This window comes from Cataglyphis hispanica, chromosome 8, assembly GCF_021464435.1.
Source record: "Cataglyphis hispanica isolate Lineage 1 chromosome 8, ULB_Chis1_1.0, whole genome shotgun sequence".
NCBI lineage: Eukaryota > Metazoa > Arthropoda > Insecta > Hymenoptera > Formicidae > Cataglyphis > Cataglyphis hispanica.
The window spans coordinates 3,355,398-3,471,338 of record NC_065961.1 but is presented as its reverse complement, the minus strand read 5'-3'; the positions used below and the strand labels follow the sequence as shown (position 1 = coordinate 3,471,338).

General features: G+C 31.6%; 7 protein-coding genes across 26 annotated transcripts; 5 read left to right on the top strand and 2 right to left on the bottom strand.

Annotated features, from left to right (window-relative positions):
* Positions 1–364: 364 nt before the first annotated feature.
* On the top strand, positions 365–3,225 carry LOC126851282 (CDK5 regulatory subunit-associated protein 3). Of its 2 annotated transcripts, XM_050595046.1 has the most exons (10): positions 365–547; positions 778–952; positions 1,039–1,277; positions 1,356–1,629; positions 1,721–1,851; positions 1,931–2,194; positions 2,279–2,490; positions 2,551–2,722; positions 2,798–2,906; positions 3,113–3,225. In XM_050595046.1, exons 1-9 carry the CDS (start codon positions 542–544, stop codon positions 2,867–2,869), a joined length of 1,545 nt encoding a protein of 514 aa, XP_050451003.1. In that variant the 5' UTR covers positions 365–541; the 3' UTR covers positions 2,870–2,906; positions 3,113–3,225. The 2 variants fall into 2 exon arrangements, with proteins under 2 accessions (XP_050451003.1, XP_050451002.1); XM_050595045.1 differs by lacking the exon at positions 3,113–3,225 and having other exon boundaries at positions 2,798–3,049.
* A 71-nt stretch (positions 3,226–3,296) lies between these two features.
* LOC126851291 (uncharacterized) lies at positions 3,297–80,929 on the bottom strand. Of its 7 annotated transcripts, none has more exons than XM_050595062.1 (7): positions 80,868–80,921; positions 80,038–80,361; positions 39,771–39,885; positions 4,105–4,324; positions 3,844–4,017; positions 3,657–3,766; positions 3,297–3,476 (listed from the first exon to the last, which is right to left on the bottom strand). In XM_050595062.1, exons 2-7 carry the CDS (start codon positions 80,071–80,073, stop codon positions 3,310–3,312), a joined length of 822 nt encoding a protein of 273 aa, XP_050451019.1. In that variant the 5' UTR covers positions 80,074–80,361; positions 80,868–80,921; the 3' UTR covers positions 3,297–3,309. The 7 variants fall into 7 exon arrangements, 6 of the variants coding, with proteins under 6 accessions (XP_050451019.1, XP_050451020.1, XP_050451021.1 ...); XM_050595063.1 differs by having other exon boundaries at positions 80,878–80,896; XR_007687654.1 differs by lacking the exons at positions 3,297–3,476; positions 3,657–3,766; positions 3,844–4,017 and adding exons at positions 30,685–30,776; positions 30,873–31,047; positions 31,952–32,210; positions 32,350–32,385 and having other exon boundaries at positions 4,239–4,324; positions 80,038–80,929.
* On the top strand, positions 20,228–29,843 carry LOC126851293 (neuropeptide CCHamide-2). Of its 4 annotated transcripts, none has more exons than XM_050595069.1 (4): positions 20,228–20,511; positions 28,059–28,112; positions 28,510–28,778; positions 29,042–29,843. In XM_050595069.1, exons 1-4 carry the CDS (start codon positions 20,406–20,408, stop codon positions 29,264–29,266), a joined length of 654 nt encoding a protein of 217 aa, XP_050451026.1. In that variant the 5' UTR covers positions 20,228–20,405; the 3' UTR covers positions 29,267–29,843. The 4 variants fall into 4 exon arrangements, with proteins under 4 accessions (XP_050451026.1, XP_050451028.1, XP_050451027.1 ...); XM_050595071.1 differs by having other exon boundaries at positions 29,038–29,215; XM_050595070.1 differs by lacking the exon at positions 28,059–28,112.
* Positions 44,968–75,375, top strand: LOC126851297 (calexcitin-2). Of its 2 annotated transcripts, none has more exons than XM_050595078.1 (7): positions 44,968–45,170; positions 67,361–67,427; positions 70,523–70,575; positions 70,846–70,965; positions 71,341–71,455; positions 72,432–72,529; positions 72,625–75,375. In XM_050595078.1, the coding sequence occupies exons 2-7, from the start codon at positions 67,370–67,372 to the stop codon at positions 72,730–72,732; spliced, it is 552 nt and encodes a 183-aa protein (XP_050451035.1). In that variant the 5' UTR covers positions 44,968–45,170; positions 67,361–67,369; the 3' UTR covers positions 72,733–75,375. The 2 variants fall into 2 exon arrangements, with proteins under 2 accessions (XP_050451035.1, XP_050451034.1); XM_050595077.1 differs by lacking the exon at positions 44,968–45,170 and adding an exon at positions 66,649–66,797.
* Positions 76,647–79,673, top strand: LOC126851292 (leucine-rich melanocyte differentiation-associated protein-like). Of its 3 annotated transcripts, none has more exons than XM_050595065.1 (4): positions 76,647–76,723; positions 78,229–78,480; positions 78,604–78,864; positions 78,975–79,673. In XM_050595065.1, exons 1-4 carry the CDS (start codon positions 76,698–76,700, stop codon positions 79,192–79,194), a joined length of 759 nt encoding a protein of 252 aa, XP_050451022.1. In that variant the 5' UTR covers positions 76,647–76,697; the 3' UTR covers positions 79,195–79,673. The 3 variants fall into 3 exon arrangements, with proteins under 3 accessions (XP_050451022.1, XP_050451025.1, XP_050451023.1); XM_050595068.1 differs by lacking the exon at positions 76,647–76,723 and adding an exon at positions 76,929–77,047; XM_050595066.1 differs by lacking the exon at positions 76,647–76,723 and adding an exon at positions 77,090–77,663.
* A 5,280-nt stretch (positions 80,930–86,209) lies between the features above and the next one.
* LOC126851276 (peroxidase-like) lies at positions 86,210–102,882 on the bottom strand. Of its 5 annotated transcripts, none has more exons than XM_050595036.1 (13): positions 102,716–102,882; positions 94,695–94,832; positions 93,896–94,211; positions 93,454–93,671; positions 89,901–90,077; positions 89,359–89,555; positions 88,997–89,180; positions 88,563–88,905; positions 88,321–88,477; positions 88,051–88,224; positions 87,760–87,958; positions 87,574–87,679; positions 86,210–87,428 (listed from the first exon to the last, which is right to left on the bottom strand). In XM_050595036.1, exons 2-13 carry the CDS (start codon positions 94,819–94,821, stop codon positions 87,341–87,343), a joined length of 2,286 nt encoding a protein of 761 aa, XP_050450993.1. In that variant the 5' UTR covers positions 94,822–94,832; positions 102,716–102,882; the 3' UTR covers positions 86,210–87,340. The 5 variants fall into 5 exon arrangements, with proteins under 5 accessions (XP_050450993.1, XP_050450992.1, XP_050450991.1 ...); XM_050595035.1 differs by lacking the exon at positions 102,716–102,882 and adding an exon at positions 102,448–102,665; XM_050595034.1 differs by lacking the exon at positions 102,716–102,882 and adding an exon at positions 100,126–100,600.
* A 98-nt stretch (positions 102,883–102,980) lies between these two features.
* On the top strand, positions 102,981–115,167 carry LOC126851280 (synaptic vesicle glycoprotein 2B-like). Of its 3 annotated transcripts, XM_050595040.1 has the most exons (13): positions 103,021–103,116; positions 107,088–107,411; positions 110,458–110,520; positions 110,903–111,064; positions 112,134–112,296; positions 112,610–112,731; positions 113,002–113,246; positions 113,393–113,550; positions 113,637–113,832; positions 113,917–114,031; positions 114,207–114,366; positions 114,517–114,644; positions 114,737–115,167. In XM_050595040.1, exons 2-13 carry the CDS (start codon positions 107,258–107,260, stop codon positions 114,805–114,807), a joined length of 1,737 nt encoding a protein of 578 aa, XP_050450997.1. In that variant the 5' UTR covers positions 103,021–103,116; positions 107,088–107,257; the 3' UTR covers positions 114,808–115,167. The 3 variants fall into 3 exon arrangements, with proteins under 3 accessions (XP_050450999.1, XP_050450997.1, XP_050450998.1); XM_050595042.1 differs by lacking the exon at positions 107,088–107,411 and having other exon boundaries at positions 102,981–103,116; XM_050595041.1 differs by lacking the exons at positions 103,021–103,116; positions 107,088–107,411 and adding an exon at positions 110,120–110,373.
* The last annotated feature ends 774 nt before the right edge of the window (positions 115,168–115,941 follow it).

The window sequence follows — 115,941 nt, the reverse complement described above, 5'->3', positions numbered from 1 at the left end:
ATTTTTGTGAAAAATTAATAAAATTTATAGTATATCGCGATGTATAACGCGTTTTAAAATCATCAGCATGTTGTTTAAAAATGATTACAAAACTCATGAAAATGTTACTATATAATATCACAATATAAAATCACAATATATAGAAATAATAAATATTTGATTATTTTCTCATTATTTTTTTTCTCACTTTTATTATTTATTTAAGTATTTAAAATTACTCCGATTTACAATAACTTCTTTATAGACCCTATCTTTTTGTGAAAAAAATGTTTATTTTAATTTTTATATTTGGAGGAGGAGGGAAGGACTCAATTCTTCTAATTTTATATTATTTAATATCTAATTAATACTTTATATTGCTGTCAAAATTTTCACTATTACGTGTCACTCCTATCAAGAAGACAGCCGGTACTGCAGACAATAAAGTCCGTCAATGATATTATCATGTTGACACGTCGAGAGAGCAGCTGTTATAACCTGTTATAATTCCAAGTGATGAAAGACGATTTCTGACAAAAAGAAATTTATTAAATTTAGCAATATGCAGGTAAGCAGTGTTGCATTATTCGAAAATAATTATTTCATCATAAAAATAATATAAATCTTAAATAAAAGAGATGTATATGCATATATACATGTGACACATTTTAAAATAAACATGTACTATTCTGAAATAAACAACTCGTTGGATTAACTATTTATAGCTGTTTCAATACTTTTGTTGTATTATCTGTTAATTTATTTTATGAATAATTCTTACTGCAAATAATTATCTAGGAACAAGATATTCCAATCGACATTAATACCGGAAAGTTATTAGACTGGTTGATTAATCGAAGGCACTGCAAAAAAGATTGGCATACGAACGTCTTGACAATCAGGGAGAAAATCAACAATGCAATACAGAATATGCCTGCCCATGATGGCATTGCATCATTGTTATCTGGCGCTTGTAATTTTTGTTAATTTAGCATTATCTTCTAACTTTTTACAAGCATATGGTTATAGATAGTTTAATCTTTGTACCCCTTTTTACAGATATAAATTATTTTTATTGTGTCAAAATTGTGGAAATTTTGAAGGAGACAGAAGCAGACACAAAAAATTTATTTGGTCGTTATGGCTCGCAAAGAATGAAAGATTGGCAAGAGATTTTACGATTGTATGAAAGAGATAATGTATATCTTGCAGAAGCTGCACAAATGCTCATGAGAAATGTCAATTACGAGGTCCCAAGTATTAAAAAACAGATACAAAAGTTGGAGCAATCTCTGATTGTAAATATATTTATATATATATATAATATGTAATATTATTATTTATTTATTATTATTGTATAAATGTAAAATTTGCAGGATTTGGAAAAGAAGGAAGGAGAGTATAAAAAATCAGAAAATTTTGCACATACAGAATATAATACATTATGCAAACAATTAGGTATAACTGGCTACAGCACAGTCAGACATGAGTTAATGGAAAAAGTCAAGGAATTGCCAGAAATTTACCAGAGAGTAGCAGAGAAGACAAACAATTTAAACAAGGTTGTCGAGTTTTATAGTGCATTTGTAGAGTTTACTTTTGGCCAGCAGTATGACAGTAATTGTGTGTCTATAATTAAATATGTAATCGGTGCGTCACAAAATCATTATTTAAAGAATGTATTAATGTTAAATAAAAAAAAATGTAGATACGATAGATTGTAAAATATGTTTTTTTACAGAGAAAGGAAACACAACAACCTTTGAATATACTTACGGAGAAGCACCATCATCGATAGTTGAGCTACCATTAAATATTAAAGTTGATAAAGATGAAAGTAGTGAAAGGCCTAGTGTAAATGTTGATAGTAATGTATGAATATTTTTATGTTTTTCAATTCTTATGAGGAGTAAATTCCGATCGCGTTACTTAAGAAAAACATTTTTAACAGACTATTGATTTTGGCAATTTGGATCTAAATCAAGAAATTGATTTTGGTGAAGAAGCTAATTTGGATACAGGAGACGATATTGATTGGGGAGACGAAGATGCGGAACAACCTGCAGCAGAACTAGATCACAAAATCTTTTTGGAGGAATCGGGTATAGTTGTGGAAGCAGCAGGTCACGAAGGTGGTATTGCTATAGGATCTGAAGCATACACAATACTGGATAATCCAATAACAAGATCGGAATTTATCAATCAGCTGTTTGAGGTATGGTATATAGATATATATATACTGTCATATATGTAAGATTAATCATTACATTTTATCTAAGTAAAATGAATATTGTTACAGTTAGAGGCGTTTTTGAAGTTACGTCTATACGAGTTCAAAAGCGATGACAGAAACAATCTCTTGAGTTTTAGTCAGATGCAGGATGCTTCACCTATCCTGCAACTTTCCACCACAGAGACCACTCAGAATATGCTGGACAATGTCCAAGTTGTCCTTTCTGAGATATTACATAGTGATGTACAGCATTTGCATAACATCAAACATTATTCGAGGTATGTTTAACTGAATATAATTTTTTTTATAGATATATAATGTTCATATTTTTATCGCAGGTATGTGGATGTAGTGACTGCCGCGTTAAAGCAGAAATTAAATCTGATTGATAGAATGATAACTCAACAAGAATCTATGCGACAGAAACAAGAAGACGCGCAGAATCAAATCGATAAATTGCGTTCACTATTAAAACTCGTCATACAAAGAACTAAAGAACTGCAAACAGAGGTATGTTATCTTTGTTCTCTCACAATGCAACACTTTTTGGATGAAGTCCCATTTTTATATTATATCTAATTACAGATAGAGCAAGATATTTCCAAGAGATACAAAAATAGAATGGTACATTTGACCGGAGGTGTAAATACATTATAGATATCAGACAATAGAATTGTTGAATTAAATGTACAATGTAAATAATTTTTAAGTTAAAACAACACACGCGAGAGCAAAATCGATTTTGCTATTATAAAATATATGATATAATTTTTTATATTATAAATGCTTATTTCCTTTATATGTACGATGGAAATAAATACTGTATTACTTTGATAATCATTATTGATTATATATAACCTTTTTATCTTTAAGCACAAAGTAAAAACGTGTATTTTTCAGGAGTGACCAATATTCTCTTTGGTAATTGGAGTTATCTGCCTTTGATTTCATTAATTGGTTTTCGATATGATATGTATATTATATAAATAATAAAAGTTATATGTAAAATTTTATATCTCGAAAACCAAACCTTGTAAAGTAAAGTAAATTTATCGCATTTTTAAATCACATGATTCACCTTTTGACCGATCATTTATTTATATAATCATGAAGAGATTCTGCACGAGTCTCCAGGGTGATGAGGTACATACTGCTTTGGTGGTAGGGCAAGGATATTTTTTCAGACACTCGGCTAACGAGCGATCGCATTCGCATAAACGTTGAGCGCAAGATCCAGATCCTCCCCAGCTGCCATGTTCAACCGCTGTAACAAAAATTTTACGTGCGGATTATTTTATCTTATCACGTCACATTATATCATCAAAAATATGAATGAAACAAGTCGGTTGGAAATATTATATTTAAATTATTTTAATCTTTCGAGAAGAATTGCATTCGATGTAGAAAAGGAAAATAATAAATGAATGATAATCAATAAACGTACCGCAAACCGGTTTGTAACCGTGATAACATCTCCAGTAATATGGTACAAAGTATTCCGAGAACATTAGACACTCTGTAGCGTCGTAGCACCAATCGTGCATCTTGCAGCATCTGAAATATTTTATTTTTAGATTTGTGTTTTTTTCCGTACATTTTTTTTTCTATTTATGCATAAATAAATAACATACTGATCTATGCCGTCGATGACATAACCGGATCCTAAGAATCCGCAGTAGCAACCGTATCCCTTATAAGCTAAAGGATTACATCCTGTGGCGCATACTACCATATTATAGAGATGAAACACTCCTCTCTTGAATCTTGTATGGCCTATTGTTGCCGTGGTCTCCTTGTCCCTCCTTCTAGAATCATACAGTTTTCGAATTAATTCGTTATCGATTCCGTAAGAAAATTTCTATTACAATTAGGCATTTCTATTGTGTACTTACGCGATAGATCGAATCCTCGTTTTATTCAACTGCGACGACATGTAAATATTTTTATTGTAATCATTCGTCGAAGAGGCGCTCCACGGATCACCGCTATGACCAATGTAAAGGTCATCTCCCTGATTTCCTGCATCCTTCACATCATTATTCATATAATCGTAATCTGCTTGATGCGTTCTTACACCTCCGAGTATCTTATAAACATCTGGCGTACCGTTACCTGCAATTGCCGTAATCACCGATAAACCAAATACATAGTGATCGAGTACATACAACAAGAGAGTGTTATTTGCTATATGTATATAGTTGTGATTGTAGTAATAAAATGATATACAGTTATAATCCTAGAACGATCTTGCCATATTTATATTATTTTTATTTCATTTATTTTATTTATTCCAAATTTTTATTTTTAATTTTAAAAATTATTAACTATCAATTAATTGCTCATTAATTACGATAAATACTTCTATATAAAGACTGTGTGTGATTTACATTTTTCTATTGTGTTATCAATGTCAATCTATTTTTAGTAATTGTGATACGAATTCGAATTGCTTGTATTTTCCGAGTCATTAAGTATTTGATAAATAAAATGCATTTTGTGCGATGGTTTTTCTAAACGTCAGAAATTGTATTTCGCCTTGATCGAGACCCGCTTAGCGTAAAACTACTCTCATTTATCCCACTTCTGGTCTTCTTACTAACGGTTTTCTCGACAATCTTCCATAAATGCCGAGAAAATTGCATCCGACTTTCTGCCGAATGATCGCATAACGAAATGTCGGATGTATAATATATATATTTTCCGATTTCACTTTTTTTTTAGATTATTCTTTCTACCAGTTTCGACGAAGATACATGTAGAATATCTCTCGCAAATTTTACTGCGTTTTGAGATTATTTTAATGCGTTGTATAAACTCAGGAAAATGTTTTTTATGTAATTAACTTGACCGATAACCTTGCATTGTGATAAAAAATTATATAAATGGCTTTATCTTTTTATTGAAAAAAAAAATTATCGCAAGTTATTCAAAAAATTATATGAATGGCTTTATCTTTTTATTAAAAAAAAAAAAAAAAATTATCGCAAGTTATTCAATGCTTATTTCATCATATAAACGTCATATAAATATCATTTAATCATACTTATGCAAACATTTTTACAATTTCTCTTATTCTGATAATATTGAAAATAATTAAATCTCAATATTGTATGGCATTCTCTGTTTTTTTAAAAGGTATCACTTTCGTCAAGTTATATATATATAGAAAAGAAATTACAATATTTATTTGTATAACTTCTTTACAAATGCTATAATCAATTAAATAATTATTAAACTATGATATTTATTAGAAAATAGAATTAAAATTAGAATTCCACATACACGCATAATGTTGAGATTTAATTGTTCTCTATATTACCAGAATAAGAGTAACTGTAAAAATGGTTGCACATACATAAGTATTTTTGTGTGCATAGATATTATCATACATTTGAGAATTAAATTGCATCGAGGACGGAAGCAGTTAGCTGGCTCTCTTTTGCAAATGAACGCTTCCCGTCCTTTCTTCGTCATAACGTAATTGATTCCGACCAAACGACTTATTTTCTACGTGTGATCATTCCTCTCTATTTCGTCTAATTCGAAAAAAAAAATTATCAATATTTAAATTAACAATTCCTAACTCTTCTGTGTTATTTTGGAACGTATAATCGGAGCGTTTCGGTTCACGATGCATGTTATACTTCGGGCATAAGAATAAGATACGCTTCCGCGTATACAATGCAGAACTGTATATAGAGTCCCCAATATCAAAGGATTTTTATAACAAACATTTTAAAGTAACATTTATTTTCTAGAATTTTACGAAGAAGATCCACATAATATGATAAGCGTATGTATGATGTTTTTAATAATAATTATACTTAAATATAATTTTATATTCAGATATTGCGCGTAATAAATATAAGCACATAAAAATGCGCGGTATGTCTGTAACTATAAATTATAATATTTAACTTTTAATTTCTTGATGTAGTTGTACAAATAATTATTAATATTTGCAATCTCTCTAGAATTTGTAGCAGTACTTATTTTAATGAAATATTCTGCTAGTCTTCTCATCTTTTTACGCAAAAAATTCAGTAATTATTGTAGAGAAAGATAATAATCAGGTAGATATAGATTATTTCGGATGCATTAATATTATATAGAATGTCCCGAAAATGAAGAGAAAATAGTGAATTTTATTAATGTAAATATTACCAAAAAAAAAAAAAGAATTTTATCTTTTTCATATAAAATAAAAAAGTATATACATATATATAATTTAAAATTTATTAATAATCAAGTTTATTTATTTGAAAATAGTGTCAATGCGATTGCAGATTTAAAGTTTTTGCAATAACGTAAGAAAATTATAAAAACAATAGATTGTTAAAATAATTAAAAAGTTAATTAACGGGCCACGTGCGTAGAGAAACATTGTAGCGATCCAGGTTACTGTAACGAATTACTATAACTGTACACACTTGTTACAGTCGACGTGTCTCGTGGAGGAAAAATCAGAGATTATACACCGTTTTATCGTCATTTCTCTCTTGCGGTTGAAATTGTTCAACGAAAAGTAAATTGAGATCGCGAAATTAAACGACGCGATCGAATCACAGCTTTTTAACGGCACCATGGTAACAATCAACGACTGGCGTCATAATGCTTCGCAACGTTAATTAGTCTGACGCGGTAGTCTCTATAATCCACGTAACACAATTCCTTTTTGCTCGCGGTTTCCATGGCGCAGCCACGTAAAAATATAATACGTCGATTTCCTCCCTTGAAAGTAACGCGAACGTGGGCGAATGAAGGCAGCGTAAAAGTCGAGCTTCAATCGTCCATCAAACGAGATTCTATCGCAAATATCGGATTTTCCAAAACAGATTCAATTAATGGAAAATATCATGAAAAGTATCCAAAATCAACTGTCAAAAAATATAGATATATAATAAATAGATAAAATTTATTTCATACAAAATAAGCATTGCTTTACCAAGAGACGAATTTGTAACAAAGCTCGAATTTTTGAACGGTATAGAATAGATGGAGGAAAATAATTCTACATTTGAAGGAACTAACGCGAAAAGAATCCCGTTCATTATTCAAGCCGCTGTGTGTGGTAATTTTGGAGGTCTCATTAAACAAATTAATTATATTCCCATTACTTTCCTTCGTCGCAAACAAAGTTATCTCGGCAGGTCGCTTGATTTGAATGAGCGTCTCATTGTCGTGTGAACCAACTTAATTAGAGATGAAGCTGCTTTTTAGATCTGATATTCAATTGTGTATACATTTTCCTAAGAGATTCGTCTGCGCAATTATTGCTGACGTTATTATGATAAAACAATTTCACGAGTACATGATTAGAGCAATGGCTAAGTCATTGTTATTAATAAGAAATGAGATAATGGTGTAAAAATTTTCCACACCAAAAAAAAGGGACTAATTGTGTATATTGTGCGCTTTACATTGATGATCAAATAGAAATAATAAATATAATAAATATAAAAGAAATATCATAATAACAAAAGTATCGAAAATTAAAACGGAAAAAAAGTATTAATAAAATTTACAATCAGAGAGAGAGAGAGAGAGAGAGAGAGAGAGAGAGAGAGAGAGAGAGACAGAGAGAGAGAGAGAGAGTAATACTTCTTTTCATATATAAAAATTCTATTTACGATTTTGATATTTAACGAAAGCGCAATAAACGTGTTATGAAACGTGGAAAAAAAAAGGCAAACATCATATAAAAACAAATATTTAATACATGCTTGATAGACGTCTTTTGCCTTTTCAAGTATGATATTATATTAATATTCGATGTATACGGTTTTAAATACTTTTGTGTCACATATGATTACGTATTACAATTGCATGGATTTAATAAAATAAAATTACTTATTCCTCGTAATTCCAGAATTTAATATGTAATGTGTTATATTTAGTTGTAACGGAGATATAACAATGCAATACAAACTTGCTAACTCTATATTTCTCTCACGTGTCGATGGCAAATTTTTTTTTAATAGAATTTTTTAAATTCCATTTTATTTTCCCAGAGATTTCGATTTATAATTTTATGGTCTCCATCTTACATTAGACGATTTTTGTATGGAAAAAAATAATATCCGAAAATAGAGAATTGTATCTCGCGTCGAGAGCAGTAGTGCTCACCTCTGGCATCCTGGCCGAGCAACATTCCGGATAGAAGGAGGACGCGTAGGATTCTTCCGCACCGACGAGATGATCGATCCACCCGTGGCGGATCGCAGCCACGTGCGGCATCGAACCTTTCGTGGCACATCGGGCACGCGTTTCCTCCACCCGGTGGCGAGAGCGAATCAGTGCTGATTCGGGTACCCTTTATGTCACCTGCGTATCGTTCTCGGCTCATCCGGCGCGGGAGTGCTGTCTCTCACGTGTCGCCGCATCGGGAAAACTGCAGCAGGTGTCACAGAGCAGCAGGTGTCCTGTTACACGGTTTCCGCGGCACCGCCGCGACAGTTCATTACCACCATGTCCGTTGATTAACACTAATTCGCCCTTCGCAGCCTAATCACCGAGACAATTCGAGAAACCGCGAATTCAGATAGATCAATTAAGGCATCCGCGATGTTATCCTAGCGATCTCTTCTTCCTTCAAATGCCCACGTAGAGCGAAAACTAGACTAAAAAAGGCCACGTAGACGATCATTGTCATCCGAGCAAAGTCTTCGACCAACACTCTCGTATGATACAAGGACGTCCTTTTTTCCGCGTGTCGGGTAACACGGCTGTTGCATTCAACTCGCTGGAATTTAATAACGCTGGCCGTGGCTTTTGCGGCTCGCACATCTACGCGCGTCCTGGCTTAGGGCATAAATCAACGTAGCGCCTCCAAAGGCTTTCCGAAAGAAAGCTTCACAGGATTTACGCGGTCCGCGTTATTACGTTACGGTGCTATTTTGCGAACAAATCACGCTTGATAATCCCGAGCTTCCCGTCCGAGTACGTTTATTATCGCGCCGGTGTCATTTTTTCTCTTTTGATCACGAATAATTCCTCTCGATTCGAAGATACGCCCGTCTTCGTAGACACGAAAAACTTCGTTTAAAGACTACGACACAACATGGTTTACTTTAAAAGTTTCCCATAAAGCGAAGATCTACTTCGGCGACGAGAGACCAACAAAGTACTAACTGTTTCTTATCAGACACAGCACCATCGTTTCCCTCCACGCGAACTTTCCCTTCCACCTTTCGCTGACATTCTTAGATACACACTGCGATCTTAAGTACATCACTTGGTTTAACTTGGTGACCTCGAGAGCGTCCATTGAGAGCTGAGTGTTCGCTTCGAGGAGCGTCTCCTGCGATTCCTATATTCGTACTACCATCCAGTCGCCTTGGTCTAGGAAATCTGCGTTGTTACACTTTCGTCAGTTTCCTTGCAGAAGAAGGAGAAGTGAGAGAGATCGCTAGAGTCTTTCCGTTGACCGCATCTTCCGTTGATCTTTAATCCCCGTCTTCTATCGCTCTCTAAATTCTTTAGCTGTGACTTTTCTCAACAATTCACTCGAACGGTGAGAAACAAGATACATTTCGAATCTTATTTCGGACTAAAAACATTAAAATCAACACGGTGACGTTGAAATATTTACATACTATGCTGGAATCGAAGTCGTGTGTCATGACACGACTCGTGTTCTTATGACACACTTAACGATATTAAAATAAGGTTTATAACGTATTTATAACGTTGGGTCAATCAAATGTTTTGTAAACATGTACATATGTCTATATAATGTCAATCTGATTATCCAAATAAATATTAAAAAAATATATATTAAATTGATTCTAAATATATTTTTATACACACATTATATAAAGATTTGTTCTTAATTTTTGCAATTATTAAGACAAAAAAAATTTCTGCAAAACTTGCAAATACATTTAGCGAGTAAAAAAAAATTTGACAATTTGGGAAGAAAAATCTGTAATAAGATCTTTATCTGCGATACGTCAATTTACAACGGAATCTGAAAGTAGGTAAATCTAAGCTCAAGATGAGAAGGTGCAACAGGTTACTTATTCTCATATTTACGTCAGAAATATGGCATAAATCGACGAGTGTAACACATAGAATTACAACTCACGGCCATTTTTTTATCTAGCAAAATGCGCACGCATTACAATTATATACACAGCAAAAACATTGTTACAAATTGCAATTGTTATCTATCGATTATCGTCGCGCAATCTTAATGCAATCACAGATGACATAAAGAATAAATTTGCAATAAATAACATGAAGAAACGACGTGAGCACATGTATAATTTAAATTTCAAATTATGCAAGGTAATATTTGAGCTTAAAAAGAATGGAATAATAGAATGGAATATGAAGATTGATACGATTTTTTGAGAAAATATATTTACCGTCTCATCACATAAAATAATTTAAAAAGAGATCCTTTAGGATCTTCTTAACGTGCTATCATTTATCATATATTATTATCATTTTAACATTTTTATCAAACATATACGAGCGTTAAGATTCGAAGAACGCACCGAGAACTTGGTCATTAAATCTTAACGTTCCTCTCTTCAGAAACAAATTCCTTTTAACGCGTTTGACCGAATTACACGGAAGAAAATCGCGAATATAATCGACGATTTCCACAAATAATTTTCTCTCTCTTTGTGAATTTGCTAATTTCGATTTTTTTGGCTATCGCAACGCGAGGATCCACGAGATGTAAAGCGGGCTGCTCTCTACCACATTCAAGCCAAATAAGAGATTTCTCCAAAACATTGTGAGCGCAAATTCGATCAGGAGCAACATCCTCGTCATGTCGCGATACGAATTGCGACTTTAGCTATTCCGGTCGTTCGTACGTATCGAGGAATCTGCCGTCGGCGGTCTGAAATTACGCCAACAGTATATTCACCGACTGACCGACTGACTCATCTAACTGCGAGGAACACGGGAGAAGGGTCCTTGCATACATCGTATTGAGAATAGCGGTACTCGCCGACGCACATGCGATTATGCACGGCGATCAGTTACGGAACGATGAGTGGAGTATCCGATCGGCGTGATAATCGAATGGAATATATAAAAAAAGAGGGGAAACAAAAGGGAAAAGGGGCGGGAGGGAGGAAGAGAAAGGGGCAAAACGTATTACGCATGGAATGTTAATTGTTATAGCGTTAATTGTTGCTCGCGATTTAATTGGCGCGGGATAAAAGCACCGTGTGGGAACCGATCGCATACGCGTCTCGCCTGCAACGAGGTTACTTGATTCTACTATCGTCGTTCAAAGAATAATAATGATTGCTGTTATCAAAACAGCTGATTTAATGAGAGTCATTTACATAATGCGCGAGCTAATATATTCATTGTAAAACGAACGCGGGCAATTTAGATCCTTGGAACGCTTTACTTGTTCCAATGAAAGTGTATGTTTTTTTTTTCTTTTGACAAAAAAAAGATGACGTATACTTAAATAAATATTCTTTTATCTTGATACTATGTATTATGCCATTTGCATGATGATCTTTACATGTATTCTGCGGGAAAATAAAAGAAAGACAAGTGCTGGAGAGGGAGAGAGTGAGGCAGGCAATAGTGATTAAATGACATGTTTTTGTACTTAAAATTACGCAACTTGAGGACAGAAAGATTTCGCGCAATGGGTGCAATTATGGATGCGATTAGGAAACGAATCGTTGTTTCTTTCAAGACAATAGATTAGACATCGATGAAAGAACAATGTTGAATCGCGCTGTATTTCTTGGGTGTATCACCTTCGCGAACATCGCGATGTTAATTGCAGCTCCGTATAAAAGAAACAGTTAAAAAAATTAAATTATATTGTGCGTAAAAAAAAATTAAAAAAAAAAAAATTACTTTCAATTCCCAATTACGAGTGTGCAAGAAAGTGTCAAATCAGTGAGATGAAGATATTGAAATCGTTCTTCTACAAAACTAAATATAAATTAAGCTAATTTGATTAATTTTTTTTTAAAAGGAAATTTAGCTTCTATTTATTTGTAATGAATTAATACGAGTAATTGCGTTAATATTTCTTTTATTATTCACAATCTTTCCTGTTAGGAAAATATAAATGATATAAATATTGTATATGTATTAATAAAAGTTAGAATTGAAAAAAAACTATATTTTTAAGAAAAACAAAGAAAATGGCAGCTGTAGAAAAAAGGATTATATTTAAGTTAAGTTAAGATGTTTTGATTTCCCACGCGACTGTCTAAATTAATACACAGCAATAATTATTCGCGTTTTTTTTCACGATCATCAAATGATGCTCGCTCTTCTTATCTTTTGCATTTAATGTAGGCGTTATTACCTGGAAATCCCTTATTGCATTGTTAATTTTTCTTTATCTTCTGCAAGTCATTTCCCATAATATGACAGGATATAAATTTTCAGTTGTAGACGATAAGAGCCAGATAAGATTTTATTAAAATAAAAGTCGAATCTTGCACTAGCCACGGGATGATATTAGGATGTGATATCGATATTTATATCATAAAGTACATTATAAAAAATTTAATTAAAAGTTAATAACATTGCATTTTTAGACTTAATGCCAGAAAATAATAAATATTAAAATTTGAAACGCAAAATATGTATTTTCGTTAAAATGAAAAAAATTAACTTCAAGTTTTCCTCTCGTGAATGTCCGCACGCAATGTTTCGTCGACGGAATCGTTCGATCGTTTCACTTGCGTTTTCTTTTCACGCACGCATCTCAACGAAATATTACCCGCGAATTCTTCATCGTCCACTTCAGTATGTAAATAAGAAGGTAATGCAAAGGTAACCCAACTGCGCAACCGGGTGTGTCCTACCGTGATCGCGTACGCCAGGATTCCGGGAAAATTTCGAAGAGAAAACGAGAGAATAGCATTGTCATGCTAGAACGAGACTCGATCTCGATGATGACGATGCATTCGCATGTAAGATTCGTTGAGTAAGATTCGCAGCTCGATCATGAGCTTGACACAGCATGAAAAATTAACGTTATCGATCCTTTATGTTATTATCAACTCAATGAGATTTCATCGAGGAGACATGCTCGAAAAAAGATGCGCGAAACGAACCGTCATTGTTGGCCAGAGAAAAATTTTCCGTCATTGGAAAAATACAGCCGGCCGTAAGCAAATAGCGAGATCTGATTATGGCTCGTTTATTTATTTTATTAGCTGAGAGCTCAGCCACAGAGTTGATTGGCATTACGTGTAGCTGGTTACGGTATCAGTTTTTAATATGTAATGCCATAGAAAAAATTTTTATTTTCCATTTAACTTATTAAAGGACGCAAAATATCAGCCGATTTTAAATCAACATTTTAAAATATGCTAATTAAAAAAGCGGCTAATTAAAACGGCGTTACATGGATAAGCAAATGTTTGATGATGATTTTTATTAAATTAAAAATTATGCATCTGTTGGCTCTTATTTAAACGTTTCCATGGATTTGCGTGTTTGTTAATAGGCGATTAAAGAGAAAAGAAAATAAAATTAGATTGACGCTTCTCTCACGTTTTAATTAAGCGATCGGATCGCATCTCTTTTTTCTTTTCTTTTCTGGCGGCAACTGATATCCGACCACTGCAGGTACCGTTCGATACAGTGTGGGAGAATGACACGTGTTAAAAAAATCGGCCGCAAGTATACCATGTATTCACACGTGTATGTGTTATCATATCAAGCAAAAATATTAAACTCTTGAAACATCAACCTCGGATATTTCCGAGGTTGATGTTTCTCGTTTGTTTCCACAATGTAAACACGATTTAAATTCCTAATAGCGCTTTATCTCTACGCAATATTTTCTAAAATAATTTGATAAAATTATTTATATATTTAATAAGATTTAAAAAAGAAAACAGAATGTCTAATGTTGACGTTCAAAGTTTAAAACAATATTAAAATGAAATTTTCTAAAAATACTGTCATGCGTTTATATATTTTGTTTGTCTTTTCTTCGAGAAAAGTTTTTGCACAAGGAAAGTCATGTCTGAATAATGAATCGCGGTTATAAAGAGGCATTATAGTGTTTGCAGAATGGTAGACTAACAAAACAACACATAATTAATTTCATATGTTGCGCAATTAAAAATACATAAACAAGAATGCACTCATATAGCATTTTCGTATTTGAAAATATCTTAAATTCAATCACTTGTCCATTAACTGATTACTTGATGTATAATTAGTATATAATTATCACGTTCGAGTATTGTAGATGACGTTTCATTAACGAGATTCGTTACGTTAGACTTATTGACAGCAATCAATAAAAACATCAAAAGTACCATTTTTGCAAAACGCGTAATCTATGTATTGCAATTTAATTCTATTGTTAACTTCAATCAAGTTTTTTTTTTTAAATTTTTTATAGATTGTGTTTGCTGACAAATAAAATCGAATACGTTATCAAACACCTATATTTGATAATAAAATGTATATTAAATTGCGCTTGAAAGAAAAATGTTTAACATCGATGTCATGCATTTTATACATAATTGTATAACTAAAAGAAAATTTAAACTAGACATAAGAAAATAATTAATTTATATAAGAAAATAATTTAAAAGAAAATAACGTATGCAAAAACCGATGTGTATGTTATGTCAAAATGATTTTCGCAAGTATTACGTAATTTTAAAACTGATACCGTTGATATAATGACAGTAGAGTTTCTCAATATGATTAATGCATTATCGTCCCTGTCTTTTCGTCTGATTGATGCGCAGTTTTTATTTCATAATCACATGCTCATTTATTACACATAAATATTATCTTTGTTATTATTATAATTATCATAATTGTAATTTTCATGTGCCTCTTGTATCTCAAACTTATATAATTATAATTATCATAATTATTATTTTCATGTGCCTCTTGCATTTCGAACTTATATTGCGAAATCGCGTTCTATTACGTTGTATTAAAATTATATGGACGCATTTCATTTCGAATATTTAGGATGAAATCGAGTGTGGGAAAGACGGACTTATAACAAAAAGTATATGCACGGCGAAAATAAATCTGTGTTAATTAGCGTGTCAGGTGTATGGACGTAAAAGATTCATCTTCGATTTTTCGCGATAACAAAAGTGGGTTTTCTCTAAAATCGCACTGCCGAATATTCACTTTTTATCGTCTATTCTACTTCTTTTTTAAAAAAAGTTTATTTAGTGTAAAAAACATTAATATAAATAACAATAAATTTATTTATTTCACATAATAACTGGAAAGCTAAATCAGAAGAGAAGATAAGATTTTATGGTAAAATTTGTTATGAAAAGATAACGAATAATTATATAAATCGAATTTAAGAGTTCGGTAAGCGCTTGCTCGTGACAATAAAATTTAGTGATATTAAAATTACACAAGATGAACCTTAGAAATGAGATGACTTTTGGGATTGTGTTCAATGAGTTTATCTGGTTATGAAGATGATTCTAAAATGAAATAATAAAATGTGCGGCCATAAATAATAAATATAAGAATATATATATATATATATATATATATATATATGCAAATTTTAATTGTTAATTAAATGCACTTTTCAAAGAAAATAATATGCAATATATCGATAATTTTAATTAATAAAATCATGCGAATGAAATTATATGCGTTAGAAATTAATGCATTAAACTAAATATAAATAAAAATGAAATAAAACAAAAGGAAATAAGATTTTCAGCGCGTTTTCATTTTCGACTTCATACTCGACAAGGACGGGTTATACTTTTCTCATCAATGGTTCGGAAGAAGTAAGTTTCGACTTCTGGAACTTCGAAGAAAATGTACATAAGTTTGTGACGTTGTTACAGCGCCTATAACAATGTACGAACTTTCTTCAATATTAACTTGCTATTGTTTAAGTATTTTTAATTTTCAATCATGAGCTCAATAAGCTCAATATATCCATGGTATATTAAGCTCATCAGTCTGGATCGACGAGACTATTCCACGAATGTGACGGTCGACCTATTTTCTGTTCGTGACAATTGTTTATTTCGTATTGTTTCGTATTAAAAAAGCCCATTAATTTCGCTTTCGCGATTTTATTGTCGCTTGCTTGTATTTAGAAACTGTTCTCAAAAAAATATCCTATTAATTTGCTTAAAGCAAAATTTAGTGTAACTATAGCGCGAGCTCGTTTTCACGAATTGAATATTATTTAATATTTTAAGAACTGTCGCTGCTAATCATTTCAATAATTATCATTAGATAGCTCAGAATATTCTACAAATTGCGATTTAATTTCTATAATTTTGAATGGATCTCTTTTATTGTAAAATATGCTTTAAGAAAATTTATATATACTGTCCACTTTTTTATAGATAATTAATATTATATTGCTCTACAAATCTTTCAGTATAATAAATAAATGAGTAATAATACATTTCCTATCTTGTCATCTCAGTAACGTTTCACAGAAGCATATTAATATTGCATAGAGAAAAGAAATATTTCGATAATAATAAACTGATTATGAGAAATGTGATTAGTATCACAATACATACAACTGGGTCGAGATTCTTACTTTAACAAACCAAAAAAGGAGATAAAAAAAAAATAAAAAGGAAAACCAATCTCTTTTCTGTTTCCTCAAAGAAATTGCAATTTCTTTTAAACAGATCCATGGAATGTAATTTGGTTTAAAACACACTTATAAAACGTTTCCGCTTTTCATTATAATCACTTTCTTTCGCGGGATAACGAGGAAACGAGGTCGGCGTCAATGATTTTATTTTGCTATATACAAAAATTATTTTGCACGAAATATTTTTAAAGGTCATTGCGATTACAAATTTTTTTAAGTTCTTCGAATTTTTAATGCAGACAAGAGGATGATTTTTTAAGTCTGGGAGAATTTTGCTGAATTGAAGAATGAAAGTGATCCAGATATATTCTTTATTTATGAAAATTCTGAGCCTCTAATAAAAAATATTCAATAACAAAAGGAGGTGCGAACTAATTAAGAGCTGGACAGTTTCAATACGCCTTCCTACAAAGTCTAATCTCCATAAAAAAAAGAATTTTACATCGATCTTGTTAGTTGACAGTATTATAAATATCTAAATTTCATCTACTGGACAAAGAACTATTCACAAGTCAGTTGTAAGAAACGGAGAACGCAATTAAAAAAATGTAAGTCTAAATTTTTTCGCTGATGATGGTCCAAAATTAGGATCAAAATGTACAAAATAACATTCTCACGAGAAAGAAGAAATTAATTAGCTCGCTTCTTTTTGTTATTTTATTTATGAATTAAACTCCACCGTTGAACAGACATTAAGCATTAATATATGCCGTTAATATCGCAAATGCATTTGATTATGCATTAGTTATGATTGGTGATAATAATTTTCACGTCAATCTCTGCGCGCGTTAAACCAGATATGTTAATGTCGTTGGTCATTATTACGAATACTAGACAGATGCAACACAAGACAGTCGACATTTATAACAGTGACGATCGCACATATAATATTTTTCATTGCAAAATACAAAAGAAAAATCCAACTTGAAAACCAGGACATTGTAATCGAGGAATATTACAGTTATGCATTTTGTAACATCGAAAAATGCTTGGGACAGTCCATCAGCTTTCATTATCAGTCTTGATCTGTGATATGTGTGAGAAATAGAGGCACGTAAAACATGTATATTTTTACAATTGTAACGTCACTTTAAATTTGTAATAACATTCCATAATTATATATAACATACAAAATTATTAAATATACTATTTTACTTTATATTAAAGATATATAAAATAATTTTTTTTTTAATTACAACAAAAGCTAATTTATATAAATTTACGCGCGTGCAAAAGGGAATAAATATTATATTACAAATAATATGAAATGTCAAACATAATAATATACTTTTTCTTATTGATGTGTTACTATAATTGACATATATGACATCTTAAAAAAAAAATGTCCATTGATGATCATATCGCCAAAATTTTGATTATAATAATTATTCTATTTAATCAGCATGATTACGTCTCGCAAAATGGAGAGAAAGAGAAACGGGAGAAATTACGTTGAAACTTATTTTGAAGCACTCATCAGCTTCATTTTATTTTAATAAACAAAAGTGAAAATAAGTTTGTAAGATATAAGTTGCTGCTGCATTATAAATTAGAAATCTCGCGAATTATATGCAGAATATATAAATTAATAATAATCGTGATATATGATATCGATAAAATTAACACGAGTTGATTTTAGTACTAATATTTGCACGTATTCACGTCCTTCAGTTACATTTGCGTTCGATTGCCAGCACGAGATGACAGGGATGACCACGTTTGGCACGGAATTATCGGATATCATTAATTAAGCATTTGTCAAGATCTCTCTCGTTGTATGAATATTGTTGTACATATGTATCGACTAATTAAATATCAAATAATTAAATTCAGCATGAAAACATTTACAATTTTCCATCGGAATTACATTATCAGCGTACTCTCTTCAAGTGTAATGAGCATCAAACCCACACAAAATGTATAAATAAAATTGGTTTATTGTATTCAGGATACATTTCTCTTGTGTTTAAACATTAACTATGATTATTATCAAAACTAATCACAGTTACAATTAATAAATTTAATTAAATTCTTAAAAAAAAGAATTTCAAAACTTTATCTCATTATAAACGTCTTCATTTTAGATTGGGTGATATCTAAAAGAAGTCAGATACTACGAGGTCATGTTACGTCGTTATAATATCATAAAAGAATGTGCGTGAGAAATGGTGATAAGTAGGTCAATGCCAAAATAAATTACAAATAAAATATGTTACAAATATATGGACATAAAATGTATGATAATTTTTGGATAGATAATTAACTGAATAATATTTTAATGTATCGCTTCAGCTAAAATGTATATTTTGATGTTTCTATTTTAAGTACAATATAATTTAATTTATATTTTAAGAATAATATAAAATATATTGATATTTAAAAACAAAAAAATTCATTAAATATTCATAAAAATAAACTATTCCCTTTTCGTTAGGTTGAGGAAAATCTCTAGAGGATATGTCTTGCAAAAAAGAGGAAAATATACGCATTAATAAAACTACTTGAATATGATTTAAATAAATAAAATATAGCTTTTCTATATTTTTTTACTGTACTCCAATTTTGTTCAATCACATTATCGTAATAAAAATCATTTCAATAGTTAACAGCATTTTCGAATGACTGAGTAACTCAGTGAACCGTTTCATATTCGTGCCAAAATAAATCAAAATAAAAATGATTAATAATGATCGATTTATTAAATTATTAAATTATTAAATAACATAAAATTAATTTAATTTAAATTTAGAGCTATATACATTTTATATCCAAATTATATGAAAAAATATAAATCACGGAGAAGATAAATGCTATTACATTCATAACATTTAACATTAAAATTTCTAAAAAATTTTACGTCTAGAAAATAGTCAATTTTTTATCATAAAGAATTAAACATTAAGAATGAGAATATTTAAATTTCAATAGGATTCATTTACTCATCTTAAAAAGTCGAGATTGCTGAAATTGCTGAAACTGATATAATCCTCGCTTGTTTTACATGATAATTATTTATCATATATATTAGCTCTCGATATGCAATCAAGAAGTTTCGGTCATACAAATGCTGTTAAATTGCGTCGAGATCATCCGTGCGCCGCACTTGCAAAATACAAGAGAAAAAACTCTGCGCGCCGAAATCTTAACTATCTTACTTGAGATTTCCACAAAATCGGTTCCTGAAGTGCTCCTTCAGGTACGTGCGAGTCTCGGCATCCCGATATGGGACTCGTATTCCCGTTGATCTCCGCAACCGGGATCATCATCAAAGTTCACAGATGATAATCACATCGTGATCACCGCCATCATCACCTGGAAGATATCAACGCCACCCACGAATGTCCGAATGGCGTACCCGGCATACACTACATCGGCGAGATATCCGACTGCGCCACTCCGGTACCGTTCCTGTAAAAGAGGGAACGCGCGCCGCCACCATCGTTCATTCACAACCACCTGCTCGACGGGGTAGCATCGTCTCGTCTTGTCTCGTTTGTCGGTGTCATTCGTCATCCGCGAACGCAAATAGGCAAAAAGCCGTGAACTGTTTTTCTTTCCTCGGGAATCGTCCTTACAACAGCGAAGCACGTCGACAACCATCGCGACAAGATGAGAAGTAAACTTCGCGCGACTTCCGGTCCCGTTTTCTCGCTCTACCTCTCCTTCGTTCTGCTCGTGGTTCTGATTTCCGTCAGCGATAAGGCGTACGCTAAACGTGAGTATTTCTTCATTCGTATTTTTTTTTTATTAACGCACTTAATTCTAAATTTAAGACGTGACCGAAATAATCTACAATCTACAAAAATCCAGTAATAATTTATTGATTCTCAAGTAATCTACAGAGGGAATCGGCGTAAATGCTGAATTACTGAGTTTGATTATTTCCATACAAATTTGCAAATAAATCAGTATATAGTGATAAATATGTTTTTATTCATTCTTCATTTATCTTAATAAATTTTTGTTATCTCTGTCGGGCAATTTGTTATAGAATTGTAAAAAAATAATTAATTATCTTCAATGTCTTTAAAGATTATTAGTCAATTTGATTGATTGAGATCGTATCGCTGTCAATTACATTAAGAGTAGATAAAATAAATCTTATCCTTTATTTAATTTTTGATTTAATTATCTTATATTATATATAATAACAAAAATTAAAATTGTGCACCAGATGTATAAAACTAATATGCTAAACTTTTAATCATAGTTGAGAGCGAAATGAGATTTTGTGTTACACGTTTACACATTTTCTTTAAGTTAGTCAACTTGCTGACCTAAACTTGAAGTCTTACGAACTTTTAGACATATATTGAGTTTGTTTTTCATTAATTAACATTTTCGTAAATTAATCTGCAATTTCAGTTTTTGTTTGCATATATTATATAACGGAAAATGATTCCGTACTTTCATAGAACGCAGTTTTAATGGTTTTAAAGAATGATAATTAAAGCGTCACTATTTTAAACATTTTATAATTGAATTTTAACTTTACAGAATCATTTTATATAATTGTCGATTTTAATAATTTTTTTACGAGTCATATTACGAGACAAGAGAGATACTACGAAACTTTTTCGACAATAACGATTTATCGGAATAGATTTTTTTTAATTTTTTACGAAGCGATGGTAATATCAGACAAATTTTTACAAATTCTTTTTTATTTAAAACCGATTAATGTGCACGATTTTTTTTATTCTTTACGAAGAAAATAAAAATAAATATAAATACAAATCAATTCAAGATTTATAATTTTAATAAACCTCTCTTATTCCCCGTAAAGAAGAGTAGGCGAGAGAAACGTTCGGGTGAAGTCGCTGAATTTAGAATCGAATTCAAGTCTTTCACTTGCCGGATGGCTCTTACTATTAAGCTATTCAAATTCCACATACCTGAAAAGTATGGACTCAAAGATGGCGTTATTATTAGTAGATATTTGTAGGCAAAATAAGAAGTATCAAGATATTAACTATCGAGATATCTGAATAATACAGAGGTAAGAGCAGTCCCCCGGTACGTGGAGAATTCGGGCTCGATTCAGCGACTTCGCTTAGACGTTTTTCTTGCCTACGCTTCTTCAAGAGGTACAAGGATTTTATCAAAATTATAAATCTCGAATTAAGAAATTACATATTTTTGGTATAGGACCAAAAAAAATTTCGTGCCTTGTACATACACTGATCAGTTTTACAGAAGAATTGATTTTCTGTGAAACTTACGCACGATCATTCTACGTCTGGCTCTTAATGATGAGAAAATTCGCGATTAAAGTTTAAAATTCAAATATTACATTTTTTATGCATTAAACAATCAAGAAGAAATTGTCAACAATTTGGTAACCGGGAAAAATGGCGTAAACTTACATTTTTATTTTTATATATATTAAAATAAATTATTCGTAAATATATAATTTTTCTAGATGTTTTTTTACTATTAACATATAAATATAAAATTCATGATTTATGTATTTAAAAATCTACACTGTAACTGTATAACACTTGTTAGACAACATATATACATAACACCTAACCATAAGTTAAAGAATAAATTATTCTCCTAATTGCAAAGCACATTTTGTCACATTAAATGATTATATATAATATATAAATCGCCATAACGCATTCGCTATCGATGATCGTATGCAAAATTTTTGTCCTTTTGCGTGTCGTTCCTACATATTTACTCCTCCGCGTTGAAAAGTCAAAATGCAAATACGTCAAAAACGTCAAAAAAGTATGATGTTTGTTCTGCGTGTTTACGGACAGTTCTATTTTTTCAGCTTAGTGCTTTGATAAAAGTTATAATTTGAACAACGCTTTGATATTTCGCTTGTCGCCATACCGAATTTCGTCGATATGACGTCCAACTGACCGTTTCCATTTCTCGTAAAGCCGAATCATTGAAATGGACTCGCGAGGGAAAACTTACAAGCATTGAAAATGTAATTTTTTAGGAAATGGTATGTCAACTCGTTTTTCTGTCACAATTACATCACATACGTGTTAATGCGTCGCGTGAAATAAAAAAAAAAAGATAAGTATCAATGCATGTAAGTAATGAAAACTTTTTCATTAATGCACGCATTTAAAATGGTAAAAAGCAACGTTAATAGAAATTATTAAAAACCGAGAACTATAAACTAATTGTTCCATATGATCTTACTTAAAATATTCATTTAATAATCACTAGATTGGAGGAAGTAATCTTTTTATTTAATCAGATTTCATAATTTTCACGCTGCTTAATCTTTGACATCTATTTGAATTATTTATATATTCAGAAAAAAAAGATTTTACAATCTGTACAATTTACAATCAAGTAGCAACTATTAATTTAAAAAAAAAATTATATATATAAATTTTAAAAGGCCATCTTTTATAGGATTATTTAAGACTAATCACAACATATGTAAAAGATTGGATACTATAAGCAGCAACGAGCAAAACGTAACTATAAACTTTATTAGATTTGTAACATTAATCGTTTCATTTCTGTTTCTGAAAGTACGAGCCTAAACAATGCACAATGCAAAATTCAAATAGTTACATCGTAAATTTGATAACCGCATGTGTCCGCTCTCAACTTCGATCTGGGTCTCCACGAAGCAAGCGCGATAGATTATTTCTGCGCGATTTTGCTGTCGCGAAGTTTTCCTATTCTACGCAAGACTTCTGTAAAAGAGTATTATCGCTGTTCTATTGTAATGTCAAATCCGTTAACTCTCGCGGCTACGAAATGTTATAATAGCATTGACTGCTTGCTCATGTTTCCGTGACACAATTATCGCTCCTTACACGAGCTAGGAATAGTACAAGCGTAGGATTTGTGGATAGAAATTATCGAGGACGTGAAACTATGCATATGACAATCAATAGAAATCAAACTGTCAATTAATTCTGATCTATTTTAGAATTGCATAATTTTTTTAAATAATATCTATTAATTATATATTAATTTCTAACTTTTCAAATAAAATTTTAGAAGTATTAATTTTTTTCATAATTTTTCTATTATATGATTATTATTAATATATAATATTTCTAGTATAAATGTAATGTGTATGTATATATATATATATGGAGAATCTATCTTGTTTTCTTAAATACATTTAATGATAAATAAAAGAATATTTTATATCCAGAAATTTCAAATTGATTTAAATATATTGTTAATACAGTGCCATTAATGTATTGTTAATATAGTATTATGTTATAAATTGTGGTATATAAATCAAGCTTCACATAGAAATTAGTTTGATACTGTGGTTCTAAATATCGAAACTTAATTGACTATATTTTATTTTATTAAAAATTGTATCGATGCAGAAAATTACAATACAGTTAGCATTTAATGAAACAGCTTAATTAGGTGTGTATAATAGATAAATAATGCATACATTATTAATAATTGTGCATTTGGCAACTCTTAATATATCTATTGCCAATTTATATCGTACCAACCAGTTATTCATGTTTATTGCAATAATCAATTTGAGTTTAATTTTCAATATCAATACTAAAGTTTACAGATTTACCCTTCAATAAATATTTCACATACAAGAATATTAAAATGAATTTGACAAATATATCTTCGTGTGTCTACTTTTGAATAATTCATCGACATAATCGACATCAGTTAAAATACTTTAAGCAAAAAATAAAAAAAAAATAGCATTTAACTCAGTGGCTCTTATTAGATTATTCATTGCCGTAACATCATTTCGATCTACATCGAAGAGCAACGAAGTTCTAAAGAAGGGAAGATAGAGCTTTATTGGTGTCAATTTAATTTTTCTTTGCTTTCTTTTTCTTTAAATTTTTCTTTATTTTTTTGATATTTATATTTTCTTATTATATTTTTTTTTTTTCTTATAAATCCTACGTCAGACAATTAATTAATTTACGATAAAATTGAAAATAGAAATCTATTCATAATTTTATGTCGTATATTTGCGTGTATTACGATATATTTTATTATATATTATTTCTTTAAATATTTACTGTATTATATGCGACATATGACACATAAAATTATAAATAAAATTAGTTCCACATTTTGTTGCAAATTACAAATTGTCTAAAGTAAAGCTATTCTTAACAAAGAAAAAGATTACATTGACATTTATTAAAATTTTGAAAAATAAATATATATATATATATATATATATATATATATATATATTGTATATTTTCAAAATTATTTATCTGAAACAACTCTTGCATATAAATGTTCTTTTGAATGAACATGCTTGTGACTAGCAAATTGTATTAATTAACAGTTACGCGAGGAATAAAACGAACGTGTATGCTATAACAATGTGTTATCCAATCATACAATCGTTGAAGCAATCTATAATGATGAAAATAAAGATATATCGTGTTGACATTTGATATTGTATCTCTCTTAACAATTATACCGCGGTAAGAGTCACTGATTTGAATGTTTACAAATTTTCATTTAAAATCTTCGTAATTTAAATAAAAATCATAAATGCACAGTAAAGTTGCAAGTGTAGACGGCATATAGAAATTAAAGAAAGATCTGAAATTTTCAAGAAAATTTTCCATATTTTTGAAACATTTATTCTTTTCACAATATATAAAAAAAAATAATTGCACCGGCTGCAAAATAAATTCTGTAATATTTAAAATATATAAAATAAAGATATGTGAAAATAGATAATACGAGAAGTAGAGAAGAGTAAATAATATAAAAAATATATATATATATATATATATATGAAAGCAATGCACATACAAGAACGAGATAAGCATCGTTATTCGATTCGCAAAAATGCTACGCACCAAAATCAAAATTTTTAAATATATAATTTGTACTTTATATCGTTGCGTAGAAAGTAAATATTTTTGCATTAAATTCCTGGGATGCTACTAGGAAATTGCAAGTTATATAAATTACTACAAAAGTTGGTGGTGCAAAGTCAGTAGCAAACAAGAGTTAATGATGATTTTTTATAGAAAGAATATCGAAATTTTTACTCGCGCGCGCTATTGGTGTTACGGTGAAATGCACTTTGATTCACACTGTATAGATAGAATGGAATTACGTAATACGCCAGTCCATTTCACTGTAAATGTAGCGGCTGCTCAGATCGAATTGTTCAGCCGTGACGTGTATTTTCGTGAACGATGATGAATCCAGGTGTGCGGTTAAAGTGCAAACGAACATTTATCGAAAAGGTCGAAGAGCGCGAACATTTCTTCTTGATACGCGAATATATTATCTTCTTAATGTGGATAATAAATTACGTGCGCGGTTACGTTGCAGTTATATTATCGGGAGTAATGTCAAGTGTCACGTGTACATACTTAAAAAAATGTGTCGAAAAAAATGGAAAAAGAGATGTGAGCGCTTAATAAGCTTCCTCGTAGCGTTGTAAAACTCTTAAGAATGTAGCACACGTAGAAATGAGATTGTTCGGAAAAAGGAAGGTCGAAGCCGATGGTGGATTAATCAGCTTCGTTTCAGGTGGTAATTGAGTGAGCAGCTCTGTGCGGAGAACAAGTTGTTCCTTTATCGTTCACGAGTAATTTCAGCTCCGGCACGAATTACGGATTATATATTTATCGGTTTTGTCCGTCGGTTTTTCACTTACGCGTGGCCCTCCGAAGAGGAAGGCCGATATTCATCCGATATTTCAATTAAATATTCACGCGTTGAAATTTAATGGAAAGATTCACACACGCAAGGTTATCTAAAATATTTTTATCTTAAGTTACATGTGTCAAATGCGTAAGCTATATGTATAAATATATAGTCGTATAAATATTGATCAAAAAATTACAAAAATCTTATACTTATTAGATTCATTAATTTCCATATATAAATACATTTAAACAATAGTTAGATGTTTCGATCCAAGTAGATGAAAAGACAATTACAAAAAGCACACGATATAAGATATTGACATTACACTTCTTGTAGCATACGCGTATATTATATTTTATAATCGTAGATAAAGATATACACAAGAAGTACAAATACTTTAGAAAACACGGTTATTAGTGCATTCTTGGCCTTGTCGTCGTTTGTATTTGTTTTAAGATCAAAAATTATTTTTTGTATTTATTATTTTTACAGGTTTTAAATTTTTGATATAAAATCAAAACTGTTTTTTTTTCCGTGTATTAAATGAATTTTTCTCTATATGCAAACAATACTTTGAAAAATCAAACATATTGCTCCTTTCATAAATTATAATCCTTGTTTATCTGACAAGCATTTCAATGAATTTTTTCCTAGATAATAGCCGTAGAAAATTAAAATTGATTTCTCGTGATGAAGAGAAATCAATTTCATAAATAATTTCTCCTTTACAGCAACTACTTATTTATATTAAAATACGAGATAAATTGTGGCTTATAGTAATAAATATTAATATTCAAAATCGAAGAGAAATGTTTGATTTTTCTCAGATTTCAACTCGGAAATCAATTCTATATAAATATGTAAAATATTACAAATTTATGTTTATATAATTAAAAAGAGTTTCATAGAGAGAATTTAGATTACACAACTCATTATTTTTAGATTATCGAAATACAATCCATTATTTTTGGATTATTCGAAATATAATTCATTATTTTTGGATTATCGATGTTTCCACAATCGTTTTTAATGAATATAATGCGATTGCATATTCGTTTTAATATTAACTAGACATACAACTATTTCACTTTTAAGCTTACACTAGGCTTTATAAATACATCAACATTCATTAAATAGACATATTTGAGTCAATATATCAAGTCTACATATTGATGTATGTATATTCTGAGTGATAGAGATCCGAGGCAAATTATAAAAGGAAATTTTTGTGGTATCAATAAAGGGATAATAAAATTATTTATTTTCCAAAATGTAATTTTGCTATCTGAAAAAGATATATAGTAGCCTCTTTTATGAGCATTTTGGTGTAAAACTTTATTTTTTTTTTAAATCGTGATATTATTAACGTCTTATTATATAAAATGTGTAAAAATAAATTTTGTTTTATAAATATATTTACAAGATCTTCATCTTGTCGTGAGTATATTTATAAAACTCTCTGTTATCTGTTTTAAATATTTTGGTCGCTCTTCTCTTTTTTCTTTGATTCGATTATCCAATATTTTACAAGTTATTAAAATTAGATACTTTTTATTATTCCATAAGAGATCATACATACAGAGACCTAAAAAATCTCGAAACTGTCAAAAAATTGTTTATTTTTTTTTTTAACCTTGATTTCTTTCGCAGCGCGAGAAGAAAGAAGTACTGGCCGGAGAAGTCCCAATAACTACGTTCGCAAAGGTATGATTTCGAAAAGACTACGCCAAGAAAATTACGTACAGAATATACTTCTTGAAAACTTGCATATATTTTTAGGTCTCTATGTATAACTCTTCACTTTTCACTGTAATATTAAGTCTTATTCTTTACAATAACTTTCAATGAATAAATAATTGTATACTCCTTGTTGTAAAAATTTTGTTTGAAAATTATTACTTATTCAACATGAAAGACGTAGCAAGTAGAAATCTGAAAACATTTTTATGTAGGCGAATTCCTAACTAGAATTGATTGTATTCTATATAACTTCAACATCGCAATTGAAATTATTATCTTTCTTTGCAATCAAAATCATACTGATTGTGCTTTTACATAAATAATTCATGCATCTAATATCGATATAATGTGTCTCACGCAGGTGGCTGTGCGTCATTTGGACATTCCTGCTTCGGCGGTCATGGTAAAAGATTCGATTCGGCTATGCGACACGAAACGCTGCAAGAAAGTGGCAGCCAAAGGTTTCAAGAATCAAACGTACCGTCACCAAACGATGATAACGAATTATTCTACGTTCTTCCGAATGATGAATTTCGGGAACGTTCGGACAGGTCGTTACCTTTCACACGGACTCGCAAAGACACTCAACAATTCGACCCTTATCCCCTGTCATCTTTACTTAATCAATGGGTACGTGTGTTTAAATGAATAAATACAATAAGAAACAGAAGAGACATCAAATATGTAAACGAAAGATTCTCCAATAATAAAAATTAAGAGACAAAACTTTTATATTAGTAACAGATACTCTCAGATGCATATGTGTATCTTGAACCGTATTATGAAAAGATAAAAATAAAGAAAGATATTTCAATTTATTAATATTTAAGAAATAATTAGAAATGAGACGAATCAAATATCTTATGATATGTATACCTGTATTTTTCAGATAGCATCTCATCGTCGCCCGCATCGCACAGAAACAGATATCAGTAATAAATAAAGAAAGTGTACAAGCGAGCTATTTACGTGCGTCAAGATTAAACAGTTTCGCGCGTATATATTTAGAAGGAATTGATTGTTATTTAGATTATTTAATTATGCTTAAATCCGACTATCATTTTATATTATTATTATGTATTTTTTTCCGTAATATGACAATCAGATTTCCCATTTAATATTATAAATATCAGTTAATGCTATAAATCATTATAGTAAAGCTAAAGAAAAAAAAATAGTTTTTCTTTTCTAAATTATTGTCTCATTAACTCTCTATATACTCACCTATGTACTTAAATTATTAGATTATAATAGATTGCATTTATTTTAAAAATATTTTTTGTAATATGTATAATTAATTTGAATATCCGTCTGCGTACAGAAAATTGCCCTTATATATTAGATCATAATCATCCTGCGAATTTCGTTTAACTAAATATAGATAACATTCAGTATTTTTCGAAATTGCATCTTCTGAATGCTATATTCTACGATGATATTATTCTCGGCAGATAAACGCGAACGCTACGTGAATCGTGTCGGTAACATTTTCTCATTGTCATAATAATATAAATTATTGTTTGATTATCTGCTGTCAAAAAGTCGATAGTATATTGTAAAATCGGGCGATGAACTATTTATCGTATGTAAACACAGTATAAACATTATAAGCATTTATGGCACAGTTGATGACATGATTTATTTTTGCGAAATAAATGTGCGCATTAGAATTGATCAAGTTATTGAACTGCACGACTATAATAGATATTATTTATTATTTTTATTATAGATATTATTATATTATTTATTATTTTTATATCCCTAATATAATTATACAGTAAGAAATTATGTCTTAAATTTATATTATTATGATGTATATTTTTTCTTACTTTATAGTTTATACGGAATGTGATAATAGTTCAATTAATTTTGTAATTCTTTCTCTTGACTTAATACTGATTAATGTAATAATTATTTAAATTAATATGTCAATGATCGCATTTATAAACTTTGATTTATTATGTAAAAAAAAATGAATGAATGAAATATTAGCAAACAACTGAGTCTTTTAAGACAGGATTAAATATTTAGGACTGTGTTATATATATTTTCATATTGTATATATACATATGTACTTTTATCTGATTTTTTATTAACATACTTCTTTTTAAATTTAGTAATTGACTTTCACAGAAATTAATATAAAATCAAGCTTTTAGATTTATTCCATAAGTTTTACAGAGTAGGAAGAAGATAGAAAGCTCTTTCAGTTTTACATAAATAACCAGAACTCTCTGTAGTAATAGATATACATATCAGTAATAGATATACAATTTCACACATTAGTCAAAATGAAACGGTAGTAATCAACAAAATTACTACCGTTAGAATTTTTATTATTTTTTTAATTACTATTGTTGAACATTTTATATTGTGATTAATAGAATTGCTATCATTGATAGTTTTATTATAGAAATGTATAGCTTCCTAAGTAAAAATTGTTTTTTTTCTTTTTTAATCCAGATAGAACATTAAATCAAAAGAAATTTAATAAAAAACATAGATACGTTTTTACAGAGAATTATTATATTATTACTTTGATTGTAAGATGATTTTTCTGAAAATTCTTTTTTACGTATCTTGCAGTCTTTCACATTTCGTTTATTTCGTATTTCCATCCTCCTCATTCTGAAAACAAATAAATCGTTAATAGTTAACAGGTAGATGCTTAGAAAAACGTTAATTAAAAAAGTCAATAACAGTTAATAAAAACACAAGACATACCAGAAATTTGAGTATGTCTAACTTTCGAGGATTATTAATTGGCTTATCGTATTCATCAGTTGAAAGTAGCAAGATTTCTGGAATATTTTCAAGTTTTTCGTTCATGTTACGCATTATACCTTGTGCGTTGCTTATCTTGCGCTTATTGTTTTCATTTTCGTTGTTAATTGAAATTCTGTAAATTTATATTGCGATTGTTATATTAGTCTCTTATATATTAATAAAACTTTTTCTATCTATTAATATATTAATAGAATTACGAAAATAGCTCTTGTAATGTATGTGATATTATTTACAAAAAATATAAATTATTTTTCAAAGTATAAATATCCAACTTAATAGAAAAAAAGAATGTTATTTTTTAAATAGAAATTTTATACTTGAAATAATTACAAATAAATAATAAAATTACATAAAACTAAAGCTATTGATAATATTAGATAATATTAAATTAGAACTATTAAATTATTATATCCACTGCTTAATGCAATGTTTCTTTTTAATTACAATGGAAATTTTAATCATGAAAATCATAAGACAAAGCCTAAAACTTTTAAACGAGTTTCTTTAAAGTTTATAAACCAAATCTACCCTTTAAAACTCCTTTCTCTTCGCTAAAAAAAAAAACTATAAAATGGATTATTTCCTATAATTCTATATAACTTTGTCATTATTCCTTAAGAATTTTTAAAAAAATATAGATCAACATTCATTCAATCGCAATTTGTGTTTCTTGTATTTATACGATGTTTTTAGTTAAAAGTAGAATCTAATTTTTAAATTATATAATTAAATAATTTATGTATTATTATTTTTTATATTTTATATAAAGGGTATTTCAATGTTCACGTATATTATATATACATGTATTAAAAATAATATATAAGAAACATAAAAAAACGAGCATTAAAATTTTTCAGATAAATTAAACGTCAAAGGGCTTTGTGTAAATAAAACATTGATAGTATTTTTAATTAAAATAATTATAAAAAAATATGTTTGTTTTTTATAAAAAAAATTTTTGTCAAAGTCTCGTGTTTGTTTGATACTCCCTATATTGTTCGCCACAAAAAGTTCACCTGTTTAATATAGTGTCATCATCATTTAGTAGTGCCGTGTCCCACTTTGACTGGATAAAAGTTTTATAATTAGGGGAGTCATTCCATCTAACGGAATTTTTATCCGTCAACGGAAATACGGGTTGTTGTCGGGCAATTAAGCGGGATAAAATCAATTGCGCCTGGGAAGAAGGCGCGACGATGTTTTGCGGCGATCCACTCAACAAACTCTTGGCTGTCAGAATGGGCATGGTGGGTGCATCGCTGCGCTTCCCGTGCGCTAAAATTTTTTTACATCGTACAAATTAATCAAAAGTAGATTTATCGTAAATGTATAGACATTATATTATAATATTCCCATGATAAAAATATATTATTATTATTATTAATATTATTAGTATTAATGTAAAACTACGTACCTCCCCAACAAGAATGTCCATAGCTTAGACAAGATCCTAAAATGTAATATTTATATATTACAATGTTGAATAATATACAATTTCAAAACTTCTTCTTCTTATTAACATTTTCAGGTCTTCGTCATCTATCACGTAATCGGCGATTGAGTAAAGGTAAATAGAAAGAAATATTTAATAAATATTTATTTGTATGGATGTATGTGGTGCGTGTGTAAGATATGAAGTTTTTAGATAAAATAAGTTTGGAATAACATTGGAAATTTAATTTCAAGTAACAACCCATTATAATAAGACGGTGCATGAGAAATTCAACCAAAGTTGTAGAAATGTTATTATGGTTACCACAGAACTGTGGATAAAACAGAAACCGTGTTTCAGTGCATTGCAAAGGAATGTAATAAAAATTTATTTGAAAACGTTATTATGTTCCCCAGACAATGTTCCGCGTTAAGAACGATCTTGTGAACCGCTTATAAACGATATGGGGAAGCTCGCTTCGACATTCTTTATACGCAATGAATGCTAGGGCAAATAATATTCCGTAAAATTGGCTTTCCATTATTTCTTTATTATGATTTCGTCGCGCTTTAGAGAAAGGGAAAACAAATTTTATTTTACTCTCATCATCGTAAGAATTTACTTATTCCAACAAATAATACGTAAAGAAAATTTTAAATTTTATGAAAAAATTCTTAACACCAAGAATTATAGATGCTAACGATATAAAATAAAAATAATTCATATAATTAAAATAAGTATGTAATATAACAATTATGTCGTCAATCGGGGAATATTTCAATATAGTCTCTGCGTCGATGACAATTCCGTTTGAAAAATATATCGGGAGTAATAATCCAATAGAAATACAATAAGCCTCTTTTCGAATAAATAAGAAGTAATAGAAACTGCAACAATCGGATTAAAGGACTGCTCGTATCGAAAGGTGCAAATGGAATCGAAAGCAGAAATATTTATTTACGTTTCGCGGGTAAAGCAAAAACGGCATCCAGTACATGCTTTCGCGGCTCTGTTTCCCCGATGGATCTTGTTTGTTCACATGCAAAATGCGGGATAGATAAAAGAAATTCGCTTTTATCTATCGGAACGCGCATATCCAGTTTGTCGTCTTTGTACACACGATACATATGTATATAATATGTCCAGGAGACTCTGGGTGCCTACGCAATTTTCATTTTCAAAGGTTATTCTGATTTTTACTGAAATCGATGCCATTAAAATATTACATTTGTCTTTACTGACTTGATATTCTACACCCATCTTATTCGTACAAAGGATCGTGATGATCATTAAGGAGATGGCTGGCAAAGGGCTACGATAATATAATAGATAGAAGTAGAATTCAGATTCTTACTTGGAATAATTTAAATTGAATTTCAATCGTTACATCTTCAGCACATATATATATTCGGAATCTGTAATTATAAATTTCTGCTTTCTTTCTCTCCAAGAGTATTTTGACCCAAAATTAATAAATATGCACCATCGCGCATTTCCTACAGAAAATATAATAAAAACTTTTCCTTCTCTATTATTTCATAAGTTTTTATCGTGTCGTAAGAAAGACGATGAATAATTAAAGAACAAATATCTTGTATATTTTTAGTAAGGCTCGAGACATTTGCAATATAAAATAAGTAAACTTTTAAATAAATTACTTTGTCTCATAAATGTTTGAAATAATATTTAATATTTTTTTTAATGTTTTATAAAAAGTAATAATTATTTAATTTTTTTATAATAAAAGTAGAATATGTAATTTTTTATATCCAATTTGAAATTCTGAGAGATTCATAAGAATTTTATCGTAATGTAAATATCATCGTAAATTTATGCATTCATTTCCAGAAATCTCCATTAAACTTTTAATAATTCAACACAACTATGTTAATACAATACTATATTGATGATATAAATTCTGTCTAAAGGAAAAAATTTATTTCATAATTTATAGTTTAAATTGCAAAAAGAAAATAAATATGAAAAAATATGTCTGGTTATTGTACGCGAATATCACATATACATATATCAATTAAATTTTCACTAGTTCCCAATTAATTTATGATAACAAACATATTATAACTTCCCTGATGATAATTCACTTAGCGTTCCAAACATCATAATAAACTTTATACTCTTTTCATTCCAAATTAATAATCATACATTCGGAAATAGTTCACAGATATTGCACTGTCTTGAATAATTAGTTTCCACCCGATGCACAGACAAATTGCAATAAACATCTTCCTACTTAAACATGTTCTCGCTAATATTGACATATTATCCAGTAACATTCAAGTTTCTCTACGTTAGACTTCATAAATGCAACCATGTAACCATGATTAAATAATAATAAAATGCAACCACACTGTAATATATATTTTTATTTTAATCGCAGTTTTATAAATATATATATCACGTAAAAAAATTATTTGTCTAAACTGATATTTGCCTCGATTTAATTTCAAAACTTTGTTAATCGAGATATATTTTTAAATAAAATACTAATTAGATTTATATCGAGATCGGAATATACAAATACAATTTATTTATTACTTTCAATTAAACTGTAATTTTGAGAAGAATTATTACAGATTTTAATTTCACTGCGTTTTGACTACTTATATTAAGCTCATGTAACAATAAACGTGAAAAATATGCAAACACATCAATAAATCCATTTAATAATAACGTACATATATATATATATATATATATATATATATATATATATATCTTGTTAATTACTTAAATATTCCAAAAGTTATTTCCGAGAGAAAGTCAATTTATTGACCATTCATTAATTCAAGAATACCGGAATTTAATATTCATATGTTACAAAAATAGAAGTTTGCATATTTGAGAAAAAGAAATACAGTTGCTTGTCATAATTAATATTCTTTAATATATTGCAATATTTTTTAATATTTGATATCGTGTTTCACGATGATAATAAAATAAAAATACTATGTTTATCATAAAAATTCTAATATATGATTAAAATTTCTACTGACCAAGAAGAACATAAAGAGAAAAAAGCATAATTAAAATGTGAGGTGAAAACTGCATTGTACCTACCGGTCGCGTAATCGGCGAAGCAGAAAATGCAGGCCAACACGAAGATTGTTCTTCGGAGCTTTCTCAAAGTCAACGCCATGTGATAATCTCAGTTGATGCTTTACTATGTAAATAATGAAACAGATACGTTCGAGAAACGTGGCCTGCGATTGTTTGACGCCTGTAAGTCGGTTTAGCAAAATTTCCTTTTTACAAGAGAGAATAAGAAAAAAATTATAAAACAAAATTTGTTCTAATTTTTCTGATCTCATAATATTGTTTCGAGCATAATATATATTTTTTTAATGTGATAATGTTAATATAAATTATGTTATATAAGTTAGGACAAATAAATATTTCGACAGTATAAATTTCTTTCCTAAATATTATAAATTTAAAGCGGTTAAATATAGCATTATTAATTTATTTAAAAAAAAAAAAAATTTTTTTCAAAATAAATGCGTGCTTTTATAAAATATTACCGTTCTCAGAAAAAATTTATTATCACAAATTTTTTTAATTCGTAAATTTTTTAAATAATATTCGTGGGCTTTTTCTATTCTCATTTATTACAAAAGTACCAAATAAAAAAAAGAAAAAATAACGAAAGAGAGAAAATATCAAGTATGTCTTAAGCTATCGTACTGACTGCGGATTCTGTTCCGTTGACGATTTTCTCTCTCCCTCTTTTTTTCGAATTCTATTTTTCCTCTTTTTCTTGCACTCGGAAAATAAAAGTATAGGTATGTCACTTGCGTTCACCCTCGCAGAAATGAGCGGGACACGTACGGACGCGTCCTGCGCGCGTTCACCAGATCGGGGGGAGAGAGGGCTTTTCTCCTGCTCACGAAAGAACAGTCGATCTCGATCGAAGGGGTCGGCGAGTGAACTCAAAGCCGGGGAACGATGCGACCACCGCTTTTATAGACGTGTGAGGCTGGCGGTACTCGGCGGCAAGCTTAGCGCTGCATGGTGGGGTGGTTGATCAACGCGCCCTCAGGATGCGCACCTGCGTCGGTGACGGTGAACTTCGTGCGAGCGAACAAAAACAATTGTCGTGGGTGGGCTTTAATTGAAAATTTACCATAACAGTAGGATTTTGAAGTTAAACCTCCGATAGATATCAGGAAGCGCGTATAATCGAATATTAAAAATCCGTTCGATAGATCGTATAGTTATTTTATAATGACGTGCATTAAAATTTGGAGAAAAATGTTTGTCAAATTTTGCTATAATCAAAATTTTAACTGTATATATCGTATCTTTTTATAGTTCATAATTTAATTTCCAGTCGTTCAGTGTTCGCAATCTCAGATTTGCTGTTATACATTTACATTTAATATGTATTTAATGAATTTCCAATTATGTATTGTAGTTGAACTAATTTCAGAATTATCAGAATTATTCCTAACACTCACACATGTGGATCCTTTGATCAATTTCTGTATCGAATATCTTCGCAATCAAGTGTCAGAACTTTGAGAAAGTTCGTTTAATATTTTATAATTTATTTATTAAATAATTTAGTTTAATATTTAATAATTTAATTTTAACTCTTACAAAATAAAAATTAAAATATATAGTAAAATATATGTGATAAAATTAAAATATATCTTTTTGTCAAAGTTCAGAGTTTAATTTTGATAAATATAGAGACAGTTTCATATACTATATTACATATTTAGTATATATTTAATGAATTTTCAGACAACAAGTTCACTTAGTTTCAGAATTATCGTTACTCCTTTCACATGAATCCTTTGATAAATTTCTACCTTAAATATCTTGGCGAGCTCAAGCGTTCAAAAACTCTGAGAAAATAAATTATATGCTTAATATTTAATATTCTTAAAATAATGTAAAAATTGTATAATAAAATATAATAAAACATCTTGTTATTAACTTTCATTTCTGAGACTTAAATTTGTCATAGTTTCTTCATTTTCTGTCGCATATAGTTCAAAAACTATTTGTGTCTCGGTAAACGGATAAAACATTTTTTTTATTCCTTGAGAATTTCTTTTATTGGTATATGAATGAATAAGAGTACATGAAAAATTTACGCTAAGCTTTATATTTACGCAGCTGTTTATGAGAAAGAGATATGTCTTGTTCATATCCGTTAATCAAAGATAAATAATGCATGTAAAGTTAAGTATAAAAATGAATACACCTTGAAATTTTATAAGCAAGAAAAATGTTTAAAGAAAAGTTTTTATGCTCATAAATCGTCGCGGTCGTTATCTCTTAAATAAAAAAAATATATATATATATATATATATATATATATATATATACATGTGTGTATACAAATATACAAATAAGATAATAATTAGATTTATAATGCCCTTTTGAACTTTGTGAAAGAAATATAAATCCTTTAATTAACTGCAATCTGTTTTATATAGAAGAAGCAATGAATGTTTCCAATGACGTACAAATTCCAATTGCATATAAATAATGAGAATGTCTGTTTCTATTTTGTATCGAAATTTTGACGCAATTATATATTTAAAGATACGAAATTTATTATTATATCAATATTTTATATGCATGATACTTGAAGAATATAAATATAGATAAAATATCAACGAAAAAGATGGATACATTGTGATAATCTTATATCTTAAGTGCAATATGTAACAAATTGCGACATGTGTTATTTCTTTTATGTTACTAGTACCTGCATCTTGTCTAAATATTGCCGATAGTGGCCATCTGGCCGTGTAATTAGATATCGTTGAGGGAAGCAATAGTATATATTTTGGAGACACCAAATACATAAGAAACATAATACAATTTTTCGTAGAGTAGCTACGAGTAGCTACGAAATTAACTAATATATCTTCAGCAAAATAAGAGCGCGTTTTTAAAAAGGGTTAAATTAATCATATATTCTTTTTTTAAATTATACAAATTAATAGATGAAGATTATATACTGTGTATCGTGAGGCGAGAGAAAAGCGCAACAAGTTTCTGGATTAACTTTTGGCACGGATAAGCAAGTAGTATAGGCGTACCGTATCGCGGACGCGGATTGTCCGTAAGTAGTTACGTACATTCGCAGTCAGACCGCAGAATACATAAAGACGGATAACGGCGCACCTGGTGTTCGTGGCTCGGGTCAAAAGTGCAATACTATAACAAGTGTCTCCGTTAATAGCCTACCTAATTATATTTGCATCGGTAGACAAAAAATTCAAATCAAAACGCGTCTTTTCGATTGTTAATGTCTGGCACGTTTACTATATGAAGAAGCACAGATTGTTTTAAAAGAAAATGCAGATATTTTTTCAGTGAATTGTACAACTAACTTTTTGAATAAAAAATATCTATTTATCGGAAAATTAAAATAATGCTGATATGATATATTTTACACGGAATATTAGTCCTAGGATCTATGAGATTATATTTTCGCAGTTTCTCCTTTTCTCGTATAGAGCATATATTATAAAGTTAAGGCGATTTATTTCATAATTTTACGTCAGACGCTTAAGATAATAATAATCAATTGAGAATAAAAATGTTGATAATTTTTTTTAGCCATACTGGAATATCAAATTTTCAAGTACGTCACAAGTATATCGAAAATTTCGATATCACGTCACCGAAGAATTATGTCAACAGCACGGTATCATCCGCTGTGTAGTTTCATCATGAAGAGAAGTGGAACTTTTCCGCGCGGCCAGTCGTAAAACCTAAGTCATCAGAAGGAGGAAGAGTGGCACAAGTTGCTTTCGCTGTCAATTACTTTTGCGGCCCTTCGTATGAAAGGCAATAAACGGGCAATTTAATTTAACGCGCATAAAGAATCATTTCTAAAACGCCATAATATTTGAATGTTTCGTTGAACCGCTTTCGTCACTTCGTGTTCGTTCACGTTTAATATAATTTTACGGCGTCGACTTGACGGCGCGAAATTCGTGGGGTTGACGCTGTAACGCACTTTTGTCCCTGCGAGATCCTAAGCGAGATGCTAAGCGATCTTTTTCGAAATTTTACGAAAAATATATTACCGATTATTGTATCCCGTGTTTGAAATACGACATAATTTTATTTATCAAAATTCCACGCAAAATATTTATAATATAAATTAATGAATAAATAAAAGCAAAATTAAATTGATACAAAATATTCGTATTATTAATTAAATTCTCGAGGAAAGAATATCGAATAAATGGCGATTTGTGCAATTGGCGAATTCTTTCCGCTTATAATCTGCCTATAATATCTGTGAGCAAAATTCCACGCATATTAAATGACTCGATGAAAGTCTCGGAAAGAATTTCCTAGAAGTGAAAAGCAATATTCCGAATTGTTAGGCTTGCAGGAAGTGTTCCACTTACCTGAATTACGTCCGTCTCTCGGATACTCCACGATGTCAGATTTCGCAATAATCAGTCCGATTTCTCCATTCCGGAGATAGGAAAAATATTCAGCGATAATAAGACCACCCATGTCCTGCAAATAAAAATATACATTTATGTATATTATGTTTTAATTAATTTACCCAGTTCTTCGTTGGTTGTTGATGAGAACAGCGGTTTTAATTCGGAAAGTTCGAAGCGCGGAAGTAATTTTGTATTATTATTATTATTATACTCTCGACCAACCCGATCGGAATATTCATGAGATTAATTGGACAGTTCATTATTGATACCTAACCTTGTTAACATTCTGCTATCATATAGGTTATAGGTAACTTATAACGATCGAAGAATTGTTATGACAAAATATTCGTACAGAAGTACAAGTATGTTTGTTTGCCATTATCCATCATTTGTTATCATCGCGCATGTTTCTAAAGAGCAATGACAGATTTGACACAACTGTCAAATAATTATTTATTCCTTTCTATCGTCTAACAACAAATGCTTGCGCCGGCATGAGAATATCAACGTTAAATACGGAATCGTGGCAGAACGCGTATTCTCGACGAAGCGAGTATCATCGTGAATCATGGAATAATTTACTGAAGATTTTGAAACGCAACACGTAGATCGCGCACATCGAGCGGCGCACGTCGTATACACGAGCACGGACCATTTCACTGTAGCATCCGATATGCGCTTGCAATAAAAAGGGGAACAAACGGGCCGCGTAAAATGTACAGTGTGTCGATTCCGTGGAGGCATCACCACGTGGGCGTGCGTCGCTGTTAAATATTCCATTTTCGCAATCGTGCGGATTTAAAACCTCCTTCATACATCGTGATGCGATAAATGTAATCGGCTTCATGACGTCGTGCGCATTACGAGAGCTCGTCCCTCGCAAATGTGCCGTCAAAAGACCTCGAGCCTCATTTTGCACGATGTGTTAACGATTTGCAAAAATTTGCTTCGATCCGTTTGAGTCGCGGCGCGGCGCGGCAACAAATCTCGCGCTTCCGCAAAATCTTGTGTTTACGCGCTTTTCCAACGCAGGATATTAAACGGGAGATGTTTCTTTTTAAAATTACATTTTTCTTCAGATAGTTTCAAATAGATATTTTTGCAGAATGTTTCACGTACAAAACTTTAAAATATATACTTTTCTCTTTTTGAAGAATAATTTTTTGCATACACAAATGTCAAAAATATATATCATTCATGCCCCTCTCACACCGTTATTTAGGTCATAGAAAATAATATTTTAATATTTTTACAAAACAAATTTGCATCATATAAAACGCACGAATGTATCATACAAAAAAAAAAAAAAAAATGAATAAAATATTTTTATTAATCGACGCAGAAATATGTAGTATGCTATTTCCAATGCATTCTTTTTTTTTTAATTTAATAGGAATTTATATTAATGGTAATACGATAAAGCGTGTTAGAAAATAGGAGACAGGGCTTTTATTGGACGTTTTAACTGTGAAATTTGAACTTTTCCAACAACATATATTTAAAATCCACTTTTTATTGTTGAAATTTGAGGTTAACGTCTCCAATAACTATGTTTAAACAAATACATAAACGTATTTCGCAATTTTCTTTCTATTAAATGTCAAACAAACTAAAAAAATAAACGAATCACAAGAAATGCAAAATAATTCTTTATATATTAATTATATAATTGCGCTTTAGTATCGTTTTCTTTCTACACGTTAAATTTTCTTTTCTCTTTTTTGCATAACGTATTAAAAATATAAAGACAAAGTTATTGCATCTTTTAAAAAGTCTATTATCAAAAGAACTAAGAAAACTTTTTTCTAATAATTTTTTTTTAATAATTAGTATACGCGTCACCAAACTAATTAAAAACAAAGATGCAAGTGCATGATGGGTTGACATTGAATTAACTCTATCGATTGACAAATCAGTCAGATATATTCAATCAGATATCTGTCAGTTCTGAATCCTGATTAGCATCGCCATTTACACTCGATGTAATCTGACAGTGTATCTGACAGTTAATTAAACGCAATGTTACACGTATCGTCGTATTTTTCTGATCGCGATACGATGTACACTTCGCCTTTTGGCAAAATCTTACATTATGTCTTTCATCGCGATCCTCCGCATTTCTTTACCTATGCTTGCGATATTAATGCTGATCTCTTTTCTTATTCCGATTATACGCTAATATAAATGCGAGATCAGATATGCAGAGTGAAGAACGATGTCGAAAGCTTTCGGCAGCACTTGTATTATCTGCAAATGTATACTGTACGATCCGGTGGAATATGGCGTGAATGTCAATTAGAGTGAAAAGTTTGACAATATTGCGACGACCTTAAAATTTACGTGCTGTTTCGACCAGAAAATTAATAGTTTCATAGTTGAAAATAGATGCCTTGCTAAATATAGTTCGTTACGTACAAAATTTTTGTTACATTAAATCATATAACTATTTTATAATAAAGAAGACTGTGGTTTCGTGAATTCTTTAGCACATTATTTTCAATATTGACATAATCGATAAAATTATATGACTCTTCTTGAAAGCGTTTCAGATACATTTATAATACGTTTTTCACTTGTAATAATTAAATGTAAGGAACATCGATCCAAAGATGTATGTCATTGTATCAATAAATCAAAGCTGATTAAATGCGCGAAAAAAAAATTACAGCCTAAATAAAATCAGCATGATTTATAAGCAAAAATGTAAAATATATAAAGCTTAATTACAAGGTGGAGTAGGTTACATTCGTGTGTTTTTATTACTATCATTTAGACACCATGGGTGGTTTTTTACGTTCGTGTCCATTTTTACTATGCGCAAAGACTATGAAGGATTTGCAAAATATGTCACCAAATTTATGTTTTTCTATATATCACATCGACCTTATTTAATACAAATATAGCTACAAAATATGACTGTATTTAAAATACAGGAGAGAATATAATGTTTAAACGCTTTATTATATATATATATATATATATATATATATATATATATATATATATATATATATATATATACTAGAAAAGTAATAGTATTAATTTATAATCAATAATATTAATACACATTAAAAAAATATTGAATATATCGTATTGTATATTACGTGTGTGTCTAATAAAGCGTTTAAAAATTATCATTATCTCGTATTTCAGATACTTCAGTTTGCTATCATATGATAAGAGGCCAAGCCCTCTTTACAATCATATCGAAACTTTTAGTCGTAGACTCTTGTGATAACTTGTGATAAGCAAATAATAGTGTGTCACCGGCGGGTTCTCCAAGTTTTCTGACGATGTAAATTCTATTATCGCAGGATGGTGAAATTCATACCAAAAGCGAGCGCCGATCGATGACAGCGAATTGTTGTTACCGTGTTGCGGTAAAATTGTACGCTGCTCGTTTTTTAATTTTCCCATAAAAATTGATTCTAACAAAAATATTACTTTATAACAATATTCAATTAAATATGTGTTCAACTTCAAATATATCTATTTGTAATTATAAAGTTGCCTATAACGCTGCAAAAATATAAAATGGAAGAAATGTATAACTTTTCACTCTCATTTACGCCACAAAAAAAAAGAAAGATATTGCGTATAAATATAATAATGTTAAAGTTGTGTTCAATTTTAAATATCTCGAACGGACTTACTTAAGAAATATATACTTGATCAAGATAAAAATAACAGTTAGCCATAAGAAGCAAATAAGGATTAGAATCGAAATATAGCGTGAGCTTTCAGAGCTTTCTTTTTAGTAAGAAACTAGTGCCATCAATAGTCGCGGAGGCTACACGAAGCGTGACATTATGAAGGAACGTTGTGATTCAAGCAATTTTGCTGTCAGAGGCGATATCACAGAGCTAGATAAATCTTTAGGCAGGCACTTTCTATCCACCTCACCTCCTAAACCCGTTTCAAGATGATTATCGTTCATAATACGTGACGAAGCAAGAAATATATACACTCCGTTCCACAGCTTAAGGCACATCCGTTCCACATATTGAAAGCATGACACTGTCCCAAGATTTTTCTTCCTCTTAAAAAATCAGAATTATTTGAAAAAATTATCAACTATTTCTTACAAAATAAGCTAATAGTACATATTTGTCATTTCAACAAAATATTCCACTCTATTTTGTATTGTTTAAATGATGATATATATATATATGGTTTTATTTGACATTATGAAAAACATTAAGTTAACCCAAGTGAACTTGAAGAGTTAGTATCAGCGTTTAGAGAAGAAGTGATAAATCGACGAGAGTCACACGTCGAGAAAAGCTTACAAGTACAAGTACTTGATACGGTCGCGATTTCTTTACATTCGCTTGCTCCCAAGATGCCGAATCAGCATCCATATCGGCGATTTTATGAAAGCTCAAGATCTTGACTTGGCTTAGATTTTGTCTCGTCAATTGTCACCTTGGATTTGCATTTTTACCAGTTCGCGATCGCAAATATTTTTTTGAGGAATATGAGTCATATTTTAATAACATACATAAAGCTGGTATGCATGATATTAATTTCAAAATGACAATATAAATTTTTAATTCTCTATTATGATTTCAATGATATTCTTCTATTACATATTGAACATATCGCGCTTTAATTAAAATTTTGAATAATAGATATTGTTTTCAGCTTACTTTCTTGATTGAAATCTATTCTTACCACTGCAGACTTTTATATTTTCTGACATCATTATAAATTACTCGATTCATATATGTATGCTTTAAGCAGTAACGTCAATTAAAGAAATACATCGCTTTAATGCACTCTGTTTTTTATCGCTGCAATACAATTATTTATCGACACACCGCATTATTGACTCGAGGTCCGCATAGAATACGAAATATTGAAAAACTTCGTTACTCTTTCAAATTTGATTTTATGCGGGAACTCCGACAAATTCACGTTGCCCGGAGCAGGATTAAAAACATCGTTAATGTATAACACGTGCGTCCTCAATCATTTTACAAATGCTATGCAATCAGGAGGATGGATGCATCATTGGTGCACGTGGAGCCTGGCTCTGCGAGACCGGCCGATGAAGGAAATGAGCGAACGGAGCTTTAAGGGGCCGGTCTGCGCAAGCACAGGTGCAAGTTCGAGGGTATAAAGAGGAGAAGCTCGGGCTCGCGGTGCGCACTTTGTGCTTCATCTGTCCGTCATACAGGTCGCACGATCGGTCCCAACATCCCCCCACTTTCTCTCTCGCCGAAACTTTTCCCGCTGCGTTTGTAACTGCACGTTATCGGTTGCATTCGTGCGTCGTTTTCCCCGCGTTTTTCCACCGCAACTTTTTCGACAAGTTGGACTCTTCTCTTACACGACAGCGTACAACTCTCGCAGGTGAGTCGTAATTTGAGTTTTAACATTTTTTTTTTAATTTTTATCTCTCTCTTTCTCGCGTTTTATATCAACAATGAACAAGAATAAGATTTATTTCAATATTATATCAATACTTTGAGTAAAAAGAAAAACGTTAATTTATGAATTAAATTATAATGAATTAATAAATTAAAAGTGTTCTGCGCGTGATATTTTATTAAATGATCAGATTTATTACGCAAAATAATTACTTGTCAACGCTGTAACGAGACATGTCACAGTACAACGTGTGACAGGACATGTTCACCGAACGCTGATAACCGACATGTAAAAGGTTAATGCAGATCGAGTGCGATTCGAGATTCATTGAGGTTTAATGCAATTATCGTTAATTGTCCGTTAATGTAAACAAAAATATATCAAATTTGTTAAATCGGGCTAAGCAGGTTTTTTACATTGGTATATGTAGTAATCTAATTGTGCATTTAATAAAATACTCTACATCTCATAATTTGACGGAAGATTATATTCTGATTAATATTAAATTTTATAGTAATTAAATATATAATACATAATACAATATATAAATATATAATACATTATATAAATTTTTGAATTATTTAAAAACTTTATGATTAAAAAATAATCACACTGTTGTGGTGCCCTAAATTTTACAATATTCGTATGCAGATTTTTTTTGCCAGCTTTCCATACAATCTTTCTTTAATTAATTAATGGCGATATAGTTTTATATTTATTTGTTCGTGATTAAAACAAGCAAAGGCAAAATTTGAAAAAAAGCAAACAGAAAATAAGCCAAAAAATCGTCAATAAATAAAAAAAAATAAAGATTTATCCTCCGCTTTGCATACATTCATATGCAATTTATTATTTGATATTTTAATGATAGTAAATAAAAATGAGATAATAATACGAACTTGCAATATTTTTTTGCAACGACTAAATCATCACGTATGCGCGTTAATTAAAAAAAATATAAACATAAATAGAAAATTACACGTGGTATACAAAACTAATTGACAACGACTTATTGACAACGTTTATAGATTATGTTGTCAACTTGACAATTTGATTTTAACGTGACGCTTTGCCTCTGCGGCTCGAGTGACGAGAATCCAAATACTTTAGCGAAGTTTGATATCTCTCTGTGTGACAACCCGCAGCGACCGAGAGAGAGAAAAAGAATACAAAAGTGCACTAGTGTTTTTTGAAGCTTCAATTACGCTATATGCGTGATTTCCGCAGGTTTACTTTGCATCACCGTCTCTCTTAATTTTTGCCATCTTTTTACGACACATAATAAGCGAAAAAATAAACGCCTACAAAACTGAGAATGATACAAAAATTCTCATGTTGTTTACCACTAAAGGTTATCGCTTAAAGTTGTGGCACATTGTAAAACGGAATAATTATTATTCAAATTATATCAATTTAAAGAAGAAGCTCTCTCACTCAAATTATAAATTCTTTACAAAAATGCAACTTATTTATAATTAACTTTTTGGTGATGCATGGAAAAAAAAAAAGGATATAAATTTTTCATATTTTTGCTGAAGCATTTTCAGCACTTTCTTTGCTCGCAATATCCTAGGTCAGTTCGCAGAGTAAATCTTCATATTATCTTCGATTTCCCTTCCCCTCTCGCATTCTTTCTCTCTTTCTCTCTATGTTTCCCGCCATCTCTCTATAATAATGTGTGCCGATGGAAGAAGACATTTCATTTTTTATGGCGCACGATTACTACGCACGTGTGCGTTCACCGCCGCAAAATCACCATTTGATTATCGATAGGGTGTTGTGATATTTTATACATAGCTAACTATAGACGAGAGGCGAGCGACGATGCGGCGTGCGGCATTGAAATTTGCGGGCTTGAACGCGATTATTAATTGCACAAATTAATGGCGCCATTAATAAGTCCCGCGACACGTTCACTAATTCGTAATGGCAAGCGATAAAGCCGGAGACGAGTTTATCGCCAATTTTAGTTATATAAAATAATATGGACGATTAACACGTGCATACAGTGTTTAATTAAAGACGCGACAGCAAGAGACTATAGATATATAAAAGGTTAAGATCACAATCAATTATATAGCTTCTCTGAGTGCGATTCTTTATTCTCGCGATAAAAATTATATTTTTCGACAAGGAATCCCGTCTGGCTGCTATAAAAGTTTTCAAGCTGTTATGACGACGTTTCATATCCTTACCGCAAAGTAAATTCTGATTTGAAGTATCGCGTTATCAAGTACCACATTATAGCTATTTAAGCAATTAAGGCAACATGTTCTTTATTGTCAATTAACTTTCGTAATAATTTATTTTTTCAAAAATAAAGGATCTCTTCTCCCTCTATAAATAAAAACACCAATGATATCTGTAAATCAAAAAATTAAAATTGTTGAAAAAAAAAAAAAACGCAATTGCAATTGACATTTACATTATTATATTTCAGCAAAGTTGACAATGCAAATAGAAAAATCATGATATCCTCATGAATGTATAATGGCAATCGATCAAGCATATATCGCCTCGTAAAGATAGTCGATCGTTAAATTTTATTGTTCCGTCGTCTCGTCTATATGAATGGTCCGTTATTTTCATAAAAATATACATTACCTGGCTATGGGAATCTAATATCGTTTATTGTGTGCAAACGTGAAATGTTTCGTTTCATGTATCCCTTTAAACACGATATAATAACCGACTTATATTCGCGTTACAAAGCGATAAATGTTTCGTGTTGTAAAGGTCGTCGTGTTATGCGAAAAAGTATTCAGTGCCGGCAGGCAATTCAAATACGGCCGTCCGTATGTAAACTTCATCATTCGGCGTTAATGCGATTAACGCGATTGGACTACGCATTATTCTTCGCGGAATTTCGTGGTTTCTAGTGAAAATTACTGCGCAATTCATATTCGTTTTCGCTCCGTTGAACGCTCATTGGTCGCCACTACCAGCATTGCGGGTAGCTTTTAAATGATTTTGTCTATTACGTCGCGATGTATAAACACTATTAATTCATATATGCGACAGAATTTGCGTCATTGCTGTTATTAAATCGGAAAATATTCTATCGTCATTAAAAGATAGAAAAATAAAACTAATTTTTGTAAATACCTGTTTGACGTGAAACGTTAGAGTAGTCGACTGGAATTTCGTCAATAAATAAAATTATAATTAATTAAAGCTCGTATATTATAGTAATTTCTGTTGATTTAACGGACGTATGATTAATACAGGGTAATGATTTCACAAATCGTTCGTCGGCGACCGTAAAGAACAACGGATAGCTTTATTACCACTAACCATTGTGTCAACAGGAGAAGATAAATAGAGTTTTTCTTCTTTTGACCCGGTTCGCGAATCACGTTACACAATCAGCATCGAGAAATTAATTTAATTATCCTCTCGCCGAGAAGTTTCGCGCTTGGCGACCCTTTATTACAACATTATTATCGCGCGTCAGTAATGTTTTTGCAGTCACGTTAATGCATTTAATAGAGTGGCACAAACCATCCTGTTATATGATCTTCGCGAAAGAAAATCGCGCGTCCCTGATGGAATACTGAGAGAACATTTTGACAGGAAACAATCGAGATTTTTTATTTTTCTCAGAGCCGGCGCGACGAGCGCGCGACTTTTCTTTTTCTCGTATTAGAGAAGCGCTCTCTTTCTGTGTGTGTTCTCCAAAATTTATGACACTTTCTACTACTTTGACTACGCGGAGCTTTCGTGTCATGGGAATAATTTCCTATTCCGTAATCACAGATCTCCGCATAATTCCTTCGTCGCAGACTAAGCTCCTTTCTTTGCTGGGAATTAAATCTAATATCGTAAAATTAACTTTTTAAGTCAATGCGTATTTCTTTTTATATTATTATTTTATCTGTTTTTCGCGATATTTCATAGAGATAACTGTTAATAAAAAAAGCTAGCAAATATGTATAATGGTGAATCTCATCCTTTGCCAAAAATATACATTCGACTTTCCCCCTTATGTCTTATCGTCACTAAATCGCCGTCCGGGGAATAATTTCTCCAAAGAATACCAGTGAAAACCTTCGAAAAATCGTTAAGATAAGAGATTCGATTCATCGAATATCCATAAATGCAACCACAGTACTGCTTATTACGCAACGCTAGGCGTCCTTCTATCTCGTTATTGTTCCATTCGATCAAATTGATACGTCTCCCCGGGCAAAAATAATTTTCTTCTTACTTATTATTATCTGTATTATCGATTCCGAATACCGGCAGTATAACAACGATTATTGTTACGAATGAAAATATTGTGAACTTCACTTCATTGAATACAGCAATACAGGAATCATTTTCTACGTGATAATCTCCGCAAAACCAGTAGTTATTGAAAGGAAAAGTTTTTAATAATAGTTACTCTCAAGAATTTTTTTTTGTTATTATTATTGAAATAGTATATCTATAATAATAATAGCTTTCGAGAATAATCACGTAAAAAGAGCAAAAAATAGAATAAATCTATGTACATACATATATGTGCAGATTTGCGATGATGGTAAACTGAAACCGTTAAAACCTGATATACACTATAACGATTTACAAGCTCTGTTACCTTGTTTCCTTGTGTAATCGAGCTCGTAATATAATTTTCCACTCGTTTGCCATCAAATTTATGCAAATAATAATAATTTCATGGTAATAATTGTGGTTGATCGCAATCTGCTATAAACAATCAGAAAGTGTATAAAAGAAAAATCAATAACGCATTTCTCTTGCGTTATTAATTTATGCATACAGCTCTTTCCGTTATCATTTCTGTAATCATTAATTATACACTTTAATAATAATATCAAGAGTTCTATGATGCAATTTTCGATATGTTTCATAAATCCGTTCGCAGAGTGTAGTAGAGAAACGGGGCAACATATATGTATGCTGAAAACTTCTCGGAATATATCTCGCGTGATTATATTTCGTTGTACAGAGTACAACGTATCGGAATTTAGCGACGTGGAAAATTGGCAGTTCGTTCGAGTATAACGAACGTGCAACATTTTTTCGCAAAATGCAAAACCTAGATTAATAATTTTTTTCGCTCCTGTCATTTGCCTCAAAAATCTACTATGCTACATGTTGAGTACTACATCACGTCGAAAGAATAAAACGACATGTCTTTAACAATCTCTATGGCATTAACCGGATTAAAAAAAAAAAAAAATAAATAAATAAAAAAGAAAAATAGCATTTGTCGTGGCGCTGGTTTCTTTCTTGTCGTCTATGCACATGCTGATAAATTGTGCGGCTAAGAAGAGTTTCGAACGCGTCGTATCAGCCTCGTAACTATAAATTCCTTGATGCTTTGCTATCGTAGACCGTGGCAACATTATGTAACTTTAGAAATTGTTGTTCAGGTGAATGTTAGTAACTCCAATGTTACATACGTGAACAACATATTCAGTACACGAGCACACGAGGAATATATCCATTTATATTTTTATGAACAGCTGGATATGTATAAACATAGAAATAATCTCCCTTTTCTTCGTTTTAAAAAAGTTAGATATAATTCAAAATATAAAATATTTTTATGCACATAAATAGGACTCGAATTTTGAATTACAGATCGTCTCTAAAACAGATTTAATAATATAAATTTCCTTGATTAATTCGCAATTATCCGATTTAATTGATAAATCTTTTAAAAATTAATAAAAACAAAAATGAAGAGTCTTTTAAATTATCCAGTTAATGTGTTGTTAGCCATATCAGACATAAATCAATTCTTTAAACGATTTCGCCTCTTATAGAGCACTTAATAATCGAAAGTTTGTGCAATTTTAATCTGGTTTTTGTTGCCAATAATGGAACACTGTATTTTAAGAGCAAAACGATGAAAATTAAAATTATTAAAGATATCTGATGTTTATTGATTCAAGAAATTTATTTCGATGTAACACGATTTTCTACACCATTGATACAAATTATTAATCACATTAATTTTTTTAACAATAATATATACTTTATTGAAAACGAAAAACAAGAATATCAAGTGCATGAAGATCATTAATGCATCTTAAATCTTTCGTAAATACATCAATCTGAGCGCATATATTGACTCTGCATGCCAATCAGAGCCAATTATTTATACAAACACAAATCATCGATAGAATAACAAAGCAAGTTCGTCAAGTTGTTCGATTGCACTTTCCGCAGTTAAACATTTGAGAACATAAGAATACTCTTGATATCTTAATTTCAGCTTTTTGTTTGTCATATCTGTATAATGAATCGTATAAGAAATGTAGTAATAAAAATTTGATTGATAAGTTAATTATATATGCATTATGTGCTAAAATAAAAGTTACGCCTGGCAACTTCATTTATGAACAGTGATATGACACACGATAGGAACGTCAGACAAGCGTTGTAACAATATTATTTATTGATATGAAAGAATTTATATATTTTTGCGTGAGCAGAATTGAACCACGACGCGCGATTTTAAAGTGTTATTGAAATTGCAAAATAAAATCATTACGTTTATGAAAAAAATAGACTTATTTGAGCCGTTGTCAATTTGCAACAAAATTATTAAGTTTGATATTTTATATTTATTTATAAAAAGAGAAAAAAGATTATTCTATCTACTTTTATTAAAATTGCAAATGTAGTAATATTAATTTTGTTATTATTTAAGATATTTGTAAGAAAAATTTCAATCATAAATCTTTCTTCTCTACTTGCTGGCAATGTTTAATATTAATAATATGTATATCGCTTCTCTTAAAATATCTGAGAAAAATCGATAATCTAGACCAAGCATTTCTTTTCTTTCGGAATTAATGAACAAACTTGTATATTTTATTATCTATAAAAATTTTTTTATTATTTATAAAAATTTGAATTTAGTTAATCTTTCTTGAGAAGTTTGATAAGTTGTGATAAAAAAAGTTAAAATAATACAGATTATTATAAAATAGCGTATATTTCGACAGTACACAAATTCATATTTCGCGACTGAATAAAATTAAAATCACGAGAGAAATGCGAGAGAATGCATTTCACTGCATTCCTCGTGCTTTTGCATTCCGCGTGCGAGAGTCGAAAAGAATATAATTTTGTTATTGCCGACATTCAATCTTTCTCTTACTCTATACCCGATTGTTATTGCGATGACATTCAATTCTTTCTCTTTCGGTAGACGAGCGGCAATAAATGCAAAACGATATTATCGCGATTTAATCTCTCAAGTTTCGGAGCACAGGCTCTCTCTCATCGTCGCAGCAATTTAACGCGCGTCCCTATAAATGCGAGCTGAACACAATATGCATTCGACGATATCTACGAGTGCCACTAAACGTTGCCTTAAATGCAATCCGAAATGCCGCTCGTAGGAAAACCTCGGGAATTGACTCAAACAAACACGCGGAAATTGGCGGTTTATGGACCGCAAAAGTTGTCTTAATGGCAAAAGCGATTGTAAAATTAAGGAAACATCGGTAATCGTTACATTTTAAATCGATACAGGCAGAAAATAAAAAATAGATAGAAAATTATCTTTTTCTTTTTTTTTCTACGCGAGATGCATTGTTAAGTCCCGGTAAATATCTATTAAAAATGGATTCTGATGATCCGCCAGAGTCAATCCGGATTTAATAGCAGAAAGAGAAGCGACTTTGTTCTAGAATTCGCAGACCGTGAAGATCGTCGGCAACAATTCTGAAGAAAATTAAAAACGCATTTCCCGGAAGGCATTTATACAGATCTCTGATGAGTTTCCTGCGAAAATTATATATATATATATATGTGTGTGTATTCTAGAGAGAAAGAAAGAAAGTACACTTTTGATTCGCCACGTGCGTCACATTTTTTTCCTTTATGTGTGCTCTCTCGCTGCGCAACTTTTAACAACAACACCTTTCTTTACATCTATAATTAAGTAGATGGTCAAGCCGAGCGTTATTTTGCTGCGCGGAAAACGGCGGAAGCATTTTTTTCATAGAAGTTATTTTATAACGTTAGAAAAAAAAAAAACATTTGACGACATCGTGACAGCGTTTTATGCTGTGCTTTATCTTGTGCTTTGCGAGCTATGTATTAATCGATTGTCAAATAATACTCGCCAAATGCTATTTTGTCCATTTTCGTGACATGTGCAAATTCTATTTAACAAATGATATACAAATGTGACAAATATCGGTGGCTTCTGTCTCGTAAATTGCCGAATTAAAATTTACTTTTGGCGAGAACAAGTGAGCCAAACGAAGAAAAAGATTTCATTACAACGTCCGTACGTCAAAATTAAATTCCGTAAATTAGCAATTTTACTCCTCTCGCTTTTTCAAAAATGGGATTGTCTTTTGCATTTTATAACAGAGATATTTTAATGATGCTACAATAGCATGCTCGTACAAACGAGTGATTTATTTTTAATCATAAGCGTAATTCACTCCAACATTTTATTAAAGCAACGATTTGCGTCTTGTAACGTGTTATAGAAAAACACTCCTTAATTTTTAATTAAAATTTCTTTATTTAAAACTTTAATTAAAAATTTTCTTATATAAAGAGAAAAAAAATCGAAATTGCGCAAAATAGATTCTAATCGTTGTCTCTTTCCCTCTTCTCTCTCTTTCTTCCTTGTGATTCTTATCTATTATTAAAAAAATTTGATTAACCTGTAGGATTTATTCATAACTTGTTCATACACCGTTCGAAGCGATAAGATAAATTTATCGATTGACAGCATGTGTTCGGGTTGCGTCACTTTATCTGCCATATGCACATACGACAAAGTAAATGCAAGTAAGAACGCACGGTTGATTGAATTCAATGGGAAATCAATGGTTGAATGTGTGTGTCGAGCGTTCGCGAATGAATGCGGTATTGGTCGGCCGCGCGTGACGAGAATGATAATCGATGATTAATAAATTTGGAGATTAACTCATCAATTAAACATCGTTCGTTAAACGGCACTCGCATATAGACACTCCATTATGTCATTATTTATTTAAGACCATCGCAAACGCATCTCGCCTGCATTAGCTGACGAAGAGAAACATTTCGATGGAATGTAATTTACGTCGATACGCGTTAATTAGCACTGCAAAGAGAATTGCAACAAACACTCTCAATGCACTCTTAAGCTCGGAGAGATTGTTAAGAACTGTAGCAGAGTACTTTGTAAACTTCACTATACGTGTTACGATGGCTTAGTTTGCATTGCATCTGTTGACAAAATACAAGATTTCTCGTCGCCAGGCATTTTCTCACGAAAGGATCAAACATATTTTATACATTTCAATTAATTCTCGTCCCGCATTGTTATCCTAATGGACTGCATAATTTCTAAAACTACAATATTTACAAGTATCGGCTCGCGATCCTTTACTATCACAGGACAAATTTCCCTCTTACTTGTTTTACGCATATATATATATCGAAATCAAAGATTTTAATCGATGATCGAGGAAGCGACCACGCAGCGAATCTTATTCATCTTTCTCGTCACTCGAAATTTTCCTTAATTATGTTTTACGTTGCTACTTACAAAGTTATACACGATATCTTTTACGACGCCATCAAATATAGAATACATACACGTGCGAAACTACCTAACGTAGGTGCACGGAAAATCTTTAATGTTGTCATATACACGTGTTTTCTTTGAGATCGCGCACGACGATTTGAAACGAATTTCTCGCTTGGTAGCGGAGAGCAGTCGAAAATCGTAGCTAATTAATTGATTGACGGGAATGCGGAAACCGATCTTCGAATTATGCGATTTCTGAAGCGGGCGCGCACATTGGCGGGGATATGAAACTTTAGCCGCATTAAACTCCCACTAGATCGATTAAATTCAGAGATCCGTTTACGGTCGATGTTCTGTAATTATCGATAATTACGAAATTTACACTAGCGATTCGCGAATTCAATGCGCAAATCGCAACGATAAACAATTACGGATGAGATGGAAGGAAGTTTGTTACTTTTGCAATGTATTACAGCCGTTGATAAGATAGTCGAGAGAGAGAGTAATGTGTCAATATCGAAAAGCTCTCTCTTTCTCTCACTCGTGGAAGCTTATATATAATTTATCGTAAAATCGAAAACCTCCAGATGGAAAAACTCTGATAGAATTCGCACAACTTTCAAAAGTTCGCGCGCATGAAAACTTTAATGATATCGATAGATCTCATTCTTAATGAAGCGGTCTCTTTACATTTTATAAGCATCCTTAATTTGTTTTAAATTACTTTCGAAAAAGATAGCACTCTCGTATAAAATATTCGTGAAATATCTGAATAAACAAAGAAGTAAACTCTATCATTTCGGGAGACTTTATGCTTTACGTCATTAAATATGTTATTATATCATATAAGCTTGACGAGATCCTACGATAAGCCGGCATGTGCAGTAATGTCAGAGATGCAATATGAGATTATATTTTATAGTCGTTATATCGTACGGTTCTAATCCAATCTATTTAAGCCTTGTGTCAGACGATCACGAACATTGAATTGATAATAAGTCGCACGTGTTTGAGTCGGCCTAAGACAGATATTAGATTAGGCCTAATCGAGCAACCGTGCCATGCCTCATCGAGACTGTCCATTTAAATCATGCAACCTATGCTCTTCGTATTCGAAACGTAGAAACGCGCGCTGCCCGCATTAAAGCTGATCCTAATCGGATATTATCGGCAGATACACGCCATCAACAAATCTCGTTCTAGAGTACTACGAAAGCAATTAGGCTCAAAGTCTTTAGACACACGCTAATCGACGCGGTTTGGTACATACTCATTCGTCTTCTCGAATCCGTTCGCATATGATTTAAGCGTTCCCTGCTACTTGCTCCCGGCGTACAATACGGCAAAATGTCAAAGTCGCGCGTCCCGATATGTAACGAAGAACACGCTTCAAAGCGAGTGTAAAGGACAGGGGGCGGTTAGACTTTGAGAAGGCGGCTAATTTAATGGTGGTGGCGCGGGTCGCGTCGACGACGATGCCTCGATCGATCATTAAGAGAGTTGGCGACTTGGACTGTCGCGGTGATGCCTCGCAAACGATAACATTTCTCGGGTATCGTGCAGATCGCGGAAACAGTTTCAATCGCAATGATAAATCCTCATCGGGGACGTGGAGAGATGGTTATCATCGGCGGATCTACGCACGCATCACGAGAAGCGAATACTTAATTACGAACGCAGAGTGACGTCGCTGCGCCGTAGGCAAATTTCGATATGAGGGTAATCCCGCTTCTGCTCTCTCGCTGCGAACTTGCGTTTCATCATCGACTGCGTATCCGAGAAATGTTCGCGGATTGAGATTTGCGATAGATACTTAGAGAATTCTCAGCGAAAAAAAATTTGTCACGCAGCATTTCCCCGTCTTATCGTGTTAAGAGATTGAAAAGCTCATTTCCATACCATCTCAAATCTGAGCTTGTTAAAAATGGAGATTGCACGACTGATTAATAATATTTCTGCGACTGTGCATATAAATTTCATTTTTTTTTAAGTATAAATTTAAAAGAATTAAAAAAATTTTCTTAATTATTATTATATATAGACAATTTTTAAATTTAATTATCTTAGAGTTTCTCAATTTTTTTATCTCGAGATTTACGTATTGCATTTTTAAGTTAAAAAAGTTGTTTATTATTATATATCAAATAGTAAGATCTACATTTTTCTCTTATTATAGGATTTCTTTCAATTTCTCTCGCAAATTTGCAAGATGATATTACAGCAATGTTATTACAGCTGTAGTTTCAATTAAATTACTATCAGAAACAGCTTGTAGTAGTCGGCTTGTCAATATAGTTTACTAAGGAACAGAATTTGGGCTTGTAAATGTATTGTATTACCCACTGACACGCGGAAGACCAACATAATACGCTTGTCATAATTACTTGGTGAATAAGCAAAGTAAACGATTTCACTGAGAAATTAGTATAAGTAGATAACGCAGTAAGGAAAAAACTGCTTAACCGATTTACGAGTAATTTATATCAAAGCCTAATGTACAGATTTTCTGTATTTCTGTAGACAGTACGTCAATGAAAATAGCGTGAATAAAATGGTTGATGGGGATGCGGTAATTCGCATCATTATGCGTAGTTTTAGAATTCAATATAATTTCAAATAATTCTCTCAATATAAAATAATTTTATTCATAAAGACAAATATTCGATAACACAATTGTTACCATGTATATTTCTATAATACATATACATATATAGAAATGAATCGAATATAAATTAATGATGTATATATTATGTATCATTAATTTATGAATTTTACTGCTAGATATATATATATATATATATATATATATATATTGCAATTGTCATCGATTCGATATCTGATGCCTCGAGCGGTGGACGCGATCCCGTGTATTTTATTTGCATCGCGTAGAAATATATATTTTTTAACGTGCCGCTGAATAAACTGCGAGGGATTAATATCGGTTGAAACAGGCGTCAATTATACGCGACTGTTATCCGTTCACTGAATGCCCTTATTTTATTCCGCTGAGTTTGTTTAATCAGGTAGGCGGTGGTACATTAAATTGAGATATGCAGTTTGTCGGAGCGCAGTTTTTATTGACTGTTGTCTTACTTTGAAAAGCGCACGAAACGCGTAGATAATTCGAAAGTTCTCTCGCATCGTCAATGCGAGTACCAAAATAAGCTACCCCATCATGGAAATTTCAGCGAGGTGAAATTAAAAAATACCATGGACAAGCGTCAGCTCTTGTTCAAATTGACGTCGGTTAACGCGACTCTTACTGTACACACACACACACACACACACACGCACAAACCATACATGTAATTTTAATTAAAAAGCAGAACAAATTGAGCGTACAAATTAAAACATTTGGAAAAAGATTTTATGTGCATTATATTTGAATAGATCGCGTGCGGATTCTTTCTCTTTTATTTTATTTACAAATATATTAAGCGTGCAAATCTATACGAAAATATGAGAGATTATTCTTATAAAGTGTCAAAATGCGAATTTGATTGTCAGTTTCTTCAAACTTTCGCGGAGAAGTTAGATTACTGGCAGTAGATTGAAAGTGTATCGAGTGTTTCCTTAAGCGGGACGAAGCAATCGGGCGAAATAATTAAATAAGATACAGTCGACACTCGACTTCGTACGCGATATCTTCTCTCACCGATACTTTAAAGGGGAATTAATTTCTTTCTTACCGCAGGGAAAACATGAATAAAATTCTTAATTCAAAATCCCATTATCGTATCCCGCTATCGTATCGCTATTCGTCACGTGGACTTTCTTCATCGCAAGGACGTCCTACATATTTTATGATATCCATACGGCAAGGATGTATGCAGTTTTAACGACACAAATTATTAGTCTGATTCTTTAAAAGCTCTAAGAACGAAGATTGAATAGAGCTCTGATCATATGAAATATGCACGAGATTTCTCAATTTTCTCCTGATTTCTTTGAATGAATTGTCAAAGTGAGTTGATTAATTCAGTGATATTTGTAATTTCCAAATACTTGAGGGAAAATTGATCGGAATACTGGAGTTGAAACAATTTTCGATTTTTCCTCTAACTCTAAGAATAAGTTAACTCTTTATTTTGCGCACAAAATCAATTTCCGTCTTTCTCTAAAAGTTTCTACATTCGAGTACGTTAGATTCAATACACTTCCGTTCCTGTATATTTCAATCTATTATTTTCATTTTTATTTGACGAGGCATGATAATTGAATAAAAACAAGAAAAAATATTATTTAAGAAATCAAAAATAAAATTAATCAATTAGTAACAAATTAGCTAAATCAATGATCATCGAGATCTCTTTGAGAATAAAAAAAAAAAAATAAATATATAAAGATATAGACTAAAAATAAATTAATTGAATTAGAAAAATATCGTAATTTCATTTTCTCTTTGTATATTTGTAAATTCTCGTAACGAGACGAAGGCGTATAGGTCCACCATAAAGGTGGATAATGATTTATGATGCGTGTAATTTAGTAAGCTATTTACATGAATGCACGTGCACGTGCATTTCATTCAACAGTCGCGAACCCAGTTGACGGTCGATTTAAATGAAACTTCCGGCTTTGTACAACTCGAAGATGATTCGTCGCCGCTCGACGCATACAGCTGCTCCATTTAAGACCAATTAGCATCGCAACGAGACTATAATGGATCTAATATTTTTCCACGAAATAAAAAACGCGAAGGCTTTTGTGAGAATGATTTTCTCTATTGTTATTGATATTAGAATTTACGAAGATACTCACATTTTGCGGCATTATTTTTATTGCATATATGACGTATATTTATACATAAAAAAAGTTGCACGCATTTTTTTCTGAATATATTTTTATAAATTTCACGTTATATCAAAAGAGATATTTACTTTTCTTTTCATAAAAATGTGTTTAATATAAATGTTAAATTTTGATGTAAAGGTCATGGAAGAGATAATATAAAACATGTTATTTTGTAGTTTCAATCAGTAATTTTCACTAAAAAATATTCTTTTGAAGAGATTTATGAAAAGTTATAAAGCTTTATTGCAACAACATTTTATCTGTGACATCTGTAATATCGTTCCCTCATCTGTGTATTTATTCATGCCAATTATTTTCTATATATTCCGTATGAGTAAAATCATTTTTATTGATTTATTTAAATTGCGCGAGTTAGATACTTTTATTCACGTACCGCTTGCGTTGTTATTACGGTTTATGTTATTATTACACATGATGTGCGTTCCTGAAACTTTAAACCCGTCATAGCATTGTGGTCTCTACTGACCGGAAGTTATAACAGCAAAGGTTGGAAGGGCTTCATGTTTCTGTCGCAAGTACAATTGTCCTTATCATCTCAAAGATTCTTCTACCTAAACTTGTGACGTTTTAATCTATAAAACGCGCCTTATTTTTACTTAATTTTACATTTATTACAAAACATTTGCTTTGAGAGAAAAAAGAAATCTTTCATATTCTCTTAAAAAAGTTAATATACCTGCATCACGTTTGATAACATTTTTCCTGCAGTTAAGCCACTTGCTCTTATCACGCGTGTCGAAGTATCTGCGAGGATCTGCCACGAAATATGAAAAAGTTGGGATTCATACTCATTCTCGTAAAACAAACATTTTTCTTTGTAATATCAAAGTAAAGTCTCAAGAATTACCTGACGGCATTGAAGCACTTCCTCCAGCCGTATAATAAGAACTACATGTTATAAAAATCTCCCCATCTCTCATAAAAATCTTAATGTCTAATGAAAGAGCGTTGAAGCAATGTTAATGTTATTTAGTGATAAAAATATGTTGATTCATATTTTTGATAATAGTGCGTTTCAATCTAAAGTTACGAGAGTTAGAAACGCAGAGAGAGAGAGAGAGAGAAGTTCTACAACTGGGTTCTCCTTTGTGCCATGTTTAATCGGGATAGTTAGGTATTCTCCATTTGCGAATTGTTCTACAAGAGTTACGATACGATCGAGACGCATAAACTGTAATGTAAAGTATATCGTGTGATGCCGACGTAAATTTTTTATACTATCTTTTTATTAGAATTTTCATTTCTTCGTCAACTAACTAAGAGACTTGAATGGTCGAGAAAAGGATTCGCGTCCAATTTATTAATGCGAACCAGAGCGATGTTTAATTTACATATTCTATTCTGTTCCGTTTGCTTAATTAGATTATCGCAGTAAAGAGCGCGTTTGTGATCAATCAATACAACGCAATAATTATCCGTAAGAACACGATATTATAATAGAATAGAAGCATTGTTGGAATTTTTTCTTATTCCGTGAATCTCCTTCCTCTGTTATTGCGGGAATTTGTGAAATTTAACGCTCGCCAAGTGTCAATGTAAAACTCGACCTAATTTTGCATGTACATTTTACAAAACGACACGCTCTTTATTCCTAGAAATTTATACATCAAAAAATTCTCCGCCAGTAATGTTGAAAAAACGTGGATTAATAAGTCGAATAACATAAATTTCTCATATTCATGTGATAATCAAATATAATGAATATCGAAATAATTATTGATTGTATTTGAATAATAAAAATTATTTCTCTAAATGCTTTAATCGGTTTTCCTAACGTTCAACGCAATCGGCTTTAACTGGAATTTAAATGTTCTTCGTTTCTCTCATCGCAGCAAAGAATTAATATTTGCTTAAGCATCGGTCAACGCTAAAAGCAATTTCATAAATGTCATTAATTGAAACAGATTTATATTTATCAGTATATGCAATTTAAGAGTTAAACTAAATGAAATTTGATAGCGTATATATTTTCCTGTCCGCGCGGGAGAATTTTAATAAATATTAAAAACATAAATACAAGTATAATCAAGAATCGAACAACAGTCTATAAATATCATCGTTGTGACTTAGCAATTGAAAATAGCAAGAGAGAGAGAAAGAGAGAGAGAGAGAGAAAGAGAGAGAGAGAGAGAGAAAGAGAGAGAAAAAGAGAAAAAGAGAGACAGAGATACTTAACTGATTTAAATCAATTTTTAAAAAGCTCTATTCATAAAACGCAATAAATTTCCATCTCGTTTCTAATTGTTAAATTCCAGATAACGGACATGATTGTTATTTCAATCATCATTTGCTTTTTGTCTAATACGCAAATATAAAAATGTTATCGGCCGCCGCTTTCCATCGAATTCCGCCGTAAAATTCCTCATTAATTGCGTTCAGTGGCGCATATACGAGTTATTAGCGCTTCTATCGAAATGAATAGCAAATGTCATGATTTTTACCTGAAAAAAAAAAATGCGTTTCAAACACTCGTTTAATCGATACATCGAAACCGCACCGGCGCGGCTGAACAATTAACAAGTAATTTTGATTTCGTTGCACGTTGCGCGTGATATTATCGATGCATGTCGAATTAGGGGAAGGGAGAAATATTTTCACGCTAAGCACACGCATCTGCCTAAATTTAGTCATGTCTCCCGCGTGTTGGCTCCTGGTTAATAAATATTGAATTTTTATCAATTGTTATTGGCTGCGTAGCAACATTTAGGAAAGCTCATGCGCGCTGCGGGCATTTGTTCTCCGATAAGATTATAATTATATTTCGGCTAACTTAACGTCTAATTAAATCGTACTCTAACGCAATCGAAAACTATTATTACTTAAATACAGAATAAATTAAAAAAAAAAAAATTTAATATTGTGCATGAATTTTTTGCGATAATCCCGCACTTAACGCGGCACTTAGGACTAAACAAACAGCTATAAACGCATCTGTTATCACGATATGAAAATGACATGAATGATGTACGTTGCTGGATACATAGAGCGTGATTTAATTAAACATTAAAAGCTGCCCGCGATACAAGTAGGCCACGCGTTATGCGATGCCACTTTACAAATCAATGGAGAAATACTCATGCATCCTCATTGTTGCGTAAATTCCTTCAATTCCACGCTACTAACAATCGGATTCTTCAAAATTTGTAACGCGCAAAATTGTTTTAAATATTAAAAGAATAACAATCGCGAATAAAATTTCCAATGTGCTTCGTGTTGCGAGACGTCATTCTTATGTCATTCTTAATGTACACATAAAATACGCATTTTATACGCGTTTTACATTATGAGACACCAATTATTTCTCTTGAGTTATCTGTTTTTAGAGAAATCTCTGAAAAAGTATATTATAAATATTTTAGATGTGTTAATTCGACTTGATATCCTATTACAATTTCGCTTCTTCTCAGTTTACCTTCCAGAAATTTACGAAACGAATCCGCGCAAGACGAAATCGGGCGGTGGCTTTTACGAATATTTTTTTCTCGCTGACGCAGCGTGCATATCTCGCATTTACCGTGTAATCCGGGCGACAACATCGGAGAAATTGAATATTTGCGTACTTCTCGTGGAAAGATATATAACGAGAGGAAATGTTTGCGTGCGATGCGATTTATAACAACGAAATTAATACGGTTTTAAACGAATTATAATATCTCAAAGCATCTGACGTTACAGGAAAGTGAGAAACGGAGTCAGTGAGACAAAGAAATTTTAGAATCTCGAACAAATTTTAAATTAATAATATAAAAATTGCACGACAGTAATTTTAATAAATTCAATTCTAGATAGAATTAGAAAAGGAGAATGTATGAACGAGGAAAGAAAATGTAGCTTTAAGTTGTAAAATTTTCTTCAATTCCCTCAAAAATATTAAAAAGAAATAAGATAGAAGAACATAATTATTTATACAAGATTGACGTTTAAAAAGAAATATTAAATTTATGATATATAAATAACGAATTAAAATTAAAATTCCATTAGATTTTGAATATTTAAAATTATTTGCTTTCCTTATTAAATCTTTAAACACACGTTCTCAGTTCATTTATTTATTGAGATAAATAATAATGTATGAAAAGCGCATAGAATTTTATCTAATCAATTTTACTTCAGTAATTTTCTTCGTGAAATGCACAGATTGCATGTAACAAATGCGCGAAATTATTTAGAAACGACGAGCTCGTATTTTTTCGCTTGTATTTTACGTCGGGTTTGCCTTAAGCGTGACGACGAGGCTTGAGAAAAATATAACTACTTTTCCGCGTGGAAAAATGTTTCGTCGAAATACTATCAAGTTAAAAGTGCCGAGCAAATAAGTCAACATTTCGTGAAAAGCTTGAAAAGGAGCGCGCGATTCCTTATTATAGACTTCAAACAAAAGATGGACGAAGATGAGCGAAGCACTGTCCATAAACAGAGAAAATTGCGTGTCACGCGATATCATGCGAATAAATAATATGCTCCTGCGATTATCTCCAGCTGGATAAAATTTCAATCGCAGGCGAATTTTCTTCGAAATTAGAGCATTGAATCCGAATCTCTCGGCAGATTAGCAAAATAAAATGCATCATAAATTAGATGTGTTTTGTAAAAAGACTTTGGAAGGATTAATAGTGCTTTTTCCGGACAGGAAAAAAGCCTCTCTTGATCTCGGAAGGTGCATCAGATAAATGCAGATACATGACCATGATTTCGCGAAGTACATTACTTCAACGATTTTCCTTACACGTTTCTGAGAATTCGCGGAAATGATAAGTGAATAAATTTTATTAAAGTCCTGCGTTTTTAATATGTCATTTTTCAGTTGAACAATTTTATTGATGATAAAGCTACGTGTGAAAGATTCTCCGATTTTTGTAAGCAATTATGACATTCTTTTAATATATACATATAAAGAATTATATATTAAAAAAATTTTTAAATATCAATTTCCTTTTTCATATTTCTTCGATTATATCTTCTAAATAAATAACGTTATCTTTTTCGCTGCATGACTAAAAAGTACAATAATCTCTCTCTTGCAAATGATTAGATTATATAACGTGTTATTATATGCTATCCACATAATTGATATTGGCGTGTTGACGCACGTAGATAACGAGACTGCAGTGATAGCGATAACATTTTCGTCTCCATAGTGCAAGCGTATGCTTAAGCGACACAATAGTCTTTGCACCATGACATCATTGGGATCTTCGTACTCTAGTATACGATTCACACAACAACTATAAGGGATCTCATGAACGATACAGCATCATCGATATGTCGCCGATCGATAAATCGTATTGCAAGTCACATTGCAAAATTTAGAATCGAAACCAAAAATTTCAGTGAAAGTCGCTGATTAGCTTTAATTAAATTACGCTATATATGTATGTATATATATGTGTGTGTGGTATGCGAGTGGTAAGGTCAAGCGCGCTCATGTAGATTCCGTAAATATTCTATCGAATTTTAATTATCCGATAATGAACGCACACAAGTACTGCGTAGCTGCTTCGCGCGAACGCATTATTATTGCACGGGAAACTCGCGCATCGAATTGTTGATTTAATTAACTACTAGAATTAACTATTAAGCCGCGGGCAATAGATACGGAGCGTCGCTGCTCCGTACTCAATGCAGTCACTTTTGCCGCGTCAGTGTCATTAACCAAGCGCCCGATCATAAGATAAATGTACACGCTGGCGATTCCGTAAATAAATTGACGTCAAAATTGACCTTGACGCGGATATCATCGCTGATTTTAAAGCACGAAGTTAATCATTTTATGGGGATATAGCTCGGTGATTATCAACGCCGTTGCTACACAATCGTGATTACTTGAGGACATGTAGAAGAGATTTCAAGATAAGATCTCGCACGCACACACACACACACACTTCCTTGTATATAGATCTTTTGACTAATTTCAAGTCGATTTTTTTCTTAAAGAATTTTTCTTCGAAAGTTTAATTAGATATTTTCTTTTATAACAATTCGCATAATCTTCTGTGCTTTAACAGGAATTTAATTTGCATTAATTACCGCGGCGGCGTTGGCATCGAAACTATTTGGAATCGTTTTTACAGGCAAGTTTCTTGTATTAACGCGTTGCTAAAGACGTTGGTGACAGTAAATGAGATTTTAAGGATTCCATTATTCAAGAAGATACTTAAAAACGACAGACAAATTTTGTCTGACCGCGTTGAATAAAATTGCTTTCGCAACTGAGAACGTTTGTTTCTTCTATCCATACAAAAATTCAAATAAAATTTTGTACAATTTTGCGGAAGCTAACGTTAATATATTAAAGTATTTGCATTTTAATACATTAGATCAATATTTGACTCATTATTTGATATGTTGACATTATAGTATAATTATGTACGTTATTGAGAAGAAAAACATAAATCATTTTAAAATATATCATGCATAATTTGCGATAGTAATTAATCATTTTACAGATTATTTGAAATGAATTATATAGTGAATGATTTATCGTTAATATAAAATTAATAGCGTCAATAATAACAAACGGCACGGAAATGTTATTGATGTTAAATGTATGTCATTAATTTAATGAATATCCATTTATTATTTGACTGGATACCTATACGAATTCACTTTATATTCATCTTTCATTTCAATCATTGCTGATTGCACTTTAGAATACATCATTTCGCCGACAATTACTTCATTATTAATGCCAATTTAGCTTTCAAAGATCTTCGCTTGATCTTTAAATTAAAATGATTGATTTAGATTAAATGTCGTAATTAGAGATATGATTATAAATTAGGTATAATCTTGTATAAAGATTTTTAGTAATCAGAACTAGTAGAATTATTGTATCAACTCAAACTAGTGGCGCGTTATTAGATTCTGATTAGATTACGATGGTCTCGTTAGAGGGACGCATCTCCTTTAAAAGAAAATCGGGGTCGTTTATCGCGACATAATCGACAATTATCGACTGCCTTTATATAGACGAATCCAAAAATAAAAAAAAAGAAGGAACTCTGCGCGAAGCAACGCGTCACTTAGACGCCGTGATACGCTTGTGTACTTGCGATTGTTAGATAACTCGAATAATCGTTGCAGTGACGTAAAAAAAATTATTTGATGAAACGTGCGTCAGTAGGTGTTGGAATCGGGCGACTTATCGCTATTGAGAAAGGTTTTCTTGTGATTTCGAGAGATTATTATATAAAGACTGACGCTGTTGGGAAACATTACCAGTCGTTAGAAGAGAACTGCGCGGGAGAAAAAAGCTCTCTGAAACCCATTATTAATCGTTCTTCGCAATTTTAATCGTAAGCATGATTATGAAAAATCGGTTATAATTAATTCGCGTAATTAATTCTAGCGGAATGTCTCACGCGTTTTTATAGCAAACCGTTCTGAAATTTCATATTATTATATTAATTTTATTAATTATAGTATCTTGTTTATTGGAATAATTATAAAGTCAGTATTTTTTCAAATTATATATATATATATATTTGCAAATATTTTGAAATTATATTAAATGTGATTTTATATATATGCATATGTATATAAAGAAAAATATATATTATATGCAAAGACAAATTGTCTAAAAAATATTAAATTACCAATGTACATATTCAATATTTTAAAAAATTGTAAATCACATTGAATCGTCTCCGTATTCATTTTCATAATGACCTCGCGAATATCGGGCCGACATACAAAGTGGCCCGATATACATACAAGCGAGCAACGATTACTTTTTATTCTCGAGATAAAAGAAGGGTCGGTCGCTCGAGACAATCGACCCTGATCGTCACTCGATCGCGAACGAATATTAACACTACGTACACATCTAACGCTCTTTTCTCTCTACTTAACTTTGCAGGGTCCAAAGATGCCGTTGTCCGAGTTCCGCAAGAAAAAATTACTCTTCGTCTTCAACGCTTTTTTCGGTAAGTATATCACCACAAACAGTTAAAACTCTTTATACCAATATCGATTTAAAGACATTAATTCGCAAATTAACAGTGGCATTCTCTTATTAACGACGAATTAATGTAAATAAAACTTTTATGTTTCGTTAAATATTATGTTTATTTTATTGAAGGTAAATTAAATTCTCTTTAATATTTATAATGAGAAACCATCAATCGCTCGGATATTAAATAACGGTAAATAATAATGACGAGAAAAAGGAGTGTCAACCATATACTAAGAGGGTGATATTTTTAGTTTTTCAAACCCGATTTTACGCCATTCACTTATCAGACGGGATTTCACCTCTTCCTCGCGATTATTTATATTTCGCGTAATGATGGAATACACAAAAGTTCATCCGTACAATCTAAATTATTTTGTTTATTCGCGATGAAGAAAATTATCATTGTACTCTGCTCGTGTAATTTATTTCCCTCCACGTCACTATCTTAGAGAAAAGAATAAAAAGATATGTATCTTATGTGAATCATAATAAATAGCTTATATTAACTTGCCGATATATTGTGCAGTTATATCACTCAGATAGTAAAAAAATAATTATGCGCATCCCTGATAGATCTATCGCGTTAATTTAGTTTCGCCAGTCTTGTTCCAACTTGTGGCACTTTAGCCGTGATTTTTCTCTGCTGATACGGTTTAGTCCACCAAATGCGCTCGACAACGAGCAAACAGTTTTCCCCGACATTTCCAGATAACATTTACCGCCCCCGCAGCGCTCGTTCAACGAAAATCTCTCCCTTTCTCTTCCTCTCTTTCTCATCGCCCGCCGTTCTGCACATCTCGGTGAAACAAATCCTCATCGAGCGCTAACGTAACGAATGAGATGTCGCTTCTTCCCTGATGGCGTTTTCGCCATCCACTATACTCCGCATTCTCGTCCAGGGGGTTGTCTTGATTCTCTCCTAACGGACCTATTTCACTCGCCCTATCTCTCTCTCTCTCTCTCCTTCCTTCTCTCGCGCCCTTCGCGAAAAGCTGCGCAAGCCGTTTCGACACGAATGAAATACGGAGTTCGCCCGGGGGGTTGCTTTCGTGGTCTCTCTCGCGCCGCTCTTTTCGGGGCGGATGAAAACGGAATCGGGGTTGCGCACGCGAGCCGTTTTGCGGTCTCTCCGTGTGGTACCTATGTGTCGGCCCATTCGGACAAGAGCGAGGCAGGCTATGTGTGTATATCTATTTATGGTACGAACTATGGAGAAGATAAACAATGGACACGCCGCCGGCGGATCCGGCTAAGGGGTCGCTACGCCGCGTATGATGTGTGTACGTGTTCTAATTCTTCGAGCGTGTGCGTGAGTGAGTATCTCCCATCGAAGTCGTTTTAAGACTCTCGTAGCGTCATTTTTTTTTTTTTCTTTCGCACTATCTTTCAGGGAACTCACCATTCCGCGTATCGCGCCATATCAGATGTAATAAAATATAGAATCACGTCTCGAGCGTTAAATAAAATGTTCATTTATTTATTTATTTTACGAGATAAAGTTGTGAAAACTTGTTTGACCGCCAAATGGAGCTGATTTTTGTTTGCGTTAGATTTTAAATTGGAAATAATGTCATACGCGGAAAGTAATGTTATGAAAAAGTTATATGAGACTATATGTTATTACATCGTAGTTTTTCGCAGGTTGTTGATTTCGAATCAGCATTTTCGTAGTAAATTTATTGCTATAACTAATATAAAAACTTGTACTAAATTTTTACTGATTTCGTTTTTTTTTCTTTTTTGCGGTTTTGAAGCTATTATGCCTCTTCCAGGTCTCAGAGATCTTCAGCATTCCTCAAAACGCTCGCAAAAGCTTCATGCATCTTATTTAAAGGGCCTAATGGATGAAACGGCCGTGCCTCGTAGACGCGTTACAATGCATGCACGTGTTTTTATGATGACACATAATGTATAAATGCACCGTAATGTGCACCGGGTATAAAGCAGAACCGCTATGTACGCGCGTAGATCTACGTGTGGAGGTCACAAGCGTGCACACGCCTGGTAGCCCTTATTAATCCCTCATTTTCTTCTCCTCTTTGACCGCTTGGCGATTGGCCGCTAAACATATCCTACGGACGCTTCTGTGGGACTGATTATTTTACCGTGACCCAAGTGCGAAATGAGGGGGAGAGGAGTGTGTGGCGATATACTCGTATTTATGTGAACGATTATTTCTCGGTGTGATAATTTGGCCGATTCCATCATTTTCTCATTTTCTTTGTACTATTAATATTGTACGACAATTATTAATATTATTTGACAATTCGTAATATAATATAATATTATGAAAAATGATAATTTTACTTGATAATTTGCCGTTCTTTCTTTTCTACGTAATAACGTAGCAAGATTTCCAAGCATTCGTTCGCGCGAAAAAGTGAATGCGTTTTCTATTATTTGCGCCATCTTGCTACTAAACGTATTTATAAACGAGAGAATCCGTTTCATCGATTTTTAATCTGTCCACGGTTTCAGAGTTTTTGCAACAAGTAGTGCCATTAAAGGTAACCGGTTGTATATCCGGACGTTGTTATTAATTATTTTATCGTGCCCTCGGTTTGTCAACCGTCTCGACGCCGGATGCCGGGGAGACAATAAATTCTACCTCGTTGAATCGTAATCGGCTCTTAACAGGATTCCGGCTGCGGAAGCCAGGAAAGGGTGAAATGGTAGTTATCTTCCCCTTTTCTACAACAAAACGGGATTAATAAACGACGTGGCGAGCGGAAAGTACGAAGCGAAAACGAATAAAGCCGTGATGGAAGTGGGTCATCTCCAGAAAACTAACGATATCCGATCATAGCCAAGCGAGGCCAAAATCGAGTGGCATGATCGTTTATCTTGTCCTCTAAGCGAGAAAATGTACGTTGCTCTTCGGAAATGTTAGCGACAGCTCAGGCGGTCACATTTTATCCGAAATAACAAATAGTTGCGCAACAAAATTCAAGGAACAAAATTTTTTATATGCTGAATATAATTGAATTTTAAAACGAATCGTACATTTAAGTGAAGAAACGTATCAAGATATCAGATAACAATGTCCTGCTGTCCTTTCTTTCCCAGATGTTAATGAAAGTGGTACCATCGACATGAAGGATTTTGATCTCGCCGTCCAAGTAAGCGTACTGCATGTGTAAATTAATTCAATTATTTTTTTCGGTATCGCTATTATATTTTTTTTTTTTTCAAGTATATGAATAAATAAATACATTTATTTTATAAATCTTAGAAAAAAGTCTAATTCTAAAAATCTATTAGCTTCTTAAATTTGAAAGATTCGATTATTTAATTAATAATTGATTATTTTTATTTGCAATTTTCAATTACGCTTATAAATCAAGAATATCCAAGAATTCTAACTGATTCGCATTCTATTCGTATTATAGCGAATCTGCAATTCCAAGCATTGGAAACCGGACGATGCCACAACGCAGCATATTAAGAATACTTTGACTAAAGTCTGGGAAGGATTGCAACAACGAGCCGATGTCGATCAGGACGGACAGGTATAACGTTTAAATTATTCCTAACTATTTTAACTATAAAATCAAGTTACGATTTCTCTGATGGATTTTAGTACGTTTCTCTTTTATTCTTTACTCTAAAATAGCTTTCTGAATTTTTAGCATATTTCCGTCCCACTTTCTGTCTGCATTTATCGATTTTTAAAGTGTTTTTGCGTTTATAATTCTTGAAACAGTCTCTTAGCTGTGCTCGCTTGTGTATTTGCTTTTTACTCCGCAATCTAAAGGCATATTCCGCGATATTTCACGATATATGATTAAAATTTAAAACGACATACGAGAAACGCAGATATAGCTTGCTGATCAAAAGCGAATACGTATGTGGGCGCGCGATATTAACCGACGTGCATCTTATAGATCAGTCGAGACGAATGGTATTCGATGTGGGAAGAGTATGCGAAAGATCCGGCACACGCACTCGAATGGCAACAAACATACATGAATTTCATGTTCGATCTCGAGGATTCATCCGGTAAGTCTCGGCGAACTCATTCCCTCGATAAATCCGTTTATATTCACGTACCGGTTACGCGCAAACGTAATTCATTACGCATTCGCGTGGAGATTTCAGAAATAACTAATGTAAGCATAATTACTCGAGTAGAAAGTGACTTGGGGAGGAAGTATCATTAATTCTGTCTCCTCTCATGTAGTTTCACGAATTACAGTAAATACTTACTTAGTAAATACATCCCTCTCCCTGAGATTGCTCTGTTTCACAAACCTCGTTTCACTTTACCTTCTCAATGAATAGCGTTTATACAATTTATACTTATTTATATATATTTTTTCAATGCACGTGAAAATAAATATTTTATAGATAATTTTTTATATTTACACTATATTTTTTATTAGTACATGTATAACTTAAATGTTTCTAAGCATTTTTAAATTAAATGCTTTTATTTTTATCTTCTTATTTTAATTACAGTATATATTTTTGAAATTCTTTAAAATTTGATAAACTAATCGCGTTAAAAATGAATGACAGTTTCGGGAATGCGAGGGTTAGAAAGTCTAATAATAAATATCCCTTTCACTCATTATCCTTCATTCATTCATAAAAATTCCTATAATAATATACCTCCCTCCCGCCTTTGCATACAAAAAATTTCTCAGCATTTTTTACCTTCAGTCCCTTGTAATATATATATATATATATATATATATATATATATATATATATATATATATAAAACTATATATATAAAATATATATATATAATATAATATAATAATATAATATATATAATAATATAATATATATATAAAATAATATAAAATAAATATATAAATATATAAATAAATATATAAAATAAATATAATAATATAATAATATATAATATATATATATATATATATATATATATATATATATATATATATATATATATATATATGAAACGATAGTTTCACAAACTTGAATCCGATCTATCCCGTATCGTCAGGTGACGGATCGATCGACGAGACCGAATTCAGCAAGGTGTGCAGCAGTCACGGAGTTGACGAGGCCGAGGCACGCGAGGCGTTCAAGAAACTGGGGGTGGTGAGTATCAATCAAGCGGAAAGGAAAAGAAAATAAAAAGAAGAGGATAGCGTAACGCGGTATCGAGCCTTACAAAACTGTTTACTTCTTCGCAGGGTAAAGAAGTGACTCGCGAGAAATTCGCCGATCTATGGAAGCAATATTTCTGCTCCGACGACCCGAACGTACCTGGAAACTTTATATTCGGAAAGACTTCTTTCTAACTCCGCTACCCCGTGTAATTGAAAAAAACAAAAAAAACCGCGCATATATATATTTTACGCCAGGTTATTTTATGTAAACGTATGAATTGTTAAAGAGATAGGCGCAAAACTCGATGTAATCTACTAGTCAAAATTCTATTTCATTTATTGCTCTCCCGTGTAACCTCTCATATTGAAATAATATAATTGTAATTAAACGAGATCGCGAGAGGAAAGAGGAGAGAGGGGGAACTTTATATTATCTTCCTGCTCTTTATCGCCACTCTGCGTGTAGCTGCGGCATGTTTAAATCTCAGTTACTATTCTAAAATAACTTTGGTCAAATTAAACGAAATTTCGCGCAAAAATTATATTTTTACTTTTATTTACCTCGTTACCAAGTTTTTATTGTATGCGCGATTAATCGATATATGCAATACGCAATAAAACACAAAGTTAACGGCATCGATTATTAAATCTAGCTTGCAGTTTTTCCTTTCGTTGCTCTACGTAACACGTTGTCCCTTTAAACGGCATTTGCAACAATTTCCCAAACTATTAATTTCAAACTTCTCGTTTTCCACTTCTGACATTCTACACGGCCGAAATATTCCGAAAAATCTAACAAGGTGTATTAAATTCTTCGACTGCAAACTTTCCTACGCTAAATATTTCATAGTGAGTATGTGCTAGGATTAAGTATCTTTATTATCTTTACGGCGCATATCGATCCATCACCGCCGAAGAGCTAATTACGTCGTATAACGTGTAAATAAACGCCCTTGCGAATATTATAAAAATGGTTACGCTGTTTCGATACGCGAATAGAGACGCGACCGGCGATAATTTAAAAGTATATTTTTTCGTTGCATAATTTCGTCAAGTAAATTCAAGTTAAAGTCTCTCTTTCTTGTTACGGCGATCTCGTTTTGAATGCGTATATTGATTATAAAAGACACCCGATTGTACAATTCGCTGAAATTGATTTGCATTTGGCGCCAGAGAAAAAGCGAAGTTTCTCTCCGGTTTGCGAAAAGATATTTGGAGAATTGAAAAACAAACGGTATCCGTACTGAACACGCGTACCTCTGGCAATCATAGTATGTTTTTTCCAAAGCACTACGGCTTTCATTCGTTTCACAATACTTTAATATTGTCTTGTGCTCTTACGTAGCCTTTTTTTTTTTTGGTTTTAATTTGAATCGTTTTCTCTCTACATTCGAATATTTTCGCATTGTTGAAAAGGAGATTTGAATTGTACTACAAAAAGCTGTGCGTATACGAAAAAAAGGAAATCGTCCGGAAGAAATGTAAAGGATTGATAAACGCACGCTATTCGATTAACTGCTCTCCATGCAATGATGGGATTGTTGTTGCGTTGCGTTCGTATCAAATCGTGTACATCTGTACGTTAAATGAGAATTGAATTTTACACGGATGGTCAGTTCAATCAACTAACGATTAACTGGTGCCGTGTTGATACTTCACCGTTAATTGTTGTTCTGTTACAAATTTGTGACAAAACTTTCGTTGTGCGTATCTGATATCATTGTTTGTGTGATTGTATATTATTGTATAATTAAGAATACATTCGCGTCAAACGTATTATGAAATTAATAAATGTGTCTTTTGGGAATTAATGATTATTGTAATAATAAATGTACGTCATATAATAAGAGTAATCAAATTGTTTGCGAAAAATATAGGATTGTAATTTGCGTATTTTGCTTATTAATTTCTATCAGCAGATCATTCTATTTTACGGGACTGACAACGATAGAGAAATTGTATTCTTTAGATTCGCTTTAATTATCGATCACTGCCCGTAAAGAGACAAACATAACATATATCGAAACAGCAGTACGTTTAATCTATCGAGTGTGTAAATAATAATAAATCATGACGAATATTTTCCGTACTTGTTAGAAAGTAAATGTACTGAGATAATAATCCTTGAATTTTCTCGTTCGTCCGCCATAAGTCACATAAACATCAAATATATGACGCGGCTATAAGCAAGAGAGAAATACGAATGTAATGAAACACTCGTTGTCAATTGAAAATGTTCAGGCACGGATTAAGTGACATGTTAAATTTTAATGAAATGCTCAACAGCATGCAAAAATTTGTAATTGCAAAATGTTTTCATTTTTTATTTCAATTATCCATATGTGATAAGGAGATTATCGGTTAATAAAATAATTATCGGCAAATTTCTATTATATAATTTTCGATTCATGATTTATGAATGTTAAAAAATTATATCTATAGCTTATCTGATATGTCAATGCAATTTTTGTCAAAAATTTACGACTTTTTATCAATAAAAATTAGGTTGACTCCGTCAATTTTTTACATTTCATATTTTCTCTCCAATAATTGGATATTAAATTCTCTTTTTCGCAAATGATAATTTATGCATATTCTAAACAGAAGAATCAAAGTATCTTAACCTGTGCCTGTAGTATTGTATTGTATATGGTTTCGTGTTAACAGAAGCATTTACATGCTTACTTGTTGTAATAAACATGTACTATTCCTGTTCCTAAAAGATGCATATAAAAATATGTTATATAAATATCACAGCATGTCTCTATACGTGAGAGAAAATACGTCGACGAGAAAAAAAAATATAAAGAAATATATACTGTATAAAAATTAAAATTGAATATCTCTTTTTTCTTCCAACCCTCATCCTATATTATTTTTAGAATACATTATATGCATTGTACTAGCATATGTACGGTAAATTTGTCTAACTTGTATGTCATTACTGTAACTCAATAACTGCCATGAAATTATTACTATAATGGAACATAATAAATCATAGAAAGCATAAACAATCTTATATTATACAACTGTACATCCTTAAAAAACATGGTTAAATAAATTGTTGCATCCGTTGTCAATGGAAATTGCCTCTATTTATGATGTTTCTATCTTCTTTATTTACTTACTTATCTTATTTACTTATCTTACTTGATTAATTCTACCTCGAGATCAAGTATTCAAAGATATAATAGAAAATTTTTATCATTACATGCATTACAAGTCAAATAAACTTAATGCCCGCGAATAAAAGTTAAATCAAATAATATAATGTTAATTATATATATAGGAAAATAGCTTAATAACGGTATTAAATTATTTAAATGCAAACAAACATTAACTCCTGCTTCAACATTTAACTACAACTTTATGACAATGTATTGTAAAATTCGATAAAATATGAAAATGGCAAATTATGTAAGTAAATTAAATTTCTTTTCCGATTATTTATATATTATTGTATATTATATAATAAAACACATATACGCGCATTCATCAATATATTATGTTATTAATCAAAGTGTGTATTTTAAGAATTGTTGTGATAATGGATAAATAAAAAAAAATTTAATTTTTGTTTAAAAAAAAAAAAAAAAGAGAATTCTCATATATTAAATGTCAAAGGATTATATTCCAAAAATCGTTAAAAAATCCTTCTACATTTCTCTATATAATAAAATCCTTTTAAAATATAATTTTTTATTTCCTTTTGATTGAACAGGAATTTTTCTTTCTCTTACTCTTTATTTATCTCCTTCTGAGTAAACAAAAATTTTTCTTTCTCTTCTAATACACATGTCATATAATCGCGTATAGGAAAAAAGACCCAGATAATAAATGTCCCTAAAAGATTTCCAAAAATGATTTAAAGTCCGACTAAAGTACGACTAACGTCCTATCTTTAGTCATCCTTCTCTGAAGAGATAGAAAGCACGCTACAACAATATTTTCATTCTACGCATATACTATTTTAGAATAGTGATACAATTTTGAAATAAATTATATACCTTAATTTTCAATTTCGAAATAAAGAGGTTCCATTGTAGCGCAAATTCATTAATGTAATAAGTGTCGAAATAGCTACACACACAAACGTTAGTGGATTATCGTGTTATATGTCATAGGTTAATTGACATATAGCGTCGTAATAAATAATAATGGGACAGTCAGAGAGCACTAACCGGTGAGTAAAAATGTGTGTATTTATTTATTTATTATATTCGGACATTTATTTAAGTCTCAAATTTCATATATATATATATATATATATATATATATATATATATATATATATATATATATGATGTATATACACACAGATATATTATATATTATCTATACACACGTGTACAAATTTTATACACTCCTGTTTGCGTGGGTGGCTCCATCTTATTTATATAAACTGAATTGTGGGGGAAGGTTCTTTATCCATTCCGGGAAGATTCGAAAACAAGATAAATGAAAACTCTGCATGTTAATTCGGTTTGATGAGCGCATAGCATAGAGCGTAAGTCAATTGCGTGAAAATTAATAGATGAGATTCTGAGAAAGAAAACAAGTTAAACAACGTTTCGAAAAAAATTTCATATTCAAGTTTTAATAATTAGAGCGGACCTTTGAGCTCTGTTTTTTTAAAAGAACAATTCTTATTTTGAATAAAAAATATAAGCTTTGTCTTTTATTCATTCTCAGTCTCTCAAATATTGCTTCGTGACGTTTGTTCTCCAGCACGTGCGCTTTATATAACCTCTATCAGTCTAATCTCACAAAAGTCGCGTCGATTTACGATACACTCATCGCGAATCCTTTCACAATGCTCTCGAGAATATGTATTTGTCGTATCTTATCATTTCCCTGTTCAGTATGCGATAACACTTCACCTGACCAGACCGATTTCCCCAATGAAAGTTAATATATATCTTGACAAGCCTCACTATGAATGTAACATTTATTTTATATGAAAAGAGATTTTCCTGCTTGAACATTCATCTATTCTCCAACGTCAATCTTATATATGTTTAGTTCAGGCTGTTTGATAAGTGCTAGAAGCTAGGAATAGTATCAAAAATATGTTGATCTTTTTATTACATTAGTCTATCATAAAGTGTAAAAGTAAGAATAATGTAAGTAGAATGCTTGTTTATGACTTATTTGTATTTATATTATCTATTCTTTATTATCTGTGTAATCCAATAACAAAAATTCTTGTGTAATTAATTATTAATTATGTGATATTCTTGGATTATAATATTCAAATATTGCTTTTAAAATGTTTACTTTTTATATATTGATATTTGCAATAATGTATGCCCTCCTCCCCTTTAATGCAGTAATATTTGTTAATAGATTTTTAATTTCATATTTTATTTATTCACCCGTTACAAAAATATAATTTTGATTTCGTACACTATTACTTTGTGACTCTGTAATTTGTATGACTATATCATGCATTAATTTAATTTTAAATAAAATATGTTATATACAGTTTGTAAAAAGACTTTGCTAAAAATATATACTTAGATTATTTACGAGGCATAAAGATTCAATGTATTTAAATATATTTAAATAAGATGTAAATATAAACAAATTCCATAAAGGGGATAGTATGTAGTATTTTTTTTTAATATATGAATTATTTGCTCTTTTTTTCTATACTTTTCATTATATTTGTTACATGTGTTGTTATAGGTCAGGCATTAGCAATGAGATAAAACGTTCCCTGAAAGTGAAAGAGGAGGAAGAATATGCCATGACTTGTCTAGGGACGTATGTATTTGTAGATAAACATTGTAGACAATCAACTACAAATGATTCATCTGCGAAGCAAATTGATTCTCTGTCACTTGCATATGAAGATCTATTCACCATGCCTTATAACATCATACAGGATTATGGTTTAATTATAAAACATTTAGATATCAGTCACAATGTATTCAGTAGGTAAGTGAATATCTCCATAAATAACACATGTAACAAAATTTGCAGAAAGATATAAAAAAGATTTTTGCTCCATAATAATATAATGCAGTAAAAGTAAAATAAATTGTTATTTTGAAATTTCAGGAATTTACAATTTTTATCAGAATTTGACAACTTGAGATCTCTCAACTTGGACAACAATAAAATAGATGATATTACTGTGTTCCCACATATGCCAAATCTTGAACTTCTTTGGTTAAATCATAACCTCATTAAAAATTTATATCCCTTTATTAAGAACCTTCATAAGAGTATACCAAATCTTAAATATTTATCTCTTATGGGAAATGAGGCAGCACCTAGTTATCTTAACGGTGGAAATTTCTTTGAATATCTTCAATACAGGTATGTTATTAGAAAATATTTCTCTAAATTTTTTATTTATTTAGTTTTATTCTTATGTATTTAATATATTTCTTGTAAATTTAAACTGTAACAGTAAATTTTTTAAAAAGGTTATTTGTCCTATCTTGGTTTCCAAACTTGATACACTTGGATGACAGAATAGTGAATGACGAGCAGCTACTAGAGGCCAAGAGACTATTCAAACGACCATTGTTTAAAGTAGAACTGCCAGAATGCATTAAAGACTTACATAATAAAATGAATATCTTTTCCAAGCCATCAATGCCTGATAAACAAAAAATATCAAGGGGAACAAATCTTATTATTTAAACACAGTATTACAGAATAGCTCAAAGGAAATTTTGATTATCAGATATTCATTTAAGAAAAGAATGAGATATTTTGCATGCCATTAGAAATATGTGCCAATTATAAAAGCAATAAGTAATACTATGTTTTATAATGATATATATAAGCATTTTCTTTAATAGTCATTTTTTATATTATATTCAAATAGCTGTACGAACAAATAATTCGTATATTAAATATACTCTATGTATATAATATTTGGAATCAATTTTAAATTATATTCTGCTTTTAAAAGCAGATGTTATATTTGCAGACATGTTATATTTACACTACTAGATAGGTATGCCTCATTAATTTACATAGATGGTTTTAGCACAGAGTCTTTTTGTAAACTGTATATAAGACATGAATATTATTTTATACATTATGCATGTGTGTATATATTGCGTATGTCAGTGGTTTTTATGAACATTTGATAAAAATAAAATTGTGATACAAATGTGTAAATAATTTATCTTCTTTTTATCATATAAATCGCAAACTATTTGTATAATAAAATGTCTATACAATTTCGATAAAATGTATATATCTAGCAGTGCTTATGCATCTGCACTTCAAAAAAAAGCAAAAAAAAAAAAAAATATAAATTATGCGAAGACGATTTTGATCGAACAAAGCTATCGTTTGAATGATAGAAATAAAATTGAATCAAACAGAGCTATTATATTTGACGTGGAGATAAAGATGAAATAAAAATTGAATTATTTTATTAAATATATCGGAGAGAGAGAAAGGGCGGTTGAATTAGATATTACAAAAGGTATAATAAATCGACGCAGTTAATTTTATAGAATTGCCACGTACCTCGTGATGATTAGGAAGTTGCCACAGCAGTTGCATTTTCCTCGAATTCCGAGAAACATGGTGAAGAAGATTTCCGAGGTACACAAGGACGGATCACGGATACCGAAATCACAATAGCGGCGATTACACGCGACACTCAACACGTTGCGATACAATTGCAGGCACTCGCGATAACTTTTTGCGCGTAAAATTCATTTTACGACAATAATAATCGCGAGAAATACGGAACGATTCGAGGGCGAGTCCGACATTGTCGCGGCGCGATTTCGTAACTGCAGCAATTCGAATTTAAGAGCAATGCTGTGATTGGTCCGCCGCTTCAACCTTCGAAAATCGTAAGATAGCTCTAATGATTTCTAATTGTAATCAATCATTAAAAAGATCGATTAACATAGAGCGTATTTTACTCGATACGACAGATACTTCAAATAATACTTTGATTGGCCAATTAAAGAAAGAAATATTTGCTTCTTTTATCCCGATTGATCGATAAAAAAAAATTAGATTATAATTTATAATATATATTTATAATTTATAATAATTACTGTCGCGAATTGAAACGTAATATATGAATAAATAAATATATGAGAAGTAAAATACACGTACAGTAATGAAGGAATTGCCGAGTCAATTAATCAAGAGAGAAAGAGAGAGAGAGAGAGAGAGAAAAAGAAAAAAAGTTCTCCGATTAATTCATTAATCCATTAAACTATTAATTGAAAATTTACGGAACAGTTTATTTTTCGATATATAGTACACAAGGCGTCCGAAATCTCTTTACGTTTAATTATGTATTACGCTTAATTATATTTTTGAGATGAATATTCTACATAAGTATACTGTGGTGAAGCGGCGGATTAAATATTATATTGCGTGTGTTATCCGTCCGTCGTCGTCGAGCGCGCTATTGTTTGTGTTTGGCCGTGTCCTTGACATTCCTGCGCCGAGCGCCGAGCCTCGAAGGGAAGGAGAAAGGGTAGTGACGCGTACGCGATGCGTTGCGTATGTCGTATTATATTTCAAAATACGATCACGGATTTGAAGATCGCAAATTCGGTATTATTATTGCAATTACGTTATTAGCTATTATAGATATTCAACGCGGTACGATAACGTGTGCAGGTATTCGTAATAACATTTGCGCGCAAGATTTACTTTTAGATAATATAACAAATTATAATTAATCATTAAAAAGATAAATTTCTAGTCATTAAAAATATAAATTAATATAGAACGTATTTTACTCGACGTAACAGATATACTTCAAATAATACTCTAATTTAGCCAATCCAGGAGAAAGAAATATTTTTCTGTCGATCAAAAAAAAAAAAAAACCGCTCCTAGATTATAATTTATAATTTATAATAATTACTTTTGAAATGTAATATATGAATAAATATACGAGGAATAATATACGTGAAGTAATACGTGCACAGTAATGTAAAAATCGAGTCGATTAATCGATTAAGCGAAAAGAAGCCCTGATATATTAATTATTTAAATGTCATATTAATTGAAAATGTACGGAACGATATATTTCATATTTAGTTTGTAATCGCATCGGAAATTTCCTTATATTTGGTTTAAACATTTTCAAGAGGTGGACATTCTTATATAAATATTTTATAGTGGGGTGGCTTAAATATATTATGACTGCGTTCAGAAGAAAAAGCTTTCCAACTGTTGAAAAATTCTTTAATATGATTGGTTTATACCTTTAGTTCCTGCTGGATCTAAATGTATAAACCAATCATATTAAAGAATTTTATAATAGTTTCAAAGCTGAACGCAGCCTATATTGGGCGTGCGTTCGTGGTTCATAGAGCGCGCTGTTCTTTATGTATGTGTGTATGCCATGGCCTTGACATTCTCGCGTCGAACTTCGGAGGGATGGTAGCGGCGTGAGGTGTTGCGTGTATCGTCGTCTTATTATTCGAAATATGATCACGAAAGTATTTGAAGATGGCAAATTCGGTAATATTATTGCAATTAGCGTTATTAGTAATATTGTAACGAGTAAATTAATCCCGGCGATAAATATCGCAATAACAGCTATTTATCGGAGCACATATTTTACGTATTCTATTGCATTATTTAAAGCAGACTATTTTTGAATTGAGGCAATATAGAAGAATAAATTGTATGTAAATTAACAAGTTATTGTTTTATTATGATATTATATGTATGATAACAATAATTATCTCATAAATTATATTTTATAAAACAAGTGGATATAATTGAAAATCGAGTTTGCGCCAAGCGGCGAAGTTGGCCGCTAATTAGCGGGTGAATGTATTTCAATATCTATTATCCACGTCGCAAAATTTCGGCCTTTATTTATTCGGCGAGCGACCGTTAAAACGCGCGCATTTTACATAATCTGTTCGATCAGATTATTAATCGCGTTTCTCTCAATTTTATCACATAGAGTCGCGCACAAAACATCACAAGCGATTAAAATCTGGAATGCCGTGTCACGCGATTAAGATCGGAAATGCCGTATCAAATATCGCGTGCGATTAAAATCGGGAGTGCCATTTGAAGTATCGCGCAATTAAAATTGAAAATGTCGCGTACAATTAACGTCGGGGAGTGCCGTTCAAAGTGTCGCGCGATTATTTTGTTAATAAATGCGCGCGCGTGATCGCAATTAATCGTGTTTTTTCGCGAGCGAAAAATTTATGCTGTGTAAATGTCATAAGGACAAAATGGAGGACGAACAAGAGAGGAGGAGGAGACCCGGGGAGACATCGGACAACGGCGGAACAACCGTAGGGTAAGATTATAATTTATTTTTTATTTATTATTTATTACTTGTAAAATTATAATGGCTCGTTTTTTTTTATTTTTCCACGAGTCAATCATTTTGCATCAATGTATAATATAATGCATAGAAAGGAGTGTAGATATTTTATTTTGGAATTTTTAAAATTTTTAGTAATTAATTTTTAATAAATAAGTTAAAATTTTCATAATACGCACATACAAGCGCACATAATTTTTATATAAACATTCTATTTTAATTTATTATATATTTTTAAAAAATTTAGATCTAAAATCCTTTTTAATGATTTTTATGACGCAATTTTTTATTAAATAAATATTATGTTTACGATACGAATAAGAGTTTAATGCTATTGTGTATTTTTTTTTTAATATTAATTGTTTTTAGATATTAATTATTTAAAAAAAATAATTTTGCTTATATATAATTTGTGTTTTTATATGTTATAGGTCAATGTTATAAATTACAACTCCGCTGTTGCGCATCGGTGTCGGTGAGTACATCTGTAATAATGTGTTTTGCGAAGAAATTGTTTAATTTGTGGTTTGCTTTTTTTTCATTGATATTTGTCTTACTGGCATTACGACGATAATTCAATTCCTTGCTAATGCATGAAAATTCTATCGCAATATTGTGTTTGCTTTCCGAATGCAATTTACACAACTTCTTCAGCTGATCACTGAGACGTGCATGCAATGTTAACAGAGTTCGTGAACTAAGTCTCGATGCACATGAGCGTCAGAAAGAGCACATGACACATAATGTTGCGTCAAATTATAATACGTACATGTGCATTATTTAGTTATCTGAATCATATAATTTTAATAAAATTGGAGAACTAATTTCGAGCGTGTTACTGTATGCTAATTCATCGATTATAAATTAAAATATTTTTATGCGCTTTACAGAAAGATCAATATAATTTTTAAAATTATTGTTTTTAATTATTATGTACAGTAATATTATCATAATATTTTTTTTAAGACAAAAAAAATATTTAAGAATATACGTGTATATAAAATTTAATATAGAAATAATGAAATATATATATATATATATATATATATATATATATATATATATATATATTTCTATTTATATATAATTAAAATCTATTATAAAATTTTATTCCATTTTATTAATTTTATATGTATATAAAAAATATATATAAAATATGTATAAAAAAATTGCTACAGGTCAAAATTGATTCAATGTCCGCTACATATGGCCGTTACGTCGTTCACGACGTCCGAGGGTTAATAAATTAAAGATAAATGTGGAATCGATTTGCCATTAGTGATTTAAATTTATAAAAGACTTTCGTAAACTGTTCGTATAAAATTTTTTGTATAAAATATTAGATATTTGCAAATGTGGAATTTTAGATTAAATCTTTGTTATTTGCATATTCCGCGCGCTACGCAAGATTCATCTTGAATCAGATATTTGATATTGGTTTCATGCATAAAACATTCACCTCGGTGGTGAGATGCACTTCACGTTTCGTTCTCACGCTTATCTTGTATACATTACGCAGAACCGATGTCGCGCGAAAATCCGTTTAATCACGACATCGAACGCGATCGCGTCGCAATTGCCTTCCGATCGTGCCACAATAATCTTCGTGTGGGTATATATATGTGTGTGTCCGCAAAAGGATTTACCACCCGGCTTACTTTATTGACAACGATCTTGCGTAATCCGTTCGTACCCTATCATTGAAGGTTGTCTGGTTTTACTTGCATCGATTATCGAATAGCAATGATGCCGATTTCAATTAGATTTTTCTCGAGGCGTAAATGTCTACGAAAAAGGGATATTATTTTTTGGGGACAAATGTAACGCGAATTTCACGAGAGAAATACGTGTTTATATTATCATGCAAATGATTAACACGGAAGCATTTAGTCCCGAATGATTGAATACAAAGAAATGTGAACTTTATGGAAAATGAGATAATTATCTTTAAAAAATTTTTAAGTATTTTTTTTAATAATATTATTTATGTATCTATACGAATTTATACGACTCACTGTACGAATGGTTTTAAAATATGTGCAACGTTGTATTATATTTATTCATAAAACTTTTTAAATGCTTCTATTAGATTTAAATCAACAAAGTTGTATAGACTTTAGAGACATTCATGTTTCTCGACAAGTTTTGAAATAAGTAATTATCTAATTAATAGCATGAATAAGCAAGTTCGAGTAAATTTGGTTATGCTTGCACACATGAGGGAATATGTGTCTTTACACTTAATAATCAGAAACTACGAGACAAACTTGAAAGCACATAATAACTAGAATTTAAATTAATGTTAGTCGCTTGCATTACCATAATCCGAAATTTATTGCTAAAAGTTTATTGTCTAAGATATAAAGAAATAAAATAAAATCTTCGGAAATTCTTATGTAATTGTTGCTTAATAGGAAGTTGTTCTTTTACTTTTTAAATTTCTTTTACATTTTTTAAATTTAATTACACATTCTTACATATTTTTATGTACATAAATTAATTTGTCCTTCAAATTTTAAAAAATTGTATATATTATAGTAAAGTATGCTTTATAGCATATATATATATATATATATATATATATATATATATATATATATATATATATTTTGAAATTATTGCAGTTTAATGTCAAAATATTTTAAGTGCTGCAATATTGTAGCTGTTTCTTAATTTTATTGTCAAAATTTTCAACTATATTCATAACTTTAACGAATAAATAAATTATTTAGCAATGCTGCAGTTTTTTATATCTTTGTAAATTACAAAGAATGACATGAATGAAAGCGTTTATGGTCTTGATGCTTTTAATATTTGTCTTATATTACTGCATTTTGTATAGTAATAAGAAGAGAAGGACAAAAGAGAAATAGGCCTTACTTTTCAGCAAAAAAAGTATCTTCATAAAATTATCTTTGAATTATTAATATAAAATTTCGTGTTTTGTATTTTTTTTTATTTTGTAAAATTAATTTTCTGTTTTAAGCTCTTAAAAAATTTATATTATTTTTTTTATCGCTATATTATCTTAGCGATCAAATTGGAATGTTGTAAAATGAAAACACAAGACTCTCAAAGTTCACAGAGTAATATAAAAAATGTAAGAAATGGTATTTCAATACTGCCAACTAAAAACAAATATATTAAAAACAAAGATTTTGATAATTTAGATGCTAAAACAAAAAGTTCTAAATCTCGTGATGAAAATGATGTGTCACATAGTATCATCAATTGTTTCAAAAGGCTAAACAATGTATGATCGAGTCATAATCGAGATTTATATATAAAGATTTGATGTCAAGACCTGTCGCTTTTTTTAAGTATTTTAAAATAAGGATATTTCGAGAAATATATTTATTACACAATCGATTCTTATATACTTGATAAAACTTATTTTATTCGCATAAATTGCTGTTTACAAGATTCTATAACAAAATAAATTGAACATTGGCTTATAAAAATCGATAATAATATTTTTACAAATTACAAATCATTACAGAATTATTGTAAATTACGAATCAAATAAATATTTTTGACAGATATTGTGAATATTTTTAACAATCTTTTGTGCCTTGTTAAAACGCTCGAAAATGTTTACGAAGTGCGTCACGCACATTCACATCGATACAAAACTGTATAAAAAGAGATAAAGTTTTGACATATTTATCATATAATACTTATGCCTTATGGCATTAAAAACACTGTTATAATATCAATATTCTGCCCAATAAATTATTGCTTCCAGTTATAGCTTCGTTTTATCCATTATTCGAATTATTTTCAAAAGAGTGAAAAAATGCATTCTTTACGTAATCGAGTTTCAATCTGAACTTTTTTAACAAAAGACAATATTGCATTTATCGGTTAGATAAAAATTGTACCCATTTATTTATTCTAAATAATCACAAATTGATCAGTCACTAAGTACGCTTTTAACTTAAGCCTCGACTCAATACAATCTACATAAGCGTAATTAATACGCTCATAATGTCCATCATTTCCATCTATATATCTTCACACAGATATACGAGACTACAAGGTGCGCCTATATCAGACTATATTATTAATATCAGACTGTCGCAATGTTTGCAAAAAATGCAATTCTGCGAGCGAAGCCAATTAACAGAATTACGAACTCTATAATGCGGTTTTCCCGATAACTGAGAATCGATTGTTTGTCTCTGTTCGTTCATCTGCAACTTAGCTCGCGCATACATCGTCATTTCAGCCTTATTCCGGCTGCTGGATATTTTTTTAATCGACTAGTCACGTTATTTCGCCTTGTTTTATTCTGTCTTGTATTGCCCCTCTCGCTTCATCGTGGCGGGAGCGATACTGTCGTCGTGACGATTCTGATAAGATTATTATGTAATCTCACACAATCGCTTTCCCCGCACGCGTTCCGCGCTCGCTTCCCGTAAACTATCTTTCTCAGATCCGCATTATGTTTACGGGCAAACGGATGCAATTGTTGTGTGACCAGCCAATTAATTAAGGGCTTCAACGATAAGCTTTCGCCCTCTCTGCCCAGGCGAATAGATCCACGCTGGGTATCGCGTCGAAATCTGTGCAGCGTCTCAACTCGTTTCTGAAATATCAAAGAGGCAATATTAGAACATTAATTTATATTTTAAATTAATTATATTATAAATAATAAGTTTATAACATTATAAATAGGAGTATAATAGGAATCTTAATAATTTAAAACGCGCCATATAAATAATTATATTTACCCGGCTTGAGGCTTGAGGAATACATTGCGCTGCATGTGAGTGATGTTATCACCATTGTCGCAGAATATTCGCGCTAAGGAGACATTATGAAATTGAACCAATTGCTCTGCAACAAAGAAAGATAATTAATCAGAAGTAGAAATAAATGCATTAACTCGGAATATATCAAATGATATGACGTCTTACCAGGTGTGAAGGGATGCGGTTGCATCGCGGAATCATAGAAGTACCTGTCGGTATGTCTAGATCGAGAGAACTGCTCGTAAATAAGACAACGGAAAGTCGGACCAACCATGCCGTCATCCGCCGGTCTCTCCGCCATACCACCCACAATAAGATCGACATCGTTAGGATGGGAATAGATTGTACGCAGTTTTCTCACCATCTAATAATCGAGCGATGAAAAATTATATGAGTTACTTGTTTTAAGAATATCAGATGCAAGAAAACAAATATTTTTTTCAATATTTTTCTTACTTCCGCGGGAATATAATCTAGGAAATCGTCGAAAGTTCTGGCAGTAGGAAGTCTGCAATATCTGCGATAATAATTGTATCCTGGCAAGCCATGATCGCGACCACGTTCGATGTCCAAGCTGATGGCATCCAAACCTAAATTATTTCCATTACTAGTGTACAATTTGCTTGTCATCTGCAACGCAAAAGTAATGATTATTATGAGAGATTCCTTCTATATTATCAGCATTTATATAAAGGAAAAAAAAAAAAAGATTGACACAGCACTTACGTCGGGAATAAGACTAATGTCCATTCTCTGGCTAGTCTGAGTAGCAAGACCACGAAGTAATCCGTCAAATACATCCTCCGATTCGATTACGCGCGGATTGAAAAAATGCTCCGCCAGATTCAGCGTTCTGTTCTGTTGACGAGAATTATCCGGCAAACTAAAATAAAATATAGAGTCATACATATTGTCATATATGTTTTTATCCTGTAAAAATTATATCTTTCGCATTATAATATATTTACTTCAGCTTTCCTTGCATCAGTGAATTCAAGAAACGCAACGCTGCGGTGGCAGCTTCGTTGCTAATCGACGGTTCGTCGACAGAATTATAATTGCGACTGTGACTATTTCCTATGATGAGACCGACGGCACGAATGTATCTTCTACCTAGCAAAATGGGCAGCCATTCTTTGTAAGTGATATGTTGAATCTCAGCAATTACGATGCGCCTGGCCTCCTGATACAAGATCTCGTCCGACCAATCCGGATTCAACTTGGCAAGTTTGTCAGCGATGCGATTATGCTCGCGAAGCCAGATCGTGTGGATCACGGCTAACTGAGGTTCAATATTCACGCGATCGTCACCTGACAGACATATATTTGTCGCAATAATTTAAATTGTCTCGTGATAAATATACACACGATATACGCACAAATTAAATTAATTAACACATACCGGAATTATAACAATTTTCTCCGCATTGCGACGCGAGTTCGGTCTCTCCTTTCGGCAAGTACTCGAGATTGTTTTGCATGTTAACGCGAAGACGACCGCCTTCGAAAGTGCGAAGCTTGCGAGATTTCTTTAAGGTAGAGCCATAAATCGTCGAACCGTCCAAAAAGTGGCTCACTTGATTCATCTGCAATTATATAGATTAATAGATTATTACTTATATAATGAATTGTGCGAATCTCAGTTATAACTAACAATAAGTAGTTTTTTTTTTTTTTAGTTTTCAAGATAATTATATTATGCTTTTTTTGAAGTAAAATACTAAAATGTCACAATCTCAAATTCAGAAAATAATAATCGTGTACCTGTTCCACTGGTCCAAAAGTGCATTCCGATCTTAAGACAGGTAAAGAGCGAACGTAATTCATGCAGCGAACGTAATGTTTGCCATAAACCGGATCACGTTCTGGCACGCTGATGGGAGAACAATCTGGATGAATATGACGTGGTGACAGAGTATCTCCATCAGGCTGACAGCAAGAAATCGGTTTTCCAGTTGAGACTGTAATTAAAAATATTAAAGAATAATTTTTTTAATAATGAAATTATGGCGAAGAGAGAATTGACATATTTTATAAATTTACTTGACGCTTGCATCATTTCTAAATTTTGATATTAATATAATAATGTTTTTTTAAGAAATTTTTAAAATTACATTACACGTGAATATTGATTTATCTAATAAAAAAATATATATTTCCTATTATTCAAATTTGATTGAGATTATAAAATTATATCAAACCGATAAACACACACTTTTTATGAAACAAATGAGAAATTGTAATCGATTCACGCGTTGGAACTCAAGTTAGACATTTTATTTATTCACACAAATTTATCCACTTACCCATTTTACGAACTGCTGTGTGAGCTATGTCGTGAGCAATAAATTGGCTCCATTCCATCACAGCCAGTGTTCTACTTGCATCCGATTGATCATTCGCAGTGGACAATGCGGCGCTTACGAGCCTCGGGCTTGGCAGTGGTTTCTTCGTTTGTCCAACACGCCTCGGTTCTTGGATGCCTGCCCAAATTGAACATTAGACCTCTGTCGCGTGTACGGTACAAAGTCGCAAAATCGGAGTAAATCGGTGCTATTTTGGCGCGACGTGGTGCTTTTGTCGAACACTCGCGAGACATAATAAATCATAAATATCAAGTCGCGTACGAGTAAAATCACAGAAAATGATACGATGGTTCATAAAATAATCAAATGTGAATACATTTGCATAATATTGAAATTATATCTTATTGTGATTACTCCGATTTTAGCGAGCTTTTACGCGCGCGCGCGCGCTTAAACTGGTATGCGTGGCAATGTAGCACGAGAGAAAATTGAGAGAATATCTATAACTGCATGGAAATATTCTGCTCTAGCTAGAAATAGGCGAGTTTATTGCCGGCTGTTCTAATCTTGAGATCCTAACTCCGCCTGCCTATCTTGCCCGCGTGATAAATTTAACAGGGAACGATCAGGAAAATAATTTCTTTTGCATCGCGAACATGCGCGGAACTAATCATAAACAAGCGTGCTATTATCACTGACGTAATTGTATCGTCCATTTGCGAGAATTAATTTGATTTTTCGCACTGATCGGTCCCTGAAGAATCCTAAATCTCGTGCTGCAAAGCGAGTTAAGTACTTCGACTACTTCGATTTGTACGTTCTGATGCGTTGTCGAAGCCGACGAGCCGTTTGTTATTGCTGTTAAAGTGTGGCATAGACGCGATTGTGAAACAATCGGATTTAATCGATATCCTAGCATCGAAGTTACGGCCGTTCGGATCGAGAACGCTCGCAGAAACGTCCCGCGAATTTATCTGACATAGATGATCGATAAAGGCGTTCGAACGAGTGAACCGAATTGGGAGAAGATTCTAAATTGCGATTTTTAAAGATATCGAGAATTCGCCGCAAATGTGACAAAGGTGTTTCTACGAGCAATTTTAATGACTGTTAAAAAATGAGAAATTCAAGTGTTATGTGAGAATGAAGAGTAATCATTTTATTTTGTCAAATAAAAAAATTTAAGCTTAGAAATATGTTATGCTTCCACTCTTTTTATCCGGAGAGGCGGATATTACGTAAAAGATTTTATTAGCAGAACTACCTATTAGATGCGAAATTAAGTATGACTCCCAAGTCGAGTCCCCTCGCTCGGGTACCTTCGCGAGAGCCGCGTATTGGCGCGAATTGAACAGAAAAGAATTCGAACTAGTGTTACATAATAAATATGATACATTATTAGGTATATCCGAATTAGTTTACATACACATTTTCTACTGCTGGATAGAATCTCCCGACCGGGGCACCTATTGTAGGCAGTATTATTCACTGCTACACTCAGGCATTTTATGCTCTATGTGCCTTATCGCACAACAACTGTAATGCAAATCACAGAATATAATTTGTTAAGCCAATCGACGAACGTTTATCCATTTGCGCCCAAGGATCAGTATGCGTGTACGTTTCTATATATATGTGTGTATATATATATATATATATATATATATATATATATATATGTATGTGCGAATGCATGTATATATCTAGTATATATCGTGTTTATACACATGCATACATATATATATAATATGTGTCTACGTATGTATATGCATATACATGAATGTGTTTTATGGAGATGATAAGTCGGGTAGGTAGGTTAGTAGATCGAGGTTGCTGGTTCGTGATGAGACAACATCCAAAGACGCTATTCTGCTCGGATGGAAAAATCAAAAATGCAGCGATATCTAATCGGTAAGCTTTGGATGATACCGAACACGAAAGTAATGCGCCGTGACATAAGTCGTAGAAAACAAAATGATCGCAACTTTATCGTATATTCTTCGCAATGCAAATTCTTTTTAATAATATTACGCTATTTATACATTAAAGGTTTGCGCGCGCGATATTGCAATAAAAATGTCAGTTATCTTATATATTTGTTTTCTATGAGCGCGATAACTGAAATAGAATATGTTTGTATCGTACAAATGATATTCGCAAAATATCAAATTCACACAGGTTTGATTCGATCCTTTTCCTAAAAAATAGCTTTTTTTTTCAAAATCATGTTTTTATATTTCCATTTTTTAAATTATAATGAATTTGATATTTTATTCTGATTTTAAAATTATATGCTAAAAGACAAAATATTACAGGTGAAAAATAGAAATAATAATGAGCCCCGATTACTAACAATTAGTATTTTTAATCCTTAGAACAGAATGTGAACAGATTATCATTGATTATAATTTATTCAAGTGTGTAAATTAAATGCTTAGGCGTGAAAAAATTCTAAATAATATCTTAGAATGAATCTATTTTTTTTCTTGAAAAAAGAGCGCAAGACACAAAAGCTAATGCATCAACAATGAATGACATTGACGTAATGCGGTGTGTTGTTTGTTGGTGAATTCATATTCCATGTAACAAGAAGCTCGAGAATCTCGCGGGTCCGCAGAAAGAGGATACAATAATACCGGTCCTTTTATCTGACCCGAGTGGACTAGAGTGAAGTGAAAACAAACTTATGCATCTTTCTTTATCTGTGTTAACATATGCCGCGGTATGACACATATAGGTCTTTTATCACTCTGCGACTGTGCGAACAGATAATATATAATAGCCGTTGCACGGTCGTCGTTATTTCTAACCGTCATTTCCTAATAAAAATATCTGCAAGGATGACTAAATGATACGAATTTTTATCACCATATACTTTGTAGCGATGACGCATTCTCGTCGCTATGTCTTCTCGAAAACACGTAACAATATTATCGATATGCAACTGCGAACGAGCATCGCACAAAGCAATGTTTATCTAACACCGGTTATTATTCGCAGTTATTATATATAAAACATTTTACTCGCATACGACTTCGCGCAATTTATTAAACTGACCCTATCAGGAGGCAAATAATTTTCCGAGGGACAGGATGGACAAAAAGAGGAGGGGGCGATTGATTTGAATGGAATTGCGGAGAAAAAGGAGAGCGCAAAACGTTCAGAGGCTGCAAATAATTATACCATTATTATTCCACACAAAAATTAACGACAGAAAGTTGACGACAAAGAGCGCGGCGTTTGCAAACTGCTGTTATGAAATTTCGTCCCGTGCAAGATCCCAGAGGTTGAGGTTTGATTCGCGCGCGGGGGCTGCTTTACGTTCCGCGACTGAATCGAAAGAGTATGATGTGACGCGCGATCAGCAATTATTTCCCTAATAATATTGCGATGGTCGATATGTGCAATTCAAGCCTGCACGGGTGATGAGAGAACGATGTCATATCGCGAGCTAATATTGTTGACAAATGGGAGCGCGATGGGGGGGGGGCGGGGGGAGGCTAGAGAGAGAGAGAGAGAGAGAAAGTGCGATCACGATAGGAGACACCCTTACCGTCGAAATATTGGGAGAACAGAACTCTGGTGTACGCGGTCATGGCGCTGCCCCAGCTCGGATTCTCAATGTTGTTGCAAGTGCCGTCGATGCTGCGGTATTTTGACATTTCGTCGCATTCCACGCTATGCACCGCGGCGCAAGATTCACCGAGCGGGGTACTCTGCAGACCGAGCGTCGATATATAGCGGGCGCACTCATTCTTATCTAAACCAAACCTGCGATAAAATCACAAATTCAGATACGAACGTCGATTAGTTAAATTTCGGCCTGCAAGGAAAAGGATATCGAGATTCGATATAGTGAATGATCGATAATAGTAAATTGTGTATTAATAATATTGCAGAATCTATAATTTCTATACAGTGGATAAAACTTTGACAATTAATGAAGAGAAAAATTGCTGAAAGATAAAATCTCGAATAATTAATCAAATACGTACCTCCGGCAGTTTTGATGCACGAGATACGACGATGCTTTCATCGCTATGATGGCATCGATACTCCTCTCGAAAGCATCTGCGGATGGATAGGAATCCCAGAATTGTTTCTGAGCCGGACTCTGTGCCTGGAGTTCAATACCGGCGTTCGCGATATTTCTCTCAAGAGTGCTCATGTGATTAACTAGCGTTTGCGCGAATGCGATCGAGTTGTTTAGAGAAGTTCCATCAATCCTGGGCAATCTTCGATTTTCGAAACGGCCCGTGTCCACGACGGCATCGGAACCATAGTTAATGGCTGGTAATCCTGAAAACGGTTCTTTGGAATATTTCGAGATAATGAATGAAGTATAATTAAAATAACACGCGATGTATCGAAAAATATTTATATCAAAAAACTTTTAAATTCAAAAAATCAATTATATCATTTAATAAAATTTTTTCGACGTTCAGTTTGAACCTGCGAAATAAGACCGATCAAATAATCTCGGCATGTCTGGATCATTTCCAATAGTTGCTAAATCGACGTGAGCTTAAAGATAGATAGTACACGTAATCATGTTAAAGTCACGAATTTATTTTTTCATCGGAAATGTGCGATTCTGTAGAACAAAGTAGTGCGAAATATATAAAATGTGTTGTCAAAAACAGAAACATGTTTTAACTCCATTAATTAATAATATTAATTTCAATAGAGATTTCTATCAAAATATTTACGGCAGCTAAAATCGTCGAATAACTCGAGCTGTTATATTTCGCGGCGTGAGATTTTTTATTAAATCCCATTGCAGCAGATACTTACCAGTGGCAAGATAATTCTGCAGTGATTCGGGCACCTTGTATGTGCCGATTGAGTGAGAATGTCCCAGGAAGCCCAACGTCTGCAGAGACACCCAGAGAATCGCCAAAGTGGCAACGGAGCCCGCCATAACACCGCCGGCTGCACAAAACGAAATGACTGACTAACTTATAAGATCATTGAGACGAGATGCTCTACTCTACATCCCAACATGTGACTCACGCACTCGCACTGCGTTTTAACTTGTACGCGCGACGCGCAAAGTAAGCGACGACGTTGGCTCACGAATGAAAATGTAATATTAATATCGAGTAGCTCGTTCGAGAAAGGATGTCACCGCGCTTCGTTTGGCTCTCGTCTCGTTAACGAATACATACCAGATATGTATATATACAGTGTATAGAGTGATCGTTAATTAATGAAGTTATGCTTTCTTATCATATTGTTTATCACCGGATAATATTGTCATATTCATGTCGCACGTTTGTGAAAATGTATTCGATACTCGGACCTTCCATTCTTATCTCATTGATATTGAAGCTTCATGTCATTCAAAAGACTCCGATTAAATGTAATTAGTCCGACTTGATTGCTCTAATCATCTACTATAATAATGTTGACTATATTTAACGCATCTAAAACGCACTCACGTGAATGTAAATTTGATCTTCAGAGCAGAGACTTTTATTTTCTCATTGTTGTTGTAAAATAAAAATATCTTTGTGTTCACGTGCTCGTTGAAATGTTACGGTTCTCATTGGTGTGAACTGAAATGTCAGATATAAAAAAACTTTCGCCGAGTTAAATTACCGTGAAACGCTTACCGGTTTACATCACTTCGATTTAATGTTATCTTTGATGTTTTCTCATTATGAAAATTGTCAATATTTTTTTATTATTGTAAACATATTTTGTTAGTGCATAGTATGCAATGAACTCCGAGATGTTAAATTTTATACGATACGATGCTGAAATAGAGAAAACTTCTAATCTTAAAGAATTTGCAAGAAAATGTATTTGCAACTCAATGAAATGAAAATGTAATATTTCATAAATAATATCAACATTTCGCGGATAATGTATTATATACTAATCTCGGAAAGATTTAAAAAAAAAAATCTTTAGATAAATTCATTAAGAAATCGCAAAAATATAAAAAAGTAGAGATATATCTCAAATAAAAAATAGAGATATCTTTAATAAAAAATAGAGATATATGTTACAAATGCATTGCCAAATTTAGGGTTAACTAAATGCATACATGGTAGATGATAAGCGGTATATTTTTTCATGTTCCCTTGCGACCTTCGCGTATGTTGTCAGTTATTTATAGGCCGTGTTTTAGCGAGACTATATCAGTGAAATAGCGTGCGTCTGTGTGTAATTCCTACTCGTATCTCGTTAATACGGTAAACACGCGCTATTCACGTGCATAACACATGGCCAGATGCAGGTAATTCTATTCGTTATCACGTTGATAACATGCTCCTCCTCCACGATTGCATATAGCGAGTGTTTTGATGACACTGACAATGAGAGTTGCGAATTACCGCTGTCTGAAATACCAGATTAGACCGAAATCAGATAATAGCGGGCCATAATTAACTTAACTGTCAATCATGAATATATTTTGTCTCTCGGTGCTCTGCGGTATTATGATATGACAAGCATGTGATGAGATTACACAATCCAGAAAAATGATACAGATAAATACATTAAATGATAATGTTCACAAATAATATACATATATAGAATTAATATACAATAACATTTTATTAAATTACTAATAATAATATTTATATTATGATTTTCATTTAAAATGATCGGATTCTGATTCTCTAATACTATATCACCACTAATATTTTTTTCGTAATTAAACCGATACGATTAAGGATTTTTTTTAAATCTTGAAAGCGATAACAGCAATTTATGCAAAAAAATATTCTATAATAACTTGTTGAACTTATTGACATGTAACACGTATGCAAATTGCACGTATGCAGCTGCTTCATGCACAATCATCATCGGATCATTTCTATGTATGTCTATCGCGAGCAAGAAAACAGTATAATTAAAAATGCAAACGTTCATTCGCGAGGCACGTGAACAAAAATCGCGACATGATGGCACCACCAATATTAGCATATTCTGGTAAACAGATTTAATTCGTGTGTCAGGAATAAAATATATATATATATATATAAGAAAATATTATTTTCTTATCTATTTCTTATCTATTCTTCTTTACTACACATTTGATGTGTTTATAAGATAATGTGATGTATTTTCAACTCTTTAAACATACTTCGTGCTATAAATTCAATGATAACGATTTCAAAATTGCGCTGTGAATAGATTATATATTTTTTTAATATATATTTTTCCAATTTTAAGACACATCTCGATTTTCTATAGACGATGCATATTTCCTATCGATATTCCTAAGTACATGTCTGATAAATCGTTACCGGCCATATGATCCATAGGCTTCTCCAAACCGTGCATCGCGTAGACCCAACGATTATTGTCGACCGGTGCGATGAGAAACATTCTCCGACAAAACGTAAATAAATGCAGCGACAAGAGAGTTCGCTATTTATCGTTTTGGTTGCGTATCAAATCGCCAGGACAATTTGCAGGACGTCTTTCACAGTTCTGTTTTATTCCGCGCGAATTCGCGAATTTTATGCCGCGATCTCGCTGGCTCTCTAAGAGAGCAATGTCAAAATTCACATAAATCTCTCGTGACGAGAAACGACACGAGCCCCGAGTTTGTTAACACACCTGCGTCAGGTGTACGCGTGGCGACCGACAGAAACGCACTTCGACGATAGCAACAACGACGAAGTTTCGTGCTGAGAGTACACGGCTTCCCCTCCCCGTTCCTCCTTCCCTCTATCCCGCTAAGTAGCCTATCAAAGTACTATACCTTCTCGCACTCATTCATTCTCATTTAATTACGCTCTGTCTCGTTCCTTCTTTTATCTCAGGTTCGACGTGAGTGCATGCGAAATAGCGCTATCGATTAAGATGCTCAAGTATATCTATTGATTTCGCGAAATATGCGTTACGACTTTGCCCCTGGCCCTGATTCATTCAAGATACGTTACTGAGTACTCCGCTCCGCTGTACGGTGTATCCGTTCATCACATTTTCTCTCTCGTATCTGTACGCGGCTCCGCTTCTACGTCTCGCTCGCTCCATTCATGCTCTCTCTCATTAATTCCAGTCTTCTCTCTCGATCACGTGCACACGCTACGCACATTGATTCCTCAAAGGTGTTCTCCAGCTCACTCTTCCCTTCGCTATTTTTCTTTCATCTCGCTTCGCGCGTTGACACGCCTGCATTACCATTGGTTCGCCAACTTCCCCACCAAGAGTGAATCATCTTATTTAGCTCGGAAAAAAAATTCTATCACTCGGTGAGCACGTGCTCGTCCACCTCCTTTCCTCGCGCTCCGTTGTATACCGGCTGTCGAAGCACTGCCATAGGGTTACCGTTTCTTTCTTCAGTAATAATTTAATTCATCTAATTTAATTCATCAATTTTGTCCTGTGTTTTTTTGGCATTTTTTTTTTTTCGGCATAGCCACGCGTTTGTGTGTACGATATTTAAATAGATGTTGTAAAGTAAAAAAAAAAAGTAATTGTCAAAATTTAACTTGGAGATGCTGACGCTTGTATTTTTTTTATGCTATCTAAATGTGCAACTATTATTCATCATCGACTTTGATATTATTAAGGGATCTTGTTTCACATTGTCATGGCTGTATTCAAATTACAAAGATGCTTTTGTAGCTGTCATTACAAATATTATGACCAAATTGAGAGAATAGATTACTTATTTTGAATAGAGACGATAAAAGAGCAATAGAGCGTGTCGAGAAAAATATGTTTATCTATCCATTTATATGCTAATATCTTTTATTATCTCTTTCTTTCTCGGCAGAGAGGTACAACGTCACTCTTGTTATAGATAAGGATTGCAACTGCACTTTATATAATATAAACAAACAGGATTTTTGTGTATAGAATTTGTACTTTTGAAGATAATTATATATCTGTAAGGGAGTCTTTAGATTCCCTTATGAAACAATATCATTCTATCATTTCCGTGCAATCTCTTATAGCTCCTCCAGTACTTTTCCATTACTTTCGCCGTAGTAATATACAGGGTGTAAAAAAAATAATTCTCTCTCTCTCTTTCTTTTTCCGTTAAATTTTAGTATTCTTTATTAAATTTTCATAGTCTTTTCTTTAGTAAAACTTTAATATAATACACGTATATTTTAAATGTTGACAAACAAGCTTTAAAAACAGCATCGAAAAAAGATAAATTCGACAAGGCTTCTGTACATATATAAATCTGCCATCGAAAAGTATTGCTCTACACGTGTATGACATTTAGTGAGATTGGCCCTACAAACCCATGATTAAATTACGGATAGAGTTTATTAAATTACTGTTGACAAGCATTTTGCGCGTGCAAAATACCGCATGTATAAGACTTACGAAACGAAGATAAACAATTTAATTGAGAAAAGTATCGTTGTCGATAAAAGATAACACAAATGATAGATCGTGTAAAAAGCTTCACTCATTCGATTAAACAAAACCTTGATAATAAAACTATTAAGGTCAGTCAAAGGAGAATTTATAAAAAGAATGAATCGATCGATCCATTTACGTACTGAGATTATAAGAGTGAATAAACTACGTATTTGAATCTCTTTATCTTTATCGTAATCTTTAAAATATCCTAAGGTATTCTTTTTTTATTTATTTGCATAAGCTTATTGCAATTATTTATATAATTGTTTGGAATTATTGGAAATTATTAATAAAATAGATAAACTAATAATAATAAATTTGTGATATCAATTATATATTATATGATAGATATAATAAAGATAGCTCAAATAAAAGAAACGAGATATTTTTTCTTGTTTTTTTTTTTTTACTTTAATTTTGTTTACTTGTGCATTTGACATATGCAAAATAAATGAAAAAAAAAATAACCACAGAGATTTCTCTTCTCTCTTTCAAAATATTTGGACACATGTACATAGCCAAAATGCCGGATGTAATTTTATATTGTATATATCTATAATGCAAAGGATAGCGACTTTTCAGAATAATAAATTGAATTCTCACTTTGCTTTATCTTTTTGAAGATTAAAAATTATAGACTGAAAGAGATTAATTACAAGATTGAAAGACATTTTTCTTATCATTTGTGCTATATAGTAAGTATCTTTCTTTCAACACATTCCATAGTGATTTCTAGAATTTTAACGCAATTTAGATGAAGCACTACAACTAATCGATGAGTATTTTCTTATCAAAATGCACGTAGAAAAGTTTCATCGTGACATTCACTCGCGACGATGCCCCGCGTGTCATTCAGGTCGATGAACGTGTGTGTCGGGCTTACCTAAATACGATTTCTTGCAGCGTTCTATTCCCAGATAATCGTGTAGGCAGTAGAATACCTCAACGCCCATCTTTTTCCCTCGGAAATGAACGTTGAGAGGGCCTGTGCGGGAGAGGCCCTTGCTCGCGGAAGTTACACCGACGATCACGGCTACTCCTCGCGGGGAATACGCGGCGCGCACTCTATATATATACTCTATACATATATCCACCCGGATCAATATATGCTCGAATGTATCGGCTTATGCGACTTTCCTCTTTCGCACTTGTGAAGAATCGCGATTTCGAGACTCTTTTATGAGTAAACGTCGACACTATTGTACGAATTTCTTATGTGTCAAATTAATAACGGAAACAAACGGAGCTCAAGTACCGAGCAGCTGATTCTGCCGCATTGACTATCCGAATTCGGCTTCCTTACCCTTACCCTACTCTTGCTCGATTGATCGAGGTTTTCTTACCCTCTCTTAACGCATGCGCCTTTCGATCGCGGAAGTCATTGCGCGTCGCATTTGCACCATAGATATGGGACACATTGCTTATAAACAAAAATCAAATATAGGAATGCAACAACAAGGATAGCAATATTTGATGAGCTACTTCTTTTTTTGTGAAAAATACAAACTTATGTCCAAAAAAATAGCGAATTTCATCAAGTAATTATGTTCTTTCTATTCGAGCACTTTTCGCTTATGCTACAAATTGATAAAAGTACTTCATGATTTCTATATCTGATTTTTGCTAAACACCCTGCATATTCTGCATTGCATTAGGAATGCAGTCAACATTATTTAACAATATTTTAATGTTAATTGTATCGCTTATTTAATTTTGCGATTTGTCTGGCGATTGTGTCTGAGTATTTGATGATGTAATATTAGGAAATAAGATTAAATCTATTACACAATGAAAATGTAGATTCTCAGGCAAAATACCAAAGATCACGATCGTTGACTTCAATTTTAATAGATTTATTGATCAATCTGAAATCGATTTTATTTTGGTATGGCGAGCCGTTAATAATTTTTAAATTACAAGCAGTTGAAAATAAAGGGATTCTATAAGGGAGAATAAAAAATTATGAGAATTTTTAGGACTTAAATGATAAATATTATCATCTCTTTAAATCACAAAAATAATTTTTCATGAAAGCTTAATTCACTTAGAACTCTTAAATTTTAAAAAATAGAATATATTATTTACATAAGGATGAAAAAATGGAAATAAAAAAATTTTATATAAAATTAACTAGATTCAAATTATTGCTAGGAGTGAGACGAAATGACGATAAAGCAGATTCGAGACAAACCGAATCTCGATCCGAGTGTTTGCCAGATGCTGTTTGTAAAGCGCTGAGAATGGCAAGAAACAGTAAACACGTAGGGCCGGTTAAACTAGCACGTGATGCGAACGTGATGGCAAATCATTTCGTGTAATGTTCTTAGATCACGTTTCTCCCCTCATATCCTTCCTAATCTTGTTTCCTCTAAATAAATTAGTTGCATCGGCTATGCAACTCTGTATCTTTTCTTTTCTTTTTATAATTTATATGAATTTAGATATGGATATAATTTTCCTCCTTCCCTTTTGATTTTCCTCTCGATTTTGATAATCGAAGTATATTAAAATTTTGAGTTGATGATAACTCTAATTTCGCAAATACATTTTTTTTTAAAATAACTTTCTAATTGACTAAAACCAAATTCATTTAATTTTTTATTAAAAAAAGTTTGTATTAAGAGTACAAATTTTTTATGAAGGAATATTTTATTAAATTGGAGAACGCATATAACAGAGTATTAAATTTTAGTCTGATACAGCTATAATATAATGAGTACATACAGAGGCATCTAAAGACACAAATTGCAACTCTCTACTAATTCATATTTATCAAACAATGATAATAAACTGATACCTTGATTATTCTGACTTTGATAAGCATATTATGCATTGTACTACACTATAGACAATATAATTTTAATAATGAATTTAATATAGCTAATAATGAAAAAATATTGTGAAGATTTTAGATTGTAGAATTAATGTTCGACTATGAGAATTAATTTGAAGATAACAAAACAATTTAAACACTTTATAAATGTTAATTTTTTAAACGCATGCCATATGCACGTATTACATCGATTAGCCGCGAATTCTGGATTTTTGGTGCAGACCTTGGCACAAACAAAAACCGGTTTCTTTTCGTATATTGATACACACGATATTAATAAATTATATGGTACTGAGCAATTTTCATTGCCTGTATCTCATTGAAACAAGAGAAAATATTTTCTATTTCGTCGCAGAAATGCGTCTTACTCACCTAGCATTTCAAAAATTGCGTCGAGTACTTTTAAAAATTACTGTATATATATATAGTTTTATCGAATGTAAAACTATAATTTAATCGCATAATATTTTGTATTCTGTTCAGCACAATACACGTTATACACTCCAGAACACTCCTTTCCTTTTTCGCTATTTTTCCCTTTACCACAATGTCACTACCAAACCGTTTCAAGTGCATACTGCATACACGCTGCGTCTACCCGAGAAGCTTTCGATTTACTTATATAAGTGGTCGTACTTACGCAAAACTATATTTCTTCAGTTGATATTTTTACGAGAGAACGCTGATATTGTTGATGAGACAAACTGGTCCATTTGCTGAATAGCGCAGTTTATATTGATCGGTACAAATTCCAGAATCAATGGCAACGCCGCTTCTCTCGCATCCCCTTTTTTACATTCGAAAGCGACAGTTATCTCGAGTTGTGACGCTTTCTGATAAGGACAAGAAGATAGACCAGAGCGGGGTCGTTCCGGGTCGAATCTTTACCCCGAATCGAAAAGTTTATCACGACTTGTGATGCGGTTACGCGCTTATATAGTCTTGAGAAATTGACGAGAATGACGCCACGATGACAAATTAGAAGAAGAGACGCATAGAGAGGGAGATTCTATTCGTGGAAGGCAACTGCGCAAACAAAGGGTTCGAGTTTAATTGTATTTTAATTATAAATGAATAGAGTACATCCGTGCGCATTTGGTTAAAGGAATTTTTTTTTAATATAAAAATAAGGATTTCTTTCTCTCTCTATTTAACTAATACAGCTTCTGTTATTTTTTCAGTTATCGAATAATATTAGATAATGATATCATTTTATCTTACAAAATAAATTTTTTATTTAATTTTAATAAGCTTAGTTTTTTACTACATTTTTGAAATTTGTCAATCAAAGTATAATAGATAACAAAATAAATAAAACTACCCCCAATATAGTTGATATAAATAAGCATTTAGTTTTACTATTTTAAAGAATATTAGACAGAAATATGATTCCTAAGATGAGAAATTAATGATATCTTAATATTGCGTGATCGATCATACATGAGAATTGGAGTAATAGAGGAAAAAACGGTGAAATACATTGCTTGCTTTGGTGAAAAACACGTAATCGTGAAATCCCAGATTTAATCGATATTTCCTAGTACGTAACAAACTGACATCGTTAAAGCAAAAGCGTAAATAATTCATCTGTGTATATTAAGAAAAACATTTTCTTATGCTGACGCGAATAAAATTATTCTAAACGTGGAACGTTCCGTTCTATTTTACACTGCATTTGAGCGCATGACCAGTGACACATATCAACAAAGGGGCCAACGATCTTCTTGACACTCAATCTTAGAAGCAATTTTCATTCGGTACAAAGTCTTCTTATGCTTTATGGGAAAACACGCGCTCTTTCGCAAGCTTCGGAATGAGATTGCTACGCAATACTTATCTCAAATTGGAAGTAAACGACTTAATTTATTTATTATATAATTTGATGTTATATGTACAGATATATCTCAATTCTGTAAAAACCATTATAATCGTATTTTTTTTTAATTTTATTATTTTTATAAAATATTACCTTATACGTATCATAAGGAATATATATTTATCTGAATATTATTTTTTCATAGAAATAAGAAGACTATTTTTAATAATTACACAAAATATACAAAATTATTTTGCAAGGACAATTATTAAATTGTTGAAATTTAAAGTTGATTCTAATTTAGTCAAAGAATCTTTCATTAAAAAGATATTTTGAATTTTTTCGATCTTTTTAGAAACATCTTTTACATCTTTGACGTTTTCAGTCTTCGAGATAAAATGTGAGACGATTGATACTTTTTTACAGACAGTGCAAATAATGATACACAAGATTGATGCCGGAAATAAATTGCACGTAATCAAAGTTCGTTGGATCAATTATAAATAATGCAGCGCATGGCATATATTATCATTTGACGCACTTACGAATGCCGCAAGAATTAATTGCGAATTAGATTCTTGTTTATATGTGTACAGAGAGAATTCGCTTAAATATTTAATTCACTGAGCAGACATTATTGAATAACCAATTATAAGTATTTTTTCTATAAACATTATTAATAACGGATATTTCATATGTTATTTCTTGCATCTTTTGCTAATTACATAATTCTATAACGTATATGGATTATCATCAGTAAATGGATATTAATGGTCCGCATCTAACCGAGATAAATAACATGTTTTCTGAGCAATGATCTTATTACGAGATGTGTTTTAATGTCGCATTTGCAATGTTTGTTATTGAAGTTAAGTTACTCAATCGAAAACGCATATTAAAAATGCAAATTTGTGAGCGATAAGCGGAAAACTAATAAGTTTAATTTTCCCGTAAATGATAAAAAAAGGGTAAGAACTGTATACGTTAACATAAGTTAGCATATTATAACGTACCTGAATTATAAATAATTCATCTAGTATAAAGTAATGTTCATTGATAGTTTCATCAGAAATATATAGACAGAGAGCTTGTTTGGAAAATCCTTACGAAGGAAAAGTTTATGACGTTACGTGCTCTTTTTATTCAATCGCAATTATGATAGCGCGGCGCGGATCGTCATTTTGTAACACAATCATCGGTTTTTAAACCGATTAAACTGAAGGTCAGACGTAAGTCGAATAACGCGTTGAAATCCATTCCGCGCGTTTCTTTTTCCACACAAATTACTAGCCCTACGTTTTTAACACCTCAGTTCGTAGATATGATAATTATATGTATAACTATTATATATTTAAAATACATAATTATCTTTATTTGCGTGTTATATGCATATTATAATATTATGTGTAAATTTTTTTTCCACATTTTCTATTTTTACACATTTATTATGATTAAAAATATCAAAAGTATTTTTATACAAATTCAAACGCTCGTATTTTCGTAAAAGAATCGCATTTATTAACAGACATTTATACGTTTATAAGAATATTTTATAAAATTTAGGTCGTATCATATTTCAAAGATTATATTTTATATGCAAGATATTTTCAATATATTATACAGAATTATATTAACAAAAAACATTTGCAATATTTTCAAATTCCACATCTGTGCAATGATAACGCTCAAATATGTTTTTTTTTTTTTTTGAAAAAACCTCTCGAAACTTTCCGACATTTGAATTTACGATGATTTGTCATACCTTTCTTCTTGACAATTCGGTAGTCTTCCGAATATCATATGTCATGTCCAATTAAAATCGAGAAATTACGATGTGTTTGTATATAAAGATAAGATGGATTGTTATGTGTTATTTTAGAGAGCATCTTAAAACAAAGTGAGTGATAGCTTCACGAACAAATGCGAACTTGGAATTTTACCTTAAATTATATTTTATACCTTAAATTATAATTTATATACTAAAAGAATTTACATATAAGCGCGCTATTTAATTACAATATATTCTGATCATTTTTCATTTATTTCATTTTATTTAGCTTATTTTTTTAACAGACTGGTGAGGTACTTGTTATTTTGTCATCAATAGACGTTGATCATTTTTCATTCATTGATCATTCTTTATTCAAATTATTTAGCTCGATTTTGACAGGTTGCTTTCACGCGACGGTTATTTCATCGCTTCTACGGCAGTTGAACACAAACTTTGGAAATGTACACATTTCAGTATCATTATTTTTGGTATCTATGATTGATACAATCGCAAATGACTAAAGAATATACAGTCGCGAGGAAGATAATCAAGAAATTTGGAGAAAATTGTGCAATTATCATTGTTTTTGTGTACCAAGTTTTGATAGCACGGGACATCAATGATGTACAAGATCTATAACGCGATACTGATTTCGGTATTGTTGCTGCGATGGCACTCGAGAAAAAATTTACGGAGAGAGAAGGATTGTAATGGTTTCGAACGGAAAAATATCGAAAGTCGAACGTATGTAAAATATAAATATCCATTAGAGCCCTTCGTTTCTCTTGCTTGTGCATTATTATAATTATTACACATTATAGCCATATCATTATAATATTTAAAAGAAAATTTTGAATTTTTATTACTACAATTTTTTTACATTTTTTTGGATCGACATAATGTTTTATGATAGTGTTTCTATCCATGAAATCTTGCCATTCTGGGCAGAGAGAATACACATTGGGGCCGGCAAACCGGTATGGCAGTCAAACACTAATTATCGAATCGAATGATTCTAAATTTTGTAACGCAAAATTCCACACGAAACAGTACAAGTATATCTAACAGAATTAGAGACACAAAGTACCTTATTATAAAAATAGACGACACACACAGGCACCTCAATCAACATCCTAATTTTTCAGACACAGATTTTGTATCTCTTAAAATTTTTTTGATTCGCTCGAAAATTTTTATTAATGTACGACCCGGTGGAACCTGTAGATTTTGCGAGGCAACCAAATGTTTGTGCTCGCGCTATCTGCAATCAGACGTTATTCATCTGGTGATTTATGAGCAATAACAAGGAATCACGTTACAGATTTCTCACCTGACGCCTCCCCCCCGCTCCCCCTTTCTGTACGCGTGGGTGCGCGACATGACTTTTTCTCTTTGATAGGCGAGATTTATACAGGTTTTTTTCAGGAACCTGTTCCTGATTATCGCCCCACCGTCGTCAATCATCATCGTCTTCTTCGCGCTTCTTTCGCCTCGGCTGCATTTTTCTCGCGAATCGGCCAGTTTAGTGTTGTCGCGCACCACTCTACATGTACGGTTTAGGAAACGTACCCTGAAGAACGTTCTCAAGGTGGTGCATGCGTGGATTTCTAAGAAGACCAATAAAGGTTGCTGTAGTACGAGCTTGCACTCCCGATCGCTGTATATCTTGTTCTCTTATTTCGCGAACCTTTCACGTAAGCGAAAGAACGATAGACAAAGACATTTTAATGAAGCCGGTGAAATCTAAAGGCAAGTTATTGCCAATTTTCTCATTAACTAAGTAAAATTGTGTTAAACTTATTTCAGATTCTTAATGTTTTGCATTTTCTAATGTTATCTATCTTTATGTCCAAGCCCTTTCTGAATGAAATATTGCTGTTTCTTCCTTTCTTCCTCTTTCTCTTACTTTCTTTATATCAATTAATAACAGTGATTAATTTCTAGAAAATTGTTGAAAAAAATTATTAATTAAAATCATTAATTATTTTTATTTATTATCTTTTGTATCTGATGTACATATTTTATATTAATTGTAAGCATATATTTAAATAATGAGACATTTATATATATATATATATTTTTTTTGTACATATTATTTTTTATTATGCTGCAAAAACGGAAGTTATTATCACGAAAAAATTCGATAGCATATCGAACTTTTTCTGCTAAAATTCCCGCTTTTGCAATGTTATTCATCACATTATTATATAACGAGATAAAATAAAATTACATTAAAAAACATTTCGTGCTATTAGATAATATTGTCTGTTCGAGGGAATTTTTATAAATTACTGATTTATTGAATCCACAGATTGTAGCGAGACTAAGAGAAAATCACAAATTTTTAATAATCCTCTTTGTTGTATCAATAAATTTGTTTGATAGTAGATATAGGTAAATCTTTTTTTTTAATTAACGTGATTCCTTGTTATTGCTCATAAATCACCAGACGAATAACGTGTGATCGCAAATAGCGCGAGCACAAATATTTTAATATTCTTTTGGTTATTTATTTTACAGGCAGATTTTTCTCTTTGCTTTAAACTGTGAATCATGTGTAATTATCTCTTACGTAATCAAGCACACATTCTTGTTGTAAAGAATTAAATTAATGGATGTAGTAATAAAAATGTGTGGGTGATACATATTAATCCACGTACATATACTGCATAATATGTTTTTAATTGTATGCGAATGTAAAACGATCGCGAGATATGTCAATCAAATGTAATCCATTAGGCAACTGTTATAACAAATTAGGAAATTGTTACAACAAATATAGTATTAATTATTAATATTCATTTTTTTGTCTGTATAAAAGCACGCTTAGATAACAAATTATTTATTTTAATTAAATTATTTTGCATTTGGCACACTTTTGCAATAATAATATAAAACTTTGATTAATATATTTTAATATATAAAAAAATTGACGCTGTATATATTATTTAAATTATATTATTTTTTAAATTATATTATTTAAATTATATTATTTAAATTATATTATTTAAATTATATTATTTAAATATATTATTTAAATTAGCCTCAAGAGATATTAAATTTACATTGCAAAGTATTGAACCTGTTATTTAATAAACAAAAATAATAATTCTAGTTTTCTATTCTATTTCTCTTTTCATTAAAGAAATGAGTATAATAATGTGAATGTTTAATTGCGTTAAAAATATTCATGCGTTAATTTTTAATGTTTTACTTTGTTTTTATATTTCATATATATTTCAATACTTTTTATTTCTTGTCTTATTCTTGTCTTAAGCTTGCTATTTTTCTTCGTATTTTACTGGCAATTTATGATGCAAAATAGAGCCTATAGAATACAATCTCCATGAAGGATGCGTTAAAAAACAACGCAATTTTTAATCGGAGTTGTAACGCAAAAAGTTATAGTTATGGACATGTTGATACACGCATATATATATATACATACATACACACACACACACACACACACACATTCTAATAAATATTAATTATAATGTGTTTAGCATCTTAGGTGTGGTTTAAAAATGCTCCACTTTTTTATACTACAAGAAATTAATATATGCAAAGAACAGTTTAGTCAGAAATATAATTATTGTCAGCTTAACATGATTAATTATTTTATTGTATACGCTGACATTTGTATGATAGAGACACGCATTTTACCGGAAGCCATGACCTGTTTATCAGAGTAATAGTCTTTTACAACGAATTTGATAATACAGATGATATATGTATTTTTATATCTATTAGTTGAATATTATTAAATATTTAGATGTGAAATCATATTTAGTTATTTTAACATTAATTTTTTAATTGTAATTTTCATTATGTGTGTGTGTGTTATTTTATTATGCCTTCGAATATTTGCGTAAGCATAATGTGATAGTATTTTCAATAAATATAGCATAGCAATCAATGTAATAATTAATTAATTAATTATCTAATTATCTAATTATTTAATAATATTTAAATATTTACAATATATCTAAGACTATTTTTTAATACTAAAATATATAAATTATAGAGAAAATATCGCGCATGATATTTTGTTACCTATGTGCACTGGAATTTAATTCGTAGAAATAGTTTTGCTCCAATGCATCTTAATAACAAAAAGTACGTAGATGCTGCAATTTTTAAGTATTAGTTATGATAATAGAATAGATATTAGTTAATGATAATAGAAATGGACGTTTATTACTGCATTACATGCATACTTAAATGCGTGTAAACTTAATACAGTATCAAATTATATCATTATTTAAAATATTGCAGCATTTAAATTAATTTCAATTTGTTACTAATTAAATAAATTAATTTTGTATAATAATAATAAAGATTAAAAATTTTATTTTAAGAGAAATTTTTAATGCTTGAGAATAACGTATAAATGAATAAAATATATTGATATTATAATGACAAAATTGATATAGGAAGTATTAATAACATAAATATGTTATTAATATTGCCTTTGAGAGGCTTAGCTTAAATAAATATTATTTTTGAGATTCTGAAACGTTGTGTGATAATATTGACAATTCCTTGTGATCGTATAAATATACCGAAGTATCAAAGTGAATACAAAACTAACTGCGAGAGAGTGACTGTACTCGGTGATAAGTGACAGGAGAAATGATTCTTGAACGACTTATTCATTTATTTACAAAATATGCAACGGTTAAATACAGACGTATGCGTCATCAGTCAGGTGTAATATCAATTTTAATGCACATAAATTTAAAACTAGGCTACATCAAGATTTGTTATAACTCAGTGCTGTGACTGTTTATAGATGAGGACGCAATATCCGAAGATCCGAGTCCGGCAGATTTCGAACGAGCAATTATAGCAACAGGTAAGTAAAGGTTTTCGTTATTGTTGTATAAAAATCCCAGTATTTTGTAATATTGCTATTTAATATTCATTCCGAATATTCGCGGATTTTCGTTAAGTTTGCGAAGAACAAAAGCTGCGTACATATGTCTAAATTATTTAATTCAAATATAATTTTGAACGAATTTTTATATCACAGTTATTTGAATTTTTATTGACAATATATATATATATATATATATATATATATATATATATAAGTATTGATCAACATGATATTATTATATTATAATGACAGATCATCAATGTTCCATCGCGTGTTAATATGTATATTTTTGAACATTTAACTCAATGGATCGGACAGAACTGAAATGTATCAATATGTGTCTGATATTTGTTGCCAGGTTATGGAAAATTTAATTATTTATTGCTTCTGGCGGTGCTGCCGGCCAGTTTCTCTAGTATCTTCTCGTCATCGGTGATGTCCTACGTGCTACCATCCGCCGAATGCGATCTCCAGCTAACCATGTTTGACAAAGGACTGCTGAACTCGATGGCGTTCGCAGGTTGTATTTTCAATTCGCATAACAATTGCATAACAAGAATTTATTACAGATGCGAGGGAGCTCGATGAGAGCCCTAGAGCGCCAGAGATTGGCACACTTAGAGTGTATGATTATCGCGCGGTACACTGCCGGTTCGTTTGTAGACAATAGTGAGGGCAAACACGAACCCACGGTAAATACCGTATGATTTTATTTCTTGTCGCATGCGATTTCCAATCGGCCGAATTATTTTCGACCGATCGTTTTCGCGATCGCTTACCATCCGCGCGAGCAACTTATCCAGTGGCGGATTAAGGTTCTTCCATAAGCCCAATGGTACAGCCATCTTGGAGGCTCTCCTCGCTTGCAGTGGCTTCGAAAGAATTCTAAATCAATGATGTTTCTTATCTTGCATTGTTATCTATCTTTTTAACAGTGAGAAAACGCACGAGTTTATTATTGTAAAATTATTTTATTAAAAGAAACTATTTGTGTAACAAAAAAAGAGAGACCTTTACAAAATATATATCTGCTCTCATTTATCATTAATATACTTGGAATTTTATGGGAAAAATATAGGATGGATTATTAAAAAAAAAAAAATATTTACATAAGTATCTTTCTTGAAATTGAAAATATAAGAGTGTGAGACACAGTTGAAGAATAATTAATTAGTTTAACCACGCCTAGAGAATGTATATATAAAAGTTACTCTGAAATACACTCTGAAAGATATATTTGTATATTGTATTATATAAATATACATCTCGCGTCTTGCGATTCCAAATTATAGAAATTTTTTAACAATTTTGAAACAAAAAAGTTAAGCATTTTTAGTTAAAATTCTCAGCTTGGAGACCCCTAGGCGTGTGCCTATCGAATAATCCGGCACTGATCTTGTCGTACGTACACGGGATATCACAAATATGAGAATAATATATATTACTTAAAAATTATTTAAAAAAAAGCTCTATGTAAACATTTAATTTTGATTGCACGCTATATTTCTCACATTTTCTGTTTTAAGATCCAATTTCTGTCGGAAAACTTATACAAAGGCAGAATGGACTAATGTATTAATCTGTTTCAGGAATGATTAGCACGGCGTTTTTCTGGGGTTGCATAGCCGATATGTTTGGCCGTAGAAAATTAATGTTCTACGGTTACTTGGTTACTGGTTTATTAAGTTTGGCGACGTGTTTTTCACATACCGCTTGGCTTTTAATAATATTCAAATTTCTCGATGGTGTCGTGTAAGTTGGAATCGATGGTCGTTGCGATTAGTCGTTATATGCTGCTTTTATTATGTATAAGTAAACAGTAATTAATTATCAAATATTAACTATATTAGTAATAACTATAATTAATTCTTTCGTAACTATAGATTGGAATATTTAATAAAAATTTTGTTATATTTAATAAATATTTTATATTTATTTGTTCTGCATTTCTACTGTAGTAACACACATACACACACACACACACATATATATATGTATAAAAAAAAATAAAAATTTACAAAACGAATGTCACACAAAAGTTGATAGCCTGATCAATAAATTGCAGCATATCTGGCCCATATGCAGCTCTTATGTCGTACTTGGCGGAGATACATAACGAAGTCCATCGATCGCGCACGTACATGTGGCTTGGCGCGTTCTTCTCGCTTGGAAACATTTCCCTGCCATGTAAGTACAGCCTTGACACCCCTTATCTGAGAATACAACGAGGGTTGTATTATAGAGCGGTCATTTTTAAGCCGGCAATGCGTACAATTATAATATGCGCATTGCTGACATTGTGAAATTCATTAAATACTAAGAGAACTAAAATTGATTAAAAAAATTAACAAAAATAAAAAAAAATATGCGATGTTACTTGTCATAATTATGCGAATATTTTATAATAAATAAATTCATTAAATAAAATAAGTTTTTTAATTTTTTTTTTATTCTTAGGTATAGCATGGCTCATATTACCTCAAAAGTGGGAAATTACATTTTTCAGTCAAATTATAAAAATAAATTCGTGGAGAGTATTTTTAGCGATCTGTTCGTTACCAGAATTTCTAGCGTGTGCCGCTCTTTTCGCTTTCCCAGAAAGTCCGCGCTTTCTTATCCTGAAAGGTCGACATGATGAAGCGTTGAGTGTCTTTAAGAAAATGTATTCAATCAATACCGGAAAAGATCCTGATACATATCCAGTAATTATGTATAACAATATATTTTATATTTATTCAAAGATAATAATATATTTAGACGCTTTATTATATGTATTCGGATGCTTTATTAAAAACAATTTGAAAAAATTGTTGGTCAAGTTTTGCTAACGATGCTACTTAATTGACAGATAAAATCTCTCGAGGATGAATATTCTGTAAAATCTTCCGGGAAATGTATACAAGACAAGTTGCGTAACTGCTTAAAGCAGATGAAACCTCTCTTCTTGCCACCCAATATTTTCAAATTGATACTTATATCGACAATACAACTGGGAGCAACGATAGGGTTAGTTTGATTGACTTATTCCTCTCTTTTTCAATTTAAAAAAGAAATAAACGAAATTTATGAGATTTTATAATTGCAACTATTAGATCGAACTCGCTGCGCCTTTGGATGCCACAGCTATTTGCGATGATCGAAAGTTACAAGAGCACTCTCATGAGGAGCGACAATCACGTATCAGGTCTGCAGCCTTCGTTTTGTTATATGTTAGGTCAAGAAAAATCGTATCTTAATTCCACTCGATTTATCAATGAAACAAGCAGCGGCAAAGTTGCATGCGTTCCGGTAAGCTATCTTTCTAACGTGAATAAACTTTGGTGGCAAATTATAAAAAGCAAATCCGCAAAATAATATACATATCAATTTCAGGCGGAGTTGAATTCTCGAGTCTTTATTAACTCTATTGTCATCGCCGTTACAGGCGTAATTGGTTATACTCTGGCTGGTAATTTGATTACCATAATTGGAAAAAAGAAACTAATGGGTAAGATATTTATTATTTATAGTAATAGATGCAGTAATATAGATAGATGGTGATTTTATTCATGAAATCAGCAAAGAAAGATGTTTGCGATGTCGTAATTTTACTGCAAAGTCTAATATAATTATCTGTAATTATATAGATATATATATATACCATCATTATTATATTTTTGCAGCAATTTGTTTCCTTTCTGCTGCTGCCTGTTGTGGTTCGCTTTATTGGGCCGAAAGTACCAACGGCATTCTCGGATTATCTTCGGTATTTGTTGCTATGTCGAGTATAGGAGGTGCGACTGTTACTAATGTTATCGTTGACAATTTTCCTACATGTCTCAGGTATGATAGTAATTTAAAGTGTTTATCATATATAATTTAAGATATTTAAAAAATATTAAAAAAGAATTAAATGAAAAGAAACCATTGTGCTTCTTTGTATTTATTTTATAATATTTTATAATAACTCTTATTATATTGTTCCATAAACAGAACTATGGCAGTCAGTATAACTATGATGATGGGAAGAATAGGCGCAGTGATAGGCAATTTATTGTTCCCCGTTTTATTCAATTTGTCATGCCTAGGACCATTCATTATGATCGGCTCAGCTTGTTTTGGTATAGATTATTGTTTTCTTGCATCTACATGTACACAAAAATATACTATAATTGTGCATGAAATTTTTGAAAAATATTTAAAATTTTTCTAGTGTCTGCATTTTTGGTCGTTGCACTACCCCGTAAGAAAAAGGATGAGGACAAAGCGAAGGCCATTGCTTAATCTTTCGCAGATGTATCTTGTATCTATGTTTCTTTCTTTATCATAGTATCAATATGTAAATATATTTTTGTTATTATATGTTTTAATAACTATTGCTATTTATTATTTTATATATCCGTATGTGAACAATATTTTTCGTCATATAAGTAAAAATGCTCACATATATGTATAGTCTGTAAGGGGTTTATTTATTCCCCACTTACTGTATTTTATATATATCATAATGTAGTGAATAAATTATACACTTACACAATGTATATAGGCATACATGCATATCTCTCAGAAAAATGTATTTTTAAAGAACTCAGCGTCATTAAATACATCAGAATCGTGATTTCAATAATATTTTTTTAATATTAACTCGCTAAGCTTATAAAACTTATTTTATCCTGTTTAATCGAAAACTCTTTTTTATTTAATTGTTGACTTACATAAAAGTTTGGACAATTCTTTTACACATTTTTTGCCCCATTATTTTTGATTTACTTATTTATCTGCCTAGAAGTCAGACTTTCGAAGTACAAAACTACGAATTACATTATAGAATCTGACTTTGTAGAATTTAGAGTGAAATAATATATATATATTTTATATATAATTTTGCATTAAAAGAATGTATATATTATGACAAAATAAATATTGTAAAAGTAATAAAAAAAATAAAAGAAAAGAATGTATATATATATATATATATATATCGTTGTATAGTATAATATATCGTCATAATACGTAAAACATTTCGGCAATGTTTAAACAATAACATCTTATTCGACTTTGGTGGGGAGATATACAATAGTCAATAGCGCGCTAACGTTTACGTATCTCGGTCTTATCATCATTCGTTCGGCGATACTCGAACAGAGTAGTGGTGCGAGAAAACATTCCGTAAAATTTCTTTTCGAAACGCGATCGAGATCAGAATCGAGAAATTATTCGCTGTAATGATTTAATTAATAAGTAATTAACTTTTATAAATAATAAATACATATATCGCGACGATAATTCTGGAAGCACACAATGCGCGTTATTTACTTAAATAAGTATAAAATCGTAATGACAAAAATCCAAAATAATAAATTATCGTTTCGTCGTGATGTTTACGAAAAATAATTAGTTTTTTAATGATACGTAGAG

Coding starts and splice junctions, on each gene's coding strand:
- LOC126851282 (XM_050595046.1), top strand. Junction 1,630..1,720: donor TATAATTAAATATGTAATCG/GTGCGTCACAAA, acceptor GTTTTTTTACAG/AGAAAGGAAACACAACAACC. Junction 2,195..2,278: donor TTATCAATCAGCTGTTTGAG/GTATGGTATATA, acceptor ATATTGTTACAG/TTAGAGGCGTTTTTGAAGTT.
- LOC126851291 (XM_050595059.1), bottom strand. CDS start 8,558: ATGAGCCGAGAACGATACGCAGGTGACATAAAGGGTACCCGAATCAGC. Junction 3,767..3,843: donor GTCATCGACGGCATAGATCA/GTATGTTATTTA, acceptor AAAATATTTCAG/ATGCTGCAAGATGCACGATT. Junction 3,477..3,656: donor CGGTTACAAACCGGTTTGCG/GTACGTTTATTG, acceptor TTTTTGTTACAG/CGGTTGAACATGGCAGCTGG.
- LOC126851293 (XM_050595069.1), top strand. CDS start 20,406: ATGAGAAGTAAACTTCGCGCGACTTCCGGTCCCGTTTTCTCGCTCTAC. Junction 28,113..28,509: donor CAATAACTACGTTCGCAAAG/GTATGATTTCGA, acceptor TGTCTCACGCAG/GTGGCTGTGCGTCATTTGGA. Junction 28,779..29,041: donor CATCTTTACTTAATCAATGG/GTACGTGTGTTT, acceptor TTTTTCAGATAG/CATCTCATCGTCGCCCGCAT.
- LOC126851297 (XM_050595078.1), top strand. CDS start 67,370: ATGCCGTTGTCCGAGTTCCGCAAGAAAAAATTACTCTTCGTCTTCAAC. Junction 70,576..70,845: donor ATTTTGATCTCGCCGTCCAA/GTAAGCGTACTG, acceptor TTCGTATTATAG/CGAATCTGCAATTCCAAGCA. Junction 72,530..72,624: donor CGTTCAAGAAACTGGGGGTG/GTGAGTATCAAT, acceptor ACTTCTTCGCAG/GGTAAAGAAGTGACTCGCGA.
- LOC126851292 (XM_050595065.1), top strand. CDS start 76,698: ATGGGACAGTCAGAGAGCACTAACCG. Junction 76,724..78,228: donor CAGTCAGAGAGCACTAACCG/GTGAGTAAAAAT, acceptor GTGTTGTTATAG/GTCAGGCATTAGCAATGAGA. Junction 78,481..78,603: donor AGTCACAATGTATTCAGTAG/GTAAGTGAATAT, acceptor TTGAAATTTCAG/GAATTTACAATTTTTATCAG.
- LOC126851276 (XM_050595032.1), bottom strand. CDS start 97,241: ATGTTTCTCATCGCACCGGTCGACAATAATCGTTGGGTCTACGCGATG. Junction 94,212..94,694: donor GCAGAATTATCTTGCCACTG/GTAAGTATCTGC, acceptor AATATTCCAAAG/AACCGTTTTCAGGATTACCA. Junction 87,680..87,759: donor ACCGCATCCCTTCACACCTG/GTAAGACGTCAT, acceptor TCTTTGTTGCAG/AGCAATTGGTTCAATTTCAT.
- LOC126851280 (XM_050595040.1), top strand. CDS start 107,258: ATGCGTGGATTTCTAAGAAGACCAATAAAGGTTGCTGTAGTACGAGCT. Junction 112,732..113,001: donor TGGAAACATTTCCCTGCCAT/GTAAGTACAGCC, acceptor TTTTATTCTTAG/GTATAGCATGGCTCATATTA. Junction 114,645..114,736: donor GATCGGCTCAGCTTGTTTTG/GTATAGATTATT, acceptor AAATTTTTCTAG/TGTCTGCATTTTTGGTCGTT.